Source organism: Akebia trifoliata, chromosome 10 (assembly GCF_017979445.1).
Source record: "Akebia trifoliata isolate Shusen 1 chromosome 10, ASM1797944v1, whole genome shotgun sequence".
Lineage (NCBI taxonomy): Eukaryota > Viridiplantae > Streptophyta > Magnoliopsida > Ranunculales > Lardizabalaceae > Akebia > Akebia trifoliata.
In genome coordinates, this window is record NC_141384.1 from 6,535,382 (window position 1) to 6,679,560 (window position 144,179).

The following is a 144,179-nucleotide window of genomic DNA, read 5'->3' on the forward strand; positions in this document are numbered from 1 at the left end:
TTGGGAAAATCCTAATGATTGTGCTCGTTACAAAAAGAGGGAAGAAAATAATAGTGTATATATGTTACTTGCTGGTCTAAATCACAGTTTGGATGAGGTTAAAGGGAGAATTCCTGACCAGAAACATTTGCCCTCAATCCATGAGGTGTTTTCTGAAGTTTGCTGTGAGGAGCCCTGGCGAAGGATAATGCTGCGAAATCCAGAGCAGAGTTCAAACAATGAACTAGAGGGTTCGGCTCTCGTGTCTAGAGGATTGGATTCCGAAGGTGACAAAAGGAAGAAGTCGTGGTGCGAACACTGTAGAAAGCCATGGCACACGAAGGATACCTGCTGGAAACTTCACGGTAAACCACCAAACTAGAAGAAGAAGAATAGTGGAAAAGGACGTGCATTCCAGACTGCAACTAAGTATTCTCAAGAGCATCTAGTCAATTCAGAAATAGTCCCGTTCACAAAAGAGCAATTAGAGCACCTATACAAATTGATTCAATCTCCAAAATCATCTATAACTCCTTGCTCTTTAGCTCAGAAAGGTAACTCTTTTATTTCAGCCTTCCTTAGTGTCTTCCCAAATTCTATAAATCCTTGGATCATTGATTTTGGAGCGACTGATCACATGACTGGTTGCTCAAAACTTTTTTCCTCTCATAGTCCTTGTGCAGGCAATAAAAAGGTCAAAATTGCAAATGGTTCCCTTTCTGCCATAGCTGGAACCGGGTCTGTTCAACTCTTTTCTTCCTTAAATTCTTCATAATGTTCTTCATGTTCCGAACCTTTCTTGTAATTTATTGTCTATTAGTAAAATCACCCTTGATCACAAATGTCGTGTTAATTTTTTTCCATCATTTTGTGAGTTTTAGGATTTCAGTTCGGGGAAGACGATTGGCAATGCTAGAAAGTATGCTGAACTCTACTTTTTTTAAGATGGACCCAATTCGATTAGACTAAACATTAGTACTTGTTTCAATTCTGTTTATGATTCCAAAGATAATGAAATAATGTTATGGCATTATATATTAGGCTATCCAAGTTTTCAATATTTAAAGTATTTGTTTCCGACTCTTTAAAGAAATAAAAGTCCATATTTTTTTGAATGTGAGATTTGTCAGCTTGCTAAACACCATCGTAATTCTTTTCCTCTCCAACCTTACAAAGCGCCTAAGCCATTTACAATGATCTATAGTGATGTTCGAGGACCTAGTTGGGTGTCTACAAATTCTGGAAAAAGATGGTTTGTCACATTTATTGATGATCATACACGGTTAACTTGGGTTTATTTAATGAGAGAAAAATCTGATGTAGAAGTGGTTTTTAAAATTTTTTACACCATGGTGCAAAATCTATTTCGTGAAACAATTCAAATATTTAGGAGTGATAATGGCAAAGAGTATTTTAACAAAGTTTTGAGGAATTTTTTCTTAGAAACAGGGATTGTTCATCAAAGCTCTTGCAATGATACTCCTCAACAAAATGGAGTCGCTGAAAGGAAAAACAAACACCTATTAGAAGTAGCTCAGGCATTGCTTTTTACAACTAAGGTACCTAAATATCTTTGGGGCGAGGCAATTCTCACTGCAACCTATTTTATAAACTGAATGCCTAGTAAGGTTTTAAACTTTGAAACTCCGTTGGATTTTTTCCATAAATGTTATCCTACTCTCATCAAATTTGCCTCTAAAGATATTTGGGTGCATTGTTTTTGTTCACATTCATGATCATAACCGAGGAAAACTAGAACCCCGAGTTCGAAAATGTGTTTTTGTTTGATATGCCTCTAATCAAAAGGGATAAAAATGTTTTGATCCGGTTACTAAAAAATTGTTTGTCAACATGGATGTAACTTTTTTTGAACTAAATTCGTTTTTTAATACTCGTCTTCAAGGGAGGAGAAAAAATGAAGATTCAAATATATATTTCCAACTCGAAGACGTGTCCATTGATCATTCCCTTGCACCCATAGCCGAAGTTGACCAGTCTCCTGCACCCTTAGCCGAAGTTGAGAACCCAAACATTATTGTACCAGATTTTTGTGAATTAGGTTCTTTAAATGATGAAAATACAGGCCCATCCTTAATGCCATCACATGAAAGTCATGAATCCAATGAATCAAACATGAAAAAAACAAGCACCAAGAACACAGGGATAATACCCTTTTATATTGTCCACTCGCAAAAGAATACAACTCAAGGAGAAGAATCGGCTGATCTCCCACACCGCCATGAGTCCACAAATCCTCCAGGTAATGCTTTCTTTGAGCCCGTACGATCAGTCCCATCTACTTTAGGTACTAATCCTAGGTTTGAGTCTAGTGAGTCCATTGATTCCAATATTCCTATTGCTGTTCGAAAAGGTGTAAGGTCATGTACCAAACATCCATTGTTCAACCATGTGTCATATGAAAATCTCTCACCCAATTTCCGTGTTTTTACCTCACAAGTGTCTTTGTATAGAGATTCCTAAAAATGTGCAGGATGCTCTAAAGGTTCTCGAGTGGATGGAGGTTGTTTTTGAGGAGATGAAGGCTCTTGAGAAAAATCAGACATAGGAGATGGTGGAGTTGCCTAGAGGAAAGACAATTGGGGGTGTAAATAGGTGTTCACAGTTAAATACGGGTCAGATGGATCACTTGAAAGGTATAAAGCTAGGTTGGTTGCTAAGGGATTTACTCAAATCTATAGCATTGACTACCCAGAAACCTTTGCACCTGTAGTAAAGTTAAATACTGTGAGAGTTCTCCTGTCACTTGCAGCAAATCTTGATTGGCCCCTGCAACAATTAGATGTGAAAAATACTTTCCTTAATGGAGACTTGGTGGATGAGGTATATATGGATGCACCCCCGAGCTTCGATGGGAAATTTAGTTCGAAGGTGTGCAGACTGAAGAAATCCTTGTATGTGTTGAAAAAGTCACCAAGGGCCTGGTTTAAGAGATTTTCTCAGTTTATTAAAAGCCAAGGGTACACTCAGAGACAGGCTGATCACACCATGTTTGTAAGACACTCGCAGGATGGAAATATAGTTGTGTTAATCGTTTATTTAGATGACATAATCCTCATTGGGGATGATTTGCTTGAGAAGAACCGATTGAAGAAATCTCTTGCATCAAAGTTTGAAATCAAGGATTTGGGGTCTCTAAGTTACTTTCTCGGGATGGAGATAGCTCGGTCGAGGAAGGAATTGTTGTATCACAATGGAAGTATGTTCTTGATCTACTTAAGGAAACCAGAAAGTGATTGTAGATCAACAGACACCCCAATTGATCCTAATCAGAAACTTGGAGATAACAAAAAAGGCGATCTTGTAGATACATCTCGGTTTTAGAAATTAGTAGGGAAACTGATTTACTTATCACATACACGGCCAGATATTGCATTTTCCGTGAGTCTAGTAAGTCAATTTATGCCCTCACCCAATGATAAACATCTTGAAGCAGTTTATCGAATCCTGAGATATTTAAAAGGTACACCAAGTAAAGGTTTACTCTTTCAGAAGACTACACAGTAAAGCATTAACGCCTACACTAATGCTGATTGGGCAGGTTCAATTACTGACAGGAGATCTACGTTAGGGTACTGCACATATGTATGAGGTAACTTAATCACGTAGAGAAGTAAAAAAACAAAACATGGTTGCAAGAAGCAGCGCTGAAGCAGAATTTCGTGCTATGGCTCATGGGGTTTGTGAGATGTTATGGTTAAAGAAGGTACTAGAAGAATTGAAGTTACCAATGAACATGCCAATGAAACTGTACTACGACAACAAAGCCGACATCAACATTGCACAGAATCTAGTGCAAGATGATCGTACAAAACATGTGGAAATTGATAGGCACTTTATAAAAGAGAAGATCAACAGTAGAGCTATTTATATGTCATTTGTACCAACAACGCAACAAATAGCCGATATCCTTACCAAAGGATTGTTCAGAACTTATTTCGAACTTCTTGTTAGCAAGTTAAGCATGATTGATAATCTATGGGAGTGTCAAAATTTTAGGAAGTAGTTAGGATGTTTATTTTCTGAAATTAGTATTTCAAATTTTAAATCTTAGTTAGGCAGTTTCCTCTTGTTTTTTTGTCAGTAGTTATTCCTTTTTTATAGCAAAATTAGCTCCAGAAATGGTACTACTGTTTTGCTATAATCTATGTATTTGTTCATTATTTTTTAAGTAAAATATTATTTCTTCTTCTCAAAAGTTATAGAATGTTTTGGCTGAAAATTTTCGAGCCAAAACGGAACATATTGAAACACTTCGGGACAATATGGCAGAAACCAAGACATTCATTGAAACTTTGTTCCTAAGTATGTTTGCATCAGAATGTTCAAATAACGATATGCATTGATTGATACATTATGAAATGCTAAGATATTTTAAACAATGATTGTAAGAAAAATGCCAAAAAAAATTACGCCAGTGATTTTCTTCTAACATTTTGGTCATAAAAGCAAGAAAATTAGTTCAAGACTACTTTAGTTGACGAAATTGGAGTGTCTTAGTGTGTTATCTGATACACTGAAATGACATTTGGCAATGCATTTTGGGTGCTTTTAACTGTTTTACTGTGCAATATCCAAAAACATGAAACCATGTAAGGTGGACTAATTAGCATGAAGCTAAGACTTAGAGAATCAACTTCCCAAACACACCAAGTCGTCTAGCAATAAGAACAACAACAACAAAAAAAGGAACATCTACAACAATGGAAATGTGTAGGGACGCAATAATAAAATAATAAGATCATAGAGTTAGTATTGTATGGCTGCAGCCAGCAAATATCTTGGGCTTTTATAAAGCAAAGAGTAGTTTCTCAAAGGAAAGACTCATTCCAAGAATAAAAGGTAAGATTTAAAAAAGATGAAGAGCATACTACTGTAGTTATATAACACACAACGGAAAATTTCATTATTTTTTGAATTATGAAAATAACTTCATGCTTCCATTTGTCAAAAAATTATCGATAGTAGCGTTAGCATGAAAATTTAAAGGTAGTGAAGTACCACCATCATGTTCCCCAGCCTCTGTGAAAAGAATTGTTGCCTAACACAGCACAAGATCTTGGATTAGAAAATATATGAGATGACCTAAACTATATAGAAGTAATATCAGATCATATAAATAGCAATTCTTGTTTTTCCATGCCCAAAGTATACCAAAACCAACAAGAAGCATTTAGCGCAAGGTCAAAACAAAGACAATAAAGTTAAAAAGTTTCCTTTCAAATCATATAGAAGGAAAACGGGAAGTAGTTATGAGAACATTACAACTAAGACCCTAAGAATGACAAACTTGCCAACAATACATCTGGTTGCATTTTTTACACAAAAAGATTTAAGAACATTACAAAAAGATATGGCCCAAAAAAAAGTGAAATGGTGGAAATGAATCCATGCAGAAGAATTCTAATATATTGGAATAAAGCTATGATGATCATGATGATGACAGTGATATAACCAGTGTTCTAAAACCTGAAGGCGTGGGGCAGAGCATTTCACTAGCCAAAGGCTTGAAGTGTAAATCAAAAGCCTCATGAGCACATGTCTTTAAATAGATAAACAAATATACTAATAAATAGAACAATTTCAAGCAAAGGAAAAAAAATTAGATAATCTAAGAAATCATTATCAGGCATTCCAAAGTTTAATATCAACATCATCATCAAAGTCTCATCCCAAAAAAATTGGGGGTTGACTGTTCCAAAGTTCAATATCCAAAATCCAAAGTACAAACTCATAAAAGTCAATCTAAAATGGATGACATCCATATTTTCATATTTCAGCTTTTCAATTCCATCAAACTAAAAAGCAACACTTGGAATGTAGCTGCTCTAATTAAAAAATGTACACAATCACCTTAACATAGAAAAAGAAACAAAGGAGTGGGTTCAGCATAAAGAGATAGAAATGGGAAGAAAGGAAAAAGAAAAATAGTGCAAAAAGAAGATTCATGGACCATGGATGTTAAAAATAATTAGAGGGTGAAAAAAATGCTTAACTATGTATGGCTAGAGGACCTTTTATGTGAATTAAGGGTATGTTTGATTGCATATGGAAAATAGGGTGGAAATAACATTTTTCAAGTGTTTGATTGCACAATATCCATGGAAATTCATTTTCCACCCCAATCAAAAAGTCCACCAACACTCATATTTTCCATCATCGATTCTTCCCCACTCATCTTCTTCTTCCCTACCATCACACTAACCTCACCATCGCCGTCATCACCTTCTCCGACCACCTTCTCTCTCTCTCTCTCTCTCTCTCTCTCTCTCTCTCTCTCTCTCTCTCTCTCTCTCTCTCTCTCTCTCTCTCTCTCTCTCTCTTCTTCTTCTTCTTCTTCCCTACGCCGCCACCTACGCCCCACAACCACCACGTTCTCCTTTCATCTTCTTCCTCACTTACTTCCATCGCCACCGCCAACACCACCACCACGTTCTCCCCTCTTCTTCCTTGTCATCTTCTTCCTCACTTACCTCCGTCGCCGCCGTCACCACCACATCCCCCCCCCCCCTTTCTTCCTCCTAATCTTCTTCTTCCTCTCCCCCTCCTCTCATCTTCTTTCTCCTCCTCCTCCTCTTCTCCTTCTTCTTCTTCTTTTTCCTCATATATTTTTCTCATGATTTTATCCAAGTAAAATCAAACAATGAAATTTGATTTTCCAACCCTACCTATTTTCCACCACTATTGTTCCATGGATTTCAAATTCCATGGAAAGTCACTTTTCATACAATCAAACATACCCTAAATATTGTAAAAGGAAAAATTTACAATTGTAAGGACCATTCTGTACTCATATCACCAGACAAGGAAAATAATACAACACATTCCCATGTGGCATAGGTCTTAGTCAAAATCAAAAGATGCCAAAAGGGTCTGCACCCCCACTAAGATGTAAGCTTTTTTCAATGTCTCTTGAATAAAGCCAAGACCTTTTCTAAGAGCTTCACCTCGAGAATTGAACCTCCGATGCCCTCGAAAGCATTGGTCCTAACCAAAACTTGGTGACACCAAGAGGCCATAATTCAACACCTTATGCTCATTAGTCTACTCAAGAAATTCAGTCTATTTTTGCCAAAAAATTAAGATTTCTCTCTAAAGAACACAATAACTAATTCTTCGTAAACTCGAATGTATGATACAACTAAAGCACTAGTGACTATAAAAAAATAGTAACGAGGCATTGTATCTTGCATTCCCTGAATAACAATTACCTTTACAATAACCGATACTCTAAATTAGCCATGAATGTATATAGATTACTAATTACAAGAAACAACCCACCAATTTAAACAGAAACAGGGTCTCACTCACTTGTCAATTTTCAGAACCGTAAAACAATCCAAAAACAAATCACATACAAATAAAATATATAAATAAATAAAAAGCACATGCACTTCTAGGGGCATGAACATACGGGTCCCCGTGCCAGGTGGTATCTTCCTATGGTCATTGCAAGTCTATTCCCAGTCCCCCAACCTACATGCAAACACCTCGTAGTCGCCGGACCATCCATGAAATTTGGCATTTAATGCCGTTGGATCCCCGCAACAATCTCTTTCAATCATCCTATAATTGACAGATCCTGACGCATTAGTGATTTGCTCGTAAGTGACCTAGTCAGCTTCTCTGCCATCGCTCATCAGTTCATGTGTCCCACCATATCAAATTATCAACTAAACCACAAGTAAATCCTAACCGAACAATTAGCAACGAAGCAATTTATTTCACATTCCGCTAATAAAAATCCAAACTTTACAGCAACAAATCATCCAAATTAGGTCATGAACCTATATAGATTACCAATAACACGAAACAAACCACCAAATTTAAACTAAATCTGGTCTCACTTCGTCGATAGATACTCAAATCTACACAAATCACATCCACATAAAGATTTAAAAAAAAAAAATACTTTCTGAGATCCAGTAACAAATCAATATCTCATTAAAAGAAAGAAAAACAATACAAGATACAATCTTTGTCGAATTATTTACATAAAACATGAAGATTATGACACAGATGAAGAAATCGAAGTTTACCTTCAATCGTTTGAGCGGATCGATCCAAGTGTTCTTGGTTGTAAAAAGAAAGGATGCGAGTAGTCTCTTAAACTACTCATATTTCTGTCGCAGGAGAGATGATACCTTTGGCCTTCAGGTCTGTTCATCTCACCACCTCACCTCCCCACAAGAGAGAGAGAAAGAGAGAAAAGAGAGAGAGAAAGAGAGAGAGAGAGAGAGAAGTAGGGACATGGGTTCTTTTTTGGGGAGGAGGGACGGGGGGATCAAAAGCTTGTTTTATAGAGAAAGATGGTGACATGGGTTCTTTTCATAGTAAGTACTAAGAAGACAGAAGGGCGTGTTTGGCGGAATTTACGAGCGGTTTTCGGCAAAATCCACTCTTCCCGCCAAATTTCTATACTTCGACAAGAAGGAAACTTCGAAAACGTCCATATTTTGCAAAAAGTGTCCACGCTTTTCCCATTTTATCTTTACCACTAGTCAGTGACAAGGAATACACTCACTCTTTACGCGCTGAATTTTCTTTATACATTGAAATTAAATCTATTTTAAATATTATGTAGTTTCTCTCAGTCGTGAAAAAATAAAAATAAGTTGAATCGAAATCGAAACTGTCAAAAATCATGGGTAACCAATGCTTCTGTTCTCAAGAATCAAATGGAAAAATATATTTCGAATGAAAATCTACTGTAACAGCTGACCTCAATATAAAAATTGTTCTGATCTCGCAATTTGAAGCAATCACTGTGTATAGCTCGAACAATGTAATCGTTAACATTATCATTTAAATTCAAGTATTACCATCAATGGGCGTCAGATCTTCACAATAACCTCATAGTAGCACCCAAAAAAAAATCATTCTTTGATTAACCATCTCAAAATTTAAATTTTTCTTCCAATTTTTTTAAAAAGAATATACCAACAATTAAGAAAAGTTAAGAGTGTAAGAAAGAGACTAATTAGTATAATTGTGCAAAATGAAGAATGAATGTGTTATTTATAGTGGAAATTTTCATGACCGTTATGAGTGGAATGGAAAATGTGATTGTTGGAGCATAAATCATTGAAAAAAAATTTTATTTGATTGTTATAGCAAAAATCGACGGTTGAATTGTCAATTTTTGAAGGGGTAATTTCATTCATTTGAAAATCACGATAGAACAGTCGGTTTATTACTTTTTTGATAATTTCGTCAAATAAATTATTATAAAATAATATATTATTTTTAATAATTTTTCCTAATTTTTAACTTGAGAGATTTATCTGTCATATCTAACTGTTGTATTTTTATTAAAAAATTCTAAGAGTTATGACAACATTAAGGGAATCTTTATTTATTAATTTTGTTACCCAACAAACATTGGAGTGGGGATCCACGTCATAAAATGAAAATCAATGCGGTTAATTTGTTATTTAACATATCCCGATAAATCTCTCTTTTAACTTTTGGGGTACAAACTTTACCTTAATCTTTGTCAAGTATGTTCTATTTTCTCGAACCTTCAAATCTTTTATAAGAAGAAAATCAAGTCAATTAGGATTTTGAAGAGGTTGCATCGAAAATAGTCAATATTGGTAGAAATGACAGTAAGTTGAAAAAGACAATGTCAAAAAAAAGTTGAAAAAGACAATGTCAAAAAAAAGACTTTACCTTAGAGGTTGAAGAGTTTGAAACAAATGTTTATTTTTTTAAAGACAAAAATCAAGATTTTTTTTTCCACCATGGGTAAAAGTTGAGGGCATTTAGGTTAGAAACCAAGAGATGTCCCCTCCCTAAGGTTTTTGGCTGCTCATTTTGGAAGGTTCGTCAAGGGATAGATATGGCGAACAAAGACTCACTAAGGGTAGTAATTATTTTTTATTTTATCTTATGATAATGGGAGTCTTGGATTGTAGGTCCAACTAGTGAAGGCGAGGCAACCAACCTCTTAGTGAATCATATCTCTTTCTAAATCCCCCGGGTATTGTAGACACCCCATTTTTGCACTTGCCTGATTAATCAACTCGTCAATCCGATTGCAATGATTCCCAATGATGGATGTGTATTCCATTGCTTTATTTTGTTACCAGATGTGTTTCAGAAATCCGGATGAGGTATCTCGAATTGACAAAACCTTAGAAACCACGCTACGCTAGGAAAATACGACCCCAGAAACATAGAAATCATCATCTTGCAGACCAAAAGAAACTTCACGATAAAAATCACTAAAAAATTATCAAATTACCAAAATACCCCTAACCTCAAAACAACCCTAGAGCCTACGTTACGCTTAGAAAAACTCTCTCGAACACATAAAATAACAAATTGAAACCAAATAAATCATTTCACCAATTTTAAAAGAATTTGAACAAAATTACGAAAATGCCCCTCATAAAGTTCACAACCATTTCACACAAAAAAATTCATAAATGACACAAAATAATATTCTCATTGAATTCCTACGAAAAACCGATTCTAAAACATCCTAGAACATAAAAACCGACTTGAAACGTGAAAAGTCCTCTCCGGGGGCAAAACGGTAATTTCACAATTTTCATAATTAAAAAATTCGAAATTAATAAATAAAATATTAAATAATAAAAAAAACATTGATGAAATTAATTTAAAATTTTGAACCTAAAAAATCGATCAATCGACTTTCGGGTAAAATTGTTGAGGGTTCGTGGGATATTTCTTTAAGGACCCTCCATTTGGGGGTCCAAAGAATAAAAATATTTTAGAGGGGGGTTCTCCAAAAATTAAAAGTAAATCAAGCAAGACTGAAGTCAAGGTATTAAAGTCAATCAAGTGAGACTGAAGTCAAAATTAAAGTCAATTAAGCAAGACTAAAGTCAAGATATTAAAAGTCAATCAATTAAGACTAAAGTCAAAACATTAAAATTCAATCAAATAAGACAAAAAGTCATAATAGAATTATAATTGATTAATAACTCTATCTAATAGAGTTCTAACTTAAAAACATTCTACCTAAAACAATTCTAATTAAAACACAATTCTACCTAAAACAATTTTAACTAAAACACAACTCTAATTAAAAGATCTCTAATTAAACACTAACTCTATCCAAATCAACCCCTAAAAATCTATAAATAGAGGTCCTCACACCCTATTTTCGGATCATATCATAAACCCTAAGAGAAGTAGGTCTAGAAGCTCCCCTAGCCCCCCATAAATCCTAGTTTTGGAGTCCCCAACTCCTTACCTAACATCCTCATTCAATTTTAGTCTAGAAAACACCTAAAATCCCTCCAAAAACACCCCCAAATCCGTAACAAACTTGAAGAGTTCAGATCCAAAAACAAGGAGATACCTTGATCTGGAGATTCGAAGTCAAATCCGGAGACAGAACGAATCAAGGGAGTACAGTACAAGGAGCTCTTTTTGTCAGATCTGAGGGAACAAATCCTTGCTATCGGAAAGGTATGTAATTTTTTTATTTTTATCTAGGTTTTTAGCAATGTGATATATTTGGGAAGTTAGTAGAGACGGCTTTGGCCGGGGGGGTTGGTGGCTAACACCTTCCAACCCCGTAACATGATCCCCGAATCAGATTTTTGTGTAGATTAGTTCTTTTTTTTATCCAAGTTAGAGTCAGTTTGGTTCCTAGACCACAATAACTAGGTGACGACTCCACTCCCAACCTCAAGAATCAAAAGCGGATCCGCGCACCCCGCGGATCGAGGGCGCTTTCAGGTATATGCCATACCCATAAATCACACATAAAAAGTAAGCAGGGATAAGTCACTGTGGGTGACCAACGAGGAAGTTTGAACTCAAGTATGGGAGCATTTCCAAGATGACCTAGATTTTTTTTTATTTAGTTGGATTTTTTTTATTTATTTTTTGTCTTGATTGTAGATGATTTTGGGTATTGCATTTTTTTTTCCAATTAAGGATCACTTTTTGATGACCCCTAAATAATGAAAGATTCAAATTGATGGAATGATGAAGGTTGGACAGAAATATTAAAACATTTTTAGAGAATATTCTAGTGAGAATTAAGTCTAAGAACCTGTTAATAAAACATAGATCTCATCGAGTAGATTAATTTAGAATCTGAGTTCACTCAATTTCGTTATCGGAAGCCTTAGATATCATCGATGCAAGTTCAATCTGTAAATCTGGAATTATTTCTGAATGAAAGTTGGGACAGCAACGTTAAAACGTTTTTACAGAACATTCTGGTGAGAACTAAGTCTGGACACCTATTAATAAAATGTAGATCTCATCGAGTAGATTAATTTAGAACTTGAGTTCACTCGATTTCGTTATCGGGAGCCTTAGATATCATCGATGCAAGTTCAATCTGTAAATCTGGAATTATTTCTGAATGAAAGTTGGGACAGCAACGTTAAAACGTTTTTACAGAACATTCTGGTGAGAACTAAGTCTGGACACCTATTAATAAAATGTAGATCTCATCGAGTAGATTAATTTAGAATTTGAGTTCACTCGATTTCGTTATCGGAAGCCTTAGATATCATCGATGCAAGTTCAGATTGTATTTTCCTAATTCACAGAAAATCTGAATTTATCTAATGTTGGCACAATTAATGTTCTTGAGAGTGAGCTCATCTCAACCATTGTCATTCTATCATCAATGTAACACCTATTGGAATCTCGATTTATTTTGGATCACCCAAAAGTGATCATTGATTGGACCTTAAAAATTATAAAAATTATGCCTATTGCAATGTTTGTTTGATCATTATCATATGCCATATTTATTGATTAATTTACCATGATCTTGCTTGAAATACATGATTGATGTTGATCGTAATGTTAATGTGCTTATGTGATGGGAATAATGTGATCTTAATTAAATATTCATATGATTGAATAATTTTGGTTTTGATTAAATGTATGATTGGTTTGATTGGATCCATGGGCCCATTTGTTTGAAAAAGGTCCCGGGCAAACCCCACCCTATTTTGCACACACCACATGCACGTTTACTGTTTTACTCACTTACACGTCCCATTTCCAACGTGGCCACTAGTGCGTGACCCGGTCTCTTCGGAGATGCGACGTCATTCATGAAACCCACAACTCCAGTCACGTACCTTAGGTATATCAAACTGGGGGCATTATACCATCTGATCAGGTGATTCTGAGAAGTATGTTGATCCACCCAGGCTGGAGCGACCTGAGCCTTTGACCTATTGTAAGCCACACAGTCACATGTCCCGATTGCTAACGTAGTACTAGTACGTGGTCGGTCCCCTCGTGGGATGCCAAACCATTTATGAAAGCTACAACTCTTGACTCGTACTCGTAGGTATAAAAGATAGTCTAAGTATATCAATTGCACTTCTTGGTCAAAACCGGTGCCTAAGCAAGATCTTGCCCCGCTGTACCCTACTGTACGAGGGGGATAGACTACGTCTATTCTAGACGATAAGTATTTAAGTGGGTCCTTGCTCAGCATTGTGCGCCACCTCTTAACTGGAGATCAAACTGGCTGTTTTTGACTTTAGAGAAGTGAATTGAGGTTTTAGATTATCACCTATACGGTATATCAAACCAAGTCACCACGTATCGAAAGGTATATAGGTGTGTTTGGGCAAGGGTGGCCAGATAAAAATGCATTGCACGTAGTAAGCTTAGAGTCTAGAAACCTTCCCAGTAGGTCACGACTCGAACTTATCATGGGTGTTCCCGGGTTGTTTATTGAATGAATGCATGTGATTGATGAATGTATGTGAGTGATGTGAATGATGAGATCAAGAATGTATGGTTGTCCTCAAGGATAAAAAATTTTCTTTTTGAAAATTAAAATGTGTGCACCGACCCAATAAAGAATCCATTTTTTGCAATAATTTATAATGACCCAGTCCATCTTGATCCAATAATCATGATGGGTCGGGTCATTTAGATCAAAATGGAATCAAATTCTTTTCTAAATTCGGTGTTTCAACCCATTTTTAAATAAGAGAAATGGTTTACAAAAGGAAAGTATTTTCTAGAAGAAATGTTCTCTAAAAAATATATATATTTTCCAGAAGAAAAATGTTTTCCAGAAGAGAAATGCTTTTCAAAAGTAAAATATTTTTCGGAAGAATAAGATTTTCCAAAAGGAAATGCTTTCCCAAAAATTTTTCTAAAAGAAAATGTTTTCTAAAAAAAAAGAAAAGGAAGAAAAATATTTTTCAGAAAAAAATTGTTTACAAAAAATCTATTTTTGCATGAAAAATTATTGAAATATGTTTGTGGAAGTTGTTATTCAATGAAAACATTATTGTCAATATTTTTCAAGAGTGCAATAAAAATTATTTTTCTGATAATCATTACATTGATGAATTGTTTAATGGATTGGTGCACAGAATTCAATAAAATCTCAGGGTTCATTTAAAAATGTTATCAAGGGGGTGACACTGAAATTGGTTAAATTCACCTCAAAGAGGTTTAAGGGTTATCATTATGTCTAAGCTTAATCGTCCATCGTCTAGCTAGGGTTGTAAATCCGGTCAGTTAGAGTAAACGTCAATATCAAGTCAACAGTCAGAAATGACCTCAAAATTTTTCAACATCGTCCAGTTGTTCTTTGAAGATCATAGTGCTTCAATCCTACCGGTTATAAGCAATATCTCAGTCCTCAGTCCTAATCAAACTCGTGTGGGTACTTGTCTTGAGTTTTCATGAGTCATTTGGGTTAGCTCGAGTCATTTTTTCCAGCAAGGTCATGTCTTCCTTAGATTGAGTCTACTCTTTCCTATTGAGTCAAGTTAGTTCATCGAGTCTATAGAGGTGTCTGTTGTCCCATCTGAAATTAATTGGATAAAGAAAATTTTTGAATACCTTGAGCGCATTAACGAGTTAACTAATAACTGGCTTCAAAGAGAAATTCCTCTAATAAGGAACCCCCTCTTGAATGAGAAGATAAATGTCTTGCTCAAGGAACTAAAGGTCATTGACCTCGGAAAAAAAAAATTCCCAAGAAATTCATATTGGAACTAACTTATCCCCAGAGGATCACAAAGAGATGATGGAATTTATTCAGAAAATTCAAAAGACTTGCTTACATGGTCCTATGAGGATATGTCAGTTAAATTTGGAGTGTTGTTCAACATGAAATATATACCCATCCTATGAGAACACCACAAATACAAACCAGAATTGACTAACATAGTCAGAGGAGGGATTATAAAATGTATCAGTGCTGGAATTTTAAAATCGATGGAATAGTTGAAGAAGCCAGTAAAAATCTCAAGACAATCATCGTGAAAATGTGTCAATCACATATCACACCGGGATTGGCCAGAAAAGTTACCATTCGCATTATGGACATATTACACTTCAATACAGTCTTCTACTAGAGTCACTCTAGTATGATATGGAAGCAATCTTACCGGTTAAAAGGGAAAATCCTGTATCTCAAGGTCTTGATAGAAGTTAATTGTTAGAAACAGATTGGGTCTGTCAATGGAGAGGAGTCACTTGCATGTTTGACAAGAAAGTCAAAGTTCATCACTTATAAGTCAAAGATCTAAGCATCAAACTACCAAAAAAAAATTTTGAGTATTCTTCTCGATCATAGAAAGTTTGAACTCAATTGGAGAGATTCAATCATCAAGGAAATATTATCTGGAAAAACTGTTAGACTTCAAGATCATGATGGAATCAAATTACCAGAATCAACCAACCTTGACCAAATCAAACGGTACTACATTTAGGGAGGCCATCTTTGGCCGAATCAATTCTCTTATTACCCAGTTCAATATATCATTTCTCAACCCTTTCGCAGCCTTTTCAAAAAGAAAAAAATTATGCCTTCTTCTTTCTTAGCCCGATCACCTAACCTAAGGGAGGAAAAAATATTCGAACTACGTTTTGGTCTGATCCCAAAATTCTGGGGTACGTAGGCGACCTGAGAAGTTACTTCAGGCCCGACCACATCAAAAAAATAAAAATAGATTCCCCGACAAAAAAAAAATCTAAAACAAAATTTCAAAAGAAAAAAATTGTCAAAGTGGGGAAGAAAATTCAAGGAAAAAGAAAATAATTTAAAAGGAAATGTCATACAAGGGGCATTTGGGTTTTTGAGCCTCAAAATCCCTTTCTTTTTATACCTAGTCCTAAGCTTACCATGAAAGTCCTCCTAAGTACCGTGCGAGAAGTTAAGGAAGGAAATAGCAAAGCATGATCAGACAGCAACTCCAAAGTTCAGAAGGGAAGAGAAGAAAAAAAATCTGCTAAGTTGAAAACCCAAAAAGGGCGGCTTAGGCAAAAATTAAGGTAAGCTCGCAAGGTTGAAGATCTGAAAGGATGACCTTGGCAACAATCAAAGCAAGGAAAAAAGAAAAAATTGTAAGCTCGCTAGATCGAAAACCTAAAAAGGCGATCTAGGCAAAAGCTAGAGCATGCTCGCTAGATTGAAAACCTGGATAGGCAATCTAGGCAAAACTTAGAGCTATCAAAAAATAAAAGAAAATCTCCGTTGAGTTGAGAAGCTGAAAAGGTAGCCCGAGCCGAAATATCAGAAGTCCGAATGATCAAGTTTCAATATCCAGTTTGAACCAAATATAGACTCAGTGGATACAAGTATCTTGTCTATGATTGATCTGAAGAGTTTCATGTCCCTAAGCGAACCGACGGGGAGAAAGAACAAATTCTATGATGAATTTCAGAAAGAAATATTTTGTTCCAATGTCTTTGAGCTTGACTCAAAATCTTCAATATAAAAAGTCAAAATTAAAAGTTAAACCTTTATTGCGCTTGCAGTAATCAAGGATTTCAAACTTTCATAACAAGGGCACTTCCTTTTTCTAAAGAGTACAGTTTCCCCCCTTACACTAGGGGCATTTATTTTCAAATTATATTCGATTATCCCCAGTGCAATGTTCCTTGTCAAACTAGAGGCATTTTTGTTCTGATGCCTGGTCAATTTCAACCCCAAAGGATAAGGTTAACTTTGAATTAAAGGTTACCCTCTTGATAACAATTTTGAAAACTCCTCAGATTCAAAGAGAGTTAAAATGTTTACCGGACCTTCATAAAATCCAACTTTTTATTAAAAAATAAAAAAAAAATTCAAATGCCAGGTTAATCTCCTGTTCGTTCCCAAAAAGAATTAGTTCATTACTCTTTCACTCCGAGTAGGTAGAGTAGAACTTCAAAAAAAAAAAAAAAAAAAAAAATATATATATATATATATATAGTTCATTACTCTTTAACCTTGGGCAGGTAGAGTAGGACTCAAAAAAAAGAAAATTAGTTCATTACTCTTTCACTCCGAGTAGGTAGAGTAGAACTTCCCAAAAAAATTAGTTTATTACTCTTTCACCTTGGGCAGGTAGAGTAGGACTCTCAAAAAGCTTAGTTCATTACTCTTTCACTCCGAGTAGGTAGAGTAGAGCTTCCCAAAATAATTAGTTCATTACTATTTCACTCCGAGTAGGTAGAGTAGAACTTCCCGAAATAATTAGTTCATTACTCTTTCACCCTGGGCAGGTAGAGTAGGACTCTCAAAAAACTTAGTTCATTACTCTTTCACTCCGAGTAGGTAGAGTAGAACTTCCCAAAATAATTAGTTAATTACTCTTTCACCCTGGGCAGGTAGAGTAGGACTCTCAAAAAGCTTAGTTCATTACTCTTTCACTCTGAGTAGGTAGAGTAGAACTTCAAAAAAAAAAAAAAAAAAAAATAGTTCATTACTCTTTCACTCCAGGTAGGTAGAGTAGAACTTCCCAAAAAAGCTTAGTTCATTACTCTTTCACTCCGAGTAGGTAGAGTAGAACTTCAAAAAAAAAAAAAAAAAAAAAATAGTTCATTACTCTTTCACTCCAGGTAGGTAGAGTAGAACTTCCCAAAAAAAAATTTAGTGCATTACTCTTTCACTCTGAGTAGGTAGAATAAGACTCTCAAAAAAATATAAATTCATTACTCTTTCACCTAGATTAGGTAGAGTAGGACATTTAGGGCCTGTTGGATACCAGGAGCAGAACTACTCTTTCAAAGAACAGGAGCTGAAGTACTCTATGGAGGAGCTGGAAAAGTAATTATGTGCAGAAATGGCGTTTGGCAATCAACTCTATGAAGTACTGGCAGAAGTACTTTTGTGCTGGAAGTTTGTTTGGGAACCATACTGACTTTCATGACTTCTAGAAAAAAGACTAGAATACCCTTATATTATACCAGTTACTGTTTTTTATCTTTTGTGTCATAATATGCCTTCAAACTATATTGTTTTTGACATTTTAACTATAAATATTAATATAATATAATATAATATAATATAATATTTTAAATATTAAATATTAAATAATATGTTTAAATCCATTATACTTAAAATTTTAAAAAAAATTTGACTGACTGTTTTTGACATAATATGACATAATATTTATAAAAAAAATTGACAGACTGTCTTTTAGTGTCATAAGATGCCCTCAAACTATACTGTTTTTTACATTTTAACTATAAATATTAATATAATATAATATAATAAATATTAATATAATATAATATAATATTTTAAATATTAAATATTAATATAATGTGTTTAATCCATTATACTCAAAATTTTAAAAAAAAATTGACAGACTGTCTTTTAGTGTCATAATATGCCTTCAAACTATATTGTTTTTGACATTTTAACTATAATATTAATATAATATAATATAATATATATTAATATAATATTTTAAATATTAAATATTAATATAATGTGTTTAACTATAAATATTAATATAATATAATATAATAAATATTAATATAAATAATATAATATAATATAATATTTTAAATATTAAATATTAATATAATGTGTTAAATCCATTATACTCAAAATTAAAAAAAAAAATATTAATAAATGTTTCTTTTGTTTGATTTAAGGGCAAATGAATTAGAAATATTTTCATAGAAAATTAATAAAGTTAGGGGTATTTTGGTAAAACGAACCGTTAGATTTTGACTCCCCGCAAGAAGAGTTTTGAGAAATAGGTTTTCTTGACTTCTTCATAAAGAGTAATTTCTTGCTCTTGCGCGGAGTAACTCTTCGAAAGAGTAGTTCATACAAACGCATCCAAACGACTTCTAACTCCCCGCAAGAGTCAGAAGTAGCCAAGGAGTCCTATCCAAACGCCTACTTAACTTTCTCCCAACTTTTGCTCAGATTTGTCTCAAATATCATTCAAATTTTCTCGAGTTTTGTTTTACTCAGATTTTACTCAATTTCACACAGTGCACACACTTGCACTTTTTAGTCAGGGAGAATTCTCTAAAATTCAAGGATCTGACACTGTCAGTGAGAGCTCTCGCTCAAGGACCTGACAATCTTTTAATTCGGGGAGAGCTTTTCCCTCAAGGATCTGAACACCCCGACGAATTGCTAAATCAGGCTGCAAAATGAACTGTCACTAGCTTTGGCATTCAGATATCGCACTATCTACCAAAATAGATTTGCTATCTAGTTTGCTTCAACCTTCTGTCAAAGAGGGGCATCTGTAGACACCCCATTTTTGCACTCGCCTGATTAATCAACTCGTCAATCCGATTGCAATGATTCCCAATGATGGATGTGTATTCCATTGCTTTATTTTGTTACCAGATGTGTTTCAAAAATCCGGATGAGGTATCTCGAATTGACAAAACCTTAGAAACCACGCTACGCTAGGAAAATACGACCCCAGAAACATAGAAATCATCATTTTGCAGACCAAAAAGAAACTTCACGATAAAAATCACTAAAAAATTATCAAATTACCAAAATACCCCTAACCTCAAAACAACCCTAGAGCCTACGTTACGCTTAGAAAAACTCTCTCGAACACATAAAATAACAAATCGAAACCAAATAAATCATTTCACCAATTTTAAAAGAATTCGACAAAATTAAGAAAATATCCCTCATAAAGTTCACAACCATTTCACACAAAAACCTTCATAAATGACACAAAATAATATTCTCATTGAATTCCTTACGAAAAATCGATTCTAAAACATCCTAGAACATTAAAAACCGACTTGAAACGTGAAAAGTCCTCTCCGGGGGCAAAACGGTAATTTCATAATTTTCATAATTAAAAAATTTGAAATTAATAAATAAAATATTAAATAATTAAAGTGAAACATTGATGAAATTAATTTAAAAATTTGAACCTAAAAAATCGATCAATCGGACTTTCGGGTAAAATTGTTGAGGGTTCGTGGGATATTTCTTTAAGGACCCCTCCATTTGGGGGTCCAAAGAATTAAAAATATTTTAGAGGGGGGTTCTCCAAAAATTAAAAGTAAATCAAGCAAGACTGAAGTCAAGGTATTAAAGTCAATCAAGTGAGACTGAAGTCAAAATTAAAGTCAATTAAGCAAGACTAAAGTCAAGATATTAAAAGTCAATCAATTAAGACTAAAGTCAAAACATTAAAAGTCAATCAAATAAGACCAAAAGTCATAATAGAATTATAATTGATTAATAACTCTATCTAATAGAGTTCTAACTTAAAAACAATTCTACCTAAAACAATTCTAATTAAAACACAATTCTACCTAAAACAATTTTAACTAAAACACAACTCTAATTAAAAGATCTCTAATTAAACACTAACTCTATCCAAATCAACCCCTAAAAATATCTATAAATAGAGGTCATCACACCCTATTTTCGGATCATATCATAAACCCTAAGAGAAGTAGGTCTAGAAGCTCCCCTAGCCCCCCATAAATCCTAGTTTTGGAGTCCCAACTCCTTACCTAACATCCCTCATTCAATTTTAGTCTAGAAAACACCTAAAATCCCTCCAAAAACACCCCCAAATCCGTAACAAACTTGAAGAGTTCAGATCCAAAAACAAGGAGATACCTTGATCTGGGAGATTCGAAGTCAAATCCGGAGACAGAACGAATCAAGGGAGTACAGTACAAGGAGCTCTTTTTGTCAGATCTGAGGGAACAAAATCCTTGCTATCGGAAAGGTATGTAATTTTTTTATTTTTATCTAGATTTTTAGCAATGTGATATATTTGGGAAGTTAGTAGAGACCGGCTTTGGCCGAGCGGGGTTGGTGCCTAACACCTTCTACCCCGTAACATGATCCCCGAATTCAGATTTTGTTGTTAGATTAGTTCTTTTTATCCAAGTTAGAGTCAGTTTGGTTCCTAGACCACAATAACTAGGTGGCGACTCCCAAACCTCAAGAGTCAAAAGCGGATCCGCGCACCCCGCGGATCGAGGGCGCTTTCAGGTATATGCCATACCCATAAATCACACATAAAAAGTAAGCAGGGATAAGTCACTGTGGGTGACCAACGAGGAAGTTTGAACTCAAGGCCACTAAAGTTAGTAATTTTTATCATGAATTGAAAATGACAATAAATTAATGGATTTGGGTTGAGTTTAATCGTGTTTGGGTTGTAATCATGTCAATCAGTCTAACCCGATTACTAAACAACTGTGTTCGAGTTAGGGACGTTAACCTATTTAATCTGTTTTGATCCACTTAATTGTCTTGTCATTAACATGCCATGTTAATCCGCATACAACTTAAGGAGTTAATTTTTGCTCTAGATTTACAAATACTAAAAATTTTATGTGAAGTCCGATACATGAGAAATTGGAACTATTGGTTTGAATGCTTCGTCGTATGTTTCAGCAGATTCTACTTCTTCATAAGAAGTTGGTGGAATTTTATTTGCTTATTTCTTTTTTCTACCCCTCAATATAGGTTGAAAAACATCTATGGCCAAGGCCACAACCTCTTTATGAATTAAATAAATTGTTGGATATATGAGTATCCTTTGTATTTTAGGATGTAAAATTTTCTTTTGTTGATTGGGATTTGTTTAATAGGGGTATTTTAAATATTTACTAAAATCAAAAGAATATATCTAATCACCCATGATTTTATTTAAAAAAAAATAAAAAGTAGAACAATGATAATTATAAAAGACAAGCTCAAAAGATATATTATCAATTGGAAATTATCAGAGGAATTCAAATATTTAACCAGATAAAAAAGGGTATGTGTAAATCACCAATATTTTATGATAACAGCTTTTAAAATGTAAGGAATATATTATGTCAAAAAACACTTTTCTCGCTAAGGAAAGTTTCAGACACCTTGTGGCATATTAAAACATGATTCGATGCCACAAATGTAAATCAATTGTTTAAAAAAACCTTTAAGAAAAAATTGAAAAGAAAATTTTTTTTTTATCATGAATTTTAATTTTAAATTTGAGAATTTGTTGATGATTTGTTAGTGTATATTTTCCACTACTCTCGGGTATGTCATACCCCAATTATGTCTTATGACCTTTTTATATTCATAGTTCTCCTCTAATTATTGAGTGGTTAACATGATATCAAAGATAAGGGAAAGTGTTGAGCATATTTTTTCCGCAAAAGTCGGTTGTGACATTTATTTTCGTAAGAAAGTCTTTTGGAGTAGTTGGCTGGTTAACACGTGGCATCTAACCATCATTTTGTACCATGAATATGAAATCATGGTCAATCACCAATCAAGATCAAGTTATGGTCAGAGTCAAAAGCGTAGAAAGGTAAGATCGCACGCACGGTTCATGTTGCAACGAAAACGGCGTTATGTTGGATCAGATATTCGGATTCACTAACAGCATTATAGGGACTTTCATGTTTTGGGGTCCACACATCTCCTCGATATCCGCGTCATGTACAGATTTTACCCAATTCAATCATTTAGTAGATTAGGGAGAAGTGTGAATGTGATTAAGAGATTGTAAACAATGCGAATGCTGCAAGTTCTACAAAAAGTCCAATTTAACGGAAAAAAAAGTAAGGAAATCTGCTACATGTGCGCAGGTTAGTATTGGTCACGCACAAGGACTAAATAGGGATCTAGTTACAGCTATAGCTCATCAGATAAGGTTATCAAAACCCTTGTAAAGACTGAGTTGATTTGAGTGAGCCATACTTATAGGATGAACAGTCGATGTGAGCCATCCATCACATTGATCGAGTTCAGAAAGATTCAATCGAGACAATTAGTTTTAGTGTTTTCTTTTTTTAATTGATATCGATGAGACTAGTTTTAATAAATTCAGTAACTCGATGCTGGTGAGATTCGATCTCAAGTCTCTTGTATTTTAACCCAAAGATTTTACCAACTAAGCTAACAAATATTTGGACTTAAATTTTTTATAAAAAAAAAATATTTTTTTACCTTAGCATCTACTAATCCTTCTTATAATAATAATTAAATATAAAATACTTTTTTTTTTTTTTTTTTTTTTAAAATTTAACTAATTTTAATGGTAAATTGGAAAGAGTCAATTTGGCCTAATACACGAAGTAAATTCCCATTTTCTTTTTCTTTTTCAGTTGCAACAGAAATATTCCTGAGTTATATAAATGTCATGACTCCTATACTAAGGGAAATTGAAAGAAAACTATTGAAGGATAAAATATTCCCAAGGAGATGGCTCAATGGTAATTTCAAATCCAATAAGTTTGTAAGTTGTGTGTTTGATACCCAGTATGAGCATTATTTTCTTGGGACCACCCACGAGGGTGTTCCCTTACTTACCTGTCATATGTCATGAGATGGTGTTGCACGTACCTAGGGGAGGGTCCCATATGCCTTGGTTTTGGTCCCGCTAGTCAAATGGAAAAGTTGTTTGTGACCTACTACCCTTTAACTACCGTGGGAATGAACGACACATGACATATAAAGATAAGAATTGAACAAATCTATAAACCACATCAAATCCTGACCCTAAGAATAAAGATTCGAGATGCCAGCAATGGAGAGTATCCATCGATGTTCACTTTTCACCTCTATATCTAAACCTAGTTCTTGATTCATTACAATTGGGATGACGGTCACAAGTATCTTGAACAAGAGTCAGGTTAAGAGAGAAACTTCTAAACAAAGTGTTTTGTCTAATATGGCTAAAAGTTTTGAAATGGGTTGATTTTTTATTTATTTATGAGAATGATCTCTATAGTGAGGTGATCATCCTCACAAAAATCATCCTATTCTATTAACCTCAATTTACGAGTTGAAAAATCGTGGACCATCAATTTTTACTATTAGTTTGTAACCACTTTTCATGGGGTTAGAAATTTCGAAATGAGCTGATTTTTTGTGAGGAATTTTTTACCATATAAGATAGAACTTTATCCACCGAAAACTGTCCCTTAAATAAAGTTTTCCACGCCTAGGATAAATAAAGAGAATTTCTATTAACACATCAAAATTTACTTATAACACACTAATCTAATCTAAATAGTAGCATTATTTCAAAGGATTGTTGTGTCAAAAGTAAAATATGGCGTTCTAATAGAATCTCTCTGGATAAAAATAGCTTAGGTTTGACAACGTAGGCATCCCAAATATAATATTAGTGTCATCATGAGTATATGACGAAAGACATGTGCGATCATGACCTATTATAAAGTCGAGAAACAATTATAACATTTCTTTCATTATCTAATTGAGTAGATGTGAACATAAACACATCAATTATCAAATATTCTTTCTAAAATAATTACATTGGACTAAAAACTTACTTCATTTTCAAAGATGCTTGAATTTGATTTGAAAAGTGGTCTCACAATAATTATTACAGGTTCAAATAATTTACCATATGGTGAAGAAAAAGAAACTATATTATTAAAGTTGAAATCTTCTTTTATAATAAAGTATATAAAAGTGAGACCCCACTTGAATATTGTGGATGTGTGGTGTTACCAGAGAAAGATGAAACTTCCCATAGCCATGAACGACCTTAAAATAAATAAATAAAATAACGAAAAAGGAAAGTTCAAGGAAGTAGTACCGACACCGAAAGATTATATAGGATGGTGGCACACGTTACAAGGAGGAGTTGGGAGTGTAAAGTATGGATGGTCGCACAAAAGTCACAATCACAAGTTGCAATGTGTTGTGGCCATTATCTGGCCAATCCTTTGATTGTCTTTGGCATAAAAATAATTTGATCGTGTGGTTCGCGGTGCAATCGTAGGGACTAGTCCTATTCTAAATTGTGTGGGATACAAATATGATATCAAAAAATAAAAAAATTGATGGGATTTAAGATTTTCCATCAAGTGCTTGATATCAATTTGATAAAAAAAAATAGTGGTGAAATCAAACGGTTCGGAGTGTAGGTCCATCAAGCCCGATGCATTTTGTGTTTTATTTTAAAATGTTTTGTGGGATCCACATGAAACTTAGGTAGAAAATGATCAAAGAGTATTGATAATCTTACTTGGGCACGTGGCAACTCAACCGACATCTGACGTGACAGGCTCGGAAACTGTGATATAAAACTACAATTGCCCCCACCAATTCCTTACTAACTCCGTCTCTGCTCTTTTATCTATTTAAAGTGTGCTAGTGGAACTTGTGCTACATAGTTTCCACTTTTCTCTCTCTCTCTCTCTCTCTCTCTCTCCAACTCTCCAAGTGTTACCCAAAAAATATGTTATTAGATATCATACATGCATCACTCCAAAATTTTTCTAAATAAGTCATAAATTCAAGATACCACTTTTTTAAAAGAAAGATTTGACTCTTCAATAGAGTAATGTCTATGTCAAGTTATATTCCAAAATTCAAATCATAACTTAAAGGGAGTCACAAATACTAAGAATCATACGTATCGGAATAACTAAATTAGAATTTGATACAGATATCAATGTGTGATTTCTAAGACGTTGATTGAATTAAATGCTAAGATCTTATAAATAGATTAGTTGATTTTTAACCTATGCTTGATATCATTATGATTACTCACTTGAGCTTTCGAGTGTGTTCAACAGGATCCTCTTTCTGATGAGAATATTGAATCAATGACATATGAGTGGATGCATGTCAACTCTTCGTGGCCCAATTATCAAAGTTTACGATATAATTTTTCCATCAAAACGTATGTGATTTTAGAATCTAATGATATTATATAATTTGCATTTTTTCTAAAAAACTTATAATACAAATAATATAAATCATCAAAATCTCCTAACACCGAGTTTGTTGGTGATTATTAGTTTTCGGTCAGAAGATAACTTGATCCTGAGTTCAAAGATTGCTCAAATGGAGTCAAAGGTTAATTCAAAGATACTTAAAGTTGTGACACATCTTGAGCATGATATGCACAAGACATTATAATTTTCAAGAAAAATATGAGGTGACAAACAAAATGATAATCGATCAATCAATAAATGAGACATGACTTAATTGATGTAATCACTCACTATCACTCATTATTTTAAGAATCTTATAATTTAAACTCGAGGATTTGGCTCAATGACAATTTCGGACCGATAAACAATTAATGCCTGTAGGTTGCGAGTTTGATACCCAGTATGAGCATAAATTCCTTAAGAGTCACCCTCACTTATCTAGTGTGTATGATTATGCAAAATATCATCATATGACTAATTTTTGGTGTACAAATATCAATATGTGGGCCAGCCCATCATTCATCTATAATTGGTGGGGATAATTAATCCATCATCTCTCGTATGTTCAACACATCTAATTTGATCATTGGACGCGTAGTTTGATACATGTTAAAGAAAAATTTATGCTTAAGTCAGAGTCACAGGTAAAACTTAACCAGAGTCCCGTTAAAAAAAGTGAGCTCTTACCAAAAAAATCTTCCCTTCTCAAATTTGTCGAAGGGTATTACTAAATTACAAGAGATTTTTTCTTCATAGTGCTCACAAACTCTCTAGTGCGTGCCCCGTCAAACTTTTTTTACATTAGTAAATCTTTTTCCTAAATTACCCTTGAAATATTAGTACAAGTCAATTTGTGAAATAAGTGGATTTCATTTAATAGGGAATCTAAAGGGAATAGAAATTCATGGAACCTCTGATGTATTATTGAATTAATAACGACAGTTTGCTCTAAGTGGGTCCCTTTGATTGAATAATCAATTGCTTTAATCACTAAAGACTGATTTTCTTTGAAGATTAATTTGTCATGTTTTGGGAGCTTTCAATCGATTTCATACCAAATGTGTGAATGAAACTAGATTTCAAATATTTTCTCAATATAAAAGGCAAAGTAGAACCCCACTTATAGGGGTGAAAACATGCTCTCCACTAGTGACGTGTCTTCATGAATACATACGTAATGGAGATTTTGATGGATCTGGGGGAAATCAAAGTCATGATCTCTTAAAATGATTCTCATGAGGGTCACATGGACTGAAATAATTACATAGACCACGTGAAAATTTTGGAGGAACCCTCTCCTTTACATGACATGTGGCGCTTCTTTGACGTTGGTGTGCTCTTATAGATTAATGAAAATGACTTCAACACTAATATCATCTACGTCGTCATTATCAAAGACCTTGAAATAAATTGGTTTTAGAAAGAAAAATCAAAGTTTTTTAAGTCATTTTTCTTTGAACATGAGATTCTCATGACACGTTCTTTGATCTCAATGACTATGGCATCACTATCTTATCTAAAAGAGGTGGAAAAGGATTGGGTTTAAAAAGAAAAAAAAAATCGAAAAGTATTGAAGTCATTACGAATAAGGTATGTCATAGGTTTGACAACATGGACATATTTCAATTATTCACCTTTGATTAAAATCTATATTAATTATTTTTTAAACTGAAAAAATACCTTACCTCTATTTCATAACCTCTCATGTTAACACTATAAAAGAAAATGAGTCGTGTTGGAGTGACGTCAAGATTGTACTTCATATCGCACATCCTTGACATGGAAGCGTGTAAGAATCATAAATGCTTTTTTACTCATATCTTGATGAAAAGCATCTATAGTTTCTGCACACTTCCACATCATGGATGTGCTATGAGGTACAATCTTGAGGTCACTTCATCATTATTTAAAGAAAAAATAAATATAGCCGTGTGTCGTTAAATATTTGAGATAGGACAACAATGTTGTCTGATTAATGACATGACATGCCCCCTCATCTTCAACTTCTAGCCCAAAAAAAAAAAAAACCCAGATTTTTCTCATTGAATCAGCCATTTTCAAGCACTTCATAAGTTCTACGGTAAATTTCTTTTAATTTATTTAATATATATATTTTTTTGATAAATCAAATATCTTTATTAATAACAAGGTCAAGCAGATCATGAAACAAAGTACAAAAACAAGAGAACAAGAAAAGAGCAAAAAGGGAAACAAATCCAAAGAAAACACCAAAGACAAAAATTACAAACTACAAATCGATGCCCTACATGACCAATCACATTTTGTTAGAAGTTTTCAGAAAAAAAAAAATACCCTTAGACTCTTTGAAAATCTTACTCCACAAGAAAATAGACTCCAAAATGGACAAAATAACATTTTTGACTGAGAATTCCTTTCCCTCGAAATTTCCCAACAAATAGTAAAGGGAGTAATGCTCCATAATTTTCTCTTAAAAGCCAAGAAAACCACTTCATAAAGAACCCGGAGCACACCACCTCAAGTGTTGAAAGATGGGTGATTTTTGAGAAAAGAAAAGAGAGAAAAAATAGATTCTTTATTTTTTTTCACCATGATTAAAGATTTTGTCAGTCTATCACAAAAGATTCTGTTCATAGGCTTTTTTTATTCTCATCCAATTTTTAATCTTGCTTTTCTTTTTCTGTCTTACATTTACTTCCAATAATAAATAAATAAAAAGAAAAAAAAATTCTGTTCTAAGGGGCATTTCATCAAAATTTTAAAAACAGTGACAAATAAAAAATTCTCCAAAATGTAAAGAGTATTTCTAAACCACCCCTTTAATAAAAGATACAAAAAAGCCTAGTGTCTCTCTCTTTTATGTTAAACCCCCCAATTCCCTCCCTACTTTCTTCCATTTTAATCTCATTAAACCAATGACACTCTCATTTCTCATCATGGATTACAAGCATTGTTGTAATTTCATTGTATCACATTCAACTTTGAATACATTAAACCCATTCAAGTTGGAGAATTAATATAGTTTTCATCGAATTGGACCATTGAGGGGGTGGGACAAAGAAGAAACAACAAACATATAAGATTCATCGAGGCTTCAAACAATTACAAAACACAAGTATTCCAACACTACATAATAAACTAAACAATGGTATAGTTCTATATGTTCATAAATCAAGTCAAAATTTCAATGAAATAGAACCACATCAACATGGTTATTACTATATTAATAAACACAAACAATGGTAGCTTTCATTCAGGTGCTCATTTGCAACCTAGTAGATAGAACCCAAAAATATGAGTTAAGGTTATTTCCTCGGCTGAATAAAGAATTAGCTATCACTCATCATCAGAATTATCAAACTTTATCGAGTGGGATTGCAAATCAATCTGACCTCTCCTATAGCTCCCATGCTTCTTCTTGGTCTTCTCATGCCGAAAATCCCTGAGAAAAACAACAATTAAAATTTTAAATTTTCCAGATAGTTTGCGCATTGCTAACTTTTGTGGAAATAAGAAGAGCATGGAGCACCAGATTGTGAAAAGGGAACAGATAACTCGTTAGGCAATGAAAAAGTTCCACCCCTTCTTATCAAATGGACCAAATGTCGGGTCCAGACATCTTATATTATAAAACACAATTGTTGTCTTCACCAAATGTTTATCCCACACAGAGAGCGGTCCAAATTCAATATTATATGCATTTCGAGGAATAATTTTAATTTTATTCTCTTTCCAAGAATAATCTTTCAACTTTACTATCTTTTCTCTTCTACTCATTTCCAATAATACCCCTTCAATTTTATTCTCTTTCTGTTGAAATTTTAAATAGAGAAAAAAGGGAAAATTTTCTCTAGGGCTTATGGTTTAAAACTTTGCCTTACAGAAACAAATGCCCCCACTCCGCTTGAAAATAATGTTTTGAAAAATGCATATAATATTGAATTTGCTAAAAATCAGCCCATTCCAAAACTTCTAACTCATGTTTTGAAAAATGTTTTGCCAAAAAGTTTGCTAAAAAGTTTGCCATTGAACGCTACCCAAATTTGAAATAATTATTCACACAAGATTTCTGCTACACGAATGCCTCTTCTAAAAATTGAATTTAAGAAAGAGAAAATTAGAAGAAGAAAAAAAGAAAGAGATAATTATTCAATTTTTCTGATGTACAAACTTGATCAAATAGATTCCTTTAATAGAACTAATATGGATATGAAAGCCACTAGAAGTATCCTTTAAATCAAAAACTCATTGGAATACTCTTTTTACACCAAATTCCAATAACCACCGTGTGGAACCATTAACCACTCGTTCATGACTGAAAACCCATTTGACGCCCTTTGGGCCCATTTGGCACCCCTTGGGCCAATATGAAGCCTATACAAAATGGACACTCTCTTTATTTTCCCTCTCTTTCTTTCTTTTATATTATGCTATTATATATATAAAAAATTATTTATTTTTTCCATGCAGCTAAATAACCATTAAGAAGGGATTCTCAATAAGAGAATCTTAGAATGAAAAAAATGCGGGAAGAGACTCATGTTTATAGGTTTCAAATTCCCTCCAAAAAGATTTACAAAATAATATGTGGTTTTACAAAATATTTGAAAAATAAAGCAAAAAACAAATTTTCTCGAAAAATCAAATTTCAATCCATGTGAAATAGTGACCATCAATAGGATTGATCAATTCCACGTCACCTATTTTTCTCATTAACCAAACAGCAAAACAAATTTGAAATGATCACTCTATTTCCGTTTAATCTAAAACATAACAAAATAAATTAATTTAATTTAAATCAACTTAAATAAAAGTAAAATACATTTATTTTTAACAATTAATGTACTTGATGCTTTGTGATATTAGAGCAAAACAACATAGAAAACTACGTGCCTTAGAGCTACTTTTCCCATTTTTCTCCATTCAAAACTTCAACAATGTATAGACAATACAAGAGAAAACCATTCAAGAAGTTCATAAAAAAAAAATGGTCAATCCCAAAAGAATGAAGGTGATTGTTATGTTTGAGGGAAAAACAACACTAATCAAGGGACCGCAGAAAACGTCAAGTAAAGAATCTGAAAATCGAATCTAACATCTAAGCATGTCAATGGATAGCCGAAATTCAAATTATAGGATATCATCCAAAAAAAATTGAATTCGAAGTCGGATATTGTTTCAATATTCTAAATACTTTCCGATACGGATTCAAATATTGATGCATTTGATCCATATATTCGATTCGTTTGCAAAATAAAATTAATATATTTATTAAATATATTATATTTGACAAAAAGTAGATTTCTCTCAATGTTTCTTTTCTCATCCACTCCACCTCATCACAGTTTAGGGTTCATATGTTTGAAATCAAGGATGCCAATTATCTTTTTTGGTGATCGAGGATCGATTCTTCATCTTTCCAGGTAAATACTATCTCTCTTTGTGGTCCTCAACCTGTGAGCCATAAACCCTTTATTTTACTCTAAAAACTCCATCTTCAAGCATATCAACTCCGACAAATGTCCTGACGACCATACCGAGTACATCTCAAATTTTCTACCTCTACCAAATAACATTGATTTCTTTCTTAAAATTCATCTTCAATCCCTGTTTTCAACCCCAAATCTCGTATTTTTCTACAAGCCCCAATATTCTATCTTTCATTGAGCATTTTGAAGGATGATTTAGATTGAAGACCGTTGGTTTTGATAGAGAAAACTAGGATTTTTAGTTGCAAGGTTGAAGACATGGACATTAAGGCCATGTTCTTTATCGAACTGAATCGGATTTGAATTCAATTAGAACTTCATAACATTCGATTGAATTGGAATTCAGATACCTTTATTTTTTTAAAATTTGAATTCGGATGTACTTGCATTTGATTTGATTGGTGGCTGTTGACAATGCAACTAACATGGTAAGAGATGTCGTCGTTGTTGTGTCTATATGCGACCTTCTTGTTAATGAGGTATCTGTACAAGCTGTGCATGTATACTCGTTTTCTCTAGTTAGACCTTGTTATTAGATTATTTCCAATTTGAATTGAAAAAAATAAAAACAAATAAATAATGAATGATAGATGACATTTTGAAGTTGAATAATATCTGAAAAATATGAAAAATCTCAGGCCTTGTTTTCTAGGATACGTGTTTGATCCAAGTGTTTTCCTCTGAAGTTGTATATCTGCATCATCTTCACGAATTCCCTTCACTAGATTACCTTTAAATAAATCTGATAGTCCTTCCACCTGATGTAGAAAAATGGTGAATGCATTATATAAAGTAACCATACAGCAAAATGAAAAATTAAATCAAGGTAAAATAAGTATGGGACTTGCTACCTTAACAAAAGAGATGGCTTTAGATAGGATTAAATGGAGGATCGGGATTAGGTAAGCCAACCCCAAATTTTTAGGGGAAGGCTTTGACGATGATGACGATAGACTTGCTTCCCAATGACGTTCTAAAGCAGCTAAGTCATGATCCCTCGTTACTGAAGCGACTTCTTGTTTTCCAATTACATAATCAGTACTGGAAGTTGGAGATTCAGGACCACCTATAATTAAGATGCAATAGGCATATATTAACAAAAATAGATAGAACTACCACGGTACAAGCGACACTAGGAAAACAAAAGATATAAACATAATTTGAAGTGCCTGACAATAGGATGCAACTGCAAGCATCAGGAAAACATCTAAAAATAATTAATTTAGTGATAACTAGTGTAGGAAAAAAACATGTTTTAGGTTATAAAATGACTTAACAACTATTTTTGCCATATATCTCACAATTTCACATTAATATGCATCTATAAATCCATCATTTCTGCCCCAAAATATGACATTTTTTTTACCATAGTGTATTCATGACAGTTCTTGGGGAGTAAAACCAAGGGTTTTGGCTAGAGATTGACAACGAGAATAGTTAGGTCATTTTGATTAGTATGTTAGAGAGACCAAGGTCAAAGCGTATCTCATCAGTTTGGAAACACGAGATATCTCTGATAAATTTGGGGATCCAACTCAAAACCAATTGGCAATGAGTGGAGAGGCCCAGGAGCTTATAAGGAGAGAGACGAGGCACTTTGTGTCCGATGTGGGACTAAACTCAACAATCTCAAATATTCATCAAGAGTTTAGGGGAACCATTATAAAGTTCCTCTTGAAATTGTCATTGCTTCTAATTTTTTCTCTCTGATTTCTGATTTATGTTCCGATCTGTATAGGAATGTTTCGGCTGAAGCCAAAACGGAACATATTGGAACACTTCAGGACAACATGGCCGAGACCGAGACATTCATTGAAACTTTGTTTCTAAGTATGTTTGCATCAGAATGTTCAAATAACTATATGTATTGACTGATACATTCTGAAATGTTAAGATATTTTAAACCATGATTATAAGAAAAATGCCAAAAAAAAAAATTACGCCAGTGGTTTTCTTCTAACATTTTGGTCATAAAAGCAAGAAAATTAGTTCAAGACTACTTTAGTTGATGAAATTGGAGTGTCTTAGTGTGTTATCTGATACACTGAAATGACATTTGGCAATGCATTTTGGGTGCTTTCAACTGTTTTACCGGGCAATATCCGAAAACATGAAACCATGTAAGGTGGACTAATTAGCATGAAGCTTAGACTTTGAGAATCAACTTCCCAAACACACCCAAGTTGTCTAGCCATAAGAACAACAACACACAAAAATGAACATCTACAACAATGAAAATGTGTAGGGACACTAATAAAATAATAAGATCATAACGTTAGTATTGTTTGGCTGCAGGCAGCAAATTTCTTGGGCTGGTTATAAAGCAAAGAGTAGTTTCCCAAAGGAAAGACTCATTCCAAGAATAAAAGGTAAGATTTCAAAAAGATGAGGAGCATATTATTGTAGATATATAGCACAAAGGGAAAATTTCATTATTTTTTTAATTATGAAAATAATTTCATGCTTCCATTTGTCAAAAAAAAATATCAATAGTAGTGTTAGCATGAAAATTTAAAGATAGTGAAGTACCACCATCTTGTTCCCCAGCCTTTCTGAAAAGAATTGTTGCCTAACACAGCCCGAGATAATGGATTAGAAAATATATGAGATGACCTAAACAATATAGAAGTAATATCAGATAATATAAATAGCAATACTAGTAAGATTCGTGGACCTGCTTTGATCTTCCTTTTTATTTCCGCCTTTTCTTCTAGTTTTTCCATGCCCAAAGTATACCAAAACCAACGAGAAGCATTTAGCGCAAGGGCCACTTGCTAAAAGAAATATACATCCGTTAGGTCAAAACAAAGACAATGAAGTTAAAAAGTTTCTTTTTCAAATCATATAGAAGGAAAACTGGAAGTAGTTATGAGAACATTATAACTAAGACCCTAAGAATGACAAAGTTGCCAACAATACATGTGGTCACCTTTTTTACACAAAAAGATTTAAGAACATTACAAGAAGATATGGCCAAAAAAAAAGTGAAATGGAGGAAATGAATCCATGTAGCAGACTTCTAACATATTGGAATAAAGCTATGATGATCACAGTGATATAACCAGTGTTCTAAAACCTGAAGGCGTGGAGCAGAGCATTTTACTAGCCAAAGGCTTGAAGTGTAAATCAAAAGCCTCATGAGTACACGTCTTTAAATAGATAAACAAATACATATAAAAATAAATTGAACAATTTCAAGCGAAGGAAGAAAAAAATAGATAATCTAAGAAATCATTATTAGGCATTCCAAAGTTTAATATCAACATCATCATCAAAGTCTCTCTCTCTTCTTCTCCTCTCCATCCCTCACCTCCACCGCTACCACCACCACATTTTCCCCTCATCTTCTTCCTCACTTACTTCTACGATTACCGTCGCCACCGCCAAATCACCACCACGTTCTCCCCTCTTCTTCTTCACCTACCTCCGCCGCCACTGCCACCACCACCACATCCCCCCCCTCCTCCTCCCTCTTCCTCCTCATCTTCTTCTTCCTCTCCCCCTCCTCTCATCTTCTTTCTCCTCCTCCTCTTCTTCTTCTTCTTCTTTTTCTTCTTTTTCTTCATATATTTTTCCCATGATTTTATCCAAGTAAAATCAAACAATGGAATTTGATTTTCCAACCCTACCTATTTTCCACCACTATTTTTCCATGGATTTCAAATTCCATGGAAAGTCATTTCCCATGCAATCGAACATACCCTAAATGTTGTAAAAGGAAAAATTTACAATTGTAAGGGCCATTTTGTACTCATATCACAAAACAAGGAAAATAATACAACACATTCCCATGTGTTATAGGTCTTAGTCAAAATCAAAAGATGCCAAAAGGGTGTGCACCCCCACTAAGATGTAAGCCTTTTTCAATGTCTCTTTGAATAAAGCCAAGACCTTTTCTGAGAGCTTCACCTCGAGAATTAAACCTCTGATGCCCTCGAAAGCATTGGTCCTAACCAAAACTTGGTGACACCAAGAGGCCATAATTCAGCACCTTATGCTCATTACTCAAGAAATTCAGTCTATTTTTGCCATGAAATTAAGAATTTCTCTCTAAAGAACACAATAACTAATTCTTCGTAAACTCGAATATATGATACAACTAAAGCCCCAGTAACTAAAAAAAAAAATAGTAACGAGGCATTGTATCTTGCATTCCCTTAATAACAATTACCTTTACAATAACCGATACTCTAAATTAGCCATGAATGTATATAGATTACTAATTACAAGAAACAACCCACCAATTTAAACAAAAACAGGGTCTCATTTGTCAATTTTCAGAGCCGTAAAACAATCCAAAACCAAATCACATACAAATAAAATATATGAAAAAAAAAAAACACATGCACTTCTAGGGGCATGAACATACGGGTCCCCATGCCAGGTGGTATCTTCTCATGGTCATTGCAAGTCTATTCCCACTCCCCCAACCTACATGAAAACACCTGGTAGTCGTCGGACCATCCATGAAATTCGGCATAATGCCGTTGGATTCCTGGCAACAATCTCTTTCAATCGTCCTATAATTGACAGATACTTAAGCATTAGTGATTCCCTCGCAAGTGACCTAGTCAGCTTCTCTGTCATAACTCATCAGTTCATGTGTCCCACCATATCAAATTATCAACTAAACCACAAGTAAATCCTAACCGAACGAAGCAATGTACTTCACATTCGCCTGATAAAAATCCAAACTTTACAGCAACAAATCATCCAAATTAGGTCATGAACCTATATAGATTACCGATAACACGAAACAAACCACCAAATTTAAACTAAATCAGGGTCTCACTTTGTCGATGGATACTCAAATCTACACAAATCCAATCCAAATAAAGATAAAAAACAATACTTTCTGAGGTCCAATAACAAATCAATATCTCATTGAAAGAAAGAAAAACAATACAAGATACAATCTTTGTTGAATTATTTACATAAAACATGAAGATTATGACACAGATGAAGAAATCGAAGTTTACCTTCAATCGTTTGAGCAGATCGATCGAAGTGCTCTTGCTTGTAAAAAGAAAGGGATGCGAGTAGTCTCTTGAACTACTCATATTTCTGTCGCAGGAGAGATGATACCTTTGGCCTTCAGATCTGTTCATCTCACCACCTCACCTAGAGAGAGAGAGAGAGAGAGCGAGAGATTTTTCTTTTTCTATTTGGGATCAAAAGATTGTTTTACAGAGAAAGATGGTGACATGGGGTTCTTTTTTCTAGTAAGAACTAAGAAGACAGAAAGGGGAGTAGGGGACGTGTTTGGCGGAATTTACGAGCGGTTTTCATCAACATCCACTCTTCCCGCCAAATTCCTATACTTCGGCAAAAAGTGTCCACGCTTTTCCCATTTTATCTTTTCCACTGGTGACCTTGTCAGCATTTCGTGACGTGGCAAAATTTTGATTCGTGAAAAATTCGAGTTTTATTCGATTTTAAATTACAAAAATCTGATTTAAAATTCGATAAATAAAAAATATGCAACATATGCTTTATGAGTGTATTATCCATTTCATTTCAAAAATTCAAAAATAAAAAATTCGGGCCCTATGATAGTGATGTTAATGGTGATGGTGATGATGATATTGGTGGTGTTAACGGTGATGGTAACCATGATGGTGGTGATAGCAAGGACATTGAGGTCATTGTTCCATTTTTTTTTTAAAGACCAAAGTCAAGGGATAAATAATTAATTTGAAAAATTAAGGTGTAATCTCAAATAAATGTAAAGGGTCATGTCATTATTTTTTTAAAAAGAAAAAATAGATATTTATCACGTAAAAAAGTGGATTCCTCCACAATTTTTAAGTATGGCCGCTTCAAAGTCGACTTGTATTACATGTCACAACTTACAAGTTTACACTTTACAATGTACAACAAGTTATGTAGTATTTTTTTTCCACCGAATTTTATAAAAATTTGTAAAAATCACATTTTATTCTTTTCAAACTTAAAATCCGTGAATTATTTAGAATAATTTAATAATCTAGAGAAAATTTCAAGAATTAAACAGAAGATTGCTAACAAGGCCAGTGACAAGAAATACAGTCACTTCTTATGCGTTGCATTTTCTTCATACAATGAAATTGAATCTATCTCAAATATTATATAGTTTCTCTCAGTTGCAAAAAAATAAAAATAAGTGGAATCAGAATCGAAACTACTAAAAATCACGGGTACCCAACGCTTCTGATTCTCAAGAATCAAATGGAAAAAAATATTTGGAATGAAAATCTACTATAACAACTGACCTCAATATAAAAGTTGTTCTAATCTCACAATTTGAAGAAATAACCATATATAGCTCGAACAATGTAATCTTTAACATTACCATTTAAACTCGAGTATTACCACCAATGTATGTCAAATCTTCACAATAATCTCATACTAGCAAAAAAATCATTCTTCAAGTAACCATCTCAAAATTTTAAACTTTTCTTACAATTTTTTTGAAACAGAATATACCAACAATTAAGAGAAATTAGATTGTAAGAAAGTAGAGATACTAATCAGTATAATTGTGCAAAATAGAGAATGAATGTGTTATTTATAGTGGAAATTTTCATGACTATTATGAGTGGAATGGGAAATGTGATCGTTGGAGCATAAATCATAGAAAAAAATTTAAATTTGATTGTTATAGTGAAAATCGACAGTTGGACCGTCAATTTTTGAAGGGGTAATTTCGTTCATTTGAAAATCGACGATAGAACAGTTGATTTATTACTTTTTTGATAATTTCGTAAAACAAAATATTATAAAATAACATATGATTTTTTTAATAATTTTTCCTAATTTTTAACTTGAGAGATTTATCTGTCAAACCTAACTGTTGTATTTTTATTAAAAAAATCTTCAGAGTTATGACAACTCCAAGGGAATCTTTATTTATTAATTTTGTTACCCAACAAACGTTGGAGTGGGGATCCACATCATAAAATGAAAATTGAAATGGTTAATTTGTTATTTAACATACCCCGATAAATCTCTCTTTTAACTTTTAGGGTACAAACTTTACCCTAATCTTTGTCAAGAGTGTTCTATTTTCTCAAAACTTCAAACCCTTCATAAGAAGAAAATCAAATCAATTAGGATTTTGAGGAGGTTGAACTGAAGACAATCAATGTTGGTAGAAATGACAGAAAGTTGAAAAAGACAAAGTCAAAAAAAGTTGAAAAAAAAAAGGACTTTACCCTAAAGGTTGAAGAGTTTGAAACAAATGTTTATTTTTTTAAAGAGAAAAATCAAGATTTTTTTTTAGTATGGGTAAAAGTTGAGGGCATTTAGGTTAGAAACTAAGAGATGTCCCCTTCCTAAGGTTATTGGTTGCTCATTTCATAAGATTCATCGAGGGATAGATATGGCGAACGAAGACTCACTAAGGGTAATGATTATTATTTATTTTATCTTATGATAATGGGAGTCTTGGATTATAGGTTCGACTAGTAGGGGTGAGGCAACCGGCCTCTTAGTGAATCAAATCTCTCACTAAATCCCCCAGGAATATGCAATACCCATAAATCACACATACTAATAGTCCGTTTGGAAAATCCTTCGCATGGCTAAAGTCATGTCGAACTTGTTCAGTTTTTATAACTTCAATGTTTGGGATCGATAAGAACTCTTTTTCTTTGCCGATTCATTCAGAAAAATCAGTCGATTCTCTCGACTACCAACACTTAAACGAGGCTCCGCAAAATCACACAGTTCCACAAAAATAAAGTACAAACCGTAGAGCGGCAAGATGCGTTTCAGTTAGTTTGAGACTTGTATTTATGTTGTTAACGTGCACGACGAGGAAGCTTGAACTCAAGGCCACTAAGGGTAGTAATTTTTATCCTGACTTGAAAATGACGATAAGTTAGCGGATTTGGGTTGAGTTTAATCATGTTTAGGTTGTAATCGTATCTATTAGTCTAACTCGATTATTAAACGATCATGTTCAAGTTAGGGATGTCAACCCATTTAATCCGTTTAATTATCATGTCATTAACATGCCATGTTAATCTGCATACAACCTAAGGAGTTGATTTTGCTCTATATTTACAAATACTCGAAATTTTATGTAAGGTCAGATATAAGAGAAACTTGAGCTATTGGTTTGAATGCTTCTTCGTATGTTTCAGCAAATTCCCCTGCTTCATAAGAAGTTGGTGGAATATTATTTGCTTATTTCATTTTTCTACCCCTCAGTATAGGTTGAAAAACATTTATGGCCAAGGCCACAACCTTAAAGAAAGTGTTGGATGTATGGGTATCCTTTGTATTTTAGGATATAAAATGTTCTTTTGTTGGTTGGGATTTGTTTAATAGGGGTATTTCAAATATTTACTAAAATAAAAAAAAGATATATCTAATCACCCATGATTTTATTAGTAGAACAAAGATAACTATAAAAGACAAGCCTAAAAGGCATATTATCGGTTGGAAATTATCAGAGGAATTCAAATATTTAGCCAAATAAAAAAGGGTATGTGTAAATTACCCATATTTTTACGATAAAAACTTTTAAAATGTGAGGAATATATTATGTCAAAAAACACTTTCCTCGCTAAGGAAAGTTTCAGACACTTTATGGCATCCTAAAACATGATTCGATGCCACAAATGTAGATCAATTGTTTAAAAAAACTTTTAAGAAAAAATTGAAAAGAAATATGTTTTTTTATCATGACTTTTGATTTTAAAATTGAGAATTTGATGATCATTTGTTAGAGTGTATATTTTCCTCTACTCTCGGTATGTCATGCCCCAATTAAGTCTTGTGACCCTCTTATATTCTTATATTCGTAGTTCTCCCCTAATGGCAAAAAAAAGTAAGGTAAGCTGCTGTTGCATCCTAATAGGATCTAATCCTTTTATGTAAAAGTTGTTTGTGGCACATGGCCTCTTAAACCATGACTAATAGCTTGAATGATTGAAAACGCATAACAACTCACACATCAAATCCTGACCCCTAAGAATAAAAATTTGAGACGCCAACAATGAAGAATATCCATCGAGGATCACTTTTTGCCTCTATATATAAACCTAGTTCTTGATTCATTACAATCGGGATGACGGTCACAAGTATCTTAAACAAGGGTCAGGTTCAAGAGACAAAATTTTGTCCTATATGGGTAAAATTTTTAAAATGAGCTGATTTTTATTTTAATTTTTGAGAATGATCTCTATGGTGAGGGGATTATCCTCAATTTACAAGTTGAAGAATCTTGGACCATTGATTTTTACTATTAGTTTATAAGGACTTTTCATAGGTCAGAAGTTTCGAAATGAACTGATTTTTTGTGAGGAACTTCTTTGCCATATAGGATAGAACTTTGTCCACTGAAAGTTGTCCCTTAAATAAAGAGAATTTCTATTAATACAACAAAATTTACTTATAACACACCAATTTAATCTAAATAGTAGCATTATTTCAAAGGATTGTTGTGTCATAAGTGAAATTTGGTGTTCTAATAGAATCTTTCTAAATAAAAATAGCCTAGGCTTGACTACGAAATCATCCCAAATATAATATTAGTGTTCATCATGAGCATATGGCCTAAGATTTGCGCAAGCATGACCTATTATAAAGTCGAGAAACAATTATAACATGTCTTTCGTTATCAAATTGAGGTTACTTGAACATAAAAATATCAATTATCAACTATTCTTTCTAAAATAATTATATTGGACTAAAAACTTACTTCATTTTCAAAGATGCTTAAATTTGATTTGAAAAGTGGTCTTACAATAATTATTACAGGTTCAAATAATTTGCCATATTGGGAAGAAAAAGAAACTGTATCATTAAAGTTGAAATCTTCTTTTATAATAAATAATAAAGTATATAAAAGTGAGATGCCACTTGAATATTGTTGGATGTCTGATGTTACTAGAGAAAGATGAAACAAACTTCCCATAGCCATGAATCCTAGGGATCATCAATAACCTTAAAATAAATAAATAAAATAATGAAAAAGGTAAGTTCAAGGACAGTACCGACACCGAAAGATTATAGGATGGTGACACACGTTACAAGGAGGAGTTGGGAGCGTAAAGTATGGATGGTCCCACAAGTCACAATCAAAGTTGCAATGTGTTGTAGCCATTGATCTGGCCAATCCTTTGATTGTCTTTGGCATGAAAAATAATTTGATTGTGTGGTTCATGGTGCAATCGTAGGGACTAGTCTTATCCTAAATTGTGTGGGATACAAATATGATATCAAAAAAAAAAAAAAAAATCGATCAGATTTAAGATTTTCCATCAAGTGCTTGATATCAATTTGATAAAAAAAAAATAGTGGTGAAATCAAACAGTTCGGAGTGTAGGTCCATCAAGCCCGATGCATTTTGTGTTTTATTTTAAAATGTTTTGTGGGGTCCACATGAAACTTAGGTAGAAAATGATCAAAGAGTGCTGATAATCTTACTTGGGTACATGGCAACTCAACCGACTTATCTGAAATGACAGGCTCGGGAACTGTGATATAGAACTACAATTCCCCATAAAAAGGTGCAGTTTTGCATTTCGAGAAAAACACATCTACGAATTTTGAGCCTGTCACATCAGGTAAGTCGATTGAGTATGCCACATGCCTAAGTTAGATTATCACAACTCGTCACTAAAACTAACACGACTGTTACCATATGAAAAGGTTAATTTAAATTAATAATTTTTTATAAGAAGAAAATCAAGTTAATTAGGATTTTGAGGAGGTTGCATCGAAAATAGTCAATATTGGTAGAAATGACACAAAGTTGAAAAAGACAATGTCAAAAAAAGTTGAAAAAAAAAAAACGAAAAAGACTTTACCTTAGAGGTTGAAGAGTTTGAAACAAATGTTTATTTTTTTAAAGAGAAAAATCAAGATTTTTTTCCACTATAGGTAAAAGTTGAGGGCATTTAGGTTAGAAACCAAGAGATGTCCCCTCCCTAAAGTTATTGGTTGCTCATTTCAGAAGGTTCGTCGAGGGATAGATATGGCAAACGAAGACTCACTAAGGGTAATGATTATTATTTATTTTATCTTATGACAATGGGAGTCTTGGATTATAGGTTCGACCAGTAGGGGTGAGGCAACCAGCCTCTTAATAATCATATCTCTCGCTGAATCCCCCAGGTATATGCAATACCCATAAATCACACATATTAAATTAGTAGGGATAAACCATTGTGGGTGGCCAACGAGGAAGCTTGAACTCAAGGCCACGAAGGGTAGTAATTTTTATCCTAACTTGAAAATAACGATAAGTTAGTGGATTTGGGTTGAGTTTAATCATGTTTAGGTTGTAATCGTATCAATCAGTCTAACTCGATTATTAAACGATCGTGTTCGAGTTAGAGACGTCAACCCATTTAATCCGTTTAATTGTCATGCCATGTTAATCCGCATACAACCTAAGGAGTTGATTTTGCTCTATATTTACAAATACTCGCAATTTTATGTAAAGTCAGATACATGAGAAACTGGAACTATTGGTTTGAATGCTTCTTTATATGTTTCAACAAATTCTGCTTCTTCATAAGAATTTGGTGAAATATTATTTGCTTATTTCTTTTTTCTACCTCTCAGTATAGGTTGAAAAACATCTATGGCCAAGGCCACAACCTCTTTATGAATTATAGAAAGTATTGGATGTATGGGTATCCTTTGTATTTTAGGATATAAAATGTTCTTTTGTTGGTTGGGATTTGTTTAATAGGGGTATTTCAAATATTTACTAAAATCAAAAGGATATATCTAATCACCCATGATTTTATTTATAAAAAAAAAAAAAAGTAGAACAAAGAAAACTATAAAAGACAAGCCCAAAAGGTATATTATCGGTTGGAAAATATTTAGCCAAATAAAAAAGGGTATGGGTAAATCACCCATAATTTTATGATAAAAGTTTTTAAAATGTGAGACATATATTATGTCGAAAAACACTTTCCTCGCTAAGGAAAGTTTCAGACACTTTGTGGCATCCTAAAACATGATTCGATGCCACAAATATAGATCAATTGTTTAAAAAAACTTTTAAGAAAAAATTGGAAAGAAATATATTTTTTTTATCATGAATTTTGATTTTAAATTAGAGAATTTGATGATCATTTGTTAGAGTGTATATTTTCCTCTACTCTTGATATGTCATGCCCCAATTAAGTCTTGTGACCCTCTTATATTCATAGTTCTCCCCTAATTATTGAGTGGTCAACATGATCTCAGAGATTAGATTTATGGACAAGGGAAAGTCTTATGACCCTCTTATATTCATAGTTCTCCCCTAACAACAGAAAAAGTAAGGTAAGTTGTTGCTGCATCCTAACAGGATCTAATCCTTCTACGTAAAAGTTGTTTGTGACACATGGCCCCTTAAACCATGACTCTTAGCTTGAATGACTGAAAATGCATAACAACTCACACATCAAATCCTGACCCCTAAGAATAAAAATTTGAGACGCCAACAATGAAGAATATCCATCGAGGATCACTTTTCGCCTCTATATATAAACCTAGTTCTTGATTCATTACAATCAGGATGACAGTCACAAGTATCTTAAACAAGGATCAGGTTCAAGAGACAATTTTGTCTAATATGGGTAAAATTTTTGAAATGGGCTGATTTTTATTTTATTTTTTGAGAATGATCTCTATGGTGAGGGGATCATCCTCACAAAAAATCAATCCATTCTTTTAGCCTCAATTTACAAGTTGAAGAATCGTGGACCATTAGTTTTACTATTATTTTATAAGTACTTTTCATGGGGTTAGAAGTTTCTAAATGAAATATTTTCTGTGGAGGAACTTTTTTGCCATATAGGATAGAACTTTGTCCACTGAAAGTTGTCCCTTAAATAAAGAGAATTTCTATTAATACGACAAAATTTACTTATAGCACATCAGTTTAATCTAAATAGTAACATTATTTCAAAGGATTGTTGTGTCATAAGTGAAATTTGGTATTCTAATAGAATCTTTCTAAATAAAAATAGTCTAGGCTTGACTATGAAATCATCCCAAATATAATATTAGTGTTCATCATGAGCATATGACCTAAGATTTGCGCAATCATGACCTATTATAAAATCGAGAAACAATTATAACATGTCTTTCGTTATCAAATTGAGTTTACTTGAACATAAAAATATCAATTATCAACTATGCTTTCTAAAATAATTATATTGGACTAAAAACTTACTTCATTTTCAAAGATGCTTAAATTTGATTTGAAAAATGGTCTCACAATAATTATTCCAGGTTCAAATAATTTGCCATATTGTGAAGAAAAAGAAATTATATCATTAAAGTTGAAATCTTCTTTTATAATAAATAATAAAGTATATAAAAGTGAGATGCCACTTGAATATTGTTGGATATCTGTTGTTACTAGAGAAAGATGAAACAAACTTCCCATAGCCATGAATCCTAGGGATCATCAATAACCTTAAAATAAATAAATAAAATAATGAAAAAGGTAAGTTCAAGGAAAGTACCACAAGGAGGAGTTGGGAGTGTAAAGTATCGATGGTCCCACAAGTTGCAATGTGTTGTAGCCATTGATCTGGCCAATCCTTTGATTGTCTTTGGCATCGAAAATAATTTGATCGTGTGGTTCGCAGTGCAATCGTAGAGACTAGTCCTACCCTAAATCGTGTGGGATACAAATATGATATCAAAAAAAAAAAATCGATTGGATTTAAGATTTTCCATTGAGTGCTTGATATCAATTTGATAATAAAAATAGTGGTGAAATCGAACAGTTCAGAGTGTAGGTCCATCAAGCCTGATGCATTTTGTGTTTTATTTTAAAATGTTTTGTGGGGTCCACATGAATCTTAGGTAGAAAATGATCAAACAGTACTGATAATCTTACTTGGACACGTGGCAACTCAACCGACTTATCTGACATGACAGGCTCGGGAACTGTGATATAGAACTACAATTCCCCATAAAAAGGTGCAATTTTGTATTCCGAGAAAAATATATCTCTGAATTTCAAGCCTGTCACATCAGGTAAGTCGATTGTGTATGCCACGTGCCTAAGTTTGATTATCACAACTCCTCGCCAAAACTAACACCACTGTTACCATATGAAAAGGTTAAATTAATATTTTTTTTATTTTAAATTTCAAGTCCAAAAGTCAAGAATATCAGATAATATTCATAATGGTCCCATAATAAATATACAATTACGAAGTGAGAACAGATCAACTCATTAGTATTTTCCAAAAACATATGCAAATGTACCAAGTCTTAGTTGGAATTTAGTTTTTATTTAATATATAATATGAGAAAGAAAAAAATATATTTATATATAAGGTGAATACCACACATCCAAAATATTATACTAACATCAACGATGCAATTAATTTCCAAACTTAAAATATTGGGTGTTTAGTAGTTGTTCATTTGTAAAGACATGCATCTGAAGAAAAAAAACTATTTTTTTCATTTAATACTTTTAAAATCATATTTAAGTCACGATCACAAGAGGGCTGATCTGTTAATTTTTTTCTTGTACGACTCTCTCTTATCTATTGAAAGTGTTCTAGAGAGTCTCCGCTTCTTCTCTCTCTCTCTCTCTCTCTCTCTCTTTCTCTCTCTCCAAGTGTCACATCCAGAAAATACGTCATTATATACCTTACATGCATCACTTCGAGATTTTTTCTAAATGAGTCAAAAATTCAAAATACGACTTTTTTTAAAACAAATATTTGACTCTTCAATGGAGTAATGGACTCAGAAATACTAAGAATCATACATATCGGAATAACTATGTTAGAATTTGATACAGAAGTCGATTGAATTAAATGCTAAGACCTTATAAATAGATTGGTTGATTTTTAACCTATGCTTGATATCATTATGTTTACTCACTTGAGCTTTCAAGTGTGTTCGACAGGATCTTCTTTCTGATGAGAATATCGAATCAATGACATATGAATGGATGCATGTCAACTCTTCGTGGTCCAATTATCAAAGTTTATGAGATAATTTTTCCATCAAAATTTATGTGATTTTAGAATCTAATGGTATTATATAATTTGCATTTTTTCTAAAAAGCTTATAATACATATAATATTAATCATCAAAATCTACTAACTCATTATAATTGTTTATTATTTGAACAATAAAAATTCGCAAAACTAATCAATTTAATTCCAAGTTTGTTGATGATTATTAGTTTCCGGTCAGAAGATAACTTGATCCCTAGTCCAAAGATTGCTCAAATGGAGTCGAAGGTTAATTCAAAGATACTTAAAATTAGAACACATCTTGAACATTATATGTATAAGATATTATAATTTTCAAAAAAGATATAAGGTGACAAACAATATGATAATCGATCAATCAATAAATGAGACATGATTTGATTGTGAGTTCGATGCCCAGTTATGAACATAAATTCCTCAGGGGCCACCCTCACTTACCTGATTTGTGTGATTACACAAAATATCAACAATATGACTAATTTTTTTTATACAAATGTCAATATATGGGGATAATTAATCCATTAGTGTACAAATGTCAATATGTATTCGAATGGTATTACTAAATTACGAGAGATTTTTTCGTCATAGTACTCACAAACTCTCCAGTGCGTGCCCCGTCAAACTTTTTTTACATTAGTAAATCTTTTTCCTAAATTACCCTTGAAATATTAGTACAAATCAATTTGCGAAGTAAGTGGATTTCATTTAATAGAGAATCTAAAGGGAATAGAAATTCATGGAACCTCCGATGTATTATTGAATTAATAACAACAGTTTGCTCTAGGTGGGTCCCTTTGATTGAATAATCAATTGCTTTAATCACTACAGACTGATTTTCTTTGAAGATTAATTTGTCATGTTTTGGGAGCTTTCAATCGATTTCATACCAAATGTGTGAACGAAAATAGATTTCAAATATTTTCTCAATATAAAAGGCAAAATTGAACCCCACTAATAGGGGTCGAAACATGCTCTCCACTAGTGACGTGTCTTCATGAATACATACGTAATGGAGATTTTGATGGATTTGGGGGAAATCAAGGTCATGACGTCTAAAATGATTCTCATGAGGGTCACATGGACTGCAATAATAACATAGTCCATGTCAAAATTTTGGAGGAACCCTCTCCTTTACATGACATGTGGCGCTTCTTTGACATCGATATGCTCTTATAGATTAATGAAAATGACTTCAACACTATCATCATCTACGTTGTCATCTTATCAAAGACATTGAAATAAATTGGTTTTGAAAAGAAAAATCAAAGTTTTTTGAGTCATTTTTCTTTGGACACAAGACTCATGACACGTTCTTCGATCTCAATGACTATAACAAGTCATCACTATCTTATCTAAAAGAGGTTGAAAAGGATTGGGTTTAAAAAGAAAAAGAATAAAAAATCGAAGGTATTGAGGTCATTTTTCATTGATATGAGAGAAGACGAAGAAGGTATGTTATAGGTTTGAAAACATATGCATATTTCAATTATACACCTTTGATTAAAATATATATTAATTATTTTTTAAACTGAAAAAATACCTTACCTCGGTTTCATAACCTATCATGTTAACAGTATAGAAGAAAATGAGTCATGGTTGGAGTGACATCAAGATTGTACTTCATATCGTACATCCCTGACATATATGTTATAAAAATAGAACTTGAAAAAATTACTCTGAGGCACGTAGTAATCTACGTTGTCTTATAGATAACAGACGCCCCCACTTCGATTGAACACGAAGATGCAGATGGGTTGCTGGCAAACTTGTCTTCAGGATACAACAGAGCCCAATTCTAACATAACTGTATATTTCCTCAAAATTTGCACTATTTTAAGAAAATCTGTCACACAGAATCTCGGATACATAAATGCCTCTTTTTGTAGAAAATTTTGAATTAGTTATTTTAACAGAATTAATCTCCATAAATATATAACAATTATAAAAAATCACACCCATTCATAAATGGTTTTTGAATCTCAATAGGTATAAAACCTATTGGAACTACTAGGCACCTATTCGGATCAAGGAATCCATTAAGCACCCTTAGGCCCCTTTGACACTTTTCGGATCGGCCTTGGTGTCTATCCAAAATTGGACGGCCCTATTAAATATTTAATCTCTCTCTCTCTCTCTCTCTCTCTCTCTCTCTCTTTCTTATTTTTTATATATATATATATATAAAATTAAAAAGAATTATTAAATTTCCATATAACTTAAAGTTATTAAGAGCTCTCAAAGAGAGTGTCTTTGGAATGAAGAAAGAATTGAGAATAGGTTCTTATTTATAAGTTTAAAAATTCCTCCAAAACATTTTAAAAAGCAATATGGGATTTATAAAAATTTGAAAAAAATGAACTAAAAGAACTTTTACAAATTTCAATCCATGTGAAAAATTATCAACCAATAGAAATGTTTTTTAAAAAAAATACTTACTTTTCTTTAACAAAAAGTACACCAACTATAAAGTAACTTTTAAATATCATTTTAAAATAAACTTAATTAATTTTATTTGAATCAATTTTAAATAAATATTAATCAACATTTATTAACATTTATTTTAACAGTGGAGGCCTGTAAGAACCATAAATGCCTTTTTACTCATATCTTGATGAAAAGCATCTATAGTCGTGGAAGTGTGATGAGATACATGACATGCCCCCTTGATCTTTTATTATTAACCAAGGCTAAATAACCCCGAAAGCCCTCATCGTCAACTTCTAGCCCCAAAAAAAACAAAAAAAAAACCAGATTTTTCTCATTGGATATGTCATTTTCAAGCACTTCAAAATTTCTACGAAAATTTCATTTAATTTATTCAAAAAAAAAAAAAAAAATTTGATAAATCAAATATCTTTATTAATAACAAGGTAAAGGAGACCACGAAACGAAATAGAAAACCAAGAGAATAAGAAAATAGCAAAAAGGGAAACAAATTCAAAGAAAACACCAAAGACAAAAATTAAAAACAAGAGAATAAGAAAAGAGCAAAAAGGGAAACAAATCCGAAGAAACCGCGACTAAAATTACAAACAACAAATCCATGCTCCGTGCTACAGGTCCAATCACATTTTGTCACGAAGTTTTAAAATTAAAAAAAATTTAAAAATTAAAAAAAAAAAAAGATTTACTCCAAATTTCCCAACAAATAGCCAAAAAGGGAGTAATGCTCCATAATTTTCTCTTAAAAGCCAAGAAAACCACTCCTCAGAGAACCCGGAGCACACCACGTCAAGTGTTGAAAGATGAGCGGTTTTTGAGAAAAGAAAAGAGAGAACAAAAAAAAAAAAAAATTACCATTGATTAAAGATTCTGTTAGTCTATCACAAAAGATTCTGTTCATAGGCTTTTTTAATTCTCATCCAATTTTTTTTCTTGCTTTTCTTTTTCCGTCTTACATTTACTTCCAATAATAAAAAAATTTATAAGAAAAAAGATTCTGTCCCAAGGGGCATTTCATCAAGATTGTAAAAACAGTGACAAATAAAAAATTCTCCAAAATGTAAAGAGTATTTCTAAACCACCCCTAAGAAAAGATACAAAAAAGCCTTAGTGTTTCTCTCTTTTATGTTAAACCCCCCAATTCCTCCCTCCTTTCTTCCATTTTAATCTCATTAAACCATAATACTCTCATTTCTCATCATCGATTACAAGCATTGTTGTAATTTCATTGTATCGCATTGAACTTTGAATACATTAAACCCATTCAAGTTGGAGAATTAATATAGTTTTCATCGAGTTGGACCATTGAAGGGGTGGGACAAAGAAGAAACAACAAACATATAAGATTCATCGAAGCTTCAAACAATTGCAAAACACAAGCATTCCAACACTACATAATAGTCAAAATTTCAATGAAATAGAACCACATCAACACAGTTATTACTATATTATTGAACACAAACAATGGTAGCTTTCATTCAGGTGCTTATTTGCAACCTAGTAGAACCCAAAAATATGAGCTAAGGTTATTTCCTCGGCTGAATAAAGAATTAGCTATCACTCATCATCAGAATTATCAAACTTTATTGAGTGGGATTGCAAATCAATCTGACCTCCCCTATAGCTCCCACGCTTCTTCTTGGTCTTCTCATGCCGAAAATCCCTGAGGAAAACAACAATTAAAATTTTAAGTTGTCCAGATAGTTTGCGCATTGCGAACTGTTTTTTTCCATGATGTAAAATTAAGCCACTTAAGTGGAAATAAGAAGAGCAAGGAGCACCAGATTGTGAAAAGGGAACAGACATGCAACAAGAGCAAATGACAAGATAACTCATTAGGCAATGAAAAAGTTCCACCCCTTCTTATCAAATGCACCAAATGTCAGGTTCAAGCATCTATATAATAAAACACAATTGTTGTCTTCCCCAAATGTTTATCCCACACATAGAGCAGTCCAAATTCAATATTGTATGCATCTCAAGGAACAATTTCAACTTTATTCCCTTTTCAAGAATAACCCTTCAATTTTATTATCTTTTCTCTTCTACGCCTTTCCAATAATACCCCTCCAATTTTATTTTCTTTCTATTGAAATTTTAAATAGAGAAAGGAAAAAATTGCTCTAAGGCACCTAGTTTATAACATTGTCTTGTAGTAATAGATGCCCCCACTTCGCTTGAAAATAAAGATGCAATTGGATTTCTAACGAACTTGTCTTCTGGATACAACAGAGCCCAATTTAACCACAAATTATATGTTCTCGCAAAGTATACACTAACTTTGAAATAATCATTCACACAAGATTTCTGATACATGAATACCCTGCCAAAAATAGAATTTAAGAAAGAGAAAATTAGAAGAAAAAAAAAGAAATTATTCAAATTTTCTGATGTACAAACTTGACCAAACTGATTCCTTTAAATAGAACAAATAAGGACATGAAAACCACTAAAAGTATCCCTTAGGTCAAAACTCATAAGAAAGCTCTTTAGAAGGCACCATTTTACATCAAGTTCCAATAACCACCGTTTGGAGCCATTAACCACTAGTTTGTGATCAAAAACCCATTAAGCGCCCTATGGACCCATTTGGCACCCTTTGGGCCAATTTGGAGCCTATCCAAAATGGACCTCTCTTTATTTTCCCTCTTTCTTTCTTTTATATTATGCTATTATATATATAAAAAAGTTATTTATTTTTTCCATATAGCTAAATAGCCATTAGGGGTTCTCAATAAGAGAATCTTAGAATGAAAAAAAGAGAGAAGAGACATATTTATAGGTTTCAAATTCCCTCCAAAACAATATGGAATTTTACAAAATATTTGAAAAATAAAGCAAAAACAAATTTTCTCAAAAAATCAAATTTCAATCCATGTGAAATAGTGACCATCAATAGGATTGATCAATTCCACGTCACCTATTTTTCACATTAACTAAATAGCACAACAAATTTGAAATGATTCACTCTATTTCCATTTAATATAAAACATAACAAAATTAATTAATTTAATTTGAATCAACTCTAAATAAAAATAAAATATATATTCTTAACAATTAATGTACTTGATGCTTTGTGATATTAGAGCAATATTTTGTTGTCTATAAAACAATGTAGAAAACTACATGCCTTACAGCAACTTTTCCCATTTTTCTCTTTTTTCTCCATTCAAAACTTCAACAATGTATAGACAATACGCCTTTTACCACAAGAAAACCATTCAAGAAGTTCATAAAAAAGAATGGCCAATCCCAAAAGACTGAAGGTGATTGCTATGTTTGAGGGAAAAATGACACTTTACAAGGGACTGCAGAAAACATCAAGTAAAGAAACTGAAAATCGAATTAACATCTAGGCATGTCAATGGATGGTCGAAATTCGAATTATGGGATATTATCCCAAAAAATTGAATTCGAAGTTGGATATTGTTTCAATATTCGAAATACTTTCCAATACTGATTCAGATATTGAAGCATTTGATCCAATAATATTCGATTCGTTTGCTAAATAAAAATAATATATTTATTAAATATATTATATTTGACAAAAAATAGATTTCTCTCGATGTTTCTTTTTCTCATCCACTCCACCTCATCGCAATTTAGGGTTCATATGTTCGGAATCAAGGATGCCAATTATCTTTTTTGACAACCGATGATCGATTCTTCATCTTTCCAAGTGAATACCCTCTCCCTTTGTGATCTCTAACCTGTGAGCCATAAACCCTTTATTCTACTCTAAAAAATCCATCTTCAAGCATATCAACTCCGACAAACATCATGACAACCATACCAAGTACATCTCTCGCTTTCTCTCTCATTTGCAACCTCTACCAAATAACATTGATTTCTTTCTTAAAATTCATCATCTTCAACCAGTGCTTTCAACCCCAAATCTCACATTTTTCTACTTCCCCCAATATTCTATCTTTCATTGAGGTTTTTGAAGGATGATTTAGATTGAAGATTGTTGGTTTTGATAGAGAAAACCAGGATTTTTAGCTGCAAGGTTGAAGACATGGGTATTAAGGCCATTTTCTTTATCGAACTGAATCAGATTCGAATTCAATTAGAACTTCATAACATTCGATCAAATTTGAATTCAAATACCTTTATTTTTTTCGGATTCAAATTCGGATGTATTTGTATTTGATTTGATTGGTGTATGTTGACAATGCTACTAACATGGTAGGAGATGTAGCCGTTGTTGTATCTGAAGCAAATATAGTTAAAACCAAAAGGCATCGCTAGATCGACTCAAGTGCAACATGACATGTTTCATTTGATAGGTTTATCTTTAAATCCTACAAAGCTCAAGAAGAAGGGAAACTCTACATGAGAAATTCTTCAACCATTAAGATTGCGGGATCCGATATAGTAGAACTCAAATGTTTTGTAAAATCCCACATTATTTTGTAAATATTTTTAGAAGGAATTTGAAACTTATAAATAGAAATCTTGTTCTCCCCACATTCTTCATTCCAAGACTCACTCCTTAAGAAACCCTAATGGTTATGTAGCTATATGGGAAAAATAATTATTTTTTGTACATAATATATAATATAAAAGAAAGAAAAAGAGAAAAAGAAAAATAAATAGAGGAGCCTGTCTTTATTGAATAGGCTCCAAATTGGCCCAAAGGGTGCCGAATGGGCCTACTGGACGCCTAACAGTTTTTTGATCCCAAATTGGTGCTTAATGATTCCAAATGGTACCTATTAGAATTCAATGTAAAAAGAGTGTCTCTCAACGATTGTTCCAACAGATTTTTACCCAAATGATACTTCGAGTGAGTTTCGTACTTATTGATTCTATTTAAAATAATCAATCCAGTCAAATTTGTACATCAGAAAATTGAATAACTCTCTTTCTCCATAATTTTCTCTTTTTCTTGAATTCAATTTTTGGAAGAGGGATTCAAGTATCAGAAATCTTGTGTGACAGGTTCTTTTAAAATTAGTGCGAACTTTGCAAGAACATATAGTTTATGGCAAAATTTGACTTTGTTGTATCCTAAAAACAAATTCGTCAGAAACCCAATTGCAATTTTGTTTTCAAGCGGAATAGAAGGCGCTTTTTGTCTATAACGCAATGTAATAAACTATGTGCCTCAAACCAATTTTTTCCATTCTTATAATTTTTCCATTTTTCCTCCATTCAAAATTTCAACGCTTTCTCCCCACCCCCCTTTCCCAATAACACGCCTCCGACTTTATTGTCTTTACCTTTCTACCCTTTTCCAATAATGCCCATACAACTTTATTGTCTTTCTTCTTTTACCTCCTTAACCCCAAAGAGGATGACTATGCCGTAGGCATGAGCAAACTCTAGTACATAACCATAGATCAATGTCAGATGGAGGGTGCTTTAACTATATGATGAAACACAAGCGAAATCTAACATGCATAGAAGGTTTGTTTCCCTTGGGCCATGGGGACACTGCTCACTGCATCCCATAGTAGATGTATGCTAAATCATTTTTCAAATCGTTGATTTGTAGTGCTACTTGATCCAGCCATAACCTAAACCCCAGATCACAAAAAGAATGAACTGATGAGCCTCGGATGATGGTCTTAGGTAGAAAGAGAGCCCCGACAAACAACAAAAATGCCACCCACTAGAGGTAAAGAACTTCAAAGTTGATCAGAAGATCAAAGGCTCTAACCGGTGAGATTTCATTAAATAGAGAAAAGGAAGTAGTTTGGGTGGTTATTCAATCATACGGAGTTAAAGGTAGTTCTACAAACATGTGGAGTTCCACTATATGCATCATTATATCCTATACAAAAGTTGTATATCCTCCACCATCCAACACTTAACAAGTAGATGAAAGGATGTTTTCCCAGATCATTAATGCTCAAATTTTATAGCTATAGATGTTTAACCCTAGAATGGACAATAAGATCTTCTACTTTGTGTCCAGTTATTTGGATGGAAATCTAATGCACCAACAAAAAGGCACTCCACTGATCAAATCAATGAGTTGTTGAGCAACTATTACAGTACTGCTAGACAAATCACACTAGTGAACCTCTGTGTAATGACTTGAAATCCTAAAATGTATCTCAAGGAAAGAATTTTAGATCCGTGCATTGATTTAAAAGTATAGATTGTTAATTTTTAATATTTGAGGAAAATTAACTTCACCAATAGATTTAGAAGGATCAAGAAATATACTTTAGCCTATAAGCACGCCGAAATCTGAAGTCGATTGAAAAAATTATCAAATCCTCGAGTTTCGCATTAGATATTTTTCCAATAAGTAAACGACACCTTAGAGACGTAATTTGAGGAAACCGATCATACCATTAGATTCGTGTCGAAAAATCATCCGAAATAGAGTATAAGTTTGTCTAATTCGGCATTCGGGAAAAACAATTCCCAAAATGACAAGTATGTCCCAACTTAAGTGATATAAATATCTAAATTCTATTAGAAAAATCAGATTTTTCGCATTCTTCTCTCCAAACAAATCTCAACCCTTTTCCTTCAATATTTGAAATTCAGATCTACACTAAACGAGAACGATCCGAGCTTAGGCGCAAGAAGGAAAGTTGTTCCTCTCGCCGAGGGTTACGCGTGGACGCAAAGAAATCCGATTTTCGCCGGAAGAAAATTTTGAAGATTGGCCGGAGGCAATTTTAAACTCCGTTCAACCGTTGAAAATAGCTTAAAGTAGGTTGCCTTCCCTTCTACCTTCTAGTTATGCGATAATTTCATAGAAAATCCATATGATTGTTGATAAATCGATTGTTTCATTAAGTTTATACATATTTGAACAATTTGAATCATGTTTGCATGCTTATTTATGATTGGTTTTAGTTCATTTGATGTAATATAATCATTTTATAGTTAATATGATATTTGGATCGATTTTGGTCGAGTTTCGACGAAAAATCAACAATTCGGAAAAGTATCCGAATGTTGAGTTTGGTTCTAATTTTTTTTGTGTTGCTTCCATATAGTATGTATACCCATTTCCTACCGTTATTTCATTAAAAACAATTAAGTATTACTTTAAGTTCTTTAATAAATAAATAAATAGTTCGTTTTCAATTTCGACTTTGAAAAATCATTTTTTCCACTTAGTTAAATTTTCATAGATTTCTATCTTTTATGTCTTATGGTTTTATCTTTGTTTTCGAGTCTCTCGACTCAACCAAAACCATCGAATGGAATTGGTTGATGCTTTATGGATTTCGAATTACTTTAAAGGAAAAATTACTTTAATAGATATGTAAGAAATTAGATGATTGATTAATCGATTTAATTGATGGATGGATAGAGAGAACGTATGTTCTCGACTGATTGATGGGACAGTACCTCTAGTTCTACGTAGTGGCCATGCCATGTAAAACGTGATAGATAGATAGAGGGATGAGATGGTTGATGGATGGAAATGACAGATAATTGTCACTGGAAGGCACTACCAGACTTTGTTTGTATTTTCGAAAAAAAAAAATGATATATTATATACAAAATAAATTATTTTGTTTACCAGTAAAGGTTTGTAGAAAACCCATAAAGAGTGACGCGTTGCTGTGTGTCCGGAAGCGGCGAGTCAATCTAGGATAACACTAGATGTCATATGCTCTTCGGTAGTATGGGATACCTTAGAGCATATTACAGCTTATAAAATCCGGGAATTTCTCCTACTTATTTTCTGGGGAACGTTGTGTGTAAAGGCGATCTCTGTATAGTGTAGAGCTAGGCGGGGTTCACATGCATTGCCTCTTGATAGGCTTCGACGCGAGGGGTCTCCTGGGCTAGTTAGTGATCACTATTAGTCTGTAGTCGTCAAACGGTTGACCTCACCGTTAGTTGAACTCAGTATTGGGTTCTTGGTCAACGGCCAGTCTGAGCCGGATAAATGGTTATCCAACCGTGGTATGCTAGACCGGTCACAAAATCAGATTATAACGATGGGATTCCATATCGGAGGTTAAGTTTGGAATATCGTATTGCCATAGCCGAGGCGGTTATATCGGCGTGTTCCTCTGCTCTCTTATCGATTACACCGCCGTGTTTTTATTATGTATCTTTTCTTATTTTGTAATGTTTGATAGATGTTTTTATTTGAAAGATGCATAGGTTACTTTAAATGATAGAAATGATAGGTTGAAATTATTTAACTGTTTATTGAATATGCTTAGACATTTATCGTATGTTACATTATGAAAAACTTACATTATTTAACTGTTCAACTGATTACTCGTGCATGTATGACTCGTTGTTAGAACGGCGTTCATCCTGCTGAGTAACATTCCCCTGTTACTCACCCTATCCTTCCCCTTTCAGATATTCAACTTTTGAAGAACCGTTCTTTGAGGAGGTCCTTGAGGAGGATCAGATTGATGTCTTGCCGCCGCCATGTCTTTGAAGACTAGTAGAGGATCCTAGCGGTTTTTGGTTGTAGATAAGAAACATGTTAGTTTAGAAATTTTTGTAACCTGATGAATTATGAGATTAAAGATCTTGACTTATATCAGTATTTGTCGATTTCTTCTGCTTACTCTAGACTCTCGTATAGATGTTAGTTAAATGTTTATTCCGCTGCATATATTTTCTTTTCATAAGTATTATTATTTATGAATGTTCTGTCAGATTGTGTGATTGATTACCTCACACCTTGAGATTCTAACCGATGAATCATAGGGATTCGTGTTGGGATTTCGGGGCGTGACACTCTGTGTGATCATCCAGAGCACTATATACGTGTTCTGCCTAAAACAAACTGGGATTTTTATTTTATTTAAAGAAAAAAAAAGTGGGATTTTCCAGTACATTATATATATATATATAGAGCTCCACTCCATAATAAAGAGATAGTTGAGCTGCTTCAGAAATATTGATACCAAAAGATAAACTAATTACTGATATCAAAGATGGATAAAGTGAGTAATTGATCAAAACTCAGGTGAAAAATAATAGTTGTCCCCATGCAACATGGAGAAATATTAGTAAAACATACCTTCCTCTAACCTGCCCTAAAACTTCTTGTGCTTTAGCTCCATAGCCAATGTCTGCACCATCCTGCAGAGTTACGTAGAAAAAAAAAAGTAATTTCGATATAATGAACTGTTGAAAAGAGTTAAGTACTCTGGAAACTACGCAAACTAAAATAAATGCATATATGTTACAAACAACCACAAAATACATACCTTTGCCCAATAAGAATTATCTTGAAGCCTCTCATCAACGAATTCAACCTCGTCAATTTTCACCCTTTGAAAGGCATTAACAGTCTTTGGCTGCAAGAACAATGTCCAAATAATCATATCAAGTAATCTATGACTGTTAAGTGAAAGACAATAAAAAACCAGCACATCTCAGTTCCTTAATCCTTGGTTCTCTAGGAAAATGCACAAGTATAAAGTAGGATCTAGTTCTGAGTAACAATAACAATATTAACAATAATTTCATGGTAGACGTTGTTTGGTTGCTCAATTAAAGTCTCAAGATGAAATAACTAGCAAAGAATAATCCATATGGTATACCATAACAATGCATAAACAAATAAACAAAAGATCCCTTTCGAATGTCTAGAAGGCCATCACTTAAAACAAAGTTTACAATATGAAACCAAACTCTTCAATATCGGATCAAGCTCAAGCATCCAGTGGCTGGACACCTAATCAGTCATAGATTTTAAGTGTAATGATTTCCTAATGCCTCCCCTACGCCCCCATCACAGAACCGTAGACCATTTGCCTCTGGATACGCATAACCACAAATCTTTTTCTTGTGTATCCCAAGGCAAATGATCTACGGTTCTGTGATGGGGGCGTATGTCAGGGGTCACGGGGAGTGGTGGTCATATTATCAGGACTCATTTTAAAGTGTTTAAGATAGTTCCAAAATTCGAGTAATTGATGAGCTCACAAAAGTTACATACAAATGAAGTCACCCCAAAATCCCAATTTGACCGAGTCAAGTTGGCTCAAAGAACTTTTTTAGCAATCAGTGGCTTCTAGATATTCATACAACCCAACAGAAGTTAAGATTGATGATTGAGACTTCGGTCAAAGGTCTGATGGAAAAAGCAAGTATGAACACACATACGCACGCGCGCGCACGCACACACTCACACACAGTATACAAATATTGCCTCTCACAAAACAGCTCCCATCCAAACAAACAATCCTAAAAATAAAGCCTTAAATATTTAGAAGGCTTGCAACAAAAGAAAATGAGGGCTAAAATGTTGATAACGACCTCATTAACTTTGCCTTAGAAAACTCTCCTAGATTGCCCAAACAGAATGCAAAAGTGAATAGATTCTACAACTCTCTGTAGGAAAGAAAAGCAGTATTGTGCAAACTTTGGATAGTTCTTGCTGAATATATTCCATATTTCTACTCATGCGTTAATTTTATTAATACTAGTACCAATCAAAAAATGAACCAAATACAGTAAAGAGCAACAAAAAAAAAAAATGGCTATACACGGTTCAAGGATTTTAGAGGATTGTTTGTTGATGATTTTCCTTTTAGGTGGGATAATGTTTGTAGCGGGAGATTGTAGTCTTGTTTCTTTGCTTTGAGGACACCTTGTCCTCTTATTAATAAAATTTTAGTTATCAAAAAAAAAAAAAAAAATGAGATGTATTAGGGATTCGGACAAAAAATGAAAGCATATGCCTTGACATGGACCTTAAGCCCTTAACAAAATGCATGGCTTTAAATAAAATTGAATGGAAAAATAAGATTCATGTGCCCCAAAATCCCAATATTTGGGATAAGACGTAGATAGTGGCAAAGCATAATTAACTATGGGTTGTATTAGATCACGACAAAAATTCAGATACTCACGTTTTAATTTACATAAATCTAACAAATAGTCAGATGTGCGTAAGTTAGGCACACAAAAAGGAGTCATGCACAAAAGGCCTGAAAAAAACCAGGAAAATATGGGAAGAAATTGCATAGGTGGGATAGTAAGGAAGTGAAATCACCTTATGGGTGTAATTTATGGAGGGATATTATGAGTGTGTACCCAAAGTTCAAAGAATTGGTGGCTTTTAGATGGGGAAGTGGGGAGAGAATTCGTTTTTGGGAGGATAGTTGGTGTGGAAACTCATCTCTCTCGATACAATTCCCAAGGCTTTATGTATTGTCTTTAAAAAACAAGAAAAAAACGATAGCCAAATTTTTGAGCAATTCTACTAACGAATGTGCTTGGGATTTGGGTTTTTAAAGGGATTTGGATGATTGGGAAATTCAAGAGTTGGCAAAGTTGATCTTCAAGCTTGACCTATCTTTATTGGAGAGATCGAAGCAAGATAAAAGTGTATGGACTTGTTCAAAAGATAGAAAGTTTCCGATAAGTTAATTCCGCGAATCGATTTCACACCAAGGAATTCCTTTCTTCATAGTGGGTCCCATTTGGGGTCACAAAGTTCCATCAAAGGTATCTTTCTTTATTTGGTTGGCGGCTTCAGGTAAAATTCTATCTTTTGATAATCTTATAATTAGGGGATGTGTGGGTCCAAACATTTGTTCCATGTGTTTAAAAAATGGTGAATCGATTTAAAGGTGTGTTCTTTGACGATTTCGTATTCAGATGGAATGCTATGTGTGATAATTAGTGCTTTGTTTCTAGTTGTTTTTTGTTGGTTTCTAATATTTCTAAATGCATTCTTTTGATGTACCTTGACTGGTTACCTCAACCGGTCTTTTTAATACAATTGATCTACTTATCAACAAAAAATCATCAATAGAGTTATATCACAATAATGGAAGGTGTCAGGTGATGAGGGATAAGCACAAAACATCTCATCTATACAAGAAGTGATACCAACTATATTAACATTATATAGGGACTCTCGGTAAATTTAATATTTCAGACCAATGACCAGGTCTTTTTTGACCAAAAGTATGTACGATCTTCCGATCAGATCAAGTTAAGGCCAAGAATAACTCCCAAGTTGGACCATCAATGGGTGCCTTCAACAGACATAACGATTCTGATGTGTATGGCACAATTAGAGAAAACACCGTTTTTTATTCATAAAGATTTAGACAATATCAAAGCACAAAAAAATGCAAACTCTTCACATACCTCAGCTGAACCATTACGTTGTTTCTTGTTGGAATCAACTTGGCCATTTTCTGTTTTCCTCTTTTTACTAGCATGTCCATCACTCTCTTGCAATGGATTTGCCTTCAAAAGATGATCCTTTCCCTTTCCCTCTACCAAACCTTCAATGTCATGTCGTTTTGCCTCTTCACTCTCAATTTTACCATCAGTTTGAGATTCATTCTCTTCAGAAGCCAAACTTTTTCTTTTCTTAGAACCTTTTCTTTCTATGCTTACCGCACTCTGCAAGGATTCTAAATCTATAGTTTTCTCCTTAATTGCCTGTGGCAATGCTTCAGGATCACCCTGCACAACACTCTCAGCAGAGATCAACTTGCTTTTCTTCTTCTTCTTATCCTTCGGTTTTTTATCTGACTCATCCAACTGTAGTTCACGAACAGTATTCTCAGCCGGAACCTTAAAGGTTTCTGAGCCATATTTTTTAGCACTTTCATCAAGAGAATTGGAAACAACTTTATTTTTCTTTTTCTTCTCTTTAGACTTCACAACTAACGTAGGGACTACCTCATCTGTTAACTTTTCATCAGAGTCAGTAGCACATTTAGAAAATCCATTGCTAACCATATGTTGTTCGGTAACTGTGTCAGCATCACTCTCCTTGTCCTTCTTCCTCTTTTTCTTGCTAATGGATTTGACAGTTGCATCACATTTACTTTCTTCCATGATTTTTTTGATGGTGCTATCTTTCTGCAAATCTGCAATTTGCATGTGAAATCAGATCTAGCCTTAAGGAGTTTTCAGAAAAAATCCACACAAAACAGCTTTGCATGGAACGCACTAAATACATGAATCCTGGCAATGCATCTAAACAGCTTTGCATGGTCAAACATCTTATAATATAAAGTTAGGAGTACCTAGCTCTAGGGAGCCATTGAGGTTTGCTTCTGCACCATATTTACTGCACATGCACAGAAATTGAAGAGGTCAGAATGCAGATTGAAATTGAATTCGTTTCAGTAAAAAAGAATGGGCAATAGAATTAACCTAAAATAAAAAAAACAGGTAATATATAACAGTAATCAGAAATAAAAATAGGAAAACAAGCATACAAGCATAGGAGAAAAAAGACCAACAACAGCAAAGTGAGAATGTATGCTTTGGTGCAAGTTGGGGATCTCAAAGGGTAGGAACATAGATAATGATATGGATGTAGTAAGAAAACATATGGAGCATGCCTTAATTAAAATGTAATGCACAATAGAGTTAAATGGAGAAATGGGATTCCTTTTGTCGAGCCCAATAATAGGGATAAGGGATAGATGACGATGTCAATGATTCTCAGGTATGCCAAGCACTTCCTCAAGTGGTCTAATGGACCTTCTTCGCATATTGAACACTTTAGGAACCTGAATTACTCCCCTTGGCTTCATTATTCTCATGCCAAAACAATCTCAAATGATTTCTTATTTTATTGCAAATAAGGGAAAGTTGATTGAGACCGTTTCTGCATGTGCAAAGAGACCAATAAAGAAATTCAAAGCAATGCACTGGTCAGGAGAAAAATAAAACAATCTCGACGGTTTTCATAGGGAAACATTTCAAGACATTCCGAAACCTTCTCGAAACATTCAATGTTTCAGGGATCAATGTTTCGTACTGGTTTCGGCCAAAACCAGAATGTTCCATGAAACATTCCTAAATGGCACAAAGTTCTAAACCATGCCAATAACAACATAGATAAGGAGCGCTCTGGTGCAAATCAAGGGCTCCAACTGGGGCATGGGGAAGACTTAAAAACATCATGGGTGGAGGTGAGTCCAGATTTTAAGGGCGTTGTCTTTGATTATTCTCATTTAGTCATTTTAGACTTTGAAACTCTAAATTTAGGTCCTTGACCTCCTTTTGCATTCACTTTCTTTTCCATCTGATGCAATCCCCCTTTTTTGACATTAGTGAAACTTGACTCAATGGTTGTCAACAAGGTTTGACAAAACTATGAAATCCCTGGGCTGGTAGCTAACTTTCTATTAGGCAATACTAAACTATAACGCTGTTCTACACAGGGAGGAGGCTTTGAAGTTGTATTAGTGGCACTCTTGTCTCAAGAGACAACAAAAGAAGTGGCAATGTATTGGTCAGAAAAAAAATTTAAATAACCTCAACAGCTTTTCATTGGGAAACATTCCAAGATATTTTGAAACCTTCTCGAAACATTCAATGTTTTGTACGGATTTCGATTGAAATCAGAATGTTTGACAAAACATTTCTTTCTTCTTTTTTTGATAGGCCAAGCAAAAAAAAAAAATTATTAATATGAAAAGAAAGAATGGTTTAAGATAGTCACCAAACAATATAAGTAAAACAAAACAAACTAAACCAAACCCAAAACAATCTCCACTCGGTCAATAAAAAAAAGTCTCCCATCCACATAAAAGGCCTTCAAAAGAGCTCCCTCTAAACTCAAGGAACTGCTTGGCCCAGAAGAATACAAGCCTTGAAATAGAAATGAACACTTCTTACAAGGAGTGCTCCTTTCCTTCAAATACCCTGCCACTTCTTTCCAACCAAATGCCCCAACAAATAGCAAACAAGATTAATGACCACAGAATTTTTCTTTGTAAAGGGAGATTTTTGACAAGTCAACTTTCGCATAAAACAAGAAAAGACGTGCACGGGCACCACTTGATCCCAAATAAATAAAGAAAATGTGCCCAAAACATTTCTAAATGGCACAAAGTTCTAAACCCAGCCAATAATAACAACATAAAAGAGAAAATTTTGAGAAAATCAAGGGCTCTAAAAGGGACATGAGGAAGACTTAAAAAAAAAAAAGTGGAGGTGTTACCAGAGTTTGAGGGTGTTTTCTCTGATTACTTTTATTTTATTAGATGGGATGCAATTTGAAACTCTTAATTAAATGTCTTTGGTTGCTTTTTGTTTGTAAGTAGGTCTCTCGACCTCTTTTTACTCTCTTTCTTTTCAATAAAATTCTTGATCTATTAAAAAAGAGATTAGTATGTAAGAAAAAAAATTCCTATCAACTCTTTTCATGCGACGTTTTTGGGATTTTGAATCATTATTTGCAATAGGCAATCAAATGGAGTCCTTTACGTAAGTGGGTAGATTTTGGGCCATAGCTCCACTTTTGGCTAAAACAACTCTAGCTATCGCTAAACCCCGTGATCCTGACATAGTGGAAACGTGTGAATCAATAGCTTCAATTGATAGCTTAAAGAAGATAAAGTAAAGAACTAGAAATTAAGTATTTTTTTATGATCAAGGATCTCTTGAGGGCGTTTCAATACACTGATTTCACCTACAGTAACTATGAAATAGAAATCCTACTAGAACTAGAAAATAGAAACAAATCCTACTAGAATTAGAAAATAGAAACAAATCCTTCTAGAATTAGGAAACTACTTAAGACTCTAACTAGAATTGTAGATGTTCTACATCAGATCCACAATATGGCTCCAATTCAAACAAGTCTTTGCAACTTGAAACTAGGAGACTGGTTCTAAACGATGGATCAATGACTACCTGCCAAGACCTACCTATTTACACTTCATTTCGCCTTAAATATGCCTATGACAACAATTGGCTTTCAAGGGCAAGCATAGCAAACAAAAGATCATAAGGCAAAAATGTTGCCTTCTTGGACATTTTATTTGATTGGCTTCTTGGACTTAAAATTTCTACACAACGAGCTTCATTATTCATCTAAATCAAGCAATGAAAGCAATAAATTTTGCATCTTACCTCGCCTCCAAATACTTGTAATACATCTCCAAATCCAATGAATGCTCATTTGAACCATCAAGCTACACCAAAATGCAAGAAAACATTTTCAGATGTAAGAAGGTTAGGTTCAATTGTAGAAAAAGAATACAAAAAAGTAGCACAAATAGATTCATCCAATCCTCTTGGAGGCAATTCATATAATTTGACACCCACAAAAGAAGACTCCTTAACATTTTTTAAGCTTCCAAATACTCCATGGGTATAAGAGCACAGTAACGAATAAACAAGTAAACATAAATTAATTTTGAGATACTAGAATTTAAGTATTATTTTGCTAAATGCTACATACGAAGACTCTCTCTCTCCCCTCTCTCTACATACATATATATACCCCCACGTCTACTCACCCACACACAAAATAACATAATTTTCTCTCGGATTATTTCATTTATTCACTCTTACCTGTCGTCAAATGCGATCGCATATGCGATTTCCAAGCATATTTTCGCATATGCCACAATCGCATATGTGAAAATATGATGTTTGTGCAATATGCGATGGTGTACTTCTTTGTGTGATTGTATATGTGATGGCATAATGTCCAACAGTCAGAAATATGACTGTTGGACATATAATTTTTTTTATTTTTTTGTTTTAAACTCAAATTTTTCCTATAAATAACCCCTTATACTTCTACTACAACATATTATCTACTCTCTAGTCTCTACTCTACTCTCTACTATCTTCTTTAAGATTCAAGATCAAGAGTCTTGAATTGATTCAAGACTCTCAAAGTCAAGATCAAGATTCAAAGCAATCAATCAATATTTCATCATTCATCATCAAGCATTCAAGAATCAAGACTCAAGACTCAAGATTCAAGAAACAACGATACAACATACAAGTATACAAGTACAACAATACAAGAAGTCAAGACTCAAGATCAAGATTCAATACATCATCATTCATCAAGCATTCAAAACAATTAATAATTCAATATCATCATCTTCTCAAGTCTCGACTCTCAACTCTCAACTCAACTCACCATCATCTTTATTTTTCATTCCAAAATCAAATCTCATCTTCTCAATCTCAACTCTTCACTCTTGAGGTATTTATATATATTTTTTTTAATTGTGTTAATTTGTTATTGTTACTTTGTTAACTTGTTGCAAGTTAGAAGTTAGAACTTAGAAGTAAGATTAGAAATATAATTTAGAACATATTTTGTCCCACGTTTGGATTACCTAGACCTTTGAACTTTAAAGTCAAAACTTAGAAGTATTAAATTAGAACAAAGTCACACTCACACATTTATACATTAGAATTTAGAACATTAAATATTTACATCACACATTCACTATCACTAATACCACCATCATGTCTTCCTCGTCGGCCATCTCTTCCCTAAGGCAAAAGTCTAATGACCACAGTTGGAAATACGAGCATTATTGTAGTGCAAACAAAAAATGTCATTGTGTGAGACGGTTACATAAGCCAATGTGGCATTGCAAGCCAGAAACAACAGTTAGTGCATATGTCAGAATCAAATGCAAGGGCATGTGACAAGATTATACTCAAGATCCGAAGAGAGATCATGGAATACATGAATAAGAGTTGTAAGAAAAAACAAGTTGATGCAATAAACTTAGAAAATTACATTGAAGGTGGTGGAATTGATGAGGAAGACGATGACATCGTCACAAATGATACTCCTACATCAACGGGACGTAGTCAATCACTGGTTCCTCCCCCACGAAGAACTACTAAAAGAGCTCGAGCACGTGATCCACTTGATAAGTGGTGTAGACTACATCCATAGGATGTGATCAATCAAAGAGCAAAGGGTAAAAATCTAGTTAAAACAACCATAGAACGTAATACTAAAGATAGAAAAACTACCATTCAGTGCATAGCTAAATGGTTATACCAAGCCAATATTACTTTCAATATCGAGAATCTTGGAAAATCTATGGATGTACTCTAATGGCCAATGGATGGACAACTGGTCGAACAATAACTAACTTTTAGTTAATTGTCCTACAAGAACAATGTTCCTTAAATTTGTTGATACTTCGGTCCATTCTCATACAGTTGAGTATTTATTTCAATTGTAAGATAAAACAATTGATAAAATAGGTGATGAGCATGTTCAAGTTGTAACAAACAATGATGCCACCTATGTGGCCGTCGACCGCCTCTTAGGCCAAAAGGCCTCACTTATATTAGTCACCATGTGCAGCACAATGCATAGATCTCATATTAGAAGATATAGGTAAATTGCATATACGTAATGTAGCTAAAGCAAGAAAAGTAGTTTTTATATATAAACATGTTTTACTTTAACAAAGAATACGTGCTCATACAAATAGCAATTTAGTTAGACCTATAATAACATGTTTTGCTTTTGCCTTTCTGACACTACAAAACCTTCATGAGAAAAAAACAGAACTTAGAAGCTTTGTAGTGTCGGCACATTGGAACAATGGGTCTTGGTCTAAAAAGTCCGAAGGCAAATTGGTGGCCCAAATTATCTTGTCCCAAAATTTTTGGACAGGTGTTGTTAAAGCACTTAGAGATTCCATGCATTTAATTACTGGGGCTTGGATTAGTAAATGGCGATTAAAAGCTATCCATGGGTTATATTTATGACTATGGAAAAAAGCAATTGACAAAATTAAGGACAATAATCAATATAGAAAAAGAAATCATAATAAAATAGTTGATATTGTAAAATAGAGATGGGGGTAGCCAAATGTCATATGCCTTATATTCAGCTGCCAATATCCTTGATCCAGTCGTATATTTCTAATCTGCCAATCGAGATGAGGTGGATTTGACGCATATGGTTGGATTCCTTGATGTCTTGGAAAAGATGATTCCAACGCAGGAAGAACAAGATAGTGTCTCATAGCAGCTAAATCGATACAAGAATTGCGAAGGAATTTTCAAAAGGGAGATTGTAAAGAGACATAGAACTACGAAGCTTCTAAGTATAAATAATTAGAAAAAATTAAATATGTATTTTGCCTTTGTTTGTACTTATTATTTCAAAATTAAAATACTTATAACTAATAATTAAATACAGTCAATTAGTGGTCTACTTATGGAGTTAATCCAATTATAAAAGATCTAGCCTTCAAGAGATTGGTTATTAGAATATTTGGCCTAACATGTTCGGCATTAGGATGAGAATGCAATTGGAGCACATTTGAGATGGTATAACAAATTAATAACTTAACTTGTTATTTGTTAGTAAGTAGTTACTAACTCAAGTTAAAATTTATTATGCATTGAACAATTTCATACAAAGAAGCGAAATAGACTTGAGCAAAAGAAGCTCAATGATTTGGTCTTCGTACAATACAATAAAAAAATTGCATGAAAGATTCAAACAAAAGGAAGGAGAATCTGGGATTTTATGACCCTACTCCATTGAAGACTTAAGTGAAGATCATTCATGGCTCACCGATTCATGAGAAGAGCCGGTGTTTGAAGAAGAAGACTTAACTTGGGCCCAAGTTGAGCAAGCAACTTTTGCACCGACACCTGGAGAAAGCTCAAGTCAAAGAAGAAGAGAAAGACACTAAAGATTACAAGATGAAGACGAGATGCAAGAGGAAGAGGATGAAGATGAAGCCGAAGAACTATTGGGAATAGATGAGATGTTAGTGAGAACAGATGATGAAGAAACAGAAGAGGAATAGATGTATGTAGAAAAAGACGACGATTCAGATGATGATGAGAATGGAAATGATTATGATGAAGGCAGCAGTCCTAATCCATATGTTGTTCCCCAATGGATAGGGATGGTTGTGTGGAATATGATACAAATCAGATTTATCAAAGACTAGTCTTTTTAATTTGTCATTTTTAACTTACATTTTTAATCAAGATTTGAGATTTTTTACTTGAATTTCATAAAGTTTTGTTGATCTTTTATATTATATACATGTTTATGAGTCTTACATAATTTATTGAGATTTTTTATGATTTGTAACAATTTTTTTCCTGATTTTTTTTTTCTGATTTTTCAAAAAAAAAAAGCTAACCAATATGCGATTTCGCATATGCGCACAGCCTATGCTAGTCGCATATGGTCACATATGTTATTTAACAACATTGACTCTTACATTGTACCAACAGGTAAAAGAAGTATCAAAACTTTGCAAAATGGTGCATGTAACATCCTAGTAGAGAAAAATGGTGCATTGAGACACACTAGCAAAAAAGGGTTAAGATTTTCCAGCTGTCCTCTCCATATTTCTTTTATGAACTAGGCATGTGGTGAGCTGAAGTGGTATATTGACAACCATCCGATAAAGGACCCTCTTGATTGCATCGTAAGTCACTCCCATATCTTACCATGAACTTTCCCACTGAATGTCACCCTTCAATTCTTTAACAGTTTAAACAAAAAGCACACCCCCTTCAAGCACCCGGGTTCATTATATCTGACAGATTTTTAGATAAGGAGTGGGTTTTCTTGAGCTAAATATTGAGATTCTTCTAGGAGCACCAAAGTCTCGTAACAATTGCCAACTCAGCATCTACTCTTGTGGTTAGTTTCAATTTAATAAAAGAATTGCAATTATTTGAGGATGAAGTAATATTAACCATTAAGTGATGAGACCAAAGGAGACTGCACAAAACTAAATTATAGAGAGAGGTGTTGGAGTCTAAGGGCTTTAGAAAAAGTCACCCTTTTTTAGCATAATGTGAGTTAAACATCTAAACCACTGTTGTTGTTGGATGGGTTTTGTATTGGATTTGAGAGCCTCCCCTGACTTTGAAAATCAAGGATCCTTTAGAAAAAGAAAAAAAAAAGACTTTTTACACCTCTTTCTCTGTGTATAACTCTTTTTCTTGAAGGAAAAAACAAACGAATTCTAATTTATAGACTTCTAAGAATCCTTGAAAAGTCACCATTTTTTTAGCGTAATGTGAGCTCCAAGGCCAAGTGTGATCATCGCTATTGTCCCTCCAAGCCAAACACCAGAAGAACCTAACTTAAATTAGTCTACCCCGTACAAAGTTATACCAGCACACAAACACCCCTTTATGTTTATTGTAAGCTACAAAGAACAGCAAAACCAGAACCTAAATCCAATCGCCATGAACGTACCTCGTCGATTAAAGCTTCAGATCGAAATGCAGTTAGGGTTTTAACGAATCCATTGTGTTCAAGATAAGCTGCAATTGAGAGGAGAAGAGGTGAAGAATCTCTACTACTCGTCTTCTTCTTCTTCTTAGTCTTCTCCTTGTGATTCGATTTAAGGGTTACCATTTGATCTGAAGTTTCGTTTTCTAGGGTTTCGGATTGGATCTTCTTGATCTTCATCTCTCGTTGCTTTGCTAGTGCAACCTGTCGAGGCTCAAAAGCTATTAGGGCAAAAGATTTTGTTGTTTCTTTGGGTGTTGTTTCGAGCATAAGAGCTTTACACCTAAAGATAAAAATCCTGGCTAATGGTTGGAGACCTTTTTAAGGAGAAGCGGGAGTAGGGTTCTTCTTCTTCGGAAAATATTGAAATTAGGGCGCCACAATGTTGTATATAATTACAATAGTAACACTGTAGGAAACGAATCGTCTCACGACTCGGGAGTTGTGACTCGTTGTCTAGGTAACCGAGTCAATGCTTACACATTCCTTACTAAGGTGTTGTTTGTTAAACTGAAAAAAATAAGTGTTGAATAGCATTAAGCGCTGAAACTTATAAGCGCTGAATTTAAATGCTAAAAAAGTTGTTTGTTTAGATGATGAATCATGTTTATTACACATTACTGAAGCTGGTAAATTGTCTATGTTACCCTTATAATCATATTATACATTGTTTGCATGTTTCAAATGCCCATTTCTTATCAAACACAATAAAATATATTATTTTTTATAAAATTAAAATACAATTCATTTTTAAATAATAAATAATACTCAAATCTTCAATTTATAAATAATAATTTCTATTTAAAAAAACCCGCAAATTTCAAATTAAAAATAATAATGTCATACAAATCACCAAAATTTGAAATCAACATTAGAAGAACTTAATTTTGGATGAATAATTTTCGATGGAAATAAAGGATGTGTAATTATAGAAGCACTCTATGAATTAATAAAGGCAACCCACACCATAGCCAATTTTTTTTGTTTTATATGGGTTAAAGTTTTTGGAATGAGTAAATTTTTAGTGAGGATGGTCTCTATGATCTAGAGATCATCCTCACCAAAAAATCAGTCCATTTTGAAATTTTTAACTCGTCAAAAATAATTTTCAAAAAAAAAAAAAAGACGATTTACGGTTCTTGAACTTGTTTTGATAGGGTTAGAAGTTTCAGGATGTGCTGATTTTTGGTGAGAATGATCTCCTCATTGTAGAGATCATTCTCATCAAAAATCAACTTATTCCAAAACTTTTAACCCATATAAGACAAAATGATTTAGTCATGGTGTGGGTTTATTAATTTGTGGGGTGCTTATATACTAATGAGGAGATCATCCTCACCAAAAATCAACTTATTCCAAAAAATTTAACCCATATAAGATAAAATAATTTAGTCATGGTGTGGATTTATTAATTTGTGGGGTGCTTATATACTTATCTATAGGATATAAGAGGTAATATCATTTTAAGAATAAGGGCATACTTGTCCATGCTCAAAAAAACAAAGGACATACTTGTCCGTGTCGAAAAAAATGAAGTGCTTACCGATTCAACACTTTTTTTCAGCATCAAAATAGTGCTAAATTTTTTTCACTTATTTTCAGTAATAAGCGCTGAAAATATAGAGTAAACAAACGCGCTATTTTAACAAAAAGTGTTGAATTTAATTTTTTTCAGCAATAAACGCTGAAAAACAGCACAAACAAACACTGCCTAAGTAAGAATTTAAGTCTTTACTGGAGTCCTATTGCTCAAATGCATTACCACATTAGGAAATCTAACACCACAACCCTCTGGATTTCATGAAAAAATTCAGATGAAAAAAAAATAAACGGATTAATCCAATTTTTGAAAATGGATAGCTATTGGACTTCCACGGAACTCCAAAATTTAAAATGAAATTCAACTGATTGAATCATGTTTTTTTATGCCATAAGGTGAAGTCAACAACCCTTAGTAAGAGTTAAAATCCTACCCAGTTAGTAAGGCTAGTCAGACAGAAGAAAAAAAAAATGCCATCCACGAGACCTTGAGGATCATTATTCTATTATCACACCAACTTTTACTTATAACACATTGATGTAATGTAAAGAATCACAGAATTTCAAATGGCAAATTACCATTTCATTTGTTGAATATGTAAAAATTTTGAGTTTGGTATACTGTTCATTTTAATTCCCATAAGTATTTTCGAGCGAGTTCACTAATACGCATTTTAATTTAAAGTGAGAATCTCACTGATAAAAAGTGATGAACTCATGAATTACCAACTATTTGGCCATTAAAAAATAAAGATATTTGTCTTTAAATTTACCAGTGATATGGTCAATTTAAAATCAAAGATATTAGTTCTTTAAATTTACCAACGAATTCATCATCACTTTAAATAAAAATACCTACCAGTGAACTTGCTCAAAAATATATTTTGAGAATTGAAATGAACAGTATACCCGAATCAAAAAAATTTGTAAAAGTTGCACACATTTCTAGAAAAATCTCAATTTCAAAAGGATTGGTGTATAGAAATTAAAAGTTGGAGTGTTGATATAATCTTTACCTTTTTTATGCTAGATCTACGTTACCTAATTCGTTGGCTCTAGTCCAAACCATGAATTGGTACGAATCGAACCAATTCGCGGTACGATTCATATTGGGTTGGTAAAATCAAACAAACCACGAACCCACTAAATTTTGATTGGGTTCGACAAAAAGAATAATTTGGCTCGATGGGCCAGACCATTTTTTAATTGATTTGGTGAACCAAACCAATGAATTATATATTTTTTACCTTGTTTATATTAGAATTTGAATTGTCATATTATTTATTTTTATTTAACGAAATTTGTTAACATTATAAGTGAACTTATAATTTGAATACTCGAATTATATGTATGCACAAGTGAACCATGAAACGAATTATCTCTACCTACCCATATGAATCAGGGTCATTCTCTAAAGTGGAGAACCATGAACCTAAATTCAAATCAATGAACCGGGCAACATAGAACCAAACCAATGTTATAATTGTATAGCTGATTCTAGGTTATCTCTAACCCAATAAGACTTCACTCGAACCAATTTTATTTGTAGATTTAGCTAATCAATTGTTTTCTCTTTGCCATAAAATAAAGTAACCAAGTGTAGATTCAGTAGTTAATAAGTGGTATTCAATTTGGTTAATTTGGATAAAATTGGAAAAGATTAGTAAAAAAATAAGGAAGATTTTGGAAAATATACAAATGATGTTTTTTTTTTAAGGGGTGGGAGGGGGGGGGGGGGGATCGCCAAAAGCCCATCATCTTCTATCTCCTGAAAAAACTCTTATATTATGTTTGGATTGAAGATGTGGACACGAGATTTTCAATATTTTAAAAACATCCCTCCACTTTGGGGTGTTTTGGAGTCGCCACCATTCAAATTGGTAAAAGGGTGTGAATGATCACCCGATGTCACATTTTTCGAAAAATCATATATTTTATACGTTTGATGACTCTCGTTGGATAATGCACGTGGCCCAACTTTTGATTCAAGGTAAGGGGGTCCATTTATGGAGTAGGGAAGGTGTTAGGCACCCTACTCCATCCACGTAACGTGGTAATCTCAGATTCGGCCTTTTAAAATAAAAAATAAAATAAAATTGAAAAGATCTATGTGTACCCTCAAGTATAAGGGGTTTTAATGTTAGTTCAAACCATTGAGGGCATCCTTATTGAAGAAGGGGCCCTTTGGTGATTTAGAACATTGTGGTGTGTGCAAATGTGTAGAGAAAGGGGTGAGTAGAGGAGGGGAGTTAAAGGGGGTGTGCCCTTTTCGAACCCACCTTGTCCTTGAATTGATCTTCAAAGATGTATTCCTTTGAGTTGACATGGATTTGCTTGAGGTTGTAGAAGATTGAATTGAGTTGAGTTGAGAGTGGGGTGTTGAGAGTGGGGTGTTGAGAGTGGAGAGTTGATGGTTGAGAGTAGTAAGGTGAGTTGAGGGTTGAGAGTAGTGAGAAGAGAGTTATTCTTTTTTTTTTTAGAAGATTTTTGTCAAATTTTCATTAGTTGTTTTGAGGGGAGAATGAATGGATTTTTATAGAGGTTGGAGAGGTATTTTAAGGGTATAATAGGGTGAGGAATTAGAATAAGGGATAATGGCATGGGTTTGAGAGAAGAGGGGTATGAAATTTGAGATGGAAATAAGGGTAATTTTGTAATGAGGGAAATGGGTTGTGTTTTTAACCAAAATGGTTTGGATCTTACCCAAATCCATTTGGGTAGAGTGTTTGGTGGGGGTGAGATGAGTGATGGTTGATGGGAGGAATGGGGGGTGTAAGGGAGTTGTTTGGAGAATGAATGTTGAGATGGTTGAAGATGTAAGGTGTTGGATTTGGGGGGATGGGTAGTGTAAGAGGTTGATTGGTTAGATTTTGGGAGAATTGAAGGGATGATGACATGTGACAAATGGAGAGATGAAGAGATTGGTTGATTGGTGATGGTGGTTGGTTGATTAGAGAGAAGCGTATGGGGGTGATGGTGGGAGGTATGGGTGGAGGTGATTTTGTGGGAGTGTTTTAAGGGAAAGTGATGGATTGAGGTGTGGGAGATATGGATTGTGATGTTGGTTATTGATGGTGTTAGAGAATGGGGAATAGGTTAGGGTATGTAGGGTATGGGTTGTGATGTTGGTGATTGATGATGTTAGAGGATGGGAAATAGGTTAGGCTATGTAGGGTATGGGTTGTGATGTTGGTGGTTGATGATGTTAGAGGATGGGAAATAGGTTAGGTTAGGGTAGGATTATGGGTTGAGTTGATTTTTAAGAGGGAAGTGATGGAGATGGATGATTAGATGAGGGAGGTGGAAGGGGATGATGACATGTGTCATCTTTTGGGTTTGAATTGGTGATTGGTTTGATGTGATGATGATGGGTTGGATTGGGTTTGGATAGTGAATTGGGCTTTGGGTTTTAGTAGTGGATTGGGTAGGGTTTTAGGTTGTAGGTTGGGCTTAAGTAGGTAATTGGTTAGGGGATTGAATAAAAATGGTAGTGGACTTGGGTTTAAGAGGAATGGTTGGGCTTGGGTAGCATGGTATTGGGTTGAGTTGATGTGGGTTGGACTTGGGTAATGAGTTGGGCTTAGGTTGATGGGCTTAGCTTAGGTTGGGTTTGGGTGTGGGCTTGGACCTTTTAGGGATAGGATTTTTGAAGGTATGGGCTTTGCAGGCCTAACACGATTTATTTTTTGGCATTTTTGCGTTGAGGACCCGCTCAAATTCGGGTGTCTACAGAAGAAAAGAAAAAATAAATGAGTTTCTATTCATTTATCTTATTTGGACTTGTAGACATGAGATTTTCGAGTCTGAAGATCTCTACTATTTGGATATGGAGTTGCCACCATTCTTTTTTTAAAAGGGTGTGAATGAGCACCTAAAAAGTAATTTTAAAAAATTGTTTTGTTCATAGTGACTTTCATATGAATAAGGGTCATTGGTCCACCTAGGATCTAGGTAAGGGGGTTCATATTAGGGAATAGAGAAGGTGTTAGGCACCCTACTCCCTCCACCATTGGTGGTAATCTCAGATTCGGTCAATTTTTATAAAATGAAATAAAAATTAGAAAATTGATTTATACCTTTGTGTACGAGGGACTTTGACTTCGGTTTAAACCATTGAGGGCTTACTTATCAAGAAAGGGGGCCTTTTATGGTCCATACGTTGAAAAATATTGAAAAATATAGACTTTTCGATCAATGACCCACTTTCATAAGGAAAAGCCCCAAGGTCTTAGTCTTAAAGTGTTTTGTGGTATGTGCACTAGTATAGAAAAGAAATATTTTGAAGAGGATTTTCAACCCCTACCCTTTCGATTAAGTCGAAGCTCAATCCACCAGAAGTAAAAGATGGTACATATTACATCTTATGGATGATCTAAAATGGCAATAAAAATAAAAAAATAGGGGAAAAATAGAAGAATGAATGTTATGGAAGAGAGATAAAGGAAGGGTACACATTACATCTTAAGAAGCAACGTGCAATTTAGACACTTACTAAGGAGCAATATGCAGTTTAGGCTCATATTGAGAAGTACGATGCAATTTAGACTCTTGCAAAGTAGCAACAAACAGTTTTATGCTTTTACCGAGGAGCGATATGCATTTTAGGCTCTTACAAACGAGCAACAAGCAATTTAAACTCTTATTGAGGTGTAATAAGCAATTTCAAACTCTTATTGAGGAACATCATACAGTTTAGGCTCTTGTTGAGGAGCAACATACAATTTAGACGTTTACTAAAGAGCAATATGCAATTTAGGCTCTTACTAAGAAGTGTCATACATTTTAGGCTCTTGTTGAGGAGCAATATGTAGTTTAGGCTTTTACTAAGAAGCATCATACAGTTTAGACTCTTGTTAAAAAGCAATATACAGTTTAGGCTCTTATTAGAATAACAAGCAATTTTTAGTTCTTACTAATGAGCAACATGTAATTTTAAGCTCTTAATGAGGAGTAATATGCTAAGAAGGTGCTTATGCTAAATAGTTTTGATAATTATTAGTCTCAGGTAATTCGATTTTTTTTTTTAAGGAATAAATTGAACTTTTCATCACAAGTCCAAAATATTAGTTTGCATAATGAATGCAGAAAATTCTTTATTTTTTTGTTAAATTTTTGATATAAATAAAATCACCTCTTTAGCATGAGTAAAATGACCAGATTAAGAATCTAACACTGTTGAATACTGATTAGGGTGTGCTTATCAACTAGAGGGTAGTTTTCTTCAATTCTCTTTAAGATTTTTAAAATCATTCCTGCCACCAGATATCGATAAAAATATAGAAAATGATTGGATGGTGTTTGATGATTAGATAAATGATTATGCGATTATTGATAATTAGTTATAGACTTCAAAATCCGTCTGAGATATTGATAAATTGATGATTATTTAGATTTTAGACATTTTTGAGGTAGAGAGTGATTGGTGGATAGAAATGGTATATATATATATATATATTTGTCATTCATACCCTTGGTGCCAATTACAATTTTCATAAAGTTCAGTGCTACAATTTTTGTGCATCAATACCCTTTCAAGTTTTCATTGTGCCCATGGTATTTGATTTTGTCATGATTTGATTTTTTTTTTACTTATAACGCATTTGTTGATTTTCATTGTGCCCTTTCAAATCATGATATACTTATTGTAAATTTCTCGCAAATAGTTATTCCTTCATCGGAAACAAACAATCATGGTGGAAGTATTCTTTTCAAATAATTTCTTAATCAAAGAAAACTTATTTTTAGAACGTAACGTATATATGGTTGAGATTCGCAAAGAAATGGTATAGACTCGAATATGAAATTTGATATAATGCATAAGTTGAACTTGGGTTTGTCTTTTATTATTTTTTTATAAAGAAACTACATCTCATTGTGCGTGAGCCAAAAAGAAATCGTTTACACATGTTTCACAACATCAAGTTGGATGATGGATTTATAAGAGATTGCCCAAGCATGGGGTTTGATAGGGTTTAGTCTCCTTACATTCCTTGATTCGTGGCACGGGATTCGTTTAAAATTTTGGATTTGATAAAATTAGATGATTGATGAAAAATGACTACCCAAGCACGGGATCTGATAGGGTTTGCCTTATTAATTCATCAATTTTTGTGGCTTGGAGAAGCTAATGTTAACTAAACCTAAACTTTTTTTATTAAGCAATCAAAGAAGTAATAACTAAGAAAGAAAAATAAAAACAATACCTCTTATCATTTTAATACTTCTTGGATCATCCATTTCCCTTCTCCTTACAAGTTTTTAATGCTATGGTAAATCAACTTTATACGTTGAGTACGATACACGAACAATGAAGTTAATGCATTTATCTTCTCTGGTTGTTGTACTTAATCTAATAGGGGCATTGCAATTATACTTTGATGCTTAAGTCACAATTTAGTTCTAAGTTCAAAATAATATAAATTAAAATAAGAGAAAAGTTGTGTACCATACCTTTGTCTTCATTTTTCATTGTATAGTCAATTGGGAATAGGTGTGTCAATGGGCACCCATTTAAATGGAATTTAAAACCCCAGGTTTGGGTCTCTTTTTATTGGAATTGATTATCGGGTATCTTAGAACCAAACCGATTGAAAATCAAAATGTACAGGAATTGAAACCAATGAAATTTAATACTTATAGTTGGGTGTGATAGTTAAGTTCTCATCTCTAGTTGTTTTGTCCATAGTCCACTCAAATCCATGCCTACGTGATAATGGTTGGTTTGGTTGATTGTCATTGTTTGTATGATTCTTTGTCGTTGTTAGGATTATTGTTGAGCATATTTCCCTCGTCAGAGATTCTCTTTTGAATGTTAATGGCTCTTCGTTGAATGTGATCCATCCATCTCAATTGACTTTATCTTATTTTATCGCCGCCTATTGGAGGCACCCATGCATTTTCTTGAGTGTGTTTGTTTCGAATTTTATCTTTTCTATTATTTCCTATCATTCATCAGAATATCCTCATCCGTGCTACACACAATCTATTAACATGATGGTTCTTAATTACCCAACATTAACATTCATCTTCATAAGACATAGTTGGTCTTATTACCATTTTTTACAATTATTATTTTAATTTGATTGGTATGCGTTGGTCTTACAACACTCCATAAGTGTACTTCCGCTTAATCACCCAACTTTGATCCTAGGGGCAACATCTTCCCCAATTTCTTCAATTCTTATGAATAATAGACCCAACATAATGAAAATGGTTCTTCATTCTTATGTCTAGGGTCCTTTTGTTTCTAAGTTGGAACAAACCCTTTGATTTTTCTTCTCAAAAGACACTCACCTTCAACCTCTTTCAATAATTTTTTTTTAACCTAGTCTATTTTTTTTTTCTTTCAAAAATGTCAATATGGATTTGACCATATCCAAACATTATTGGATCAGATTTTGAATCCTAGTATTGTCCCTAAGAAACCCAATCTGGGTCAGATTTGATCCGTATTGGATTGGTTTACGATCTGTCCTTATTAGGTTGGTCCAAGATGGATCCCAATATGATCCATACACACCTACATTAGTACTAGTTCCCAAATCAACATTATTAAAAAAAAATCTGTACTAGACCTTTTGCTTTCTAAGAGAATCTCCGAGAGACTCCTTAAAGTGGGTAAATAGTGAAAGTTAAAACTCCCCTCGAATAGACTCTTTAAAAGTAAATGTTATAATAAAGAGGGGGTTTCCACTCTCTACATGTAGAGAACCTCTAAAGTTAAAAAATGAAAAACACTTTTCTTACTAACCTATCTTACTAAGGGTCATTGGACTCACGTGGATTACCACATTAACAAACCAAAACGACATGCTTACAAATTTCATGAAAAAGACTCACATAAAAAATAAAAAATAAAAAACAAAAAGATAAATATAAATTTTAAACTTGATCCAAAGTGTTGAAAATGGACGGCTACCGAAATCTTAAAACTTAAAATTAAAATTTAATGAAGAAAAATAATGTTTTTTTTTTTTAATTTTTATTTAAAAATTCTTAGAATTTCATTTTCTACAATCATGTGACATCGAATCATGTGTATTAGATGCTAATGTGTGAGCTCACAACCCTTCGTAGGATTTAAGTTGGTTTTAGCAAAAAATATTTGTTTGTTAAGTAAATAACATTAATAATTAAGAATAAAGAAAGACTTTTTGAGTCTACTAGAGTTGGGATCAAATTTTACATTACTTAAATAACTTTTGTTACCAATTTACAAAAGATGTTATTTATTTTACAGAACACTATTAGAGATGCTCTATTTTGAAATCCTTGACTGTTATCTTCAATTCTTTTCTTTCTATACGTGATCATATTCACATAATGCAATCAGAAGTCTATATAATAAAATAGGACAATTGTCATCTTCCTTAAAGAAGGGTTGAGATTTAATATACTCACCAATGTAGAGTTTAATTTTTAATTTTAATGTCTTTATCTTCTTTCCCTTTCTTTTTTCCTTTTCTTCCAAACTTTTTTTTTTCAAGAATACCACTTTAATAATATATATGGAAATGTTCAGCACCCAACCATTTGCCCAATCATTTTTGTCCTACATAGGTTAGAAGTTTTGAAATGGGCTAATTTTTTGTGAGGATGTCTTTACGGTTAGAAGATCATCCTCACTAAAAATCAGCTCATTCCAAAACTTCTAATCTCATGTTTACAAGTTGAAAATTTGTGGACCATCAATTTTTTGTAAATCATTTTTTATGGGGTTAGAAGTTTTGAAATGAGCTGATTTTTGGTGAGGATGATCTCCTAACCGTAGAAATCATCCTCACAAAAAATCAGCCTATTCCAAAACTTTTAACCCATGTAGGGCAAAAATGGTTGGGTGCCGAACGGGACCCATATATATATGGGGAGCGGTTCAGCAGCCCTAAATTTTGCCAAACATTTTTCAAAACATGATTAGAAGCTTTGGAATGAGCTAATTTTTGGTGAGGATGATCTATACGGTGAAGAGATCATCCTCTCCAAAAATCAGCTCATTTTGAAATTTCTAACTTTAGTTTACAAATTGAAGAATTGTGGACCGTCCAATTTTTGTAAATAACTTTTGATGGGGTTAGAATTTTTGGAATAGGCTGATTTTTGGTGAGGATGATCTCCTTATCATAGAGATCATCATCACAAAAAATCAGCTTATTCCAAAACTTCTAATCCATGTTTTGAAAAATGTTTGGCAAACTTTAGGGATGCTGAACCGCTCCCATATATATATATGTAGGGCTGTCAACGGATAGATATCCGATCGGATAGTGCTATATCCGAATTCGAATCCGAAATCTTTTAACGATATCCGAATCCGATCGGATAGCACTAATGAATATTCGAATTCGTATCCGAATAAATTATCGAATATCCGATATTATCCGATTCGAATTCGAAATTTAATATTCGAAAATTATCCGAAATTTAAATCCGAAATTATCCGAAATTTATATCTAAAAATATTCGAAATTTATATCCGAAATTATGGAAAGCTGCTTTCCAAGATCTGCAAGAGGGAGAATGAGTACCAGCAACGAGTCTAACCGGCGATGTCGTGACCGCGAGGGGTTGTTGACTTGTCGGCTGTCGGGCTGAGCCACTGAGAGAGATTCCAATGGTGAGGTGAGTGCCAGACTGCGAGGGGTTGAAATCATTGAACGGTTGAAATCTTGAAGACGATGAAGCCTGAAGGGCGATGGCCGATGGCAATGGCGATGGCTGAGTTGCTGAGTTACAAAATGGGTTCGAGAGTTCGGGTGTTCGACTTCGAAAGAGAGAGAGAGAAAGACTACATACCTGCATACTCGCCGGTCGAAGGAGCTCGCGACCCCGCACGGTCGAAACCCCAACCTCGGTTTTCTTCGACTGGTTCGTGTAGTTGAGGATGAGAGAAGATAAAAAGAAATAAAGTTTTATTGTAAAACAGGAATACACAGCATATGTATACATATATAAATATTTTGTTGTAAAACATGAATATAGAATACATATGTTATATCGGAGCGGATATTATCGAATCGGATATCGCACTATCCGAATTCGTATCCGAAATTCATTCGAATATTAAAATAACATCCGAATCCGAATCCGATTTTTCGAATTCGAATTCGAATTCGGATTCGAATTTCGGCTATCCATTGACACCCTTATATATATGGGCCCCGTTCGACACCTAACATTTTGCCCAACATGTTTTGTCCTACATGGGTTAGAAGTTTTGGAATAAGCTGATTTTTGGTGAGGATGATCTCTATGGTGAGGAGATCATCCTCACCAAAAATCAGCCCATTCCAAAACTTCTAACCCCATCACAAATGGTTTACAAAAAATGGACGGTCCACGATTTTTCAACTTGTAAACATGGGGTTATAAGTTTTGGAATGGGCTGATTTTTTGTGAGGATGATCTTCTAACTGTAGAGATCATCCTCACAAAAAATCAACCCATTCTAAAACTTCTAACCCATGTAGGACTAAACATGTTGGGCAAAACGTTGGGTGTTGAACATTTCCCTATATATATATATATATTGCCAAATATTATGCCAAACATTTTTCAAAACATGGGTTAGAAGCTTTGGAATGAGTTGATTTTTTGCGAGGATGATCTCTATGATGAGGAGATCATCCTCACCAAAAATCAGCCTATTCCAAAACTTCTAACTCCATCAAAAGTGATTTGCAAAAATTGGACGGTCCACGATTCTTCAATATGTAAACTAGGGTTAGAAATTTCAAAATGAACTGATTTTTGGAGATGATGATCTTTTTATCGTAGAAATCATCCTCACAAAAAATCAGTTCATTCCAAAACTTTTAACCTATGTTTTGAAAAATGTTTGGCATAATGTTTAGCAAACTTTAGGGCTGTTGTACCGCTGCCTATATATATGAGTCTCGTTCGACACCCAAGCATTTACCAATAATTTGCCCAATATGTTTTGTCCTATATGGGTTAGAAGTTTTGGAATAGGTCGATTTTTTGTGAGAATGATCTCTATAGTGAGGAGATCATCCTCACCAAAAATCAGTCCATTCTAAAACTTCTAACCCCATCACAAATGATTTTCAAAAAATGGACGGTCCACGATTTTTCTACTTGTAAACATGAGGTTAGAAGTTTTGGAATGGGCTGATTTTTGGTGAGCATGATCTTCTAACTGTAGAGATCATCCTCACCAAAAATCAGCCTATTCCAAAACATCTAACCCATGTTCGAGAAAACATGTTGGGCAAATTGTTGGGTGTTGAACATTTCCCCATATATATGTATATATTTTGCAGATATTTGAAGTTGTCATGATGAGGTAGTTAGAGGCTATTGGTGCGTGTAGTGTTACAGTCTAGTAACGGATTCACAGGGACAGACAATCTGCTATGACTTTCACTTGCTCTCCCTACTCTTTATCAAAAGTGAAGCAACCAACTTCAGGTCATCAGATGTTTGCCACGTGGTATACTGCTCGCCAATTTATATTCATCGTTGGGTCCACTAAAAGTTAAGGATAGATATAGAGGGTACTCCGTCTGTGTATGCAAAGGAATACTACCCGTGGAGTACAGGATCATTTCACATGGATGTTTTGTCCATAAATATCACGACTACGCGTGTACATCAAATCTGTTTTTTTTCTAAAAAAAGTGGTACGTGTCAAGATTTTAATGTCATACATTACAGATCGTAACACGTGTCAGTGAAGGAAGCGATTGAGTTTAGTTTTTAAAGAGGAGACGGAGGAAGGGAGGAGAAGAAGAAACAATGGAGGCTAACAAAGAGAGGAGAGAGCAGATTAAAGAGAAGAAAGAAGATGACAATAGTCAACCTTCGTCGATAGATCCAACGGTCAAGATGTTGGTTCACGAGGCAATCATCACCAAGGGAGGAGACATGAAGAAGGATGAGGAGATCAAGGGAACTGATGATGTTCTTGCATTTGATCGATCTGTGAACAAGATTGATTCTTCTATGGAGTAAGAGAGAATGGTGATCCAACGGTCAGGAATGGATGATGATGACGATCGTTTGCCACGTGTCGCTTGTTCATGTATTGTTATGTGATAATAAATGCAAGCAAATCTTTTCTTTTGGATTTTTTTATTATTATTATTATAGGAAAATTACTTTTAAAACCCCTTTTATTTGAAATACTGACAAACAGGTCTCTCGTTGTAAATATGGACATTTGAAGACCCTCTTTAGAAACGTTTTCTCTAGTACAGGTTGTATTGTAACTTCAGTCTTAATTTTTTTTCCATAACTATCAGAAATACTCGTCATATATGTTAAGCTATTAATTTATCCTTAAAGTTTAATAAATTACTAAAAATGCCATAATCTTTTACATTAGTATTTTTCGTTTTTTCTCTCAACAAGATTGTAAATTGATTAAACGAAGAGAGCAGCTATTACCACCCCCATTTTTACCTATTACACCCTTATTTTTACCTATTAAACCGCAATTTGTTAAATTATTTTCACACCCCAAACTTTCAAATGTTGATACCTAACTTTTACCTATTGCACTCCAATTTTTTAAATTATATATCACACCCTAAGTTTTAAATGTTGATACAGTCGGATTTTATTATTTGCCCATTTTTTAAAGTAAAATTTTATAACTAAGAATCTACTATTATCAATCAACAATTACAAATCTAGTTCTTTTTATCCCTTGTGCAATTGCATATTGCTATCTAATCTCTTATCTCATCATTTAATTAACGCTTCAAACATGCTCAAATTATAATTTCAACATTATAACATTCGATCAACCAATTTCAATAGTTGTTTATAATTATAATTAGACTCGTAAAATCCTAAACCTTCAGTAGTTGTTTATAATTATAATTAGACCCGTAAAATCCTAAACCAAAAAAAAAAAAAAAAAATCTAGAAAAATGAAAGAGCTTTGTTTGGCACCCCAACTTTTATTTATTCCTAACCATTCACTTAAAATGGCTAGATCAAGAAGTTGAGCCAACATTGAATCAATTTAAATGGTAAAAAGTAACTTATAAAAATAGTGACTATTAGAAAACTCCTACACAACCAAGATTAAAAGAACCCTATAAAAAATAATGACTATTAAAAAAATCCTACAAAATCAAAATGATGCCTCACAAAAATATAGTTGTTCAAAAGAAATTAATAAAAAATTTTAAAAATAGACTTCAAAACAAACAAAATATAATAACTAAAAATATATTTATATGCATGTTTAAATTGAAGCTCGACATATAACACAATTATGCCCTTTTTCATGATAGCAATTACAATGTATCGGGCTTTTTCAACTTCTTGTGACTCAATATGTCTCTTCTACAACCCATCTGGGGACGATGAGTACGTAGAGGTTGTATGTTGGTTTACAAGGTGTTTTCTATCCCATCACCTTCTAATTGTAGCATGTCATGTGTCCATATAGGTCATATGTGATGTGAATAAATCATATCTTGTGTACGCATTTTATAACAATCATCGACATAAGGATACATTGAACAATGTAGTTTCAAAAATATAACACGTGCATGTATCAGGGAATACCGATAAACATCTAATCATAACATGATCATGTCATGTCTTGTAGATTCGCATAGTGGTATATCGATCTTGCACGTTGAAAGCGCCCTCGATCCGCGGGGTGCGCGGATCCGCTTTTGACCCTTGAGGTTTGGGAGTCGCCACCTAGTTATTACGGTCTAGGAACCGATCAATGACTTTAAACGGATAAAAACTAGTCTAAAACAAAAAAAAACTGAATTCGGGGATCAAGTTACGGGGTTGGAAGGTGTAAGGCACCAACCCCGCCCGGCCACAGCCGGTCTCTACTAAATTCCCAAGTAAATTACATTGCTAAAACCTAGATAAGAAAATAAATAAAAATAAAGGTTTACCTTTCCGATGGCAAGGACTTGGTTCCCTCAGATCTGACAAAAAGAACTCCTTGTACCGTGCTCCCTTGCTTCGTTCTGCTTCCGGATTTGACTTCGGATCTCCGAGGCAAAGTGTCTCCTTGTTTTTGAATCTTGAACTCTTCAAGTTCGTTGCGGATTTGGGGATGTTTTTAGAAGGCTTTTGGGTGTTTTCTAGACTAAAAATGAAGGAGGGATGTTAGCTAAGAGTTGGGGCTCCAAAACTAGGGTTTATGGGGGGTAGGGGAGCTTCTAGACCTACTTCTCTTAGGGTTTATAATTTGATACGAAAATAGGGTGTCGAGCACCTCTATTTATAGATGTTTTTAGGACTTGATTTGGATAGAGTTAGTGTTTAATTAGAGATCTTTTAATTAGAGTTGTGTTTTAATTTGACTATTTTAGGTAGTAAATGTATTTTAATTAGAATTGTTTAGGTAGAATAGAATTGTGTTTTAATTCAAATTGTTTTAGGTAGAATTATTTTTAAGTTAGAACTCTATAAGATAGAGTTATTATTTAATAGAATTCTATTATGACTTTTGGTCTTATTTGATTGACTTTTAATGTTTTGACTTTAGTCTTAATTGATTGACTTGACTTCAGTCTTGCTTAATTGACTTTAATTTTGACTTCAGTCTCACTTGATTGACTTTAATACCTTGACTTTAGTCTTGCTTGTTTACTTTTAATTTTTGGAGAAGGCCCCTTTCATTATTTCTTTAATTCTTTGGACCCCCAAATTGAGGGGTTCTTAACGAAATATCTCACGAACCCTCAACAATTTTGCCTGAGAACCCGATTGATCGATTTTTTAGGTTCAAAATTTTAAATTAATTTCATTAATGTTTCACTTTAATTATTTAATATTTATTTATTAATTTCGAAATTTTTAATTATGAAAATTGTGAAATTACCATTTTGCCCCCGGAGAGGACTTTTCACGTTTCAAGTCGGTTTTTAATGTTCCAGGATGTTTTAGAATCGATTTTTCGTAAGGAATTCAATGGAAATATTAGTTTTTATTATTTATGAAGTTTTTTTGTGTGAAATGGTTGTGAACTTTATGAGGGGCATTTTCGTAATTTTGTCAAATTCTGTTAAAATTGGTGAAATGATTTATTGGTTTCGATTTGTTATTTTATGTGTTCGAGAGAGTTTTCCTAAGCGTAACGTAGGCTCTAGGGTTGTTTTGAGGTTAGGGATATTTTGGTAATTTGGTAATTTTTAGTGATTTTTATCGTGAAGTTTCTTTCTGGTCTACAAGATGATGATTTCTGTTTCTGGGGTCGTATTTTCCTAGCGTAGCGTAATTTCTAAGGTTTTGTCAGTACGAGATACCTCATCGGATTTCTGAAACATATCTGGTAACAAAATAAAGCATTGGGATACACATCCATCATTGGGAATCATTGCAATCGGGTTGACGAGTTGATTAATCAGGCGGATGCAAAAATGGGGTGTCTACACACGTACCTCAAATTCAAGTTGTGATGCTTGATAAGCCTCCAAACTCTAACTTCATGGTGTATTTCTCTTTATTTTCAAATTAGCTAAAGGATCAACTATAACACTCCATGGTTCTTCACGACGCCTATTAATCAAATCCATCATTTTCGTTTTAATCTTATCAATAAGTCATAAAATTGACATATCACGTGCTTCTATAATCCATTTGTTATATGATTCTGTATGATTGGATGTAAGAAAATCATAATGTTTGGCCGGAAACTTGCAATTCATCCAATGTTTAGGTGATTGTGTTATCACCCAATCATAGGCCTTAAGTGAAATAAGCTTAATCTGATTCAATGTTTTTTGGTAATTCGCATCAAACCTTTATAAGTTATTTTACTAAGTAAATTCTTTAAGGATTGTCGAACTTTCTTTGAGAAGTGACATCCCATTAAGTGTTGCATAAAATTTTGTTCAAAATGGAGATAGTAATGTAAATGAAATCTATAGATGCGTGATTATCGATTACGAGTCCATTTTACGAAGGTTTAGAGTTGCCACCATTCATTTTGTAAGAAGGTGTGAATGGTCATCCAATGTACATTTATGAGAAATTGTCATTTTCGATGTTTAGTGACTCTTGTTTGAATAAGGTGTTAATCAACTTAAGATCGGGGTAAACGACTTAATTGAAGAAAATGGAAGGTGTTAGGCACCTTTTTCTCCCCACCAAGTGGTGGTAACCTCAACTCAACTCGGTCAATTTTTTGGATAAAAATGTAAATAAAATGAAGTGTCACGTATCGATAACTTGTACCCTAAGTAGGGATTTTTTTTTGACTTGATTATGAGATCATCCCTTTGAAGGGGATGATCCCTATAAACAATTAGCTTTGGGGATTACATGTATTTTTGAAAAAATGTTGGCTATAGTTACGGATTCATTCTCATGAGTTGAGAAGAATTCGGATTTCGATTGCCTCAAAATGTTTTAAAAGGTTTAAAACTAATTTTTATTTTTGAAAGAGATTACAACCCTTATACTTTTAATCGAACCAAAGTCCGATCTACAGGAGATAGGGGAGGGGAAGCATTACATCCTAAGTCTTTCTAAAAATAAAATAAAGAAATGAGGAAGACTATAGAAGAGGGAGAGAGAGAGAGAAAGAGAGAGAGAGAGAGATGGGGGATTTTTATTGAACCCACCTTGAAGCTTCAATCTTCATTTTTTCTTCTTCTTAGATTCTTCTTCTTTATGTCCTTAGTGATTTATGTGAATGTTACTTTTTGTGTGATTGAAGGAGTAGGAGAGAGATGATGAGAGAATTGAGGTGAGTGTAATACTTTTATGTGAAACTTGGGGGGAAGAATTGGTCACCATTTTTGGGAAGAGGATGGGGGTATTTATAGATGTTTATGAGTTATTTTAGGGATATAGTGGGGTGAATTGTTAAGAGAGTAGAGAATGCCATATGTTTTAAAGGTGAAGGGTATGAAATTTATGATTGGAATGAGGGTAGTTATGTAATGAAGGTAAGTGGGTTGTGTTTGGATCCAAATTATTTAGATCTTACCCAATCCATTTGAGTAGAATATTTGGTGAGATGAGATTAATGATGTGAGATAGAGAGAATGAGGGTGTCAGGAGTGTTGGATTGTGTGTTAGGTTGGTTGAAGAGTGAGGTGTTTAGATTAGGAGAATGGATTGTGTAAGGTGTTTAGATTTTTGGGACGGTTGAGGGGATGATGACATGTGGCAAAAAGAATGAGAGATGAGGTGATTTAGATGAATTGATTAGAGAGAATGAGTGTTAAATTGAAGATGATGGGTGTGGATTTTGTTTGTAGAAGTGGATTTGTAAGAAATGATGAGGGCACATGTGGGTTGTGATGTGAGTTGGTGGAGTGTTTAGATAAAGGTGATGGGTTAGGGAGTAGGGGATAGGGGTTGTGATGTGGGTGATTGGTTGTGTTAAAAAAGGGTAAGGTGGGTAAGTTAGGGAAGGGAATGGGTTGAGGTGATTTTTGGAGAAATGTGATGTGAGTATATGGATGGTTAAAGAAAGGTGATGGGGGTAGGTAGTTGGATGAGGGAGGTGAGATGGGGTTATGAGATGTATCATTTTTTTATGATAAAAAATGGTGATTGGTTGATGTGGATAATGGTTAGTGGGTTAGGGTTATGGGTATGAATGTAGATTGGATATGGATAATTTTAGGCATTAGTGTATTGGGCTTGAGTTTTGGGAAGGTTATTGGTTATTTTGAATTGGATAGGGTTTGTTTTGGATTGTATTTTTTTAGGGTGTGTATGTTTTAGGTTTTAGGTTTTAGGTGGTGTGGGATTGGGTTTAGGTTAGGGGATAATGTGAGAAATTAATTTTGGAGGGTTGAAGGTTTGTGGGCCTTAGGATTTTTTTCGGATTCGGAGGTGGAGTGGTGAAGGTTATGGAAGATGGTGGGTATCCGAAGTCTCATTTTACGTTTATTTATCTTTTTAGGGATTTTGGGAATCATCGAATCAATCAAAATGTCATTTTTCGCCGAATTGGGCTATAGAGGCCCGTTAGTGAATTTTATTAAGAATTTGGTATTTTGATTTCGGGAACGGAGCGATGAATGTTGGAAGATGGGGGGTCCCAAGTCTCATTTGGTAGATCCTTTAAAACTTTAGGGGGTTTTAGGGACCTTAAATTGATGAAAGTGCCACGTGTTGACAAATTTGGCTTTTTAGGCCCATTGGCAAGCTTTATTAGAAATCTGGTATCTTTGATCTTGGGGACGGAACGGTGAAGGTGGGGGTACACCGAATCTTTTTGGGTGGGCCTAATAAGCCCTTAGGATCCTCCAAATCGATCAAAATGTCGCATTTCATTGATTCGGGCCTTTGAGGTTCATAGGCAAATTTTTTTTAAAAATTGGTATTTTTGACCCTTTTCGAGTGAGGGCCCGTTCAAATTAGGGTGTCTACAAAATCTATATCCAAAAGTATTTCCTACAACATGAAGTAAATTTTGATTCCTGTCTGAAATAAATATGATATCTCGATCATCATTCAATGCCATATTTAGATTTAGTAGAACCCACTTCTAATCTTCAACTTTTGTTGCAAGTAATGTCCCCTTGAATTATGCCTTCAAAAATTCCCATCGATAAATAAAATGGGACAACAACTGAACCAATAACCATGGAGGGACATGTGGAATACAACAAATAATTGGTGAAAGCGTAAATCCTGTTATTATATGAATCGCTATGGACCCAGGGTCGAATTCCATTATCTTATTACAATACCATGGTAATCGTATATATGAGTCTTTTGTTGCACCATGAATTTCACTATTTGCAAATTAATTTTCCTATCCATACTTGCTTATAAGGCAAGTTAACAGTATAACCTCGAAAAAAATCTTTCATTATTTCCATAGGTGCGTAAGCTGGCGCATCCCTAATTTTGTTACTTACAATACTAGCAACCAACTTCTTCGATATCTTTATCTTTGCAGTGACATTATCTTTTGTATTTGGTGTGTGTACACTCATGTACTTGTAAATTATGAACCTATTTGTTATATTAATTTTGCTGGCGAATACCTTACAATCACACCCCTTAACTGAGCATTTTACCTTAATACATTTTCTGTTGTTCTTGATAAAGAAGTATACAAATCGATGAGCAATAGAAAATTTCTTCATGCATATATGCACCCATGTATCATTTCATATCATTTTGCATACTTAAACCTTGTCCTTAGCCTATTCATACAAACCCATTCAATTACATACCCAATCCCTTAACCCATGAACCAATCCATTATCTATCTCCTAATTCAACACCTAGCCCATTTTCAGATCTCGTCCAAATATCCAAACCCAAGCCTATGCTTTAAAAGATGACATATGTTGGTCTCTAATAAGGCCCTAATACTCCAACTTAATTAGAGGGTCAAATCTCATTGTGAAAATCCAGGAATACCCTTATTAAAAAGTATGATCTAACCAAAAAAGTATTTTGGTCTTTGGTAAAAAAATCAAAAGTTGAGAGACCTTCCAATCCTACCCTCAAAAAGTAGGATTTTCAAGTACATACATGGAGCTTTCCTATTAGTTCATTTTAAAAATATGCATCCATTCTTGTTTTATGAGTTATTTAGAAATGAACTAAGGTCTACTTTTTACTTATCAATTCACCTTTACACATGTCACTCCTCTACTCATCGTCCCAAAAGTACTTTTGTTCTCTCACCTCTATTTATCAAAAAATTAAAGACCAAAAATACTTTTAGGGTTTCATCTCACAAATTTTACCTTTACCTTCATAAAAATGAAAAATCCAGAAAGAAATAACCTAAACCTCATGTCCATTCTCTTTATTTTTAAGGTTGGACCACTTTATCCCAAAAAATTCTCCAAAAACTCTAAAAAATAATTTCATTTCATACGAGCAATTCATGTTCTAAAGCCTTAATTTCTCAATTTAAAACTCTATCAAAATCCCTACTCCATCTCTTTAACTTTCTCTCATCTCCCAACTTTCTCTATCTCCTTACCTTTAACTCAACAACTCTCATCCTCTATAACCATTTACCCGTAAATAAATCACTCAACTCTCAAGTTTTTCTCTTAAGGCTCAAGCTCATTCAAGACTATCAAGGGTAATGTGGGTTATGATGTAGTTTATTTTTAAGATTGCATCTTCTTTTTTCTATCCATTTTTTTAGAAACCTTTAGGATGTAATGGAGAATCTTCTTTCATCCTGAGTAGATTGAACCTCAACCTTGGACATGAAATGCTTGAGGTGGTTTGGTCAAAATGATAGAGGTTGAAGCTCATTTTCTTCTTAAGCATCACAATGTACACTATGCATACACGTCACACATGCTTGTCTATGATGAAGAAATGTGCAACTCTCTTGATGAGGTTAAAATACTAAGTTTCTAACGAAGCATGCCTCATCAAGATTATGGATTTAAGGGGATACCATCCATGAAATTTTTCTAAAATCCTAAACCAACATTTCAATTAATGTAAAATGTGATGACTCCATGGGATATCCTCACCTTCCATAGGATATTTCCCATGTCAACACTAACATTAAACCTTCTTTCCGAGATGTACATACTTACTATGTGCACACACCTACTTCATGCATCTCATGCATTTTATTGTTTTGTTAACTATTCAAAATGACAAATTCTAAAAAGGAAACTAGCATGAGTGGAGATAATGGGGTGCCTAACACCTTCCCCATTCTCTAACCGAATCTCATTACTTAGATCTTAGGTAGACTATACATTTTTCATTAATGAGAGTCATTACAATGCCATGAAAAATGAATTTTCTAAAAAATTGATCTGCGTGCCTATTCACACCCATTTTAAAAAAAGAATGGTGGCAACTCCAAATAACGTATCACTGAGGTTCAAAGATGAACATTCTCATGTTTATATAGGTTAGATGGTGACATGTGATATGATGTGGTAATGAAAATGATTTCTTTTAAGATGTTGATTATGGGGGTAACATGTGTCCTTTTTTATGATCATGGATTGTATGAATCTTGATTGGTTATGATCATGGACATGGGTATGAGTTTGGGCTAGAGTAAGGGCTTGGGTTTATGATTGGGTAATGATTTAGGTTGAGTTGCATTTAAGATTAGTTTAAGTCCATTGGGCTTAGGGGTTGGGTTGGATTTGATTGGGTTAGGATTAGAATGATGATATGTTGAGAGGATGATAGGGAGAACTAGAAGTTGGTATCCAAATAGTTTTAATAGCTCATTTTGAAATTGATCTAAATGCACATTAATACTTTCACTTGAACTTTTATTGTCTATTTTCATGTTAGAGACTACAAAGAGGAAATATTTATGCACTTGTGACAATATGTCATTTATGCCCAACTACTATGCAACATAAGAGTTCAATGAATCCTCATTTGACTTTTTTGACTGGATAATACATTTCCTATCACTTTTTTTTTGCTTTGGTGGGCCGCATGTACCATCCACTTGCACGTGACAACAATTAAATATACCACTTTATGTGGAGGGGAATATAAAGACTCGAAAGTGTGACCTGGGGAACATACCCAATCGCCCTTACCATCTCTGCTAATCCTTGGAGGGTTATATTTCTTTTCACTTGCATGAACCAAAAAATTGAAATCTCCTTCATAGAATCCTAAAATGATTTGACTATGAATTTACAATCCATTCAAAAGACAAAATTTCCTTACAAAATCGAGGGAAAAGTACTCCAAATTGCTCCTAGTGCATAATATAATACCACCAACAGAATACAAGACATAATCATCGCAATTCCTTTGAAGAATTAAAGTTAAAATAGTGGCCATCACTCATTTTTCACTTTTGCAATTTTAATCAACTAGAATCATCCATCAACACCAGCACCGAACCCACAAAAATTTTATGCTTGTGGATTTGTACTTTACCTGATCAATCAACAGTCCGTTTCATAACTTAGGATTCCACTCTTGTCCATAAATGAAAATTGTTTGAGGATAATTTTATTTGTTCTCTATATTTCATATGCTTTTGTTGTGAATTCTAGTTATGGTTTTTTGTTAAGTGTACTTGAAATAGTAGATTGTACTCAATAGAGTAATATAAAAAACACGAAGAAATAAGAAGAATTTATCGGTGACTAAGGCACGGAGAAGTTGTTATCTTTAAAATCAATTTTGCCCTCTTAGGAATGAATCCTCAGTGCAATCAGTCTTAGGCGCCTATTTCCAAGATTCAATAGTCACTGTTTGCTGATCGTGCACTTAGAAATAATAGATCTACAACGAACTCGATCAGATTGAACGTTGTATGAGTAGCAATATTGTACGCAAGATTTTATCTCGGAGAGAGCAATAGAATATAGAAGAAGAGAGAGATCAGAAAGTTTTTCTAGCCTGTTGATATAGGCAGATCAACGGTTGAGATAAAGTAAAAAAATTTACACCTCCCTGCACGCCATCGCATGCGCACACACGCACACTAAGGTTTTCCAACTGGTTGACCCCAAACACAATGGGCTACAGTCCCACGGTGCCTTGAGTCCCCATGTGCGTGTGAGGTCAACTCTCTTTCTCATGAACATTCAAGTAGTAGAGAAATAGGTATCCTTTATTAGGTGAGCACCACTCTTGTATTTATCTGATATGGGATTAAAATTTGTAAAAGTTGTCTCTACAATTCTCACAAACAATAAAACTAAGAAAATCTTTGACTTTCAACTTATACACAAAAAGGAAAAAATACTTTTAACTTATATTTCAACAATTAAGGAAATCTCTACATTTTACAAATAATGCTCAAGAGCTCTGGAGTTCAAATCCTGTCCCCAACAAAACATAATAATAAAATATATAATAAAACTATGAATTTTTCCAACACTTTTGACATGTCTATTTTCAAAGATGTGTTTCTTTATCACAATAAGGTAATTTCCACTCTCATGAGTTTTTGAAATGTCTAGCTCCCTTTATATGCAATTTCCTTTACACAATACATTTAAATGAACATCCTTTTATGGTTAATGTTTCAACTCAAAAAATAAAAATGAGCTAAGATCATTGGTTGGGGGATTTCCAATCTCTTTGTTCGTCTCCATTCATAAATGGTATCTATTTTTATTCACTTGTTTCATTTTTCTTCCAAGTTTTCTGTTCATAAGTTCAAATTGGTTCCATTAGGTTTAATGCCAAGTACTTTTAACCTATAATGAACCAACAATTTGTAAGATTGCATGGACAACAATTGGATCCTTCTTTTATTTGGTTGGAGTGATGTACATTTACCACAAAGTTTCAAAAGTATTTGAGATTTTTTGCTAACTTATCTTTTTTTGTGTGTGTGTGTGTGTGTACTTATCGTGGTATCCCCACCCTTCAGGTGAGACTAATCCCATGGTCACGAGACTAATCCCGGTCCCACACACCACTCCCTCGGAAAGTCCCACCCCACCTGCATTTGGTTGAGTTGAGGGTCAACCAGACCTGGAGGGTGGCCCAAGGGATTCATTGCATCGTGGGGTTGCAAACACTTGACATGCCCTTCCTGAGGAGCTTCTCAAGGCTTGGCTTGCCACTAGGCCAACCTGGCAACCCTTTGGGGTTTAAATTATCATCTTTTCGTTTAATAAAAATATGTCAAATATACATTTATTATAGAATTTAAACAATACTTTTTTCTTAATATTTTTTAAAATTATCTTCTTTTAGTTTAATTAATATAGGTGTGTTGCTTGAGATATTGCAATAAATATGTTTCATAGAGATTAGTACAAGTTTCCCAGAAATACATTTTTCTAGGGAATCCTTATGATTATCATTAAATGTAACACCTTATCATACTAGAAGGCATAAATATCCGATTTCCCATAATCACAATCCAATTTTCACATTAGTTTAAATTACTCCCATTTCTTTTACTTACCATGATGTTGATTACACATGGAAAATTGGGGTGAAAGTGGTTTTCTTCGAAAAAAATATATTTCTCATATGAATAATTATGGATTTTTGATAGGTGCCAACTATCTTAGTTGGTAAAGTCTTTGGGTGATGATATTAGAGACTTGGGTTCAAAGCTGACCTGCACTGAGTTATTAAACTCATTAAAAACTGGTTTACCGATTTTTTTTAATTGTTATTTTTATAGATTTTCTCGATAATAATATTATCATTGAAAGGAATTTTTAACCTTAGGCAGAAAAATATTTTCCTAGCTCACCCATTAGGAAAATGATTTTCCTACTCCTTTATGATATAAATTAAAATTATACTTTCATTTAGGGTGAGCTTGATTGCATGGAAAATCAAATTCTATGAAATTCAAAATTCTTGAAAATTTTAAGTGGAAAAATAGGTACCATGGAAAAAAGAAATTTCACCATTTGTTTGTGGGAGGAAAAATATAATGAAAGAAAAACTTAGTATAAGAAGAGAGAAAGAGAGAGAGAGAGAGAGAGAGAGAGAGAGTTGATTTTGAGGGTGAATTCCATTTTCCAATGTTGGTAACAGGTAGGAAAGATGAAATCCAAACTTAACTGGATTTTTAGATAAGAGTGGAAATCCATTTTCAATGAAAAAAAGCAACTGAATGTTGAAAAATCAATCAATTTCCCATGAAAAATGTTCCCACCTTTAACAGGGAATTGTACTCAAGAACTATTTGATTGCGAGAAATTCGCTATCAAGGAAAGTAAATTTCTCAAAAAAAATAATCAATAAAAAATGATTTCCAGTACTTGATTTGTATCCTAGAAAATGTCTAAGAAAAAGTTTAATTTTAATGTTTGGGGAATGATTAACAATTTTTGGGACACAGAGACTAGCAGGTGAAAGGTATCAACTCATAGAAGTTGCTATATCCATATGTATTTAAAACAACTTAAAAAAGTTGACCTATGAAAAGCATCTATGGTTCCATACCTATCTCCACGTCAGGAAAGTTTGAATTTGAGGTCACTCCAGCATTATTCTATGTTTTTAAGAGAGCTGCTATTGACACTCCAACTTTTACTTATTACATCTCAATTAAAAATAAAGAAAATAAGTGAATAGTTGAGAATAAGTAAAAGTGGTGTGTCAATAGAAGCTCGCTCAGTTTTTTTTTTTTTTTTTCTACATTTACATTTTTTTTTTAGGTTTAAGATTTTATACGAGTTTAATCATAATTGTAAACAACTATTGAAATTGTTTGAATGAGTGATATATATATATATATATATATATATATATATATATATATATATATATATGGGTCCCGTTCGGCACCCTAAGTTTTACCACACACTTTAACAAACGCGTTTTGTCCTACATGGGTTAGAAGTTTCGGAATGGGCTGATTTTTGGTGAGGATGATCTCTATGGTGAGGAGATCATCCTCACCAAAAATCAGCTCATTCCGAAACTTCTAACCCCATCAAAATTGATTTACAAAAAATGGACGGTCCACTATATATATATATATATAGGGAAATGTTCAACACCCTAAGTTTTACCACACACTTTAACAAACGTTTTTTGTCCTACATGGGTTAGAAGTTTTGGAATGGGCTGATTTTTGGTGAGGATGATCTCTATGATTAGAAGATCATCCTCCCCAAAAGTCAGCCCATTCCGAAATGTTTAGCCCCATGTTTACACGTTGAAAAATAGTGGACCGTCCATTTTTGTAAATCAATTTTGATGGGGTTAGAAGTTTCGGAATGAGCTGATTTTTGGTGAGGATGATCTCTATAGTGTAGAGATCATCCTCACCAAAAATCAACTCATTCCGAAACTTCTAACCCATGTAAGACAAAACGCGTTTGTTAAAGTGTGTGGTAAAACTTAGGGTGCCGAACGGGACCCATATATATATATATATAATATATATATATATATATATATATATATAATATATATATATATATATATATATATATATATATATATATATATATATATATATATGGGGGCAGTTCAAGGGCCATATGAGAAAACATATGAAAAAACTTTCGTTTTTCAAAATAAGAGTTAGAGGTTTTGGATTGAGCTGATTTTTTGCAAGGATGGTCACTATAATGAAACGATGATCCTCACAAAAAATCAGCTCAATCAGAAACTTCTAAATCCATCAAAAGTGATTTACAAATTAGTGATAAAAATTGGTAAAAATTCGACGGTCCACATTCTAAATCACTTTTAATGAGGTTAGAAGTTTCAGATTGGGCTGATTTTTTTTTTTGGATGATCTGCCCATCATAGAGATCATTCTCACAAAAAATCAGCTCAATCCAAAATTTCTAACCCATATTTTAAAATTTTATTAAAAACGAAAGTTTTTACATATGTTTTCTCATATGGCCCTTGAACCTGACCCTATATATATATAAATGTTTTGTAATGTTGAGAATTGAGATTATAATTTGAGCCAAGCCTTTGTAATGTTTGAATAATGCGTTTTTATCTTTAATTGAAATGTGAGAAATAAATTAGGGTGTAATAAGTAAAAGTTGGGATGCCAACAACAGCTCTCTAAGGAGTTAAAGTTTAGGGATTTTTTTAAAAACGTGCACAGCTTTTATCCAAATTCTAATTTTGGTACACTGTTAATTTTAATTCCCAAAACATGCACGTTATACATTGTTTACTTTTACGCGTCCACGGACTTGTAAGTTCGTCACTTTTAATAACTACGAATTCATTAGTATATCTATAAATTTGTGGATATTAAAAATGACGAACTTACAAGTTCTTGGACGTGTAAAAGTGAATAATGTGTAGCGTGCATGTTTTGAAAATTAAAAATGAGCAGTTTATCGAAGTTGGTATTTCGTCATATTCATGAAATGAAAATTTACCTTAAAGTTTAATTATTATTGGGTGATAGTTAGAACTTATTTAGAAATGATGTTGATGATGTCAAAATCTGTTACTTGATTCGTGGATTCGTTTGATTCAAATTTGGATTCGCCACTTGAGAATGAACCCACTTCGAAAGAACAAAAAAAGAAGAGAACATTTGAAGGTTGAAGTGATAAGTAAGATAAAAGAGAGATTGAAGATGATAGATTTTAGAAAGAAAAAATTAAGGTTTTTTTAATTTTATTTATAAGTTGTACATGAGGGTATTAGGTTATTTTCATTGATTTATATAATAATAATAATAAAAAAAATAAAAATAAAAAAAGCAACCGAATTTTGTATGTCACAAATGACCCCATCTCTACATTATATTTAATATAATCAGGGTTATTTTAATCAAAATCAAGAAAATTACAACTCATGTTGATACACTTTAATTAATATATTTTTTAAATTACAAACCAGTGATTTAAGCCAATCAATCTAAGCACCATGCATGTTTTGAAAACATTAGAATGCATGACTAATTGCTTATTGATATCGATAAAGACCGATCAAAAACTCTAAATGCTTTGGGATTGTATTTGATATGTATCAATCCATATTGTATCCTTCCATTAACCAAAATATTCAATCGATACGACATCTTAAACCTTGTTATCCAAGCACATTTGCTTTTAAATACATATAATATATTATAATGTTGAAATAAAGCATGTGTCCAAATTGGATCGATTTCGAATTAAAGATGAAATGAAATGGATCAGAGTCACACTCGCATATTCATTAATCCAATTGACTTAGATACATATTTGAATTATTTCAAATCAGTATTTGTCCCCATTCCTATATTTTCAACTAATTACATGTCCTATTTGTCCCCACTCTCTCACCTCTCTCCTCATTTGCCCCCACACCCTCATCTGTCTCTAATTTGTTGATGGTGTTATCTTCTGATCGAATCTTCTCATATATTAATTAAAAATAACCTAAATATCCTCTTCTTCAACTTCTAACTAAAAACCTCTGAATTTCTCCTTAAAATCATCCATCTTCAAGTTCTTTACCTATACAACTAACCATAATTTGCCCCCACTACAAGAAAATCCTGACTCAGTCCTAGCCTGAGGTGAGGGTCTCTTAGAAAGAAAGATTAACTAACTAGATTATTAAGTTATCAACCAAAATTTAAAATGCAAAGAAATCCCCAACTCAGGGTCTATTAAATAATTTTATTTTCTAATTCTCGGGTCTCTTTGTTTGCTGGGAAATTTGATAGAAAAAATCAGCCCCATGTAAAAATGGAAATGGCAGAGGAAAAGTTATTTTCTTACAAACATAAAAACATTTTTCTCTAAAACGAACAAATTTTGTCTTGGAAATTAGAGAACCAAGTATACAAAAATAACAAAATCAAGCAACACTTTTACTCGAACCTTACAAAATGAATTTTTGAAAAAATAAATAAATTAAAACCACCATTAAATTCATAACTATCTACTTCTTAGAAATTAGAGAACCAAATATACAAAAATATAAAAAATCAAATAAAACTTCCCCCATAACCAGAGAATAATAAAGAGAGAGAGAGACTATATTATCATATTAAATACAGAGAAAATTATCAAACACAAACCCACTTGATAATTCTCTTCCATGAAGAAAGATCAACAACCCACATCTCCTAATTTGATTGAAATTTGATCTCTTGAGTGGGAGATCATCACCTTCAAATTCATGGGTGCACAACTAGATGCCTAGAGCACAAAGTACAATAATACTGCCTCTTGGTCTTGAAATAAAGAGGTAAGAAACAAAACCTCCATTTCTTTTCAACATCTCTTACTTGTACCATCCCTCCACAGTACGGACAAGCACCTGGTGCTGGCTGTCTCCCCAACTCTCTCTCTTCTTCATCACAAACAAACACCAAACACATATTTCTTTTTGTGTGTTTTTTTATTTCTCTCAGATTCTTTGATTTTTTTGGGAATTGGGTCTTTGGGCTTTGATGGGTTTTCTTTGATTTGATCAAAGAAGGTGTTGAGATTGAAAATTGGGAACTAAAATATGAGGTTTTGAGCTTTCTTAATGAAGATTTTGTGATAAAATGGGGAGTATTTATAAGGAAAGATGGGTCATCCTGGAATATTCGACACAGAGCTTTCTTAAATACTCGCGCGTCCGGAAGGTTCGCCGTAGTTTTACTTTATAAACAGACGGTTCAACAAGGAATATTTGACACGAGAATAATTCACGCGCTTGCATCGAGAAGCTTCGACTCAGTCTTTCGGTTTACAATTATTTTCGGGTGATTTAGAAATGCCCCCTTACAGTTTGGTCAATATTAGAGATACCCCTGTATTTTCAAACTGGTGACATGCCCTCTTGACCTAGGTTTTTTTTTTTTTTTTTTAATTATTTAGAAAACTAGCTTATAATAACTTAAATGCACTTTCTCCAAGCTATGGCCCAACAGCTTTTTTTTTTTTCCCTCATAAACTATCTATTTTAATATAGAGTAAACTTGAATTAAATTTTGGGCAAACTAATTTAAGTGATTCAACCTTATTTTCAATCTATCGTCTAATCAATGTACCAATAAAAAACCTTAAAATTTTCTTTTGAAAAATCTAACTTTCTCTAAAACACCTATCTTATTCTTGAGGTTTAGAGGTTAAAGAAGACAAGATTTTAAAATCAAAGATGAGAGCATATTTTAACTATTATGCTTTAAGGTAAATTATTTTTAACCTATTCAATCTCATGTTCTATATCTTATTGAAAACAAAGATTTTTTATGGACTAAAATCCAATCCTGTAGTTGACTTTTGAAAAGTTGAAGATAACAATGAAAATATCCACCTTAAAGGGAATGATATGAGTTTAGAATTGATTAGAAATTATTCGTAAAGTCTGCTGAATATGAGAATTGAATTTGGTATGATCATACAACACTTAATCATTGAGGAAGTTTGGTTCAAGTAGTTGAAGATGTTGATGTTGCCTCAACACTATTTTGGGGATGATTAGTTTTAGAGAGAGAATCAAGGGGTTTTGAGCCAAAGATTGTAAATCATGAGAGCATTTAGTTTGAAGCGGTAGTTAGTTGGATTTGGAGTGGGAGTTGGAGTTCATTGGATTTGGAGTGGGAGTTGGAGTTCATTTTAACTCTTCAAATAAACTCCAATGTTTGGTGTCCGACTCTTTTGTTACATTAAAAATAAAGAGATTTACTTGGCGGACTCAATTGTTGTATTTTTTTATATATAAAAATACTCCCTTGGAGTTCTGATACCTCTAAGAGAACCTTACTTTATCAAGTTTGTTACCCACCAAACCTCAATTTATCAAGTTTGTTACGGAGCAAACCCTGGAGTGAGGGATCCACGTCATACAATTCAAATTTATGATGTTAATTTGTTACTTAACATACCTTGGAGTGGATTCTAATTGCATCAATTTATGGCAAACAAAAATGTGATCTAATGTCATTGGGTTATGAGGGACAAAATTCTAAGAACTTTGAAAAATAAAAAATAAAAAAATATATTTGTTTTCACCGTTAACTTTAGTTTTAAATTTGGGAGTTCGGTAGCCATCTATTTTCAACACTTATGATCAAGATCAAAAAGGGTTTCTTTTTTGAATTTTTTTTATTTTGAATCTGAATTTTTCCATGAAACTTAGATGTTTGTATTGTTGGATTACTAATTTGTTTATGCATATGAGCCCAACGACACTTAGTAAGGTTTGAAATCTTACTAAGCAAGTCATGGTAGCATGATTCATAAAGTAAGATTTGTTCAAGTAACCAACTCGATTAAGTAAGGGAGTTTTTGCAATAAAATTGCAATAGATAGGTCTGCCGGTAAATGTCTCTTAAAAATATTATTCTAATCAATAAAATTCAACCAATTTAGCTGGGTTTTTTATATTTTAATAAAAATAATTAACTTTTAATAATTTTAATAATTATTATCGTAAATAAATATGATTTTATGATTAAACATATTATAATCACTTTATTTTATTAAAAATTATAATTATTTAAATATGAATCTTGGTTGTAAATAATGTAAAATGAGTTAAATGATTTATATACAAGATGACACAGGTGAATCAACTTGATTTTTTGGTTGAGATTTAAGAAAATTTTTTTTCTAACCAAGGGTCGTGAAGCTCAAATGGATTACGACATTGGGATTCCAGCACCATAGCCCTCTTTATTTTATGGAAAAGCTCAAATCCAAATAAAAAAAATAAAAAACATAATTTTTTGAGCTTGATCAAAGGTTTTAAAAATGGATGGCCACCAAACTCCCAAACTTAAAATTAAAATACTACAATGAAATGGAAATGTGGAGCGGGTGGAGAGAGAGAGAGAGAGAGAGAGAGAGAGAGAGAAGCCTCTGATATTCTTGGTATTTTATGAAAATATAATTTTTTTGGGTGGAGTTGTAAATCCCAACACCCTCATAGGTGGGGTGCACATTGGATCAGGTCAAACTGAGAATCAAACTGAATCAAGGCATTTCAGATTGGTTTGGTTCGATTTTATAAGATATCAGTTCGATTCCGAGTTGTTGATTTAAAAAATCGATTGATTCGGTCCAGTTCAGGGGTATTTTAAAACCAAACCAACAAATATATAATAAATGAAATGATTGTTCATTTTTCTTTTATCTTCTTCAAAGTAAAAGTGTGAAACCCTAGCCGTAGCCAAGTCACCGTTGTCAACCCTCACCAGCAAAGATTGGATCGTCAGTTTGGGGTACAAAGTACAAACACTTTAAAGGCTTGACCAATTTACAAGGTAGACACCTCTAAAGATTTTATTGATTTGTTATCTTTCTTAGCTTATTCACACTTGCTTTTCAAAAAAAAAAATGTACTTTAGTCTAGGTTGGAGAATCAAGAACCAAACTGAACTAAGGTCGGGTTGGATTGGTTCGATTATGATTCTAAATTTGTAGAATCGATCATATTTTGTTTGGTTTCAATTTTGTCCCCAATCCGAATCATGTGCACCCCTACTTATAGATGGGAGTTGTAACTCCCTTAAAAATGGAAGTTGAGGAGCTTCTTAGAATTGCAACTCTGTGGAATGGGTGAGCCGAACAATAAATTAAAATTTTAATTTGGGAATTGTAACTCCAACTTCTATCAACTACCATTTTCAAACACACCCTCACATTAGTTTCTCAAATAGTACTTAGTTTAGGGGGCATTAGTTTTAAAAATAGGGTGTATCTTTAATTTGGACTAAAATTTAGTGGGGCATATTTAAATCGAGTGTTGATAATTTGACGTACGTTTTTTTTAAGATTTCAAATCTTAAAAAGGATCGTTGGGCCACATTGATTATCACGTTGACAATCCAACAACACTGTAATTGAGATTTTATGAAAATGTTCATATTCAAAAAAATAAAAATAAAAATAAAAATAATTATTTTTTGAGCTTGATCCATGATATTTAAAACATATGGTTATCCAACACCTAAATTTAAAAATAAAATTTAACGATGAAAAATAATTGATTTTTTTATTTTTTAGTTCATATAATTTTATTCTCTACAAAGGTAATAAAAGTTTTTTTTATTTTTTTTTCACTATGGGCAGGATAGAGAGAAACTCTTTTTTATTTTATTTTATATAAGTTATAATTATATACTTATAACTATAAATCACCCATTATTTTATGACCGATTGGCGTCTCTTCACCTATACGCGCAGGGCACACGGACATTTTACAATGTGCTGATCGTGTACTTCAATGACTTGTATAGTATCTATTTTGTGATAGACACGTGGGATACTTTCTTGACCTGGCAATGATTAGCCAAACATGTGAAACGTGGCACACGAAAGAAAAGGATGTACGATATTTACATAACTTCCATGCTACGGATAGACACTCACAAGAAAAACAGCGATTTGCGTAGTCGGGACGCGCTTGTTGTTCCACTTTTCGTAGCATAAAGGTCAATGGATGAGAAATATTCCAAGATTACTTTTGGGAACATTTAATCTGACTTACCCACGTGGCATAATCAATAGAGATACCATGACACGATATGTTCGGGAATTGTAGATCTGCTCTCATTGGGATACAAAACTGCATCTTTTTTCATGGAGAAATACAGTTTTGTATCCAGAGGAGAGAAGTTCCCGAACCTATAATGTCAGGGTGTCGATTGAGTATTCCACGTGGATAAATCAGATTATCATGACTTTTACGGGTCATTTAGATATGCCCCCTCACATTTTGATTAATATTAAAGATACCCATGTGTTTTAAAATTAATACTATACCTCCTTGTTGACTTGGTCTTTTTAATAAAAATAAATTAATGGGAAAAAAAACTCAAATGCCCTCATCTACAACTTTTAGTTTAAAATAGGAGGTTGAAAAATCCTTTTATGATATTCTCAAAATCATTCTTTTTCAACCACTTTGGATAAAATTTTAACCATCATCCTCATTCTTAAGATTTAATCTACTTCCAACCTTCATGTCTCAAGCAAAAATAGGGTTTTGTGGAAATTTAAAACAAAAAAATCTTGACTTAAAAAAATCTAAGATTTTCTACAAGGAATTAGGTAGGGAAATGAAAGATAATGGGGTAGAGCCAGAATTTTATTTTAGAGTAATAAACTATAGTTAACTTGTAAGATTCAAGAACTTGACAACAATTGACTTTAGGGAGAATATTTAATGCTATATATATAGGGTCAAGATCCGTTGACAACATTCTAGACAACTTGTTTTGTCTTAGATGGGTAAAAAAGTTCGGAATAGGCTGATTTTTTGTGAGGATGATCTTTATGTGAGGGGATTATCCTTGTAAAAAATCAGCCCATTCTGAAATTGCTAGTCCTAGTTTACAAGTTAAAGAATCATGGACCGTTTATTTTAACCGTTAGTTTGTAACCACTTTTCATAGGATTAGAAATTTTAGAATTAGATGATTTTTTGTGAGGATGATCTGCTAACCATAGAGATCATCCTCACAAAAAAAATCAGTCCAATTTGAAACTGTTTTGCCATGTAGGACAAAATGTTGTTTAGAACGTCGTCTATAATGTTGTCTATGGATCCTGACCCATATATATATATATATATATATATATATATATATATATATATATATATTATTATTATTAGAGATAGAAGAAAAGGAAATTTGGGTGATTTATCATTAGTTTGTTATAGAAGACCAAAGTTATCAGTGTGAAAACTCACACCATTGGATTTCTCAAATATTCACCAAAACTCCTAAATACATCTTGACCTCGGACTTGTCTAATAGAATAATGAAAATGACCTCAATACCCTTATCTTCAACTTGAAATTAAAATCTTTCCATTTCTCTTTTCAAAAACTATTTGTCTTCAACTTCTAGGGTCAATTTTTTTACCCTAATCCTCAACTTCAAGATTAATCTACTTTAACCTCTCAAACTTAAATAATAAAGAATTTTGAAGTAAGGATGGGGATATTTAGGTTATTTTTGTTAGTCTAGAAAAGATGACCTAGGTTAAATGAGGCATGTTATGAGTTTGAATGCATAGGGGTATCTCAATTATTCATCAAATGTAGTAGAATGCCTAAATGACCCGAAAAAAATGTGTGTTTGTGTGTGTGTCCGGGGAAACTAATTGGATATCGAAGCATAGTCACAAAATTCTCTAGATGATGGACCAGCCATTAAATCAACAAATCAATGAATTAATGGGGAATTTATCAATTAATTATCAAATATGATAACATTTTTAACTTTCAACATAAACATTTTATTTTTTTAATCTCACTTAAAAGATAGGATCTTTACGGGGGAGCACTAATTGGGTGGTATCGAAGCGTAGTCACAAAATTCTCAAGATGATGGATTAGCAGTTAAATCAACAAATCAATGAATTAATGGGGGATTTATTAATTAATTATCAAATATAATAACATTTTTAACTTTCAACCTAAACATTTTATTTTTTCAATCTGACTAAAAAGATAGGATCTTTAGAGAGGTTGAAGCATCATTTGTACATCTTTCAATTTTTTTTTACGAAACTTTTTTGAATTCACCCAGATTAATCAAATTGAAACCCCACCATCCTTCTTTCATTACCATACGTCGAAGGGGGCGTGTCAACAATTTCAGCATAAGAGGGGATTTGGAAGACACTAATGTCACTTCGATTGTATATTAGCAATCTCGACAAACATGTCATTTTTCATATTTGTCCTTATAAAGCAAATTTCTATTTCTTGATTTAATGAGAAGGGTTCTATCTATAGTGATTCCGCAATAACTTTTATATAAATTAAATTTTAAGAACTTGTAATAGTATAATGCTGAAGTGACCTTAAGATTGAATCTCACATCGCACATCTTGACGTGAAATTTAAGAGTGAAAAAGCATCTACAGTTCCTATCCATTTTCACGTCAAGATGTGCCATACAAGGTCCAAGCTTGAGGTCACTCCATCATGACTCTTTGTAATATTTATAAAATCTTAAAAATTAGGTTTTAAACATAAATATAAAAAAGAAGAAACCATCAATTAGACGGTTGAGATGCTAAGGATTCAAAGAGCAATGTATTGGTAATTTTTTTATTTGCTTTATTAATCCTTAGAAGAAGATAATTGATATCTAAGAAAATTTTGTTCTTGGTTTATTTCAACCTTCTTATTCTATGGAGAACCTTGACCTTGGGTTGAGGTTATAAAAGTCCCAAAAAATAAATATGTTTGTAGAGGTTACTAATGTCCTATTGAAGCCTCATTCCTCTACAAGCGCATTTCACTTAGAAAATTAAAAATACCGAATGAGTCAGTTTTTTCCTACAGTTCCCTACAGTGATTTTTTTTTTTTTTACGATCTCGAATCGATCACTTTTAATCTCAATAACGCCAACATCCTCTAATTTACCAAAAGAAAATTTTAAAACCACAATCAATGATCTTGAAAATGAACAGTTCTTAAACTCTTAAATTTAAAGACTGTAGATTTAGTCTTTTCTTGATGTGGCGATATCTCATATTTTTGAGTGGGTCGCATTTTGCCAACTTGTGAGAGGCAACGAGTGCGAGTCTTCCACTTTATGTGTTGTACTACATATAATTGAGAAGTAATCCAAATCAACTAGAAACCAACCTGAGTAACGACTAGTGGTCAAACTCGAGTACCATCATGTGCATCGACGCTTTAGAGATGTGGCCTCGATAATTTGCAATATTGGCTTTGATGTTGATTGATACAAATTCTGGATTTCTAACACGTTATACAAATAAAGCATTCCTAATGTTTATAGCCCCCAACGAATTTGTTGGACACCAAATTTGACACAGTTGGTACAATCCTTGCTATTGTTTGTTGTCCATTGAAGACATGGGATAACATATGCTGAGTCATATGTTTTCCAGTCCCAAGGATATAACACATTCAAGTTTTTGTCCCAGTTTTAAAGATGTGGGTCTGGACATAGTGGAATGGACGAAGATGATTTGTTTAGCCCAATCCCAAATTTCGGGAGAGTTGGTAAGTTAGGGTTATGTTTAATCATTGTCAATAAAAGTGAAACTCTCATCGATCATCCATGGACATAGACTTAGCCGAACCATGTAAATCTTGTCTTCTTCTTTTCTTTAAATATTTCATGGTTGTTTTTTTATCTTGCATATTGCTAAATCTAGGGATCTGAGCTCACGTACTTAATATATCCAAAGCTGTTATAAACATTCCTTTAGTTCTACTTGAGACATGATTCTTGGAAAAATGTTATCCTTTGCAGTTTGCCAAAGAATCTCAAAAGAGTGAAATTTAAGAAATTTAAGGGAAAAGATGGGAATCACCACTACATTTTCGAAGCTTTATTTTGCGAAGATTTTGTGTCTAGGTGGGACCTAATAAACGTTAGAGATTACTAGATTTGTTATATACTTTTCGGCTGATCGGGATTTGGTGGAAGACCAATGTTAGTTAGGAACTAACGGGTAATGCTCATATTTTATCTTCTTGTTGGGCTTCTTGTACGTTCGATTGACCTCTTGGTCTAGCTCTTTTTGTATATATATTTTTTTTTGTGTTGGCTAATTATGGAAAATTTTATATTTCTCTGAAAAAAAAGGTTACAATAAATATGTACCACACATATTAATTGGTTAGCCCCGGCAACCACTTATGAATATGAAAAGTTGATCTAGACCATTTGATATGAGATGTCAATGTTTGCCATGTTGGTGCAGCGAGGCAAATGACGATTTAAAATGAGCACCATACCCATTCAAAGTTAGTGAAATATGCCCACCCTACTATGGTCCATATATCCACCACACGCACAGTTTTGTGGAGCGTCAATCTCCTCTCGCGCCAACCATGGTTGGGCCTATCAAAATGTTACTAAAAGACAAGCCCGCGCGGGCTCAACCTGTTCACAATACCTAAAGATAGCTATGTTGTTTGTTTGGTATCACTTTGTCCGCTATTTGTCATGCATTAATTATGGTTTTACTGCTTATTAGTTTTAGCTAATCTTAGTGGAAGATGCATGATGTGTGTTTAGAAGCTATTCTCTCTCTCTCTCTCTCACACACACACACACACACACAGAGTTGAGGCCGTTACATATATGGAGGAATGAAAATGGATGTAAACACTAATGATAGTGGATTCATACATAAGAGCGTTGTAGCATGGTTTTACAACTTGTTTTGGCACCTGGTCTTGTCCGTGAACGAGACCCAGTCATTTCGGACGAGTTTTCTGATACATTTGAGACATCTCGTTCAACAATGAGAAAAATGAAGATGGGTTTTAGATCTCGTTTGATGCATTGACTTGTCTGTCTGTCTTGTTGCCGAGCAATACCGAGACGACTTGGGTAATACACGTTGATCTTTGACGAATTTTGAAATCATGGGTTGTAGTCACGTTGATTTTCAAATCTGACTTACTTTTTTTTTTTTTGAGTTGCCACCATTTATAAGATTGAAGGATGTGAATGGTTATTTGAAAAGATTTGCACTGTGTATGGATAGAGCTTCTTAACGACTTCTGCTCTTGCAGGGAGCTAGTATAAGTTTTGATAGGTTTTTGCTCTTGCGCGGAGAGATTTTTTGATTTTTGTTGAGAAATTCCAAAAACTTACTCTTGAGAGGAGAGATTGGGCTTCTACTCTTGCGCAGAGAAGTGTATCCACATAGGGACTTGATTTTTTGTAAAATATTTTCTAAAATGTAGTTACAATATGGTCTAAATCAGGAGGTTCGTTTAAAGAAGTGGACCCTTCAATCCTATTTGGACTTGCAAATATGATTAGCCCGATTAGAATGGATGACCTCTAATTAGAACTTTGGCAAGGGGTTGGATGACGCTATTTCCACATCCTTACCCAACTCTATATCCAATTATCCATATTCAATTTTTTACCCACTTATGATGAGGATATCCATATCTTTAAACACCTTTTTAAAGGATATCTATATCCGACTTGTACCCAAATTTTAAGCGGATATCCACGTTGTATATATATACCTCATTGGAAAGATGATGAAAAAATCTTAATTTTGGGTTATACATATTTTTTTTTTTGAATTTGCCATATTAAATTCGGATAAATGAATATTTGGATTGGATAAGATGTATATTCACATCCGACCCTAAAAATATTTGGATAAATTTACCTAAATTCTTAATTGAATAAAAAATTTGTACCCATACTCAAATAACTTGGGTAGGATGAGTTGGGTAAGTGAGTATTATTTGACCCATTGCCAGTCCTACCTCTAATCACATTCCGCTTCTGATAATAGAAAAAGACAAACAAAATTCATTTTAAAACACGATGCTCATATTTGAATTCATTTTTGGCATATTAATAGACTCCGATATTGATTAATTCCATATTCAAATTGAAACTCATCTGATCCAGGGGAAACCACCCCTTGTACTACTATCAATATATTTGTAAATGAAAAAAAAAAGGACACTTTCCCTTCATGATCCTACATGCTTTGCATGATATGGAGTGATTGTTTGCTTATAGACCAACACCATTTTGATATGTGGCACTGATGACATAAACAATAATAAGAGAAATTTTCTCTCTCCTACCCATGGTAAAATACCAAAATTTCCTAATAAGAACATCTTGTCACATTCAAAAATATGATCCAATATAAAAGTATTGTAGACGATGAAATTCTATGAATTTAAAAAAAATAAAAATAAAAATAAATTTTAAGAAGTTATTTTTCATCGTTATAATTTAATTTTAAATTTGGGTGCTCGGTAGTTGTTCATTTTCAACACTATTGATCAAGCTCGAATTTTTTTTTTTTAACCATGAGATTTTTCATGAAATCTAAAAGGTTGTGGTGTTTGATTGCCAATATGATAATCCGTTTCAATCTTATTATTTACGTCAGCAAACAATCATTCGTATAATATGGGTGCAAGGTTGTAGAAATGCATTGAAATGATGGCATGTTCTTTTCCTTAAGAGGCCGAATTTCAGCAAAATAACTGTGGAAATAAACTTATATTGAAGTTCACCTTTGGATTGATGCGTGAAAAGTAAGTAAAAAATGACTAAATAGGTTCCAAACTCCTAGAGGTGCCTTACCTTGCCTATTAGTCCGGTCTGTTATACGCACACAATGTGAATAACGGGTTACTTGGACGGCGTAGGTGTAGGAAAATCCAAACTACTCTTAAGTAAGCAATTGTAGGATCTCTCTCAACTCTGGTTCCTCAAGCTTTGATAATGGGGGTGATTTATATTTTATAATCTCCTTAAGGGTAAATTCAAGGGAAAATGGAAAAACAAAATTACCATATTTAATTAACCTTAGTACATCTTCTTAGTAGATTAATGAAAAATGACCCAAATGCACTTGTCTTCAATACTTAACCAAAACCGTTTATCTTTCTTCGCAAAATCAGTCATCTATAACTTTTTCGATAAAATTTGTAAGCCCATCATGAACCTTAAGATTTTACCTATTCAATCTTCAAATCTCAAATCTAGATAAGATTTTGTGGAAGTATAAAATAATAGAATTTTGGTTAAAGAACTCTAGGATTTTCCATAATGGCTAAGGAAATGTTGAAAATCATGGATTGGAAATAAGGTTGGATAGATTGAAATTAATTTACCATAAAGTTGAAGAATTTGAAGATGAATGACTTTGGGAAGAAAATAATGTAAAATTTTATGTAGAATATATAAGGTTTCGAGTAAAAAAAATCTAGGATTTTTTTGAAAGGGTTTGTGTTAGTTTGAAAACGAGAATTGAAGATAAGATTGAGTAGATTAAAAAAAGTTATATAATAAAGATTGAAGAGCTTAAAGATGATTGATTTTGGAAAAAGAAAATCAGGGATATTGGGTCGAAGTTGATGACAAGAGTATTTAGGTCTTTTTTAATTAGTCTTTTAAGGAGATTAAGGCCAAGGAGGCATGTGGTTAGTTTCAAAACATAGGCTATATCCTTAAAACATTGTGGGGCATGGTTTCAAAATATATATGCATTACTTATGATGTAGTGGTATATTAATTTTTTTCTTCTTTTGGGATATTTAAACGTGGGATGGAAGATATACTAAAAGATTAAAAAAATAAATAAAATTCCCACTATGTGAACCGTGACATCCTAATGTTACGAGAACCTGAAAATCAAAATACATAAAAAAAAAAAAATTACTAACTATTTTATTACTTTGAGGGGTGGGGGGTGTGAGTGATTTTTTGCTCACAGTCCAACACTTATTTGACATATGGCATTGATGACGAAAGCAATAAGAGAGAAAATTTCTCTTCCTACTCACAATGAAAAAAAAACAAAATTTCTTGATTAGATCATTTTGTGGCATTTAAAAACATGATCTAATACCACAGCATTGTAGAAGATCACAAAATTCCTTGAATTTAAAAAAAAAATAGTTTTTTTTTTCACTATTAAATTATAATTTTAAATTTGGGTGCTCAGAACTTGTCCATTTTCAACACCTTGGATCAAACTCGAAAAACCTTTTTTTTTACTATGAGTTTTTTTAATGAAATATAGAAGGTTATGATGTTCGATTTCCATTATGAGAATTCATGTGGACCCCACAACTCTTTTCAAAATTAGAAATCTTAAAATTAAAATTCGAGGATAGAGAATGTGTGGGCAAGACAGAGAAATTTTCTCTCTCGATATTGCTTATGTCATCTGCACCACCACAATGTCAATCAGTTGTTGGGTTGTGAGCTAAAAATCACTCAGGGAGGACCTCCTTACATCTTGCCTTTTGGAGGGGGCAAAGGCTTGATGGAATTTCTCCCAAATGTTTCTTTTCTTCTTATCTAATAATAACTATTTCCCAAAAGAATATGATTAAATCTATCCCATCAATCTAATCAAATATTAAACAATCCTAATCAAACACAAAATCTTATTAAATAGGATATTATTTGCTAAATCCCTAATATTATTCAAATTCTAGGTAGGGATGTTAACACTTAATAGTGAAAATCTTGAAGTCAAATTATAGATGTTCAGGTCAAACATTTGGCGATGCTATCGATGTTGGAACGAACTGATATATGTTCGGCGATGAGAATTATCTTAATGTTATTTATTATTATCTACAATTGGAAAAATGTTCGTATGAGCCCTACAATTAGTGGTGCAAATAGGAATTAAGAACAAGGAGTGAGTATAGCCTAATTCGATGATGATGTAATGGTAGTGGTAGTAGTATTAATAATAAACAGATTCTAGACGTACCCTTTGACTGTGGTCTTTTCTTGGAAGCTAACAAAAATGACCTAAGTGCCCTCATCTTCATCCTTTACCAAAAACCCTTTTTTTTTTCCTCTCAAAAGCTTATAGTATTTAATATCTAGAGTAAATATTTTTACTCTTATCTTCAATCTCAAGATTCTCTCTTCTTCAGGTCATAATGAACAAAATAGGATAAGTTGTGTAGGAAAACTAGATTAGTTGGTAAAGTCTTCGAGTGATGTAATATTTATCATAGATCTCGGTTCAATTACTGAACTCATTAAAAACACATTTATCCATAAAAAATAAAATGGATAAGTTGAAGGTAATAGATTTCCGGCGAGAAAAATCAGAAATTTCTGATTATATATATATAGGTTGAAGATGATATGGAATAAATTTTTAGAAGAAAAAATATCACAATTTATTATAACAAGAAATCACTACAAAAATTTTGCATTGTAAAAAATATTTGGTACGGAAATCATTTGCAAATGTACTTACATGATTCACTATATGTCATACATGGTACACGTGTCGAACTTTGGCAGGCATACTCATCGTTTTCCATAAACTTGATGTCTAATTAATTAATTAAGGCTCGTTTGTAATAGTGAAAGAGTATTATAACAACATCCCATATATTGAAAATATTATCATTTGTATTATTGGAAGACAGGCCCCACATCCGCCGTTCAACGATGGATCTTTAGGACAAAGCAATGATAATTCGTTTGTAGATGGGGTGGGGGTGTTGGTATAGGAGAATATTTATTTTGTATTTGTGTGTGGAGAGCCTTATGATTACTAATGGTACTTTATGACCTATTATTTAACATCAAAAGTCATACTAGTAGACGTGAGTGAGGCTTATATAATAATAATAATAATAATAATAGTAATGATAAGGATGTTCTAGACTTTACCCCTTACACATTTTGATGAATATTTGAGATATTCTTATATTTTTAAATAGATGACATATCTTGTGGTTTTGATTTTCTCTTATAGATTAATGAAAAATGACTTAAATATTCTCATGCAGCTAGTAAAGCCAACTAACTTAGTTGATAGTCTTTGGGTGATTATACCAAAGTTTTGGTTCAAATCCTGTTAGTATCAAGTATTGGAAAAAATCTACAGTTTTCTTTTCCAGATTTTTGTGATCAAGTAAGTCTATTCGAGCTACGTTTTAAGTGAATCCTACAATTTATTTGAGACGGGATCACTTGGAAACTTATCATTCTCATTGAGAAGAATAATTTTGTGTATTTAATTATCAAAAATCACTTTTGGGTGAATGAGAAATCGACTCTAAACAACCCTTACTAATCATAATTTGTTGCATGTGGATTGTAGAACTATTGAGTTTATTAGTGAAATTCTTTAGTCCTACATTGGATATGAGTAAGAAAATTGACTAGTTCTTATATAGAACTTCTCATATCACTTAAGTGAATATGAGAGAGAGACTTGGATAAGCCCATGCATGTGCACAAAGAGCCCATGGGCTCAAGAAGGATTTAATCCATTGGTCCAAAAAATCTTTAATGCGTGTACGGGCATACGATACCCATGCAGGGGAGTGCAAATTTTGACACGTGGGCGCCCGTGACGGACCTGATCGTTGTATCCTAGTAGATAATTGTTCATTGATCCGTAGGCATCAAGTTGCGGGAATAAAATTGTTTTAAGTACATTGTGTTCAACATAAGCCTCGGTCAAACTTTATTTTATTCAATTCTCGGGTATCTATCGGATAACATTGAGTTATTGAACTCATTAAAAATCCTTTATTTTTCTTTCCAAAACGAGTCATTTTCAACATTTTGGATAAAAACTTTCACCCTTGTCTTCAACCTTCAAACCTCAAGGCAAGATAGGAATTTTAGAGAATTTGGGTAAAAATATCAAATATTTTTTTAGAGAGATATAAGGTGAGGTTAAAAGTGGCAGAAGTTGAATAAATTAAATATCATTTATCATGACTGTTGAAGAGTTTGAAAATGACAAATTTTTGGCTAGACGTTGAAGACAAGGGCATTTAGGTAAAGTAAAAGTGCAAATTTAGTTCAGTTGGTAAAGTCAGAGAAGGGTTGATTTTGTTACAGAAATAGATATTATAATACATGAGATAGATTCTATCATTATCAATGTATCTCATCACAAAAGGAAGGTAGTGATGGAGAATATTTATGTAGAATAAGATTTGACGACTTAAGTTCTAATCCCGTTAAACCATCTTTCCCTTTGTCGACGACCAACCCCTACCTCTAGGATGAGAGAGAGAGGTGTTTAGGTAATCATCTATGTTGATGTATGTGGCATATATTGAGTGGTACACATATATAAAGAATATAGGCAGATGTTGGCATGAAGTCGGAGTGGAGAGAGGACAGTTTTGTGTTTCGAATGATGACATTTATTAAAAACATATGTTTGCAAGGGATAAATTTTATAGGTTAGGGGTATGGGGGCAACGCCCCCGCGGTATGGTACATGGGTATTATTAGAATTTTCTAATACCTATTGTACGACTAGGGTTTATTATAAATTATTATGATATAACCCAAATTTGATATATAGTGAAAATTCATTTTGCGTTTTTGTGGATATAGGCACATCACCAAATCACATTAAATCTATGTGTTTATTTTTTATTTCTTTTTTATTTCTCTTTCATATTATTCATCAAAATTGTCGCACGTAGCACAACAGTCTACTATATGGGAACTAATTCAATGTTGTAACCAAATCAGTCAAGAACTAAGCTTGACCCTGAAAAATTGACATTCTCATGAAAGAAAAATCTTTTAGGTCTTGAGTTTAACCCCTCCAACCTGAGATTATCCATTAATACTTATGTAACTGTAGGGATTGACCCGATCCTGATTTGTAACCCGATCAGCTTATTTTATTTTATTTTTTATGGATAGAAAAGTAGAGTATTTAAGAGAATTGTTAATTTTGATTGAAGGATAGGCTTCAAACCAAAGCTACATTATGTTCATCATTGAAAATCTCTTTTAGAGTAGGTGTTGTTTGGGGTGGTTCAAGAGAAATTAAAGCTCTAGTGCATTGTTCTCTTATTGCTTTTAGACTCACAAATTATGTTGTCTCACATTAGTTGGACAAAGCCTACCACTAATATTTCATGAGGTTTTGTAAAAAACTCCAAAATGGAAACAAAGAACCATGTTAAAATTTACTAAATCAGGAAAAAAATCAGTTGGGGTTATTTTAATTGATTTATACTTTTTGTTTTGTTTTGTGTGCAACAGTCTTTTTCAAGAATCTCTATAAAAACATGCTAAGAATGTACGACGATGTTTTTCTCCTCTATACAAATCTTCTCTCTATGCGTTTGTTTGCTAGTATTCTTTAGAGTTTCTATCAAGAATCCTAGAGATATAAGGTGTGGATATCATCGTGATTGTTGAAATAGCATCATCAAAGATGTATTTTAGATTTTATCAACAACTTGATACAATTTTGATTCAAATATTCCATTTCACGTAACAAGCATGTCCAACAAAACTCAACAGTTAGGTTTAATTTTGCTACATTGATTGTTTTTTTTCAATATTTTTCATCATCATCATCAATCCTTATCCCAATATTTTGGGGTTGGCTATACAAATCCTATATTTTCACTAAAAATGGGGTGATATAATTTTCTCTTTTAAATAATGGATTTTGAGTGCACACGTTAAAGTGCAATAAATACACTTTGGAAATTGGATTTTATATCAAAATTGCCCTTAATTTTTTTTTTATTTCCACCAAAATACCCTCAGAGTCCAATTTCAAAAGTGTATTTATTGCTCTTTATCATGTACCCAGGGACACATTAACAAGTCCCTTAAATAACCACTGCTGTAAATTGGGTTGCACCTATGGTGGGTTGGTTCGGGCTAACCAGATCCAAGGTCCGTTTGAGGCCACTTAAATTGCAGCCTTACTTATGTATCTGTCATAATGCTTTGTAAAAGTTTCCCATTTAAAATTACCTTAAAATTTTCAAACCTGATTTCATATTTCATTGTTTGAACAGAACTTTTTAACCCTGTTTTTGAAGAGAACTTTGATTGAGATCGAAAATTATAAAAATTAAAATTTTAAAATGGAAAGAAAGGGGAAGAAAAAAGACAATTTTAACATGAAAATGAAAAGAGTTACACAAGGCTATTTAGGTCACTTCATATTTTTTGAAAATGAAAACACCCCCCCTCAATCATTGAAATTAACTTGTATTATCTTAGGCAGACTTGAACCCATGAACCCAACCTCCAAAACATTCTCTTCTTTGCCTACAAGAGAGAGCCTAACAGTCCCCTCATTCCCACCATTTTTAATAGTTTGCAAACTTGTTTGAAAAATGTCTTTCAGCCACTTTTCAAACAAGTTAGCAAGAAAAGAACCAGACCCAATTATCATCTCCTCTAACACAATCTCATCAATAAAGAAAAAACCCACCCTTTCACTCCCACATACTTCTTCGAAAGATGCTTCAAGCTTCGACATGAAATTCTGTTTCATTTGGCCTAACGAAGCCGATTTCAGATTGAAAACAAATTGGTCCTCAATCAATTCAAGGAACCCATGTGGGATTTTGTGATCTACCACGTTGAACACTTCAGGTTTGTCTTTTTCATTGTCTTCCTCCTCAGCTTGAATGTTCAAATCAAGGGTGTTGTAGCTTAATTGCCGCGAAAACTCCTTTTTAATGTAGTCATTCTCGATAACGATCAAAGAAACATCTTCTTTGTTACATGTTCTTGGCTTCTTGGCTTTGTTTGATAGATCCCACTCTTCTTTTCGCTTAGGAGTTGTTTTTTCGACAAGCAACTTCATTGGGAATACTTTGTCTCGTTTTGCATTACTGTCGTCATAGCTTGTATCTGCACTTGTAGTCATGATAAATGTTGCGCGGGCAATGCTGACCTCTCCCCCAATTGGGTCTTCAAATTTGCTGTTTTTTAACCCATTAGCAAGGAAGTTAATGTAATGGGTGTCAGCGTAATCAATCTCTTCAATCAAAACCACACAATTTTCATTTTTTTGTAAGGCTGACATTACGATTTTAGAATATGGGGTGGATTCATTCTCTCTTCTCATGTTCATAGTGACAAAGTGATCGGTAGACACACAACGTGATTCAGCAATTGCACGTGCCAATCTCCTCTTTCCGATCCAATCGGCCCCACGTATCAGTAACCAAGTCCCATTCTTGGTTGATTTGGATTTGAGTAAAGCTTCTGCGATTGAAGGGATTGTCTCACATTGCCAAGGAACATTCTCTTGCAATAGCTTACATAAATCTTGTGGGTTCATTTCTCCTTCGCTTTTCTGATCTGACGATTTTATAGAATCAAGAAACAGAGAATTACCAAGAGCGAGGGTGGTCTTAACTTCCTTGCCTACTGTGTTTTTAAGAGAATCCAAACCCAATTCTGATAGATGGTCTTTTTGGGCCCCATGACAAAAACCGAATTCGATGGTGTAGGACTCAGCAGAGGAGATTGAATTCGAGTTAGGGAAGGGGTTGTTCTGGTTGTTCTGTGATCTAGTAAGCCACCAAGGTGAAGATGAAGCACAAGTGTAGCTCTTGTCACTTGAGGTGTGACTGTCGAATGTAGAAGAACTTGAATGTATTTGATTAGGCCTCGGATTGTGAAGGCCATGACACACATTGTTCCATTTTCTTCTCAATTCAACTAAATCATCCTGAGAATTAAAGAGTGGGTTGTGTGAAAAAAAAAAAAAACAAAAAAAAAAAAAACAGAAATTGCACAAAAACACCAGGATTTACGTGGTTCGGCATTGTGCCTATGTCCACAGATCAGAACAAGAACATCACTATTTTCTTTCAAGTTTTACAGCCCCAAGAGATCTCTATTTATAAAACCAGGAGTAGAGAAAAAAATGCCTATCTCCCCAAAAATAGAAAACCCTTAAGAAAATATTACATAATTGCCCTTTTTGTAACCCTAAAATATTTGAACAACAACAGAATACAAATCATTTATACAACAGGCTATAAAATTTCTTCATAAAGAAAGATGGCTAGACAAACAAAACTCATACTTGGGAAGTTTTTTCTTTTTTACCTTGTGATGGGTGTCAGCTCCATGTGGTTGCAACCAATAAGGCAAGTGTGTTGAACCATTGTGGAGAAGAAAGGAGGAAGGCTTTTGCTGGCTTGACTTGAAAATTATTGCTTCTTTTTCAAAATTTGAAGTGCATTCAGCACAACAAGTGAGCTTATCTCGTTCTTCGGTGGTGGTGACAAAAGGATTAGCTTCCAATATCTGAGATGGGTTTTGTGAAAGGGTCATCTTTGAATCAATTCCACTGCAACAACATTAGATTTCTTCTTTAATCATATAATTTGTGATAATTAGCAAATTAATTTCAAGTCCCTCTGTACCCAAACTGAAAGATAAAGAGTCTACATTTAAAAGATATGGGACCACACTTTAATTTTGAAATAAAAAAAGAAGAAAAAAATCAAAGTTCATCAAAGTTATCAATTATTTCCTCTTTTTCCATTTTATTCTGATAGTAGGAACTTTAATTTTTCAGAGGCTTAGGAGTAATAATCATATAAAGCAAAGAAGGGGAAAAAAAGGACAGTTAGCTTTATTTAAAAATCTGCCCTAACCAAACTTACTTTTTTACAGTGGTCCTGTTCTCTGATCCAAGAAATCCCAGAAACACAAACAAAACAAAACAAAACGAAAAAACTTAAAGCAATAACTTATTCCCAAAATAGAGATACCAATTTCTTTTCCAAGAAAAATATGAACAATAGATATATCAGAAAAGAACACATGTTTGGCTCACCTTGAAGTATGAAGGCTTAAACCAAGCCCACTTGAAGGAACAGAAATTGCTTGGAGAGCCCATTGAACCTCAAGAGGGGGTTGTTTCATCTGACACTTAATATAAGTTTGATAACTTGAAGTGGCCATTAACCATAATTTACTGCTTAAGGAACTATAATCAGAGATTAACTTCCCAATTTCTACAACTAGATGATCAACTGGGTTGTAACAAGACACTTTCTCATCAAAACTTTCTTCAACTACCCATTTAAGGTCTCCTACATAGATTATAATAGCTCCCTCTCCTAATGCAAGAGAACCCACTTTCCTTCTCAACTCTGCAACTTTCATCACCACATCATCTCTCTTCATGAACCTTAAACACAATGAAGAGAACTGAAATTTGATGAAATGGGTTGATCTCAATTCATCAGGAACCTCACCTCTATCAACCCTTTTCATCAACTCTGCAACCAATCCTTCTCTGGTTAACTCACAGTCCCCAACAACCACAATATTCCTCCTATTTTTCCTCAACAAAACCTCCAAAACCAACCTGAAATCTTCCTTCTCAGTAACTGAATCAGTCTTTTGAGTGGAAAACAGAAACGGATTTTGCCCAGAAGAGAAATTCAAGAAATGGGTTTGCCAGAAACTATGGGTTTCTATGTGAGGTGAAGAGTTCTCAAGAGTGTTTTTAACAGAAGTGCTAGAAAACCCAGCTTCTCTCATCACTCTACTAACACTTGGATCATCTAAGACAGATATAATAAGCTGTTCTAACTCCACCTTTACAGCCAAAAGTGGCTGTTGTTGTTGTTGTTCTATGAAACCTCTTCTTTGGTAAGCTTGGGCTCTCTTAAGTGCAGCAATGAGAGCATTAGAGAGAGAAGGTTGGTCATGAAACAGAGGATATGCTACTGTAGGGAGCCTATTAAGAGAAACATTGAAACAAAGCTCAAGAGCTCTACATTGAAGAGGATGAGAAGTTGAATGTGAGTGAGATTTAAGGCAAGCCCTTCTTAAGGGACTAACTATTGAAGTGAGTAAAGTTGAAGCTACATGAAGAGGAGTGACCTGAGCATGGCCTCTCTTTCTTGCTAAGATGACTGAGTTTTTGAGGACTAAAGCAGCCTCTGATGTGAGGGTCTGCTGCACAACACAAGATCCTGAACGCATCACTTAGCCAACACACCACCCCTTCACCCCTCCTTTGTGTGTGAACACTTGTTTTTCCTAAAATATAGAAATAAAAATTGTTCACTTGAGGTAAGAGATTGAATTTGTGGAGATTTGAAGAGAGGTTGATAGAGCTTTAAAGGAAACAAGGCTACCTTCTTTATTTCTGTTGTTTCTTCTTCTTTCTTCTTTTGTAGTAGTTGCAGCCGTTGTCGTTGCTTTTTTTAATTTGGTTATTTGGACACACCCCTTGGGATTTTGACAAATATTTTTAGGTACCCCTGAGTTTTTTAAAAATGATTAGATACCCTTGACTATGGTCTTATATATCTACGATTAGGGTAGGGCTGGCAATGGATTGGTTTGGTACTGGAACACTACCACTCTAATACTGATCCCAATTTTTTTAAACATGTACTTGATTTGATTAGATTGGATTAATGAATATGTAAATCGAATCCGATCTGTTTCTGGACAAAATTTCTAAACACAGAAAAAATATCTAAAATCTTTTTGAAATAACTACTTTTGTGAAAAGGATTTGAAAACTAAACTAATAAAATTAATTAAAAATTTTGAAATGGAAAATATCAAGGAAATTGAATTCACTAAGAATAATTAAATTAAATTAATTTATTTTCAAGTTTTTTTTGGATAATTCAAATTAAGAAATCAAGAGAGGTTCTTGATTCGAAAGTATAAAAAATTGGTTTTTATATTTCTTTAATTGATTAAGATTTTCTTTTGTTTAATGATATTATTGTCCACTATCCTACTTCACAACAAGCATCCGATATATTGGATTTTTTCAATAATAACGAATCATGTTCAAAATAAGGGATAAGGAGAAATAACTAAGTTATATTGACGAAACAAGGTATGTTGAAAAGAAATCTACTAAAACTATTAAAACATTCAAGAACTTTTAAAAATAAATTAAAAATTAATTAACTATCTTGACTTTATCAATCCCTCTAGATTGGAAGATTAGCCAAGAGGCATTCTAGAATAATAAATAAAATTAAATAGGAATAAAATCTTAACTTTATTGAGTTTTTGAATGAATCTTGAACAATATTTATCTTCCAATTATAGAAAAATAAACTAAAACATCAGAGAGAAAAAGAAAGAGATAAGGAGAGAAGAAGAGAAATGGATTGGAATGTGAGAGAAATATAAAAAGTGGTCTCTATTTATAGACTTAGATCAGCTTTGATAAGTTGGATAACGTCCGGACTCTATTTCACCATGAGTTTGCATGATAAGATACGTACATGAAAGTGCATCGTACAATGTGCTAATTTCATTGTGCCACATGCAGCATTCACCGATGTCTTTTGAATGCGTTAGACCTTGATCTTTCATGGTTGACTCCAATTCTTTGACTTCTTTGTATTTTAACTCTTTTGCTTTGATTTGGTCTCCTCTAATATCTGTTAAACAAATATTACATGAAAGTTAACTATCAAAAATATTAAATTAAATATATAAAATAACCTAATTAACCTAAAAATCATTAAAAACCTACTTTATAAAATTATTTATTAAAAATAACACTTTAAGTTGGAAATCCTGATAAGTTCCCTATTAATTTGATGTTAATTCTATATTTTTCGACACTTATCACCCTTCCACTAAAAATGTGGTTACTTAATTGACTTCATGTGATAGGGTGAGATGGTGTGAGTAGTCTGAAGATTAGTCTTGTTGGAAAAGGTTGGTTATTTGGACCGGGTAAAACCCAATCGATCAAATTGGGCTGGCCCACTACCACATGGATCACCTTATTATCCTCCCCAACTCCCAAGAAAAAAAAAAATAAAAAAAATAAAAAAAATAAAAAAAGTTTCTTCCTTAAAACCATTGTCTTCAATCCCTTGTAAAAATCCTTAAAATTTTCTTTTAAAAATCTTTGGTGGTTAATTTCCTTGAAAATGAGGTTTGAAGGGAGTAGGGCAGAGAGGCAAATTTTTCCAGGAAGAAATTGAAGATGTGAAGCATTTAAGTCATTTTTGTTAGTCTCTATGAAAATATCACGATCAAGGAGCATGCCATCAGCTTACTAAAACCAGGAAAGGATGTCTAAAAAGCATCCTTTTTTATTTCCACTTTTTGGCTTTCTCCGTCTGCATTGCACTGCGCCAACAACTTTATTAACCTTATGAGGTACAATCCTCCAAGGGTAATCGAATGATTCTCTACTCCACGAAGTAAGATAGCAACCCAAATCCCTATTTTGTTTTATACCATGTGTAAACTTTATAAACCCACTAATCCAATAATGCACCCATCCTTTTGTTTGATTTGAAGACCAAAAATCAGCTTTGATTAAGGACTTCTAACCACTCTGAGGGGGTTCGCTTAATAGTAAAACTAATTACAAGAGTGTGCACCTTCTGATAATGTATTTAAAATTAGGTGATCTTTTGACTTACTCTATTGCATGTTGAATTTTATTTTATTTATTTATTTATAAAATTGAGACTTGCAGTCGTGGACTAGCTCATGTCAAAACAGAGTGGGAAAATCTTGTGTTATTTAAAAAAAATTGAAAGATTTGTAACCATTTAATTTAATCATTTTCATTGTCGGGTTGATGACCACTCGATTGCCTTCAATTTATAAAATATATTGTAGAGGAAGAATTTGGTGATGTCTTGATAAACTCTGTCTTACTGATCCAAAGTTGCTCTCTCGTCCCTTCTGTTAACATCGGTGTGGTACCTACTAAGAATTCTTCGACGCTTAAGTTAGAGTTACAGAAAAATAACAATAAGAACTCTCTCTCCTCAAATGATTAAAAGATTCCTTAACCTCTATTAATTCCTCCATTTATAGACTCTTCCTGCAAATCAGGGGTTCTCCTTCCATTGGGATGTGATCATGAAGAATCCCTTAATTACCAAGATTCTAAACAGAATTGAGATCTCTAAGATTGAGTCCATGATTCTTGGGAGATCTCTAGATTTGATACGTGTAATTCAATATTACACAAATACTCAGACTAGGCTTGCCCTGCCAGGTAGGCCAGATATCGACTAATGTTATCCTGCCCTACTAGTCATGCTAGACATCTCTACCTTGGTCTGTCCTATTGCTGGACAAGATCAGATGTATTGGCATACACAATGTACCACTTAATCGGATTGGACATGTGTACAGTTAGGATAACGCACCGTTATTATCCTCTACACATATCATTAATGAGATGAGTTAATTTAATGGCTTGAAACTACTGATCAAGTTATATACTTGTGGTGGTATTAAGTAGAATGCCACTTGGAAAGTAAAAGGACAAGGAGATGAATTGTTACCCAACTCCTTAAATTACTGAATCCCAACTTAATAGATAGAATTATCACATTGTGTTGGCTAAAGTGATGAATTTATCTGATATAATTTCATGAAAAGCTGGTAAAGGAGATTTCTATATTACACCTAACAATCAAATATCTATCCCTACATTTACAAACAAACAAAATATTCATCTAATTAAGCCTCTTTAGAAAAATATTTAAAAAATATTGAAGAAGGTTTTACCAAAATGGGCTAGTGACGAGTTAAAATATGTGCATTTTTAATATATTAAGAAAATAGAGGATATTCCTTTCTTTTTGTTTTTTGTTTTTTTTGTTTTGTGTGTGATAATAATGCCTTTTTTTTTTTTTTTTTCAAACTAACGTATCGGGTCCCCTGGGTGACCCTTATGAGGTAATAGTACTTTATCAAAAATATTTATTGGACTTGTATTTTTTAAATTTGTTTCTACACCTATGGTTCAACTTCAAATAAATGGAATTTCTAAAAGTAAAAAAAAAAAAAATTTAAGAATGTATATATATCGTACATCTATTGGTTGGTAATAAAAACCTATTACAAAAAGGGGATATTTTCTTGATGCTAAATATTTTAAAAATGCATTGTATGCTTGATTTTGTATTTTCTAAAAAAAATTGAGTGCTGATTTTGTAACTCAACTTGACCGGATAACTCAAAAACTCACTAACGTGGCAAGTGCAAGAAACGTAGATTTTTTTTCCATGGGGATGTGCAATTGTGTATCCCGATGAAAAAACTACGGTTCTTGCATACAAGGATGGAGCCAAGATTTTGCTTATGTGGGGACAATTAAAGAGTAGAAATTTTTTTGTAGGGACAAGTAAGAGTGAAAAAAAAATATAGTTGTTAGTACAAATAAGAGTGTAAAACAAATTTGTAGGGGCAATAGTGACAGATTTATTTATCCACAGTTAAAATTTGTCACAATAGCTCACTAATTCATAGACTTTGAAAATTCTTGTGGGGGCAAGTGCCCCCACAACCCCACTCTAAATCAGCCCTTACTTGCAAGGTACACATTAGTTAGGTTTTTGAGTCACCCGATCATGTTGACTTACAAAATTATTATACAAAAAAATACATAAATTAAAGAAGAATGATATATAAATCCACTACATGGGTATTTTAGATATTTTATTATTTGTTTCCGTTGACTAAAGAAATGATGTAAGATCTTGACCGTGTAAAAAAATTCAAGAGTTGAGATTTTATACGTATCTTAACAATACATATCCTAATAATACTTATCTCGAGAATAATTTTCAATTAATGGATTTCCTATGTGCATAGTTAAGATCTTGTGTCATTACTTGAATCATATTCCTTGAGTCAATGGAACCCATTCCAATAAATGAGCCTCATGATATTAGTTTCTAGACAGAAAAATATAAATAAATAGTAAAATTAAAACCTTCTTTATGTGTTCAGATGGTTCTTCATTAAAGGGGTTCCCCACGTGCCACCCACGTTCCAAAAATTTCCTCAAAAGTGGTTCCCTTTTTTTTCCACGTCAGCTTTTAAATGAAATACAAGGCCAGCTAAAATTTCCAAAACAAAAGGTTAAAAAGAAGGAAAAAAAAAAAATATAAAATAAAATAAAGAAGGTAAAAGTGACCTTTTATTTCTTTCTCAAACACGTTTATTCTCTTCTTTAAATTATATATATAGGGTTGTGTTAGAGCCATAGACTTTATCATTCGGGATACACAATTTCACATTCTCATATAAATATGTGTAGTTGTGTATCCCGATGCAAATAAATCTATGATTCTAACACACCTCACGTGAGGGGAGTTGATTGAGTATGTTACGTGGGAGGAGTCAGAATATCACGATTCTAAGAAAAAAAAGGTTGCATGGATCAAAGGACCATTTATTTATGTGGATCGTACATCCTTGTGACCTCCAAAATCGTGATTGGCAAGGAGTGGACATGGTGTACATGCAAAATTTTAAGAAGTCTAAAGATTTTCAAAAAAAAATTTCACACAACAGGACAATACTCCTTAGATTTAGGAATTCAGTGACTATCCACTTTTTGAAGCCTTCGATTAAGCAAAAAGAGTTTCACTTTTTTATAATGTGATCTAATCCATGAATCCTAACGTGTGAGTGTCATTAGGGCCTATATGGCAGTCCACGTGACCCAAATGAGCACCTCGGTCTGAACTATATGTATATTCAAATTAACATACTATGTTCTCGAACACGTTTTTCGATTAAAAAGAAGTGAGATTAATTTGTCATAATGATAGGGACATTCATGCAATGTATTGGAGGAAAAAAACAGTTGATATTTACCTTGGAAAGTGATTTGGCACGAGTTTGTGTGCTTTCTCAACCCTAAATAAAGTACACTTCAAAAAGTAAACAAAATTTTTTGGCACGAGTTTTGCATCAATTACCGACCTAACTAAGAGATTTGACACAAGTTTTACATGGCCCGCCAGTATAGGGTGCGCCGGCTTGGGAACTAATGAAACTTAAAAAATTTAGACTTCTAAAATACTAATTACTAAGTAACCAAGGGTTTGTATGATTGCATGGAATTCGTTTTCAAGGGAATATGAGTTTCTTGAGAAACTGATTATAGAAAAAGGAATTCCACCTTGTCATCTCACCTTGAAAAATGTCAATGAGAGAGAGTTGAATTTTTAATTTTGGGGGTGAGAGAATAATATTAGAGAGCTGCTATTGCCACACCAATTCCTATGTAAATCACCAAAGAATTGCACACAATTAGTGTGGTGTAAGTAAAAGTTGTGTGGTAATAGTAACTTTAATATTAAGAGCTAGGATATGATTTTTCCTGGGATACACAAACATTTTCCTCGAATTGTAAGAAATATATTTTAAGGGAAAATGCACAATCGTACACTTGAAAATATCAGTTTCTTAGGAAAATCATTGAATTGTAATTTTTAGACTCCCTTGTTACTCTCCTGACGTGGCATGTGTATAAAACCATAGATTTTTTTCCTCAGGATACACAACTGCACATCCCCAGAAGAGTGGAGGGGGATATTGTCCGAGGGGGAGTCAATTTATCATTACTTAAAATCATTTTCCCATCTTTCTTTTGTGTGTAATCATACCAACACTAAGATCATTAAGTGAGTGGATTTGGCCATCTTTTATACATTGATCAAGAAAAAGGTCGAATTAGTGAGCAACTTAAGGGATTGATAAGGTTTAAAGATAATAAATCCCAAATAAGGCATTTATCGACATAGATTCTAGACTTATTCTAGATAAAGTTAAACCTAAATTGCTTGAATTTCGTTCTTCAAAAGTAAACTTCAGAACAAAGAGTCGCCATCGTGAGAATTTAATTCTAGAATCCACAATGAGATTTATATGTACTACCAATTCTCAAGAATCGTCTTTTTGAATGTTCGAAGAATAACTTTAAAGTGATTATAGCAAAAAGCAAATGATCTTGCCCTTAGTGAAAGTCTATAAAACATGGTCACTATCGAACGAACCTAAATTTGACCCCCCTAAGGAATTTAGAATCCAAAGGACAATGCATGTTATTAAACCTAAAAATCATCAAAATCATGTCACATGTTACATAACTTTTAAAACTTAAGTCAAAAAAGTAAGATTGGTATGTAAACCTAAAAAAAAAAAAAAGTTCCTTGAAAAGAAATTTAATTCTATTATTTTAGTCTTCTAGAGTAGGAATAGTTCTCTACACTTCCATGCAACCCCAAGAGTTGCCTACAATTAAGAAATCCCTATATTATGGTCCAATAAATAAATTATTTTAATATCTAAAACTACCGTAGCAATCAAATTGTTTTCCATTACAATCAAAAGCATGGGCAAAAATTTGTCAAGAGAGTCGTTGGCTCCAGAATAATTTACTAAGAAAATAATTTTATCTTGAAATTTTCCAACAACGAAACATGGAAGCAGATCCTCTGTAGCGTTCTTTTCTTGTAAAGCACTTAGACGGTTGAGAAAGTGCCACGTCAAACACAAATTCAAACTACACAAATTCAAAAATAAAAATTATTATTTTAAAATTAATATTTTGTGGACAGTAGAAGAAGAGTTACAAGGCACTACAGGAAAATGATGCTACAGAGGATCTGTTCCCACGAAACATACCCTTAATCCCAATTGAACATAAGGTTGAGGCTCTTCATCAAATAGGCGGGTGAGATGTTATGGATTTTGTAAAATATTTGTTAATCCCTAGAAGATAAGAACTTATCTCTAAGAAAATTTTGTAGTAGGCACATGATCTATGGATGCAGCTCACAGTGTTGGTCGGAAGAAAATTGTATCTCAAACAATTTGCCAATCCTTCATAAACAAGAACTTAAGCTCTAAGAAAACTATTATTTTCTTCTTTCTTATTTTCTTATAAAATTGTATTTTGGAAAGAATTGATAATCTCGAGGAAAGAAGAACTTATCTCTAAGAAAATTTTGCTTTTCCTTTTAACCTCAGCCGTCAGTTTGATGGTGAGTCTCAAGTCTCAACCGTGCGTTGGTTGAGTCTAGAATAATTCATGAGTTTCCGTGATTTTCTTTACATTTCGAGGTGCTGTTTTTGGGAAAAATAGAGATAGAAAGTGAGTTACGAGGCTGACTGGTTGACCAAAGTGGGACCCTTTAAAAAGCAAAAGACAAAATTTTTTAATATATTTTTTTAAAGATTATAAATAACGTATGTTTAATTATGACGTCATAATTCATGAAACATGATTACTTCCGCTTCTTTCAGCACTGATCCCCATGAATTTTTTTTTTTCCTTTTTTGCTTTTTTTTTGTGTGGACATGCATAGACTTATTTTAGTATTAATTTCATGAAAAAATTTACCTTCCAAAACAAAAGGAGTTTCATGAACAAGTTTAGATGAATCAAAATCTTAGATAAAAACAAAATCAAAAGGATAACAGTTAGAACATGAAATCCATTGATCAAAATTAATTTTAGGGATATATGGCACCCTCACAATAAATGTTTTATCCCAATAGTCGGATTTCGTGTTTTGACAATTAGGGATTACTTGTTTTATGAATCGATTTTCATGGATCCATAGATCCCAACTCATTTTAAAATTTTCATTTATTTTTTAAAAAAATAATAAAAGGATTTTTTTTTAAGTTTTTAGTTTTTAAAGTTTAATTAACTTAGATTTGCATCAACAATACTCTCTTCTCTTGATAAGGGTCAGATTCCAGTGATTCATGAATAATCCAATTGGATAGAAAGTAGTTTTGAGAGAAAATAATTTTCAAAAAGTAAAAAGTAGTTTTCTTCTGTTTTTTAAAATTTAAAGGTAGTATTCTAAAATGAATTCAAATAAATTTTTTAATTATTAATAATAAAAAAATTATTTTTTTTATGTGTATTCAAACGGACTCGAAGAATAATTCATAAGAAAAACAAATGATCTCTATAATATAAACTCGATATCCAATAACTAAGAAATTAGGAGAAACACCGACATCAAGAGGTTTTTAGTTAGAGGTTGAGGATGAATGCATTTGATTCACTTGGCATTAATCTGTATTGGAAGACCATGGTTAAAGAGCATGCCATCAATTTGGTAACACGTGGGGGACATCTTTAATATTCATTAAAATGATATAACTTCGATATTTACCAATTTTATCGGGGATATATTACTATTTTAAACGCTATAACCTAATTAACTACTTAAAAGATAACAATTTATTTATCAAAATCATTTTTCTATCAAGTTTATGAATGGTTTGGAATGTGTGTTGTCACAGTAAATAAGATGATTTCAGGGTATGATTTGGTGATTTTCCATTTTATTCCTTTTTCATTTATTGTGAAAATTAGAAGAAAAAAAAAAAAAACCCAAAGATTGGTGAGATGGCTAAGATCATGACTCGAAGCCGATGTTTTGAATTTGAATACTCTTATGGATGAGACTACATGTGCCCCGATGATTAGTCGGGATGTTCTAAGAGACCAGACACATCACTTCCAAAAAAACAAAAACAATAAGGCAAACCCACCAAACCTAAAGATTCTTATGTATGAATGATAAAGTGAGCTTATAATAGATGAACTAAACCTAGCTCTTCAAAAGGCCTAAAAAGATAACATAAATATAGGTTTCCAACTAAGTTCTCTGTATCTCTATTTACTCTATGTATGTGTAATATTGTAGAAATAGAAAAACAAAGATGAGAGATGAGAAACAAGGACAGCAATATAGAAGAAGAAAGGGTAATAATGTCTCAATCACTATGTATCTCGTGCATTTCTCACTAACTAAAAGAATTTGGTACCTATGCGCATCAGATACGATTTTTCATAAATCAGGAATAAGAATATGCATTGAGTCATGACTAACCATCCGTACATATGCATGACTCATCCATCACTTTGGGCTTTGGAAAGAAGGCCCCACCCCTTAATTTTTTTTTTGGTTTCAAGTGGAGGGACTGATATTAGGTGGAGAATAAAAGGACTACAACTTTGTTAGCTTGGTTTTTTATATTAGTTTTGATGAGATCTTATGTATTTGTTGTCGAACATCATCGATTCAACACCACTATTGATTGATGATATGATCGATTTGATGAAATTTTAATATTATTAGTTGTCATTGATGTTAATGGGTTTAATGGGTGGGTTTAAAGTGAGAGAAAGTGATTCATGATATTAGAACAATATTCGTCGCCAATGAAGATAAAGAAGATAGTTAAATAGGTTTAATGCAAACTTTTAAAAATTTATGGACAAATGATTTAATAATTTTTTTTGCTAAATGTGTTGAATTGTGGTCAATTAAGTCAGCTTAGCTCTTAGTCGTAGTCTTTTAGTCTCTATGGTCGGCATTCTTCCTACACACATGCGCCCATAAGAATGCTTCCTTCCTTCAAAGAAGAAGCCAAGCCGATACATACTATAGGCTAAGAAAGCACTCTCCATCTCATAGCACACGATCAGATTTGAATCGAAGTTCTCGAGTTTGTGATATACTCTTACTGTCATCCTAGCAATTCTCCTTTTTTTTTTTTTTTTTTCCATAGAGGGAATGAGAGAACAATAGAGCTGTTTATATATCTTTTATTTTAGGGCACATGTTAACAAAATAAAATTTCCAAAGTGTATTTATTGCACTTTAACATAAGGGTGCAACTTGGTTCAATTTGAGGTCAAATTGGAACCGAATCAACATAGGTTGGTTCCATTAAATAATAACCAGAACCGAACCAAATTCCATTGGAACCAACCGAACCCAAATTGAACTAAAGTCGATTTGGTTCGGTTCGATTTTACGAATTGCCAATATTTTATAAATTGTAAGTAACATTTTTTAATGAAAAATCAAATATATAATAAACATAAAATTTCAAACAATAATCACTAATCTATCCATAACAAGTCATTAGTTTATCCATAAAAAACCACTAACCTATGTCATAACTCATAAAATAATTCATAATAATTATTATATACATATATATTTATTTATTGCGTAGGGGTTCAGTTCTTGGTTTGGTTCGGTTCTACACAAGCTTGATTTGATAACCGAACCAAACCACCCTAAATCTTTCGGTTTGATTTAATTCTCGGTTGAACCAGACCAACTTGCACCCCTACTATAATGTATGTTAGTCCATCATATAAAGTTAAGATGTAAGGGAATTTTTATAATTTTAAAAAGTAAATAGTGTGAATTTCAATTTACATCATTCACCCTTCAATAATCATAATTGTAAATATGTTATTTAAAATTCAAAATAATTATAATGACTTAAATTTCTTTCCTTAAAAATTTGACGAACGACTAAGCCACGGTAAAGTCTACATTGAGAAAATTCAAGACCCAAAAGAGGCAATGACAAATGATTAAGCTAATATAAAGTTGATAATATTTTTCGACCAAATTGTAATTGCACCAGTCAAGATTTTCGTCGCTCTTAAAAGAGATTTGTCACTAAGTATGAAGTTGATTAAGCCACAACTTTCCATAATTGTGATTATTACACTGCGCTTCGTATCTATCTAGACTTTCTTTATTGACCTCAAGGTGAGGAGATGCGACAATATGGACATGTAAAAGATAAATGTGATCATGTTCGGATCAAGAAAAATAACTTTTACCAAAAGTTTATCGTGATCTATTAGATCAAAATTAAGGAAAAGTATGACAAGAACAACAAACCTCTTTATTAGAGAACAAATCATACATCAAAGCCATTTAAGACCCAAAAGAGGAAATGACTAATGACGCAACCCACGATTGCCTTTATTGAATTTGTTTTGCATTCCAAGAGTACGTCAATGTAATCATGACTCGTTTACGTGATCACTAAGTTAAAAAAAAATTTGGTGTAATTCTCCATCGTCGACATCTTTCCAATGATTCTGAGGGGGATGATAGATCATACACAATGTGAAAACTGAAAATTTTGACAAGAAAATTCGACGGGCGGAAGCCCATGAATTTTAGAAATCAAATTTCGACTACCCATTACTATTGACATTTTTTATGTTCCCTAATTCGACGGTTTAAAGCCATCAAATTTCTCCCATCCTCCATTTATTTGACAATTTTGGTTCATCGATAAAAAAAAAAATTTGACGGTAAAAAATTTCTTCTACATTTGTAGGATTTACATGTGCTGTGCATCCACTTATTCAACTTTTTATCAAGAGAAAGTCCATTGATTAGATGGTTAAGATTGTCTGATCAAGTCCAATTTTTTATCTAAGATGTTTAATACACATGAATTGAAGAAATAACAAATTAAAAGAAAATTACTTTTGATCAGTCAAAAGTTTTCTAGCACAGTGAAAGTATAGAAAAAGAAGAAAAAAGGGTCTGTGGGCACATTTTTATTAATCATTAGGTCTAGACTCTGGGCTTAAATCATCCCACAAAAAGGTAATCTTCCATCTTATCTTTTATATTATTTTATGAAACTTTATACAAACAGATCGATTGTAAATTATTAATCTCTTCGGGTAGAGCAACGGATCAAAAAAGCTAAGGTCGTATTTCAAATATTAATGTCTTTTGTTGTATTGGGCTCTTTGCTATCACCTCACAATAATTTTATGGGAAGTTAGTGAACCAATCATGTTTTTTTTAACGTTTATGAAAATGATCATATACACAATTTCATAATTTTTTTTATTATTATAACAAAAACGAATATCTAGGGCATAAAATATATGATGTACGGTCATAATTAGATTCTTTCAAAGCATGTAGCTCTTATAAATTAGATGATTTTTTTTTTTTTTTTTTACTTATCGTAGGTATCTCCACCCTTCAGGTGAGATTAATCCCACGGTCACAGGCACCACCCCTTCAGAAAGTTCTACGGGTTGAGTCGAGGGTCAGTCGAACCCTGGAGGATGTCCCCAAGGAATTCATAACTTTATGGGGTTTCGAACACTTAACCTACATTTTAGGTTACGAATCGGATGATGAACTACTCATATGAGTTGATATCTAGAAATCCAAATCTTCCAAATCACTCTTGTTATGAGTTTTTGCGTCATATGTTTCTCTGTTCTATGTTATCTGGTTTTTATATAGCATTCAAATTGAATTAATATGAAAGTACATCGATATTTTTACATATTATAAGTAATGTAAGAGATATCTCTATTTTTCTCCGACTTCCTGGAACCTACATTCAACTTAAAGCAATAGAGATAATTAAATTCATCAAATTGTTCTATAATAGATGGCATATTAGATTGTTTTTCTCTTCATTTTTTAATATATATAAGAAGGAAATTGAATATTTGACCATTTTCTGATTGGTTAAATGATTTTGTAAAATATTCCTCCATTTTCGTAAAACAATCATAGTTTTATGTGTAATTTAGATAAATGTCTCCGGGTGTTGAGTGAATATTTAGCACACCCCAGCTTTTCAAATGGATGAGATCGATATCTCTTGACTGCAGTCTACTGTGGGAGACTAAAGGAAAGTGACCAAAATACCAAAAAACTCTCGATTTGTTTCCTCAAAATCCATTGTCTTCAAATTTGGTTTGGTGAGAAGAAATAAGTAAAAAATTTAAGATTTTGGATTGAAGATAAGAGATATTTTAGTTATTTTTATTAGCTGTCATCATATTGAAACATCTTAAACTTGACTATATTTGTCTAATCACCTAATAATTTTATTAACATTTGATAACCTAAAATAGGATCTACCACCCTAAGAATAGAAGGGAATTGGCTCACTTAAAAATATATATATAAAGAAAGAAAAATAGAAAGGAATGTGGGAAAAGCCAAAAGCAAACAATCAATCAAATTCTCTAAAATTTCTTTCTTGATGTTTGAATGGTGATTCATTTGTTAAAGTGCATGCCCATCTCTCTCTCTCTCTCTGATTTGAAGCTCTCCCAACATGGATTCCTTACTTGTAAAAAAAACAATCACCTATCCATAGAGAGCTACTACTTTTTCCAACTTTCCAACTTTTGCCATTTATTAACATTGGCTCAAGGACCAAGGGAATGTGGCACTTCTTTTTTGCATGGGAGTTAAACAAGACAAGAGTGAAGAAGCTCATCTGATTTGTCAAACCTAAACCCCACTAACCTAACTACCATCATTGCAGCTGAGATGGTGGAGAGTAACTTTTATCTTTATTGATTATAATTCTTGAGAGCTGGTGTGGCAATAGTAACTCTCTAATTTTTTTTTTTTGCCTTTTTAGGTAGGGTTGAAGGAATGTTTCTTTTCTTAAGATCTGTCTCCCTACCTAACTAGGATTGGACCCTCTCTCTCTCTCTCTCTCTCTCTATATATATATATATATATATATATATATATATATATATTGGACCCTCTCTCTCTCTCTCTCTCTCTCTCTCTCTCTCTCTCTCTCTCTCTCTCTCTATATATATATATATATATATATTATATATATATATATATATATATATATGTGGAATCTCTCTCTCTATATATATATATATATATATATATATATATGTGGAAATGTTCAGCAACAAACATTTTGGCAAAACATTTTTCAAAACATGGGTTAGAGGTTTTGGAATGGGCTGATTTTTGGTGAGGATGATCTCTACGGTGAGAAGATCATCATCACCTAAAATCAGCCCATTCCAAAACTTCTAACCCCATCAAAAATGATTTACAAAAAATGGACGGTCCACGATTTTTCAACTTGTAAACTGGGGCTAGAAATTTTGGAATGGGCTGATTTTTGGTGAGGATGATCTCCTCACCATAGAGATCATCCTCACCAAAAATCAACCCATTCCAAAACCTCTAACCCATGTTTTGAAAAATGTTTGTCAAAATGTTTGTTGCTGAACGGGACCCATATATATATATATATATATATATGGGACAGTTCAGCAACCTTAAAGTTTGCCAAGTTTGGTGCCAAACATTTTTCAAAATAAGGGTTAGAAGCTTTGGAATGAGTTGATTTACAAAAATTGGATGGTCTAAAATTTTTTAACTTGTAAACATGGGGCTAGAAGTTTCATAATGAGCTGATTTTTGGCAAGGATGATCTCCTCACCATAGAGATCATCCTCACAAAAAATCAGCCCATGCCAAATATTTTTGTCCATATAAGACAAAATGGTGTGTCGCAAAGGGGGTCGTAATAACCCAACCCTATATATATATAGATATATGGGAAATGTTCAGCAACAAACATTTTGGCAAAACATTATTCAAAACATTGGTTAGAAGTTTTGGAATGGGCTGATTTTTGGTGAGGATGATCTTCACGGTGAGGAGATCATCATCATCAAAAATCAGCCCATTCCAAAACTTCTAACCCCATCAAAAATGGTTTACAAAAAATAGACGGTCTACGATTTTTTAACTTATAAACATGGGGCTAGAAGTTTTGGAATGGGCTGATTTTTGGTGAGGATGATCTCCTCACCGAAGAGATCATCCTCACAAAAAATCAGCCCATTCCAAAACCTCTAACCCATGTTTTGAAAAATGTTTTGCCAAAATGTTTGTTGCTGAACGTATATATAGGGTCCCGTTCAGCAACAAACATTTTGGCAAATCATTTTTCAAAACATGGGTTAGAGGTTTTGGAATGGGCTGATTTTTGGTGAGGATGATCTCTACGGTGAGGAGATCATCCTCACCAAAAATCAGCCAATTCCAAAACTTTTAGCCCCAATTTACAAGTTGAAAAATCGTGGACCGTCCATTTTTTGTAAATCATTTTTGATAGGGTTAGAAGTTTTGGAATGGGCTGATTTTTGGTGATGATGATCTCCTCACCGTAGAGATCATCTTCACCAAAAATCAGCCCATTCCAAAACCTCTAACCCATGTTTTGAAAAATGTTTTGCCAAAATGTTTGTTGCTGAACATTTCCCTATATATATATATATGGATTAGGATCTGTTTGGAATGGGCTGATTTTTTGTGAGGATGATCTCTATGGTGAAGAGATCATTCTTGCAAAAAATCAACCTGTTATGAAACTTCTAGCCCCATGTTTACAAGTTGAAAATTTTAGACCGTCCAATTTTTGTAAATCACTTTTGATGGGGTTAGAAGTTTTGGAATGTAATGATTTTTTGCAATGATGATCCCCTCACCACAGAGATCATCCTCACAAAAAATCAGCCCATTCCAAACCTTTTTAACCATATAAGACAAAACGTTGTAGCTTTATGAGTAGCTTTATGTGTCTACGGAAAATATATATATATATATATATATATGGGAAATGTTCAGCAACAAAACATTTTGGCAAAACATTTTTGAAAATATGGGTTACAGGTTTTGGAATGGGCTGATTTTTGGTGAGGATGATCTCTACAGGGAATAGATCATCATCACCAAAAATCAGCCCATTCCAAAAACTTCTAACCCATCAAAAATGGTTTACACAAAAATGGACGGTTCACAATTTTTCAACCTGTTAACATGGGGCTAGAAGTTTTGGAATGGGCTGATTTTTGATGAGGATGATCTCCTCACCGTAGAGATCATCCTCACCAAAAATCAGCCCATTCCAAAACCTCTAACCCATGTTTTGAAAAATGTTTTGCCAAAATGTTTGTCAAAATGTTTGTTGCTAAAAGGGACCCTATATATATAGGGGAGCGTTCGCGGGCTAACGGATTGACGAACTGTTTGGCAAACATTTTCGGACCGTTAGATATAACGTGATCCAACGGTCGCGATTTAATTTCACGCGTTATAAAAAAAGTTGCATATTACAGCGCCATCCTTTAAGAAGTGGGTATTTCATGCTTCCTCCCTCTTCTCTTTAAAACAGAGAGAACAGAACTCTCTGTTCTCTCTCTTTCTTCGAACTCTGAACTCTCTCCTCTCTTCGATCTCTCTCACTCGCACTCACCCTCTCTCTCACTCTCGCCCTCTCTCTCACTCTCTCTCTCTCTCACTCTCATCATTCTCTCTCTCGCTCGCTCGCCCTATTCCTCGCTGAAACCTTCGCACGAACGGCTCGCTCTCGCACTGAAACCCTCGCACGAACGGCTCACTCTCGCTGCCTCTCTCTCTCACTCTCTCTGCCTCTCTCATTCACTCTCGCTGCCTCTCTCTCTCTCTCTCTCTCGCCCTATTCATCGCTGAAACCTTCGAATGCTTCGACAGAACTGTAAGTTTTTTTTTTTTTTTTTTTAATTTTTTTTATTGTGATTTCTCATACACTGTAATTATTATTCTATGAACATGAATAATTTATTCATTCGTGAAGTCAAAAAAAGCTGGAATTATTGTGATTTGATTTTCGATTTTATTTATTGTGATTTTAGTTTCCGATTTTTCGAAGACAATAAATCAGGAATTATTTAGGATTTATTTTCGATTAAATTTTTTTGGATTAAATCAGTAGTTTTTTTTATTTATTTATTGTGATTTTAGTAAGAATTATTTGAGAAGATTGTAGTTCTAGTGTTTAAATTAAATCCTTAATTATTATCCATGTGAAACCCCATTTTAAAATTGTCTAAATGCTTAACTTTGTGAATTATTTAGGACTTTTTTTTATTCCGATCATGAACTCTGTTTGAGGGCTGTTTATGCTCTCCATCGGCAGCAAAGTACTTTGGAGAAATCGAGGAAGGGTTCTTTGCATTCTAATAACCAAGGGTTTAACCAATTCGACACTCAGAGGTATGGAATAAGATGACTCTTTCTATTCTTTCATGTATTTAGGTTTACATATATGATTTGCTTTTTCTACATTGTGAATTGTTTCAGTTCTTATTTTAAATTTTTTATTTTTTTTCATTTAATCATTCTTGATTGATTATGTGATTAAAAGCAGTGACTGTTACAAAATATTTCTGATTATTGCAATTAGGAGGAAAAATAGTGTAATACTCTTTAAAAAAAAAACTAAAATATTCTGATTATTGCAATGTTGTTGATGTTAGTCAAGCCATAGTGGGTGGGTGAAAAATAGTGTAATACTCTCTCATGCACTGCAACTTAAAATTGTCATCCTCTTTTTTTTTTTTCCAGGGCCTTCCTGTTATTGCTGTTGGTGTAGGGCAGAGCACATTTGATAAAGCTTCTGTAAGGATTCTGATGTTTCCAAGTTCCTTTCATGTTTTTCTCTATATCTTAATTAAAAGGCAACTTGGTTTAATGTCTACATAGATATATCTTTCATGTTAGGTCCACTACTATGTCCAGTCACACATCCAAATCAATGAATATAGAGATCGTGTTGTTTTGGAGAGTAGAATGGCTGCAGAGTGCACGCTCAGGAAATTCTTTGGATTGGGTCCATGTGGAGAGCTACAGTACCCAGCATATCCTGTAAAGCAGAGGTGGAGATATCCTGGCATTGGTGAATTCCAGGTTACCTTCTAAGTTAGTTTCTAGTGTCTCTCTCTCCTATTTATCTGGGTTCTTTTTCTTGGGTTGTGTTATGTGTGTCTTATTTCTTGTGAGCATATTTTGTTGGGATTGGGGTGCAGCATAGGGGAGCTTGGGGGCCAACCAAAGTTGATCATCACCAAACAGGGGCCAACCAAAGCTGATCATCACCAACCCCAAGCACAAAACATATATGTATTATATATGATGCTTACATAGTGTAATTATCCTTCCTTGCATCCTATGGTTAGAAGCTTTAAAAACTATCAATTGACTGATTTTTGCTCAAATGGGAAAATTGTGGCAGAATAGACACATTGCGTTGAGGTGGGTTGAGTCTGAAATTTCAGCCACATTCTGAAATCTCAGCCCAAGCCTAACCCTGGGCTAGGAAAAGCTCAGCATAAGATCATGTTGAGGCTGGTCATGTTGCTTCCCTAAATTGTGAATCTTGGATTTAGTTTTTGTTGTCCATTTTGTTTTGTTCTGTACGCCATAATACTAAGCTGCGGTTAACAATGTTTGTAATAATGTTATCAATGAGAAGCCACTAGATTAAAATATTAAATTTTGGATTTCAAATATGTAATCCAAAATATGCTTGTTGGGTATTAGGATCTGCTACAGGAGCTTATAACATGGCCAGAACTTAAGTTACAAAATTTCTTAGATGTCTATCCCTTTGTCCAGCTCATACAATTGATAAATGTATGAGTACATCTTCTTTCTTCTTCCTAGTTTTGGAGCCATGGATCAAAATTTAGTTTCGGGATGTCCTGGGGTGTGTTCGAATGAGATATTGGAGGTTTGTCACCACAGTGAAATCTCATTTTTCAACCATGACTTTAAAGCATGGTCTAAATTATGATGACGCTTTCTGTGGTTTTACTAAAGAAAGGAAAAAATGTTTTATTTTTAATGTTTCCTTCCTTTTGTTAAAGATGGTGTAATGAACTCAATTTTTTAATTGACTCAATTTTTTAAATATTTGCAGAATGGCACACTTTTGGTGTTCGATATGCGGCAAACAGCCAAGCCAATGGAATAAATGAATGGTTTGATATGCCACCCTGTTCATACCATACACTCTCTTGCCACTCATTTTAGGCTCATTTGTAATGAGTTATTGGAAGTCTGGACCTAACATTTCTGCTACTGATTTTGACTGAAGGCCATTCCAAGTCCCTGAGATGGAGAATCAAGTGTATGCATATCCCTTGCTAAGTCTCAGTGTAGTGATGACATTATTGCTTCATTTCGTCCGAAAGTTCAAGCATCTAACAACATTATTGGTTCTCAACCTTCACCCACTGTCCGTGGACAAGGAGTACTTGGTTCTCATGTTGTTATTAAGAGGGTTGGTGGCAACAGTTATCAGAACTTGGGATATGCATCTGCCAATGTAAATGATGTTCGATTGACTAAGTCTGCAATTGTAAACATGGATAATTGTAACCCCTTGTTTGCATATGGGGATGAAGTAACCCATAGATATATGTACTTTTTCATAATTTTTAATAAATATTTTATTTTTTATATTTCATCATTTTTTCCGAAGTTTTCCCCTGTCGTGTTAAACCTGTATTCTGATTTTGTGATTATAGTGAAAGATATATAAAGAGTGATCAATATAAAATGTATTTTTTGGTTTCTGGTGAATCAAAGAGCTGCAATTAACCTTCCCTGTTTCATGCATTTTAAATTTTAAGGTAGCCTAGGTTGTCACTCAAGACTTGATAATGTCTTAAAAGAGTTTTATTAGTAAAAAGAGATCCACTGCACTTTTGTTTTCATGGGATTTGAAATGTTCCTTGAGAGGATCTGTGCGTGTATATAATCTTGGCAGTCTCAACACAAACGAACCTGGAATTTTTTGAATTTCAACAAGTCAGTAGGTATATAAATTATCATCAGCACTTATCTCCAAAGAAAATATCCCTTTATCAAAGGATACCAACAGTCAACAAGGCATAAGACCATAATTGACTTTCCTTTGTTGCTACTTTAAATAATATAAAATCCCACCATAAAGAAGGTCTAGTTGCTTGGGGCTCTCCATCAACATAACCCTTACAATTTGAGAAAAAAACACATATTTCATTGAGATAATTCCAATCTTCTAAGGATTAATACACTTTTCCAAGGAATCCTTGCATCCCAACAGTCATGCTGACAGAGCACGTCAACCTGTTAGTCAGGCTAGCATTTCCCTATTCAAATAAGCATTTGTTTTGTTTCACTTGCAGTAACATGATTTTGTTCTTTCAGGATGAATTTCTCAAAAATGGATTAGGTGTAGACCACATGGAAGAAAAAGAGGCTTTGAATTAGAGTACAATACTAAAGATATGTACGATAAATAAGCAAATGAGGCACGATCTTAATACAACATTGGGGCAAAAAACAATAATTCAAAGCCTTAGCAAAGTTTCTCTCATTTCGACCACTTGCAATACACATAGAACCTTAATAAAGTTCCTTGAATTTATCAGGGTAATAATGAATGGAAGAGGAGAAAATGTAGTTGTCGTTCCATCCCAAAACAAATTAATACTGCAACCAAACACTTAACATTCACAACCCGAGGATCTTTGTTGTCAACCTGAACACTCCTTGCTATGCACTCAAAAGCTGCTTCCACATTGAAACCTTCTTTTGCAGAAAATCTCGAAGTAAGGGATATTTCCCTTGGAGGCATACCATGCCTTTGCCTTCTTCTCAAATACCTGAAAGTCAAGAATGTCATTGAGGTTCATACACATGTCTATATTAGCCTACTAATTCATAATTGGATACTTGCTTCCATTCCCACAGCTATGTTGACGAAAGCACGCCAAGTATAACAGTAAGATGGCAAGACATACTAACCTCTAGCTCATTTGAAATAATGTCCACATCAGCGGCATTGATCTTAACAGTGGGCAGTTCTTTCTCCTTGCAGGACACCCATTGAAAATGTGTTTGGAGCAGATTTACTAGAAACCGAAAGTTTGAGAGCTGCTATTGGCACCCCAACTTTTACTTATCACGCCCCAATTAAAGATATTAAAACACACGATTCAAGCATTACAAAAGTCTGGTTCAAGTTATTACCTCGACATTAAAAAGGATTATAACACTTTCAAACAACTCCAGCATTATAAAAGACTATCACCGTCCTACGACTCAAACAAAAAACTATTAAATAACTTCAATTGTTGCCACATTCCATCCTCAAACATTACAAAAGTTTGGTTCAAGTTACTGTATCACTTATTAAATTGAATTATCTGAAACTAAAATTTTATGCTATTCTAAAAAATCTAAAAAAGATAATTGGTAATTTTTTTATATTTTTATTACACTATTATTAAACTTGAAATTTTCCATAGAGCAAGTTTACTCACCGTCATAATGACCGCATCGAAAGATTGGTCTAGTGAATGTTCATTCTTGTAGTCTATATGGATGAATACACATCATACAATGTTTTGTCTGACCCATTGAGAATATGATTTCTGAATAAGAAATCTGAGTTTTCCCAAAGACAGTAGGCAACTGATCATCTCAACTCCGGCAGAGTTTGAAATCTAATTAGTATTGCTTTACTCTTAAAAGTACAATGGAAAATCTTACACTATCTAGGTCTTATTCAAAGTATTTTTAAATTTCTCAACACCCCCAATTAAGCCCTCTCGGTGATCGTATCTTGGTTGTTGGTGTATCTACTTAACCTACCAACAACATAGGTTATCTCTGGTTAGTACGTGTATAATATACTTACCTCCCAATTTCTTAGAATAGTCATGAAATTGATGGAAATATAGAAAAAAATTTCATCAGCTATAGGAATGGTTTTAAAACACATGTGAAAGCACTCATAAGCCCAAAAACTACGATAAAACTACATATGGAGTATGAATGAAGATTATTAGCATTTTTTTTTCTTGTTGGATCATGTATTTGCGAGTCTGTAGGTCAGATAACAAGATATATTCTACATCCATATGATAATAGTAATTCATCGTCATGGTTTAGTGAGCAGGGGATTCATTCTTGACCTAAAACTCGACTTCTTGGTTTTGGTGTACAAATTTTTGGTAAATCAACTAGTAACACCAAAAAAATGATAAAATGAAAGGAATTAAAAGAAAGCAAAAATAAAAACAAATGAGCATAATCAAAAAAGGGAGTACAAGAAAAAATAATGTATATAAAACCAAAAAAATATTAAAAAAGTTTCAAATAGTAAAGTAAGTGGTGAATAGAAAATAATGTGAAATAAAATTTCTAATTTCACGTATGGAGAAATGAAAGTATGGGAATGGGGAATATGTTATTGGAATTAAACTATTCAAAAAGGCAACTCATCAACAATGTTAAAGTAAAATATTGCTTTTCTTGTTTTTGGTGTTTAGGTTTTTTTTGTTTTTTTTTTTTTGTTAATTTTTCAAAAAAAAAAATTTAAAATAAAACTAAAGTAATAAAAAAAGTAACAAAACTCAAAAACTGGTCATACACTGGTAAAATACATTAACCAAATTTAAAGTAAAAAATAGAAAAAAAAAAAAAAAAAAAAAAAGGTAGTAAAAAATGTAAAAAAAAAATAAAAAAAAATACTAATTTAAACTACTAAGTTTTAAACTGTTAAATGTAAGAATGTAATGATCTAAAGAAATAAAAGAACTACACACACCTCAAAAATGATGCCATCCAAAGCCATTGCATTACTAGCCTCCTCAACAAACCTGTCCAAGTGTCTAACTCAATGGAGATGCCTCATGATTACTTTCCATGATACCAAATATTTGACAAGCAATTGGACAGGCCAAACTCTCGGCCATAGGGTAGGCCATTGAATATCTAAAATCCTTTATGAATCGCTCAAAATCCTTCTTCTCAAAGATATTTGATTAGATTTATGAACCAACGGATGCCGCTAATCTATGTTAAGCTTTATACTTATCAAGTAATGCTCTAGGAGCTCACTAATTTTCTCGACTATTTATATCTTTCTACTGAAAACATTTCATTGCGTGATTCTAATATTGTGCTGATAATTGGTAGATATGTAGAGCGTTGGCTTACATTCATGGTAGTGTTGGAGTGTGCCATAGAGACATCAAACCTCAAAACCTTCTGGTATGTTATTGTGCTGTTAGTAAATAATCTATGTGCATCTCTTTTGCTGCAATATCTATGTTCTGGTTTTGTTAGGACTACAGCAAGCTGAAAAGTACTATTTTATTTGAAATTTT

General features: G+C 33.4%; 4 protein-coding genes and 2 long non-coding RNA genes across 13 annotated transcripts in view; 1 reads left to right on the forward strand and 5 right to left on the reverse strand.

Annotated features, from left to right (window-relative positions):
* LOC147392990 (uncharacterized) overlaps positions 1-8,174 on the reverse strand; it is a 10,142-nt gene extending 1,968 nt beyond the window's left edge. Inside the window, exons 1-2 of the long non-coding RNA XR_015182199.1 lie at positions 8,037-8,174; positions 4,999-5,038 (exon numbers count right to left, since the gene is read on the reverse strand). This is a non-coding gene — a long non-coding RNA (uncharacterized LOC147392990). The remainder of the gene's footprint in view (positions 1-4,998; positions 5,039-8,036) is intronic.
* A 20,763-nt stretch (positions 8,175-28,937) lies between these two features.
* Positions 28,938-36,674, reverse strand: LOC147392991 (calcium-transporting ATPase 8, plasma membrane-type-like). 5 transcript variants are annotated; one of them, XR_015182168.1, is made up of 6 exons: positions 36,344-36,672; positions 34,675-36,177; positions 34,039-34,138; positions 33,894-33,933; positions 32,216-32,430; positions 28,938-32,122 (listed from the first exon to the last, which is right to left on the reverse strand). XR_015182168.1 is itself a non-coding variant. In XM_086456071.1 (6 exons), the coding sequence occupies exons 1-4, from the start codon at positions 36,470-36,472 to the stop codon at positions 32,421-32,423; spliced, it is 279 nt and encodes a 92-aa protein (XP_086312197.1). In that variant the 5' UTR covers positions 36,473-36,664; the 3' UTR covers positions 28,938-29,317; positions 31,715-32,122; positions 32,216-32,420. The 5 variants fall into 5 exon arrangements, 3 of the variants coding, with proteins under 3 accessions (XP_086312197.1, XP_086312198.1, XP_086312195.1); XR_015182169.1 differs by having other exon boundaries at positions 34,675-35,944; positions 36,344-36,670; XM_086456071.1 differs by lacking the exon at positions 34,675-36,177 and having other exon boundaries at positions 28,938-29,317; positions 31,715-32,122; positions 36,344-36,664.
* A 13,434-nt stretch (positions 36,675-50,108) lies between these two features.
* LOC147392992 (nucleolar/coiled-body phosphoprotein) lies at positions 50,109-70,078 on the reverse strand. Its single transcript, XM_086455695.1, has 7 exons — positions 69,675-70,078; positions 64,568-64,629; positions 61,723-61,766; positions 60,830-61,563; positions 57,931-58,020; positions 57,741-57,802; positions 50,109-50,432 (listed from the first exon to the last, which is right to left on the reverse strand). Exons 1-7 carry the CDS (start codon positions 69,978-69,980, stop codon positions 50,327-50,329), a joined length of 1,404 nt encoding a protein of 467 aa, XP_086311821.1. The 5' UTR covers positions 69,981-70,078; the 3' UTR covers positions 50,109-50,326.
* Positions 70,079-99,428: 29,350 nt separating this feature from the next.
* On the reverse strand, positions 99,429-100,149 carry LOC147392993 (uncharacterized). Its single transcript, XM_086454941.1, has one exon. The coding sequence runs from the start codon at positions 99,916-99,918 to the stop codon at positions 99,715-99,717; it is 204 nt and encodes a 67-aa protein (XP_086311067.1). The 5' UTR covers positions 99,919-100,149; the 3' UTR covers positions 99,429-99,714.
* A 16,778-nt stretch (positions 100,150-116,927) lies between these two features.
* LOC147392994 (protein SMAX1-LIKE 4-like) lies at positions 116,928-120,929 on the reverse strand. The gene is made up of 3 exons (XM_086457168.1): positions 119,604-120,929; positions 118,868-119,111; positions 116,928-118,484 (listed from the first exon to the last, which is right to left on the reverse strand). Exons 1-3 carry the CDS (start codon positions 120,761-120,763, stop codon positions 116,988-116,990), a joined length of 2,901 nt encoding a protein of 966 aa, XP_086313294.1. The 5' UTR covers positions 120,764-120,929; the 3' UTR covers positions 116,928-116,987.
* Positions 120,930-137,286: 16,357 nt separating this feature from the next.
* Positions 137,287-140,485, forward strand: LOC147392995 (uncharacterized). 4 transcript variants are annotated; one of them, XR_015182417.1, is made up of 6 exons: positions 137,287-137,713; positions 138,094-138,231; positions 138,583-138,636; positions 138,739-138,924; positions 139,044-139,162; positions 139,937-140,485. It is a non-coding gene; the product is annotated as an uncharacterized LOC147392995 (long non-coding RNA). The 4 variants fall into 4 exon arrangements; XR_015182416.1 differs by having other exon boundaries at positions 137,290-137,713; positions 138,739-138,936; XR_015182414.1 differs by lacking the exon at positions 139,044-139,162 and having other exon boundaries at positions 137,292-137,713; positions 138,739-138,936.
* Positions 140,486-144,179: the final 3,694 nt, after the last annotated feature.

Bases quoted from the DNA above. Each gene is read 5' to 3' on its own strand.
- LOC147392991 (XM_086456071.1), bottom strand. From the start codon at position 36,472: ATGAACAGATCTGAAGGCCAAAGGTATCATCTCTCCTGCGACAGAAAT. The intron at 34,139-36,343 runs GTAAACTTCGAT...TATTTCTTTTAG, and splicing joins ATCTGCTCAAACGATTGAAG to CAAGTGGCCCTTGCGCTAAA. The intron at 33,934-34,038 runs GTCCACGAATCT...GGGCTGTGTTAG, and splicing joins AAAAAGGAAGATCAAAGCAG to GCAACAATTCTTTTCAGAAA.
- LOC147392993 (XM_086454941.1), bottom strand. From the start codon at position 99,918: ATGTGTTTGGTGTTTGTTTGTGATGAAGAAGAGAGAGAGTTGGGGAGA.
- LOC147392994 (XM_086457168.1), bottom strand. From the start codon at position 120,763: ATGCGTTCAGGATCTTGTGTTGTGCAGCAGACCCTCACATCAGAGGCT. The intron at 119,112-119,603 runs GTGAGCCAAACA...ATGTTGTTGCAG, and splicing joins TTAAGCCTTCATACTTCAAG to TGGAATTGATTCAAAGATGA. The intron at 118,485-118,867 runs GTAAAAAAGAAA...TTTAATTCTCAG, and splicing joins GAGCTGACACCCATCACAAG to GATGATTTAGTTGAATTGAG.
- LOC147392992 (XM_086455695.1), bottom strand. From the start codon at position 69,980: ATGCTCGAAACAACACCCAAAGAAACAACAAAATCTTTTGCCCTAATA. The intron at 61,564-61,722 runs GTACTCCTAACT...TGCAAATTGCAG, and splicing joins CAATGGCTCCCTAGAGCTAG to ATTTGCAGAAAGATAGCACC. The intron at 50,433-57,740 runs GTATGTTTTACT...TGTTTTCCTCAG, and splicing joins TTAGGGCAGGTTAGAGGAAG to GGATTTTCGGCATGAGAAGA.